This window comes from Lepus europaeus, chromosome X (assembly GCF_033115175.1).
Source record: "Lepus europaeus isolate LE1 chromosome X, mLepTim1.pri, whole genome shotgun sequence".
In the NCBI taxonomy this organism is placed as follows: Eukaryota; Metazoa; Chordata; class Mammalia; order Lagomorpha; family Leporidae; genus Lepus; species Lepus europaeus.
In genome coordinates, this window is record NC_084850.1 from 532,544 (window position 1) to 670,881 (window position 138,338).

At 49.8% G+C, this 138,338-nt stretch overlaps 2 protein-coding genes across 2 annotated transcripts; both read left to right on the top strand.

Annotated features, from left to right (window-relative positions):
• The first annotated feature begins 21,370 nt into the window (after nucleotides 1–21,370).
• Nucleotides 21,371–108,748, top strand: MECP2 (methyl-CpG binding protein 2). The gene is made up of 3 exons (XM_062182877.1): nucleotides 21,371–21,498; nucleotides 97,580–97,930; nucleotides 98,834–108,748. Exons 1-3 carry the CDS (start codon nucleotides 21,437–21,439, stop codon nucleotides 99,915–99,917), a joined length of 1,497 nt encoding a protein of 498 aa, XP_062038861.1. The 5' UTR covers nucleotides 21,371–21,436; the 3' UTR covers nucleotides 99,918–108,748.
• Nucleotides 108,749–111,340: 2,592 nt separating this feature from the next.
• IRAK1 (interleukin 1 receptor associated kinase 1) lies at nucleotides 111,341–117,752 on the top strand. The gene is made up of 14 exons (XM_062183441.1): nucleotides 111,341–111,479; nucleotides 111,580–111,747; nucleotides 111,871–112,002; nucleotides 112,087–112,190; nucleotides 112,363–112,551; nucleotides 112,730–112,794; nucleotides 112,953–113,067; nucleotides 113,464–113,582; nucleotides 113,969–114,176; nucleotides 114,568–114,633; nucleotides 115,252–115,488; nucleotides 115,839–116,172; nucleotides 116,531–116,686; nucleotides 117,115–117,752. The coding sequence occupies exons 1-14, from the start codon at nucleotides 111,344–111,346 to the stop codon at nucleotides 117,174–117,176; spliced, it is 2,091 nt and encodes a 696-aa protein (XP_062039425.1). The 5' UTR covers nucleotides 111,341–111,343; the 3' UTR covers nucleotides 117,177–117,752.
• The last annotated feature ends 20,586 nt before the right edge of the window (nucleotides 117,753–138,338 follow it).

A 138,338-nucleotide genomic window follows, 5' to 3' on the forward strand; every position in this document is an offset into this window, starting at 1 on the left:
ATAGCAGAGAGCTGGATCAGTGGATCAGAAAAGGAGCAGCCGGGACTAGAACCAGCACCCGTAAGGGATGCTGGCACTGTAGGCAGCGGCTTTACCTGCTACACCACAGTGCTGGCCCCAAAATGAACTTTCTTAGCAAACGATCTATGAGAATAGATACAACATTATATTTGTAAAAAGTTGAAAGCTTTCTCTTAAGAGCACAAATAAGAAAAATATAGTTACTATTTTCACCACTTTTTTAAAGCTTTATTTATCTGAAAGACAGAATGTGTGTGTGTGTGTGAGAGAGAGAGAGAGAGAGAGAGAGAGAATCTTCTATCCGCTGGTTCACAATGGCCACGGCTGGGCCCGTCTGAAGCCAGGAGCTTCCTCCGGGTCTCCCTCATGGGTGCAGGGGCCCAAGGACTTGGGTCATCGTTTGCCACTTTTCTAGATGTGGTGCATTAGCAGGGAGCTGGATCGGAAGTGGAGCAGCTGGGATTCAAACAGCCAGCAGCTTAACCTGTGTGTGCACCGTGACAGGCCCACCACTTTACTTTTGATGTCTGTTGTAAAATGTCAAAGAATCTAAACATACATCACTACAGTTGCTAAGAGAGTTTGGCAAGGTTGCTGGATGCATGGGTTGACGTTGTGGTGTAGTGGGTAAAGTGGCTGCTTGCGGCACCAGCATCCCATATGGACACAGGTTTGAGTCCTGGCTATTCCACTTCTGATTCAGCTCCCTGCTATGCACCTGGGAGAGCAGCAGAAAATGACCCAAGTGCTTGGACTCCTGGACCCGTATGGAAGACCTGGATGGAGGTCCAGACACTTGGCTTTGGACTGGCCCAGTCTTGGCCATTGTGGCCATCTGGAGAGTGAACCACTGGATGGAAGATCTCTGTCTCTACCTCTCTCTCTCCCTCTGTGACTCTGCCTTTCAAATAAATAAATATTTTTAAAAGATTGCTGGGTACAAAAATCAATACATAAAAATCATTTGATGGAATAGTATGAACATCCCTCAAAAAATTAAAAATAAAACTACCGTGTAATCCGGCTCCTACTCCTGGATGTATAGACAGATATCCAAGGGCAAAGAAACCAGTCTGTCGCTGAGACGTCCGCACCCCCCTGTTTATTACTATGCACAATAGCCATGATGTGGAATCAGCCTGCATGTCCACCCGCTGATGAATGGATGAAGCAAACGTGATACATACACGTAGTGGAATACCTACTCTTCATTTGCAGCCACATGGATGGAGCTGGAGGTCATCATGTGACTCTCACTTGTGCAGGAATCTAATGAGGTTGATATTGGGGGCAGGGGTTGTGCACAACAGGCTAAGTAGCTGCTTGGGATACCTACATCCCATACGGGAGTTCTGGTTCGAGTCCTGGCTACTCCATGTTCAATCTGGTGCTCTGTTATTGCGCTTGGGAGACAGCAGGTGATGGCTCAAGGACTTGAGTCCAGAAACCAAGTGGAGTTCCTGGCTACTGGCTTTGACCTGGTCCAGTCCTAGCTGTTGCAGGCATTTGGGGAGTGAATGAGTGGATGGAAGATCTATTTGTCTCTGTCTCTCTGTCTCTCTCTGCCTTTCAAGTAAATAAAAATAAATTTTAAATAAGACACAGACTTTAATAAGAAGGAAAAGTGTTTCTTTATTTAAAAGAAAGCCAGAGTTAGAGAGATCTTTCATCCACTGATTCATTCTCCAGATGGTTGCCACAGCCAGAGATGGGCCAGGCCGAAGCCAGGAGCTTCTTCCAGGTCTCACACCTGGGTGGCAGGGACCCAAGTCCTTGGGCCATCTTCTGCTGCTTTCTCAGGCACGTTAATAGGCAGTGGGATTGGAAGTGGAGAAGCTGGTTCTCAAACTGGTGCCCACATGGAATGCTGGCATCACAGACAGCAGCTTTACTCACCACGCCACAGCACCAGCCCTGGGAAAAATTCTTCTTAAGGAAGACCATGTAGATCCATCTCCAGATATGGAGTTGTCTCCTAGAGCTACAGCAGTGAGTGTGGTGTGGTGTGGACACAGGGATAGACAGACAGACCAATGTGACTGAACTGAGGGCCCAGAAGTAGCTCCTTGCTTATGTTGCCTCTTGATACATGGAAATAAAAATGAAACTGTAGGGGTCAGTGTAGTAGGCTGAGCCTCTGCCTGCAGTGCCAGCATCCCATGTGGGCGCCTGTTTGCGTCCTGGCTGCTCATCTTCCGATCCAGCTCTTCTGCTGTGGCCTGGGAAAGCAGTGGAAGATGGCCCAAGGCCTTGGGCCCCTGCACCTGCGTGGGAGACCCGGAGGAAGCTCCTGGCTCCTGGCTTTGGATCAGCCCAGCTCCAGCCACTGCAGCCATTTGGGGAGTGAGCCAGGGGATGGAAGACCTCTCTCTCTCTCTCTCTCTCTTTATCTGTAACTCTGACTTTCAAATAAATAAATCTTAAAAAGTAAAAGTATCCAACGTGGTCCATTTTGGCCTATATACCCATAAAATCACCACAATCCAGGGAGTGAGCAAAGCCATTGCCCCCAGAAACCTCCTTCTGTCCCTCTGTGCATCCTTCCCAGCCGCTCTCCTATGCCCCCAGCTAGGGCTGTCTCTGTAGGTGAGCTTGCCTGCCTCATGGCTGCCGAGTGGGGTTCCACTGCTTGGTTCTCCTTCACCCTCTGTGCATTTTGGGGAGGGTGCAGGTCACCCATCACCCCACTCAGAGTGGCCAAAGCAGGTCTATCCTTTTTTTTAAACACTAATTTTTATAAGGACTAATTAGGTTTCACTGGACTCAAACCACTTGTGATCAATTCTTATATGACATAACTTTTGTCATGAAGTTGAGGCTCAGCATATTTTACTAAGTGACCCAAGGATGGCCATGGCCTCCCCAGAATTCACAGAGAGCTTCATTGCAAGTAGAGATGGCAGATGGACCACCTACGGTTAATTCCACACCCTAGTAAGGCTCTCATGAAGCAACGTTTGGGAGAAAAAAATGATAGAAATCTACACGAAAGTGGACGGCAGAGGGCGAAACAAGATTTTGAGAGCTGGACAAACAGTGCAGCTCAGTGCGGAGGGGGCTGACAGGAAGGGGTCTCTGACAGCTGCTCCGTGAGCACCTGCCACTAGCAGTGTGCCAGGCCCAGGCAACCCTCTCGGTCTCTGTGCCACTGGGTGACTGTGCCCCCTCCATCGCCCACTGGGAACTTATTCTCAGGAGAAGGCGACACAAGGCAGCACTGGCCGCTGGGGTGCCAGGTGCCGTTGGGGAAAGGGAAACTCTGCCCAGAACAGGTGACGCTGCAAATCCCGTTCTCTTCTGGGTCCCACCGCTGTGCAGCCCGAGCCCCGTCCTGCAGGCAGGGTGTTGGAAGTGCCTTCTCTGGGGAATCTAGAAGATTCACTGACGGATTCCCCCAAGCAAGCAGCCAGGCCAACTGTGCGTGCAGTGGACTCCGCCAGAGCTGCACGAACGGCCTGGAGCTTCCTGTGGCTTTCCCAGCAGGCCACCGTGGGCTCCAGGTTCACGGCACTTCAGAGCCCTGAGGACAAAGGGAGGCTTCACCAAGCTTCCCCAGGGAGTTCAGGATAAAGCCATTTTGCATTCTGGTTTCAAATGAGAGGGCCCACAGGTGCAGCCACAACAGGAGACACAGGCAAGACCCAGGAACAAACCAGGTGTATGACGCTCGCAGGTACGAGGGAGGCTTGAAGCACAGGGACATGCTCCAGGGTGGAGCCAGAGGACGGGAGTGAAGGGGAGGAGGAGCACCGGCCTTCACTGGGGTTCCCAAGGAAGAGCGAGGCTGGGGAGGGCGCGCAGTTGGAAGACTTTCAGAAAGCTTCGGGCTGTCCAGCAGTCCCCAGCTGCCTGGCACCTGGCCCTCCGATGATAAAAGCAGAACATTGCCTCCTGGGCCCTGCGGGGCAGCCACGAGGTCTGTCTACAAACTGGGATTTTTGCACATCACAGGCCTGCTCCTCACTGTCTCTAAGAATTGCCTAGCTTGTGGCCAGTGTTATGCAGTGGGTAAAGTTGCCCACCTGTGATGCTGGCATCCAATATGGGTGCCAGTTCACATCTGGGCTGCTCCACTTCTTACTCACTTCTTACCCTACTATGGCCTGGGAAAGCAGTAGAAGATGGTCCAAGTGCTTGGGCCCCTGCACCCATGTGGGAGACCTGGAGGAAGCTCCTGGCTCCCACCTTCGGATTGCTCCAGCTCCGGCCATTGCGGCCATTTGGGGAGTGAACCAGCAGATGGAAGACCTTTCCCTCTGTCTCTCTCTCTCTCTCTCTGTCTGTAACTCTATGTCTTAAATAAATAAATAGCATCTTTTTTTTTTTAAAAAAAAGTATGTGGAAAGTTGGGTTAAAAGATAAGTTTATTTTGGGACAAAAATTTTTGAAGCCCATAGATATGTTTTTCATTATATTCATTTTCCATGAACTGTTTGAACATTTCACATGCAGAACACAATGCAAAATGCAATGCAATGGCAGCCCCTAGTACAAGGAGCTAAAGGAGCAATTCTTTCCAAAAGGCGGAGGAAAGCTATCTCTGGCCTAGAATTCTATGTGTAGCCAAATTATCACTGGTATCAACAGGCAGAACAGACACCTTGTTGGGCAGGCAAGTTTTCTCAGCAAGACAAAGACGAGGGCTACCGTGATACAAGCCCCACCAGAGGAGAGCCCAGAAGGGTTTTTCTGGAGGGGAGGGGTTTATCTGGGTGGGAAAAGCCTGACGCAATAGACAGACAAGTCTGCACCGGGCCCTATCAGATGTACCACCTGGGACCTCTGCTTCCCAGGAGTCACCTGCGACCTTGCCACTGGCTTTCCCAGAAGGGGATTCTCAGGGAAGCCGAGGGCAGCTCAGCCCCTGAACTCTGTCCTCCTTCCTTCTCCTGGAGCCTGGACCCTAAGAGTGCTGGGACTGCCCGATCTTTCCAGGCTCTGCTTCTCTCCCCTGCGAGTCTGCCAGGTGAGCCCTCCTGTGCTTGTCAGCCTCCCCGGAACCATCATTGCCGACTCTGCAGCTCGAACAATGCGGAAACGTGTGCTTTTGTTCTCCACTGTGATAACAAAGCCTGCAGCAGCACAGCTCTGTTTGCGGAAGGCATCGAGTGACGGCAGCGGCCAGGGCCAGGGCCAGGGCATTTGCCTCATCGCTTTTTATCATTTTCTCATCGGGACTGGAAAGTATGTATTCTCTGGAGTGTACGCTGCTTGCTACAGAGTTAGAAAAGCGAAGTCATGCATTATAGATGGCTGTATTTCTGCCCATTTCTTCTTCACTTTTTTCCTGTAAATTGTGCTTTCTCTATTTGAACGAAGGACTGGTCAGTCCATAAAGTCTCGTTACAGCTATGGGAAAGTGGTCATCTTCCTGTCACATGCTAATATTGCTTTTTCCACTCATTTACATTCCCTCCCCCAAACCAAAGGAGGCTGCTTGCCCATGGGGTGTAAGTAGGCCAAGGAGGAGTCCTCCGTAACCAGTCTGTGTGCAGCATGAAGGGTGAATACAGAGGACACAGAAATAATAATCCCAAGAGACGTCTAAGACGGCGGGGAAGAGCTGGGAGATGGTTGAAGTGGGCCGACTTTCTTATCTTTCAGGAAACCCGCATGTATCAATAGAGATTGCCTACGGTTGATTAGTCAAATAATAAAGGCTTCAATTGCTATTTAAAGGTATAAATAAAATCACTGGGTGGTGTAAAAGCAAAAGTGCTGGCACAGAGGGTGGGGAGGGCGCATATGAGGAGCTTCGGGGTTGTACTCCATGCTAAGAACAAGCAAAAGGCCATACTAACAGAAAACCAACAGCTCGTTTCAGACTCACAAGAGAAGCGAAGTTGAGGGCAAACCACCGCCTCACTGTTCTCCACCATGAAAGGCAGGAGCTCCACCAGGTTCTCACAGTGAATATGACAGAGGCTCATGGGAAAACGGAAGTAAAAGACAAGTTTACTTTGATGCAGGAAAATGTTTAAATCCAAGTGCGGTTTTTTCATGAGAGGCATTTTTCTGTGAACTTTTTGAAGACCCCTCACATCAGAGAAGAAAAAGCCCCCCATCTCCTGGCAAGGTGGGGGAAAGAACCATTTTGAAATACTGAGATCTGGCTCCTCAGAAGCAGTGCAGGCAAGAAGAGAGGGCAGTGACATATTCAAAGCAGTGAGAGAGAAATGATCATAAATGATGAAGAGTGAATGGGAAATAAAGACTTTTCAGACAAACAGGTCTTGTGGGAATTTGTTGCCTTGTAAGAAATGTTAACAGAAATTTTTTTTTAAAAGATTTATTTATTGGGGCCGGTGTTGTGGCGTAGTGGGTAAAGCCACCGCCTGCAGTGCCAGCATCCCATATGGGTGCCGGTTCAAGTCCCAGCTGCTCTACTTCCGATCTAGCTCTCCGCTATGGCCTGGGAAAGCAGTGGAGGATGGTCTAAGTCCTTGGGCCCCTGCACCCACGTGGGAGACCTGGAAGAAGCTCCCTGCTCCTGGCTTCAGATCAGCTCAGCTCCAGCCGTTGCGGCCAACTGGGGAGTGAACCAGCGAATGGAAGACCTTTTTCTTTCTCCCTTTCACTGTCTGTAATTCCACCTCTCAAATAAATAAATAATCTTTAAAAAAATAATTAAATCTTTTAAAAAAATATTGGAGAGGGGCCAGCGCAGTGGCATAGTAGGTTAATTCTCTGCCTGCGGTGCTGGCATCCCATATAGGCACAGTTCTAGTCTTGGCTGCTCCACTTCAGATCCAGCTCTCTGCTATGGCCTGGGACAGCAGCAGAAGATGGCCCAAGTGCTTGTGCCCCTGCACTCGCGTGGGAGACCCAGAAGAAGCTCTTGGCTCCTAGCTTTCGATTGTCCAGCCCTGGCCATTGCAGCTAATTGGGGAGTGAGCCAGCGGATGGAAGAGATATCTCTCTGACTTTCCCTTTCTCTCTCTCTCTAACTCTGCCTTTCAAATAAATAAATAAATAAATCTTTTTTTTTAAAAAAAGTGGGCTATAAGCCTTTTTTATTTTATTTTATTTTGACAGGCAGAGTGGACAGTGAGAGAGAGACAGAGAGAAAGGTCTTCCTTGTGCCGTTGGTTCACTCTCTATTGGCCGCTGCGGCTGGCTCATTGCGCTGATCCGAAGGCAGGAGCCAGGTGCTTCTCCTGGTCTCCCATGGGGTGCAGGGCCCAAGGACTTGGGCCATCCTCCACCGCACTCCCAGGCCACAGCAGAGGGCTGGCCTGGAAGAGGGGCAACCGGGACAGAATCCGCCGCCCCGACCGGGACTAGAACCCGGTGTGCCGGCGCCGCAAGGCGGAGGATTAGCCTAGTGAGCCGCGGCGCGGGCCCGGGCTGTAAGCCTTGACAGACACCGCCCAAAAGAATTCATACAGACGGCAGCCCAGCATAGGTCATCAGGGAAATGCAAAGTGAAACAATGAGCTATCACTACACAGCTACTAGAATGGCCCAAACCCAGAGCACTGACACCACCAAATGCTGGGGACGAGGTGGAGCATCGGGAACTCACGTTCATTGCTGGTGGGACTGTAAAATGGTAGTGGTGTTTCTTAAAAAAAAAAAAAAAAAAAAAAAAAAAAAAAAAACTAAGCACATTCTTAGCACACACTCATCAATTGTGCTCCTTGGTGTTTACACAAAAACCTGTGCATGGTGTTTGCAGAGGCTTTCATCATAATTGCTAGGACTTGGAACTGACAGAAGGTGACCGGAGATGGTACTCCCAGCCAATGGAATATTACTCGGTGTTGACAAGACATAAGCTATCAAGTCATGAAAAGACATGGAGGAAATGCAAGTAAAAGAAGCCAGCCTGAGAAATCTTCTTGCTTTGTGATTCCAAATGTATATGGCATTGCAGAAAAGGCAGAGCTATGGTGACAGAAAAAGTTCACCAAGAGTGATCTGTCACTCAAACTGTGGACTGGGTGATAATGGTGTATCAGTGTAGGTTCACTGGCCAAATCAAAACTCCACTCTGGGGTGGGCGTTGTGGTGCAGCAGGTTAAAGCCCTGGCTTGAAGTGCCGGCATCCCATATGGGCACCGGTTCTAGTCCCGGCTGCTCCTCTTCTGATCCAGCTCTCTGCTATGGCCTGGGAATGCAGTAGAAGATGGCCCAAGTCCTTAGGCCCCTGCACCCGCCTGGGAGACCTGGAAGAACCTCCTGGCCCTGGCTTCGGAGCAGCTCGGCTCCGGCTGTTGCAGTCATCTGGGGAGTGAACCAGCGGATGGAAGACCTCTCTGTCTCTACCCCTCTCTGTAACTCTGTCTTTGAAATAAATAAAATAATAAATCTTAAAAAAAAAACACCACACTCTGGAGAGGGAGGCTATCCACTTGTGGGGCAATGAATCTAATAGTGCTTTAAACAATAAAGTTTTTTGTTTGTGTGTTTGTTTGTTTTAGAAAAATTCATTCCTCGCCTCTCCCTTACCCTGTAGGGCTAGTCTCCACTGCCTGCCTTTCCCAGGCTCCAGCCCCGCTGGTTCCTGGCTGGACTTGACCTTTATCTGGCCCACCCACCCTGGCACACCTACACAGCTCATTCCCCCGTCACAGGCCTCAGTGCTACCCCTCAACCTCCCAGAAGTCCTAGCATCCAATGCTTTCAGTTTTCCTGGGAGTAGCTTAACTGAGGACCGCAGCTTCATGGAAGAAGGGAGAGACATACCAAATAGGAAGACAAAACAGGTCCTGACATTTCATAAATCAGGAAAGAAATAGTATGGAACACATTCGTAGAATAGAAAAATTTTTAAAGATTTATTTATTGGGACTGGTGCTGTGGCACAACAGGTTAACACCCTGGCCTGAAGCGCCGAAATCCATATGGGCACCGGTTCAAGACCCAGCTGCTCCACTTTCAATCCAGCTCTCTGCTATGGCCTGGGAAAGCAGTAGAAGATGGCCCAAGTCCTTGGGCCCCTGTACCCATGTGGGAGACCCAGAAGAAGCTCCTGGCTCCTGGCTTCGGATCGGCGCAGCTCTGGCCATTGCAGCCATCTGGGGAGTGAACCAGCGGATGGGTAGACCCCCCCCCACTTCTCCTCTCTCTGTGTAACTCTGACTTTTCAAATTTTTTAAAAAGAGATTTATTTATTTGTTTATTTGACAGGCAGAGTCACAGAGAGAGGTCGAGACAGAGAGGTCTTCCATTCACTGGTTCACTCCTCAAATGACCACAATGGCTGGACCTGGACCGATCCAAAGCCAGGAGCCTAGGGCTCTTTTGGGTCTCCCATGTGGGTGCAGGGGCCCAAGCACTTGGGTCATCTTCCACAGCTTTCTTAGGCCATAGCAGAGAGCTGGATTGGAAGAGGAGCAGCCGGGACTTGAACTGGCGCCCTTATGGGATGCCAGCACTGCAGGTAGTGGCTTAACCTACTATGACAGAGCATCAGCCCCAGAATAGAACAACAAAAATGGAAAAGAAAACAGTCATACAGTTAGAATTTCAAACTTACTTTTTAAATAACTTCAGTTAAAAAAAAATCAAAGAATTGCAGAATATCTAGAGGACAGTGCCAAGCTGGAATACGAAGAAACCAGACGATAAATTAATTCCAAAACTGCTTCTTAGAGATCACAGAAACAGAACAAAAAAGATGAAGCAGTACCCAAACCTAGCAAGGGGGGACACAGAAGAAAACATAAGTAAGAATCAAAACTGGGAAATAACAGCAGAGGCCAACGACATCTCTTCTCTTCCAAGGCCTCATTCCAAAGTGTTCAAGTCACCACTGCTCTGCTTCCTACACAGCTTGGGTCCCTGCCACTGACATGGTTGCTGGCTCCTGGCTCCAGCCCGGCCAGGCCTGGTTGTTGCAGGCATTTGGAGAGTCAATCAGTAGAGGGAAGATCTTTGTCTCTCTGCCTTTGAAATAAACAAAACAAAACAAAACAACAGTTACAAAACTCAAAAATCAAAACTAGAGATTTACATTGTGATGTCTACCTAACAATGTCTACTATATACATATTTTAATGCTGCATCAAGGGAGGCCGGTGTTGTGGCATAGTGGGTTGGACTGCTGCCTGCGGCACCGGCATCCTATGTGGGCACCAGTTCAAGTCCCGGCTGCTCCATTTCTGATCCTGCTCTCTGCTAATGGCCTGGGAAGACAGAGGAAGATGGCTTAAGCACTTGGGGAGCTGCCACCCACATGGAAGACCTGGATGAAGCTCCTGGCTCCTGGCTTATGCCTGTCTCAGCCCTTGCTGTTGCTGCCATTTGAGAAGTGAACCAGTGGATGATGGAAGAGTCTTTCTCTCTCTCTCTCTCTCTCTCTCTCTCTCTCTCTCTCATTCTGAGTTTCAGATAAAAAAAAAGCTTTTAAAAATGACCAGAAAATTAAACACACACACACACACACACACTAACCCGGTATGTATCTGTGGGGTACTATGTGATGTTTCAGTATATTGTGTATTCAAATGAGGGCAAACATACGTATCTATTCAAACATTTATCATTCTTAGTGAAAGCAATTGAAATCTTTTCAACCTATTTTTTGAGATGTACTGTACTTCACAGTTATCTACAGTCCCTCTGCTGTGCAACGTAACTCCTATGATTTAACACCTGTTGAGCCACCTTTTCCCAAACGCTGCGCTGCTGCGCCTCCTGCTCTCTGCAGCCTCTACTAACCACCACCCCACCATCAACTTCTGTTAAGATCAACTTTTTGAGATTCCACATAGGAGTGAGAGAATGAGGTCTTTTGTCTTTCCATGCCTGTATCATTTCACGTACATTTCCTTATCAGTCTAATCTGATGACCCCCAGGCCGCTGGAAAAAAGAACTGTCCTAGAATCAAGGTCCCCGTGGATTCTCTTTTCTTACATATCATCAGCTGGTAAAAATGGGCTATATTCTACTTTGCTTCTTATTTGGATCAGAACTTTCTGGTGCAATTTTTGCCTGACGTTTCTAATTGTTTTTGCTCCTTGCACTTTCCTATATCCAACTTTTTCAAACATCCAGTCACAACAACCAAGATGTTGAGTTCACATGGACATAGCTTTTTAAAAAAATTCTTGGAGTTCTCTCTCCCGGAGCCTACCATTCTCCTGCCCCAGTCTGGACTGGTTGCCAGCCAGGCCTTCTGCCCGGTTGGCATCCCTGGTATTTCGGGTCACTGCCCTGGATTGGAGCCTCTGTCTTGGGGATCTCACATCTTTCTTTTTCTTGGCTCACAACCTTGTTTTGCTGCAGAACATCCTCAAGTAGGTTCCTATGAAAGTAGATTTGAGAGGTAAATTTTCTTAGCTTTCTCATACCATTGTCACACTTTCTGGATATTCTGTAGAGTTCTATGTTGAACTCATTTTTCCGGGGCTTGCGCTGTGGTGCAGCAGGTTAAACCTCTGCCTGTGGCACCAGCATCCCAGCTGCTCCACTTCCAATCCAGCTCTCTGCTATGGTCTGGGAAAGCAGTAGAAGATGCCCCAAGTCCTTGCAACCACGTGGGAAACACAGAAGAAGCTCCTGGCTCCTGGCTCCGGATTGGCGCAGCTCCGGCTGTAGTGGGCATTTGGGGAGTGAACCAGCAAATGGAAGACCTCTCTCTCTCTCTCTGCCTCTCCTCTCTCTGTGTAACTCTGACTTTCAAATAAATAAATAAATAATTTAAAAAAATCATTTTTCCTTGGAATTTTGAAAGTATTACCCTATGCCATCTTTTTTGGTTGTTCGTTGCTTGTTGGACTCCTAAATAACTTTTTAAAAAGATTTATTTATTTATTTATTTTTATTTATTTATTTTTTTGACAGGCAGAGTTAGACAGTGAGAGAGAGAGACAGAGAGAAAGGTCTTCTTTTCCATTGGTTCAACACTCCCCCCCCCCCCCCCCCCCCCCCGCCAAATGGCTGCCACGGCCAGTGTGCTGCGGCTGGCGCGCTGCGCCGATCCAAAGCCAGGAGCCAGGTGCTTCCTCCTGGTCTCCCATGGGGTGTAAGGCCCAAGCACTTGGGCCATCCTCCACTGCACTCCCGGGCCACAGCAGAGAGCTGGCCTGGAAGAGGAGCAACCGGGACAGAATCCGGCGCCCTGACCAGGACTAGAACCCGGGGAGCCAGTGCTGCAGGCAGAGGATTAGCCAAGTGAGCAGCGGCACCGCCCTATTTATTTATTTATTAAATATTTATTTTTATTTATTTGAAAGACAGAGTTAGAGAGACGTAGAGACAGAGAGAGAGGTCTTCCATCCACTGGTTCACTCCCCAGATGGCCGCAACGGCCGGAGCTGCTCGGATCCGAAGCCAGGAGCCAGGAGCCTCTTTCAGGTCTCCACATCGGTGCAGGGGCCCCAAGGACTTGGGCCATCTTCTACTACTATCCCAGGCCACAGCAGAGAGCTGGATCGAAGTGGAGCAGCCGGGACTAGAACCAGTGTCCATATGGGATGCCGGCCCTGCAGGCTGCAGCTTAACCTGTCAAGCCACAGCGTCGGTCATAGCCCACTTTTTAATAAGGTTGTTTTCTTATGGTTGACTTTTTTTCTTTAAATAGCGTTCTCTTTCATTTCAGAGTGGCTTTGCAGATGAAGGCTTTACCCGCTACACTGCAGCACCAGCCTCCCTGATTCATTCTGTAAAAGTCTTTAGATTTTCTTTCATATTTCTTATCTCTGTTGTTTTCTTCTATTTTTTGAAAGATTTCTTCAGTTTCATCTTTCAATGTTTCTACTGCACTTTTAACTTCAATAATCATATTTTAGTTTCCAAGAATTCTTTCCTGTTCCTGTGCTTTACACAATATACGTTTCTTGTCTTACGAACATGATATTTCCTCTTAGTTCTCTGAATATCCTCATTCAATTTAAACGTATTTCGCATCTACTCCTTGCATTTCCTGGGATTCCAAATTCATTTAATTTTCTATTTCTCTTGACTTCATGTTGAGGACTTTCTTCCCATGTCTAACGATACTCAGCGGTTGGCTTAGATTAGTCAAGAAGAGCTGGAGGGAGCAGAGTTCAGACCTGCTCAATGCCAGACACGAGGGACCAAGGGACCGGCAGGTATTTTGCCTCTAGGCCTGTGCCTGCTCCCAGCTCTGCTGTGTGAGTTGGGGGGAGGTTCCACTGGTATGATCACCTGCTGCCTGTCAGGGCCTTCAGTTCCTTGCCTTGTGCTCAGTTCTATTTCTTCCAGCACACACAGCTCATTGTGGCCAACTGGCTCTCACCTCCTCTGTAGCTTACTTGTCTAATACTCTCAGCTCGATTACCCCTGCCCACTTTAGTCCATCAACTAACTCCCATCTGCGTTCTAAAACATCGCTGATACCTGTCCACTAATGATGACCTCCCATGCTCAACACATTCGCTTCATTTAGGTGGGTTTGGCCCTCACTGTTTCTTAGTGCTTTTTCTTTTAATGAGTTTCTAAAGACAGGAAATGCTGTGTGTGTGTGCATGCACATGTGTGTACACTCATGGGAGGGAGTGAGTGTGATGTTTTGTATCAGAGTCCATTTGTTCCCTATTTGTGGATTCTCTTATGAATATAGCTAGGTTATTCATTTTTCTAGATGACCACTTTGGCCACATCTCCTAGGTTTTTTTAAAAAAAAATATTTAAGACACAGATATGAAAGAGAGAGAGAGAGAGAGAAACAGAGGAAGAGAGAGACAGAGGGAGAGAGGGAGGGAGAGAGAGAGAGGGGTCCCGTCATTGGTTTACTCTCCAAATGCCCACAAATGGCTGAGCTGGACCAGAATCTGAGAACTCACTCCAGGTTTCCCATATGGGTGGCAGAGACCCAATTACTTGAGCCATCGCTGCTGCCTGCCAGGGTCTGCATTGGTGGGAAGCTGGTCAGGGGCTGGAGCCAGGAACAGAGCCTACAACATCTGATGGGTGACACGGGGGTGCCAGTGGCATCTTGTCTATCAGGATAAACACTCACCCTTCTCCTCCTAGGTTTTCATATGTAGGGCTCCTCTTGTTGATCATTTCTGAAGAATTTGTAATTTTAGTTTTTGTTTCTTCTCAACCCAAATAGTTATTTTGAAGTCTGTTTTAAGAGTTCCAAGTAGAGAATGACTTTGTTTGTTTCTCTTTTGTCCATCCATTTGTTCTTAATTTTTTATTTTGTTGTGCTGTTGCCAGAGACGATGATCTACATGATTCCTACATTCTGTAAATCACTGAGATTGATTCTTGGTGAATCTAATGCATGAACAACTTGAGGAAATGTTCCATAAGTGTTTGAAGAAATTTGTGATTCTATATTTTAAGTCTTTTTATTTTTCAAGTATTTTTATCTATTATTTATTTGAAAGGCAGAATGAGAGAGTTTTAGACAAATTGAGTAGATGATTATGCTCTGTCTTCTATACCAATAAAATCCTTTGGGCTCTTGGTTTTCTCTTCATTGCTATCCATAATATATTTGTAATATATTTCCTGGTTTCTATCTTCTATAATCCTGTTTTCCAAAGGTTCTGTTTTTAAAAAGTTTATAGTCTTATTCTTCTTTCCTTTTTAAAGATTTATTTATTTATTTTATTTGAAAGGCAGAGTTAGAGAGACAGAGAGAGACAGAGAGAGAGAGAGAGAGAGAGAATCTTCCAACTGCTGGTTCACTCCCCAAATGGTCACAACAGCTGGTTCTGGGCCAGGCCAAAACTGGGAGCTAGGAGCTTCCTCCAGGTCTCCTACATGGGTGCAGAGGCCCAAACACCTGGGCCATGTTCCACTGTTGGGTCATTTTGGGAGTGAACAAGCAGATGAATGTCTCTCTCTCTCTCTCTCTCTCTCTCTCTCTCTTTCGGTTTGATACCTGGCTCCAGCTCCAAATTCCAACTCCCTGCTGCTGCTGATCCTGGGCAGCAGCCTTAGGCAGTGGCTCAAATAATTAGGTGCCTGTTATCCGCATGTGAGACCTGGATGGAGTTCCCAGCTCCCAAGCTAGCACTGCCCGGTTCTGGTCACTGTGGGCGTTGGGGAAATGAAGCAGCAGATGAAAGACAGTTCTCTGTCTGTCTCCCTGGCTCTCAAGTTCATTTTTAAATAGCTCATCTTTTAATTCTACTAGTAAATACTTTTGGTTACAGTATCTTTTTTCTGCTTTTCATTAGGGAACATGAAATTGCATCATTTAAGTACCTTTTATTGAATCTAAGGAACTCAGGAAGACTCCCTTTATTGTTTTTCTCTTTCAAAACTGTCTTGACTTGTTGTCTTGAACACTCTTCACAACCTAGAGTTAACAGTCACAAGTCTATAAAAATTCCTGGATTTTGATCAGAACAAAGAATGTCGAGATTAATTTTTGAAAAATTGACATTTTTCTATGTTGACTCTTTCCTTCCAGGAATATGATAGTTTCTTTTTTTTTCAGATCTTCATTTGTATTTCTAAGGATTTCAAATGATTTATTTATTTATTTAATTTGAGAGGCAGAGAGACAGGGAGAGACAGACAGGAGCAAGCTCCAAACCATCGGTTCACTCTCCAGATGCCTGTAAAGGCTGGGACTGGGTCAAGGCTGAGCTGGGAGCTTAAAGCAATCCAGGTGTCCTGTGTGGGTGGCAAGGACCCAAGTACCTGCTTTCTCCCAGGATCTGCATTAGCAGGAAGCTGGAATTGAGGGCAGAGTCGGGACCTGAACTCAGGCACTCCAGTATGGGAAGTGGGCACGCTAACTGATGTGTCAACTACTAGGCCAAACACCTGGGCCATCTCCCACTGCTTTCCCAGGCCATAAGTAGAGAGTCAGATCAGAAGAGGAGCAGCCAGGACTAGAACTGGTGCCCATATGGGATGCCAGCGTCGCAGGCAGAGGCTTAGCCTACCACAGTGCCAGCCCCATGACACAGGCATCTCAACCAGTATCTTAATTACCTATCAGGCTAAATGCTTGTCCCTGTAGTTATTGTTGTTACATGGGTTTTGGAACTTCTTATTAAGTTTATTCTCAGTTGCTTTGTAATTGTTTAAAAAATGTATTTCTTTTTATTTTTATTTGAAAGGGGAGGGGGAGAGAGAATATGAATAAGCCATTCCTGGGGCCAGGCTGAAGCCAGGAGTTTGAAACTCCAACTGGGTCTCCTACGTGGGTGGCAGGGACCCAAGTACTTGTGCAATCACCCGCTGCCTCCAAGGGTGTGCATTAGCAGGAAGCTGGGATCAGAAGCAGAGTGAGGACTTGAACTTGGGCATCCCAAGCAGTGTCTTAACCACTGCAACAAACATCCACCAGTTTTATAATTTTTGTAACTACAAAGAATTGAATTTTTTTCTCAGTGTTTACATTTGCCAGCGTTTTATTATTAATTGAGTCTATAATTACATCTTAACACATGGGAATCGATTTGGGATCAACCGGACTTTCTCCTCACAGTGAAGTGCCATGGAGGAGGTTGAAAAGGGCATGGGAGGATATATGTGTCTCATGTTGTTGTTGCTGCTTTAAATACTTAATTTATTTGAAATGAGAGTATGTGTGTGTGTGAGAGACAGGCAGAGAGAGAGAGAGAGAGAGAGAGAGAGAGACAGAGATCAATTTTCCACCTGTTGGTTCATACCCCAAATGCCCAAACGACTGGGGCTGTGCCGGGCGGGAGGGCGGGGGTGGCAAAGCCAGGAGTCTGGAACTCTATCCGGCTCTCCCACATGGGTGGCAGGAGTGCAAGTGCCTCAGCCATCCTCTGCTGCCTTTTCAGACCCATTAGCACAGAGCTGGATCAGAAGTGGAGCAGCCAGGACTTGAACTGGTGCCCATATGGCATGTCAGCATCACAGATGGTGTCTTACCCTGCTGTACCAGAGCACCGGCCCTATATATGTGTCTTGTTTTACATTAATGACATTGCACCATAGATCTTTGCTTTCTTGTTTCCTTCTTACCTGACATCCTTATAAATGATGTTTGTACTGTATTTTTTAATAGGTAACTGATTAGATTTAGGAAGTTCTCTATTATTAGTTTATGCTTTTTCTGCATCTGTTGAAATAATTATATGATTTGTTTCCCTTAAATACGTTAAGGTTGATTTTCTAACTTTAAACCATCCTTGCATTCCTAGGGAAAAAAAAACTTAACTTAGTTATATCTTCATAAACTCTGGAATTAATTTGTCTAGAATTTTAACATTTATTTACATATTCTGTGTCATCCTTTCCTTGGGTCATTACACTATATTTTTAAAGATCTATTTTATTTATTTGAAAGGCAGAGTTACAGAGAGAGAGAGAGAGAGAGAGAGAAGTCTTCCATCCTCTGGTTCCCTCCCTAAATGGCTGCAACGGCCTGACTGGGCCATGCTGAAGCCAGGAGCTTCTTCTGCTTCTCCCACATGGGTGCAGGGGCCCAAGTACTTGGGTCATCCTCTGCTGCTTTCCTAGGTGCATTAGCAAGAAGTTGGATCAGGAGTGGAACAGCTGGGACTCAACCCAGTGCCCATATGGGATGCCGGCACTGTGGGCAGTGGCTTAAACCCCTACGTCACACCAGCAGCTCCTCATTAAAATATTTACATTGTTCTAATACAATAAGTTTGGAGAAATTTCTTTTCTGTGTATGATTGGAATTGGCATCTCATTAAAGATTAGGTTCTTTGGGCCTACGCTGTATGTGTGAGAGGAGGACAGGTTTTAACATACATAGCCAGTTTCTTTGAGGGAGTCTATTCAGGTTTTCTATTTTTTAAGGATTTATTTATTTATTTGAAAGCAGAGTTACAGAGAGGCAGAAGGAGAAGGAGGGGGGTCTCTCATCTGCTGGTTCACTCCCCAGATGGCTGCAACAGCTGGAGCTCGGCCGATCCAAAGCCAGAAGCCTGGAGCTTCTTCTGGGTCTCCCACATGGGTACAGGGGCCCAAGGACTTGGGCCATCTTCTACTGCTTTCCCAGGCCATAGCAGAGAGCTGGACCAGAAGTGCAGTGGCCTGGACTTGAACTGGTGCCAATAAGGTATGTGGACACTGCAGGTGGTGGCTTTACCCGCTATGCCACAGTGCTGGTCTCCGTTTTCTATTTCTTGAGTTAGTTTTGGTAAGCTGTTCTTCAAAAAGTTTGTGGAATTTTTATTAAAGTTATTATTATACTAACTGGATTATGATTGGTTGGTTTTGTTGCTACTAAATTGTCCTTGAAAAACATATTCTCCTTAAAAAATGCAGTTGTTGAATAGAATAGCTGTTGTTTCGTATGGAAAGTATGTACACTCTTGAAAATATACTTCTGTTATGGATGTAAAAAACAGTTCGTGGAAAATAGGTGTTCGGCCTGGAAGTTAAGACACTGGTTAAGATGCTTGTGTCCCACATCTGAGCGCCTGGGTTCAATGCTGGCCTCTGGCTCCTGACTCCAGCGCCGGCTAATGCAGCTCCCTGCTAACGCAGACCCTGGAAAGCAGCAGGTGATGGCTGCTTGATGGGTCCCTGCCACCCACACGGGAGACCCAGATCGAGTTCCTGGCTCCCAGCTTAAGCCCAGCCCAGCCCTAGTCTTCACAGGCATTTGGAGAGTGAACCAGAGGATGGGAGTTCTCTATTTATCTTTATCTCTATCTCTGCTTCTCAAGTAAATAAACAAAGTTCTGGCAAACAGAGAAATGAAGATAGGAATGATAAATGTTTACCTAAAGCTACAGTGACATATTTTTCTGAAACATACATCTTTTAAAAATGTTGATTTTGTTGAGAAAAAAATTGGAACACACCTAGTTATTTCATAATATGCATTTTCTGGGGCCAGTGCTGTGGTGCAGCATGTTAAGCCACTGTCTGCAGTGCTGGCATCCCATATCGGTGCTGGTTCGAGTCCCGGCTGCTCCACTTCTGATCCAGCTCTCTGCTGTGGCCTGGGAAAGCAATAGAAGATGGCCAAGTCCTTGGGCCCCTGCACCCACACATGGGAGACCCAGAAGAAGCTCCTGGCCCCTGGCTTCTGGCTCTGGCCTGGCCCAGCGCTGGCTGTTGTGGCTATTTGGAAAGTGAACCAGTGGATGAAAGATATCTCTCTCTTTCAAATAAATAAATATTTCTTTAAAAAATATGCATTTTCCATGAACTTTTTGAAAATCTCTAGTATGGATTTCAATTTTTTCACACAATCTTAATTTTCTTTTCTTTTATTTATTTATTTATTTTTATTTTTGACAGGCAGAGTGGACAGTGAGAGAGAGACAGAGAGAAAGGTCTTCCTTTTGCCGTTGGTTCACCCTCCAATGGCCGCCGCGGTAGCGCGCTGCGGCCGGCACATCGCGCTGATCCGATGGCAGGAGCCAGGTGCTTCTCCTGGTCTCCCATGGGGTGCAGGGCCCAAGCACTTGGGCCATCCTCTACTGCACTCCCTGGCCACAGCAGAGAGCTGGCCTGGAAGAGGGGCAACCGGGACAGGTTGGTGCCCCGACCGGGACTAGCCCGGTGTGCCGGCGCCGCAAGGCGGAGGATTAGCCTATTGAGCCGCAGCGCCGGCCCACAATCTTAATTTTCAATTCCATTTTCCACAAACTTTATGAAGTACCCTCATCCTTTTCCAGGAATTTATTAATTTTGCTTATGTTTTCAAATATACTGACATACAGTTGTTCAGAATATCCTTTAAAAAAAATCTCTATCATTCTGCGATTACATCCATTGTTTGTTGCTAATATGTTAGTTGTGTCTTTTCTCTTTATAGCCAGCTTGCTAATGGGTTGACTTTTGGTTTTCTCACTTCTCTCTGCCATTGGGGTTTTCCCCTCTAATTTCTGCTCATCCTTTTGTTCCTTACACTTTCTCCAGCTTTCCTCTGCTGTCCCTTTCACGGGTGTTTGATCTTGTTCTGCAGCTCTGCTGTTGCTTTCCCCCGCCATGTTCACTCAGCTGCTCAGGCCCCAAACGCAGGAGTTATCCTCGTTTCTTCCTTCTCTGTATCCTACATCCACTCCGTTCTGTTCGATTCTGAAAATCTGTCTTGAATCCCACAGGTTGTGAGAGCTCCATTCCTTTCGCCACCATCATCTGTCTGTCTCTCAATGCTTGCCAGGGCCTTCTGACTGGGTCTCTTGCTCCATCATAACTGGTCCTCCGCTTTTCACCTGAAACATAGATGTGATGATGTCACATCCTGCCTCAAACTCCTCCAAGGGCTTCTCTTGTTCGAATAAGCTTCCAGTTCTCATGGCAGCCCCAGCTGCATCTCCAGCTACATTGGCCTCCTTGTTAATCCCCACCACGTCAGGCATAGTCTCTCTTCAGGGCCTTGGAACTTGCCTGGAATGTCCTCTCTCCAGACATCCTATGGGGAAATAAAATGAGGGTGCAAGCCAGTGGATATCAATAGCACCCCCTTCACCCTTGCTTGACCCACCCCAAAGCCCTATCACCTTGACTCTTCCCCACCAGAATGTTGGTTCGCTGTCAGGAAGGATCATTACTGTAGATCCGGAGCCTGGAACAGTGCCTAGCGCATCGCAGGTGTTTTATAAAATGACGGAGGGTGCGAGTGTGGCAAATCAGAATCATAAAGTTCCTTGTTAAGAGTAAAACTAGCACAAGCAGTATCAGGGTAAGGCTGCCTTAACACTCCTGTCCTGAACACCCCGTTGGCTAAAACTTTTCTCACACTCTTAAATATTTTCCCGAAACAGAATCGCAGGATCTCCATTCTCAAATCACGTATTCTAGGCAGAGCAAAGCGCTGCTTCCTTCGCGCTCCCACTGCCCCTTATCCACAATGACAGGTCCCACGTAGTCTCAGCGCGCACCCTCTCCCCACGCCAGAGTTCCGCGAAGGCCAGGGCTGTGTGACTTGTCAGTTTATTCTCCGCCCTTAAAGTGAAATAATGCATCGGGAGACCCTCTTAAACCAACGTCCCTCAGCTGGAACACCGTCAGGCCCCAAGACAGACAATTTTGCTGCTTCTACTGAAGGTGGTGGTATTGAGCAAATGCCTGTGCCGTAAAACGCGTGTTGCAGCGTACACGATGCGTTTGCGGACAGAAGACCAAGTGCCCCATAGAGCTGTGCAAACAGGCATCCCGAGCCTAGGCCTTCACTTGCCCCAGCATCCGCAAGGGCCCATTAATCCTTAGCATTCAAATTCCGCCCACTAAACCAACCCCTCCGCACCCAAGTCTTCTTTTCCCCAAGTGACGGCCGACCGCAGCCAATCGGCCGCTGGACTGAGGTCCGCCCCCTTTTCCCGGGCCGAAACGGACAGGAACTCCCGCCAATTGTGGGCGTCGCCCCCAGGGCCCCGCCTCGGCCCGGACGCTGCAGCCAATGACGGGCGGGATCGCGGCAGCGCCGGGGGCGGGGCGCAGGCGCGCAGGTGCAACAGCGCGCAGGCAGGCCGGGAGGGCGGGGCGCGACGTCGTCCGTGCGGGGTCCCGGCGTCGGTGGCGCGCGCGCTCCCTCCTCTCGGAGAGAGGGCTGTGGTAAAAGCCGTCCGGAAAATGGCTGCCGCCGCCGCCGCCGCGCCGAGCGGAGGAGGAGGAGGAGGCGAGGAGGAGAGACTGTGAGTGGGACCGCCGCGGCCACGGGCGGGGACCCTTGCCGGGGGGCGGGGGACAGGGGCGGGACGTGGCGCGGGAGGGGCCCGTGGGGTCGGACGACACGGCTGGAGGATGGCGTTCCTCCTGTCTACCCTCCCCCTCCCGCCGCCGCCGCCGGTAGCGGCTCTCCCCTCAGCCAGTCACCCGTGTTCGCGGGTGACCGTCCTCGGCGCGGTCTTCTCGGGGCCATCTTCCCCTGGCGCACCCTTCTTCCCACCCTCTGCGCGCATCCCGGGCCCCGCGGGCGCTGCTGTCGCCGGGGCTTCGCCTGTCGGGGCTGCGCGCGCTCCTGCCCTTCTTGGGGCTTTGGGCCGCGGCGCCGTCGCGCGCCCGCGGCCCCGGCCTCTCCCTGGATCGCGCTCTCCCCTCTCCCTCCCTCGCGCGCCCCCACTCCCGTTACTCGGCCCCCCCACTGGCGCGCGTGCGCAGTTCACCTCCCGTCGGGAGAGTGCGCCACAAGGGCTCCTGCGCTCTCACCCCCCATCTCCGGGCTTTGCCTCCCCCTCCTTCTCGCCCATTCCATGACTTTTTACCCCCATTGCAAGCGACGCGGTCCACTAGCTCCCTACCATCCAGCAGGAACGAGTAGGTGGGGGTTATTGTCCACCCACAAAACGGACTAGACATTGTGTTCCCGGGTCCCATAACTCATCATAAAGAGATGGCTATAGTTCCCATCAAGAACTGTGCGTCCTGCAGCACTTGGGGCTCTTCGGTGGGAAAGTGCCCCCGGGGTGCTCAGAGGTCCTTGAGGGGTGCCGTGGCCCCGGAATATGAGCGCCCTCTCCCATCCTCCTCCCTCCCCCCCCTTCGCCGGCGATCTTCCAGTTACATAAGTGGAGTGGGACATAGTATGTAACGGGCTCTCTTCACCCTGGAGCGTTCAGGATCACCAGTACCAGATGGAGCACGTTCGTCGCATCGCTTGTCTCTGAAAGTTTATTCCCGTTTCACTTATGTCACTGAATCACCACACGGAAACTCAGGTGATTTTTGCGTGGCAGTGGCAATGCTTCTGTAGTCGTGCACTGAAGACCTAAGGTCATCGTGAAGACTCTAAGAAGATTGCTGTCACGGACGAGACCCTTCCTGGCGCTGCTGAGTGTGGGCCCCCGAGGGGGGAAGCTCGCCGTGGAATGCCTCTGTGGGGGTTGCTGCTTTTGTGAGTGTGCTCCGGTGTGGGTTGGTCACAGCACAAATGGGCTCCACCACAAAATTGATATTCCTGACTCATGGTCAGGCCAGTGTGTGCCTCTGGTTATTTTTCCAGGAACAGGAATGGGCTCTGCGGAGCCGTTCGCACGTGTCTCTGCTGTTTGGGGTCAGCACCCCAAACTGGGAGACGATAGACTCCGATTCAGAGGGCGGTTAGTGATCGTGGAACCAAACCGATTGGGGTGTGGTGCTGAGTGGCTTCGAAGTTGTAGGACAGTCACAACTTTTGGACAATTTGTTACACTGTAACAACAGCGCATATTCAGGCCTTGGTAGTAAGATTACACTAATAGCACTCTCCTGGAGAATTTTGAGTTCCATGGCTAGAAACTTCTGGATCTCAGCAATTTCGGTTAGTAACAGGATTCATCTGACCTTTTGGGTTATTTGAAATATGCTGGGTCCCTATAGAAAGACAGGGTCTAGATCTTTTAGGTCTTTTTGGAATCTCCACCAGAGATTTAGGGAAATGGGCCTATTTGTGGAATTTTCAGGATTCTGTGTCAAATCCCAATCAGGAAGCCTGGAAAACACTTCCTTTTATTTTCTTACCCGGATATGTCAGGACCTTCAAGAGCACAATCAATCGAGTAGAAGTACACTTGATGAAAATAAGTTTTCATAGATGTGTGGCATGTCAACTAGGCGGCCGATCGGGAGGGTACAGTCAGATGCACATGCAGACGCACAAGCGTCTAAGATTCATCCATCTCAGCCTGAGACAGAAGTCGAGGTCCCTGCTTTGTTTTTTGTAGTTGGTACTGTGTTTGCTCCTCGGGTGCCCCTCTAGTTAGCTGTCTGTCATAATCCCTGGCAGGCGGCTTCTAGAATATAGTTTCTCTGCAGAGTGTCTGGTGACATCTGAAGTCAGTGTTTCCTGACAGCATGAAGAAACCATCTACAGCTTTCCTGCTTACTTAGTACTGGCCCATCACACCTCTGTTTTCTGTTGCTAAAAATGTGCCGGGAATGCTCTAAACCTGGGCCACTGGGTCTCTATTGCACCTGATAAGACAGCTCTGTACAGCCAGCCTCCTCTGACTTGTGTGCGCAGCCACATGTACTTGGAGGGTTCTGATGCAGTTTTGCCTTCTGTGTTTCTATGTATGTAATTTGCAGCCGGAGCCCTTCCCCGGCTTGTCCTGGTCCTGCTGGCCTGTGTGGGGCCTAATGGAGTGTAGGAGATAGGCAAGCTGTGGAGTGTGAAAGACAGTCTGGCTAAACGAGTCTTACGTGATGTTGCCCCCACCCAAGCATTCCTTCCCCTACGTGGTAATGGAACAAGAAGTTCATTTCTTTAAGCCTAGAATAAGGAACAGTAGTGATAACATTGTTGGTTTCTTACTCAAGCCCTTTCCACGGCAGATGTACCTGCTCAGAACTATTTGCGTGATAAATGATGTGTCCTGGAACCCGTGATCTTTTATAAAGGTGAATATCAGTGGGAATCTTTTAACTGGCTAAGAGCGATTTGTTGCCACGTTGTCTGAGTTATCTCTGAAAAAGGGAATCACAGAAAATGTTTGGCCTTTGTGGTAATGAGGGTTTTAAGTGCACAGGGGTAAAGCGCAGTCTTAAGACCAGCAAGTTCCAGGGAGTGTGGCAGGACACCTGCGTGTTTGCACTGCCCTCTGCTGTGGGGACGTCCGTGCGGAGCCGTCTTCCATGGCTGGCAGACGGTCTTTTCTTGGGGAGAGCACTGCTGTGATTCTAGCAGAATCTTGCCCTCAGTGCCTCCATACAAGCCCTTCCATCATTTGGGGAGGACCAATGTAGATTGGTCCCTCTCCTTGGGTTTGCTTCCACAAAAGTTGTGCATCTTCCTTCTCTCTTCTGCCTTTGTCTGCAAGCAGCCTTTTTGCTAGCGGAAGCTTGATTTGCATGCCACTGTTTAAACTTGGTTCTACCACTTTGATGGTAGCTATGTGTGTAGGACAAGTGACTGGGAACAGGAACTTGGGGGTGGCCAGGGCATCGCCGCTCACATATCGAAGGGAAAGGTGTTGTCATTCTGTGAGAAAATAAAGCCTTAGCCTTTAGAACTTGTTTGGGGCACACTTGCCTGGGTCTGCTGGCATACCATGTGTCTTCATCGTAGTGGGCAGCTGTTCTGCAGCGGCTGCAGCTGTCTGGACTCCTAGTGCCTGTGCGGGTGCAGTTCTCAGAGCTGGGGATGTTACATACCAGGGAACTTCACAGTTTTTGTGGGAAGGCAATCAAAAGATAAGAGGGTTTTTTGGGCAAAAAAAAAAAAAAGTTTACATCCATGCATAGTTTTGCCATAATATGCTTTTTCCATGAACTTTCTGAGGACCCTTCATGTGCATAGATTTCAGAGTTTTCTGTACCGAAGTAAATTGATTATGTAATTCCATTTTTTCTACAAGCTTTTTGAAGCCCCTTTGTAATGTAGACAGACTTTCTTGGGTTTTCACCTAACTGCTCTCATTCTCTGGCTTTTTTTTTTTTTTAATACAATCTTGAGATAATTAAAGAGCTTAAACTTTCAGAGCTGAAAGAAACTTTAGTGCAGCTCCCTCAGTTACATGTAGAAAAAAAGCGTTGTTTAGAAGTTAATGACTTTTCTAGGACCTCCCAGCCAAGATACTGGTTTGATTTTTATTATATGGTTAACCGAGTACTATTGTTAACTTGACTTCTGGGATTTCAGAGCATTCTTTTTTTTTTTTTAAAGATTTATTTATTTATTTGAGAGTCAGAGTTACCCAGAGAGAGGAGAGGCAGAGAGAGAGAGAAGTCTTCCATTTGATAGTTCACTCTCCAATTGGCCGCAATGGCCGGAGCTGCGCCGATCCGAAGTCAGGAGCTTCCTCCGAGTCTCCCATGTGGGTGCAGAGGCCCAAGCACTTGAGCCATCTTCCACTGCTTTCCCAGGCCACAGCAGAGAACTGGATCCGAAGTGGAGCAGCCAGGTCTCTAACCGGCGTCTATCTGGGATACCAGTGCTTCAGGCCAGGGCGTTAACCTGCTGCACCACAGCGCCAGCCCCTCAAAGCATTCTATGACTTAACTACTCATTTAAGGGAATTATGAGGCCTCATTGCAGCTCAAAAGATAATTCTCAGTACATCCAGGTAGCCATAGATGAACTGTAAAAGACTTGGTTGTTGTTTGGTGCATGAGTAATTGTGTGAATAGTCTTAAAGATTTATTTATTTGAAAGGCAGAGTTAGAGAGAGGGAGAGACAGAGATCTTCCATCCACTGGATCACTCCTCAAATGCCAGCAACAGCCAGAGCTAGGCCAGGCTGAAGCCAGAAGCCAGGAACTCCATCTGGATTTCCCAGATGGGTGATAGAGACCCAAGTACTTGGGCCATCTTCTGCTGCCTTTCCAGGTGCATTAGCAGGGAACAGGATCAAAAGTGGAGCAGCCGAGACTCAAACTGGCACTCTTATCTGGGCTGCCGACATTGCAGGTGGTTGCTAAACTGTGTCACAACGCCCGCTGCCTGAATAGTCTAAGTTATATGCTCTAAGCTTTTGTTTTTAGTCTAAATGTCTACATGCCACTCTTTGGCCAGCAAGCTATCGGAGATTAGTTAATATGGGGCAGATTAGGCTTTTAACAAGGAAATGATGGTAATCTTAATGACAGGTACTTTTTGAACATGTGTTCCAAAGAAGAACAAAAACTGTCAAACGAGTGACGCTGATGAACGTGGAAGTTTACGATCTCAGAGCTGGGAAGTGATCACTCTGAAATGGACTTGCGCATTTGAGATAATGGCCTTGGCTCTCCCAGGTGCTTGATTCCGTTGGCGCTGCTGTTTTTCTGTCAGGGTGAAAGCCCCTTTCAGTGACGTCCCAGCAGCTCGCTGGCACTTCAGCTGCTGGAAATAGAAAGGAGACTGTGCCTCTGGATTTCATGAGTTCTTTGGGGATGGTATTTTGGTGTTGCATGTACTCTTGAACATGTATTCTCTCCCCAAGTATTTCTGTATGACATGGTGGAAGAAATACTTGCCCGAAATCACCGCTCATGGTGCTTTGTAGTGTCAGAGTGTCCCCTAGAGGTAACAAGACCTGTGATAGTGTCGATTCTAACAAGCATGAATCTTTCCTTTATTTTAATACTGTGTGTTATGTGCCAGTAATTTGCAGTTTATCCTTTGTTTCTAGCTAGGTAAGACGGGAACTAGCATAGTATTTTGCCTTTGTGTTTGTCTTCAAAATGTCCTAAATAGCCCTGGGAAAAAGGTCGTGCAGCTCAATGGGGGCTTTCAACTTACGATTTTCTTTGTTTTAGGCTCCATAAAAATACAGACTCACCAGTTCCTGCTTTGATGTGACATGTGACTCCCCAGAATACACCTTGCTTCTGTAGACCAGCTCCAACAGGATTCCATGGTAGCTGGGATGTTAGGGCTCAGGTAAGTAACCTTCCTTTTTTTTTTTTTAGTATATGTCCTGGTTTGGCCATCTGTTTTTAAAAAAAATGGAACAAAAAAGATTAATATCACTGTTGGACAGTATAAACGTACCCCAAAGACTAAAGATATAACTGTGCCAAACTGTGCCATATAATAAAAAAAAGTCACTTCCCTGAGCCCTGAAAGGTCAGTGTGGGTAGGATTACTCGGTAGCCACAGCGTGATCTGGGGGTGGGCGTCAGATTAGAGCTGGAACTGGTGACCTGCAGCTTCAGTTCACCTTGAGGCAGGTCAGCCGAGCTGAGCCAGGAGCACCCGGGCTCCAGCTGCACCGCTGCTGCTGTTGCCCAGTGGTCTTCAGCATGATGCCTTTTTTTTTTCTTCCGCTTGGGTTGTGGGATATGGGAACTGGTGTCTGGTCCCCTAGAAGGACAGCCTCCCGACAGCAGAGCTCATGGCCGAGGGTGTGTGCTTGCCACGCTCTTCCCATGGGAAGTCGAGAGAACTCCCAGATGCACGTCTGTGCTCTGGGACTCTGGAGCAGGATGAGTGCTTTTTGAAAGGCTGGGGACCCGAGTCATTCTAGGTCTGGCATTCAAACACTGTCAGCTGCACTTTGGACTACTCTGGCACCATTGTGTGGACTTCGGGGTTGTAAAAATGAACGGATCCTCAATTTCTCAACTGTCAGGCTCAACGTCGCAAGCTTTCCTTTTGTGATCAGTGCTCGCGCCACAGTTGATGTTTTGACACCTGGATTTCACTGTGTGGCGAAGCATAATGTTCCGTTTGAATTTTGCCTTGTCTTTTCCTGTGAAAACAGTTGAGTTTTCACATTTCCTGCCGTTGTGATTCCAGCCAAGACCCCCAAGTAGCACGTCGTTGTGTCTCCCCAGTGATCTCTGACTGTCTGTCGTAGACACATCCATAGCCCTTTTGGAGATTATGTCGGGGGCAAAGTTCGAGTAGTAGAGAATAGGAGGTGTGGAAGCAAATGACGAGCGTCACGCTGCCTCCATGTCCCAAATTTGGTTCTGCCTCTGACTCTGTGATTCAGATTGTCATTCCCCTTGACCGCTGTGGGGTGTCATCTGGGCCTGGCTGACAGGATGTACTTTGTGCTCCACGGATTTATTCTAGTGGGAGTTGTATGGCTAGTGCTTTGTGCATTGTCTTGGAAATTGTGTGGACTAAATGTAATATAGGCAGTGAATGGGTTTTTTTTTTTTTTTTTCTGGTGGATGTTAGGCCTGGGGGATAGTTTGTGTTTTTAATGGTCTTTTTCTCAGATTATCAATGGGTTTTATAAAACAGGCACAATACAGTTTTTCTTAAGAAATGTAGAAAGGAAAAGCTTTTTTTTTAAAAAAAATCTTTATTATTATTTATGAATGGGACACACATAACCATTTGAGCTTAAAGGTACTTCGAAGGGAACTCTCAAAGGAAACTGGTCTTTAGCAGATAAATGCTTAATATTTTATTATTTTTCTTGTACTTTTTTAAACTTATGAAAATATATGCTTTTGTAAAAGAATCAACCACTTTAAAAACTTAATCCAGTAAAAAAACGAAAGCTCCCCCTTACTCTAGATTCCTACAGGTCTTCTAATGTCTACTTTTTCTGGCACGCAGAATGATATTATACATATTTTGCATCTATTTATCTTACATGTTTATCTCTGCCTCATTTCTTTTATTTTTAAAAGATTTATTTTATTTATTTGAAGGAGTTACAGAGAGAGGTAGAGAGAGAGAGAAAGGAGGTCTTATGTCTGCTGGTTCACTCGCCAGATGGCCCCAACTGCCAGAGTTGAGCTGAGCTGATCTGAAGCCAGGAGCCAGGAGCTTCTTCCGGGTCTCCTACGTGGGTGCAGGGGCCCAAGGACCTGGGCCATCTTCTACTGCTTTCCCAGGCCATAGCAGAGAGCTGCACTGGAAGTGGAGCAGCCGGGACTCGGACCGGCGCCCATATGGGATGCCAGCGCTGCAGGCTGGGGCTTTAACCCACTGTGCCACAGTGCCAGCCCCCTCATTTTTTTTTTAAGATTTATTTATTTAGGCCGGTGCCGCGGCTCACTAGGCTAATCCTCCACCTGTGGCGCCGGCACACCGGGTTCTAGTCCTGGTTGGGGCGCCGGATTCTATCCCGGTTGCTCCTCTTCCAGGCCAGCTCTCTGCTGTGGCCCAGGATGGCAGTGGAGGATAGCCCAAGTGCTTGGGCCCTGCACCCGCATGGGAGACCAGGAGAAGCACCTGTCTCCTGGCTTCAGATCAGCGCGGTGTGCCAGCCGCAGCGGCCATTGGGGGGTGAACCAACGGCAAAGGAAGACCTTTCTCTCTGTCTCTCTCTCTCACTGTCCACTCTACCTGTCAAAAAAAAAAAGATTTGTTTATTTATTTGAAAGAGAGAGAGAGATCTTCCATCCACTCGGTTGGAATTGGCCGCAATGGCCAGACCTGAGCCAATCCGAAACCAGGAACCAGGAGCCTCTTCCAGGTCTCCCACATGAATGCAGGGGCCCAAGGACTTGAACCATCTTCTGCTACTTTCCCAGGCCATAGCAGACAGCTGGATCAGAATTGGAGCAGCCGGGATTCGAATCAGCACCCATATGGGATGCTGGCACTGCAGGCAGCGGCTTTACCCGCTACGCCACAGCCCTGCCCCCTCATTTATTTTTGATAGCAGTGTAGTCTGGTAGTGACTTTACATCATGAATTTTATCATCTCCCAGTTAGTTTTCCCAGAGGTTTGCTATGAAAAATACTGAGGGATCGAACTTCCTTATGTGCTGAAAACATCCTTTTTGCTGAATGGGTCTCTAGTCTTGGAGTCACTGGTGGATGCCACCACATCACTTTCCCCAGTGGCAATCCCAGTTCTTGCCACAGTCTGAGAAAATGCTGTTTTCCCATACCCTCCTGGAATTGGATATTCATCTTTTTTTTCTCTAAGTGAATTTGTTTCACTTGCATTTATTTATTTATTTGGAAGACAGGGATTTACCATCTGCTGGTTTACACCCCAACAGCCAGAGCTGTGCCAGGCCAAAGTCAGGAGCCTGGAATTCAATCCAGGTCTCTCGTGTGAGTAGCAAGGACCCAAATATTTGAGCCATCACCTGCTGCCTCCCAGGGCGTGCATTAGCAAGAAACTGGAATGAAGAGCAAGGCTGGCACCTGAACCTAGGCACTCCCATATGGGATGTGGGCATTCTGGGCCGTGGCATCACCAGTGCACTGAACACCTGCCCCATATCCGTCTTTGATGATCTTTGGAGTAATCATCGGCTTTTGTGAATTGCCTGTTCATATTCTTTTTTTTAAAGATTTATTTATTTATTTTAAAGTCAGAGTTACATAGAGAGAGAAGGAGAGGTAGAGAGAGGTCTTCCATCTGCCGATTCACTCCCCAATTGGCCTCAATGACTCAAACTGTACCGATCTGAAGCCAGGAGCCAGGAGCTTCTTCTGGGTCTCCCACGTGGGTGCAGGGGCCAAGGACCGGGGCCACCTTCTACTGCTTTCCCAGGCCATAGCAGAGAGCTGGACTGGAAGTGGAGCAGCTGGGACCCAAACCAGTGCCCATATGGGATGCTGGCACTGCAGGCGGCGGCTTTTCTCACTGCACCACAGCCCCAGCCCCAGGATTCTGCTTGTTTTGATACATGGAATTTCTGTTATGATTTCTTCTTTTGCTTTTGTACTTAATCCTTTCCTACTCTAAGACCAGATCAACATTCACCTATATTTTCTTTCTTCCTAAAAAATTGATGATATCCTTTATACATACATGCATATGTAATTTATACAAAAGAATCTTAGGTAAGTTGTATTATTTTTTCTATGTCTTTTTTAATTGGAGATACTGTTCTGTTATCTTACGAATTTTAACTTTTTATTCTGCTACATAAAAATTTGACATTTATGGGGTACTGTGTGATGTCTTGATACATGTTTAAATTGTGCGGTTTCACTTCAGGGTAAATGTAACTATTTCCTCATACATTTATTGTCTTGATGAAAATATTGAAAGCCTTCTTTTCTAGCTTTAAAAAAATATATATAGATTCACATACAATAAATTATCTCCACCTCCCCCCCCATAGTCTCTGGTTAGCAACATTCTACTCAGAACTCCTAGGGTTTTTTTAAGCTTCATTTATTTATTTGAAAGTTAGAATTACACAGCGAGAGAAAGAGAGGCAGAGAGAGAGAGAGGTCTTCCATCTGCTGGTTCACTCCCTGATTGGCCTCAATGACTGGAACTGCGCCGATCCAAAGCCAGGAGCCAGGAGCCAGAAGCCAGGAGCTTCTTCCGGGTCTCCCATGCAGGTGCAGGGGCCCAAGACTTGGGCCATCTTCCACTGCTTTCCCAGGCCATAGCAGAGAGCTGGATCAGAAGTGGAGCAGCCGGAACTTGAACTGGCGCCCATGTGGGATGCCGGCACTGCAGGTGGCTGCTTTACCCGCTATGCCACAGCGCCGGCCCCTCCTAGTGTTTTTTTTTTTTTTTTAAGTACCTGTTTTCGTATTCAGCTTCAGGATGGGAAGAGGTCTAGAGCCCACTTAGCTAGTTGTGTCAGCCATTTGGTGAACCAGTCATCCTTTATCAATGCTGACTTCTTCAGGTGGACAAAGTCTCTCTTAAATTTTGTCTCTTATTTTATCTACTAAGTTGGTTTTTTTTTTTCTTTCTGAAGTTTTTCTTTGTGAGGCTTGTTAACAGACCTGTCAGCTCACAATTGTTCACTCAGCCAACAAATACTTGAGTACCTTCTTTGAGCCAGGAGCAGTGCTGAGCCCTGGAAAGTGTGCCTTCTTGAGTAGGGCAGGACTACACAGCTCACCCTGAAAGATGAAAGAAAATAGCACATCTTCACAAAAGCAGGTTTTTGATGGACTGGGAACAATCCAGAGAGGTCCATGTCTGTCTGTGTGTGTTCTGGATTCCGGCATGTAAGTTAGAGATTTAGGGTAGACTGTGATACATAAGCATAGTTTGTTTTCCAACTCACGTAATTGCAGGCTGATTTTTGTCTTGAATTAGAATGGTAGCTTTTTTCCTGTTGAAACACTTCTGTATTCAGCCAGCTTAGTTGTGATGGAATAAAAGTTGTATAGTGTAAAAATGGTAATTTTCTGTGATGATTTTGAAGCTTTTTCTGTAATTGCTGATAAAAATAAAGACAGGCCTTTGGTGACTATATTCTTAGGGATGTAATTTTTGCAACTTTTCTCATTTAAAACTAATAAATACCCACATGACTGAGATGGAATTTGGGTTTGAACTGAAAATACAAATTTTTAATTTTTAATTTACTTTTTATTTATTTTACAGGCAGAGACAGAAACAGACAGGTCTTCCATTTGTGGGTTCCCTCCCCAACTGCCCACGACAGCTGAGGCTGGGCCAGACGCAGCCAGGAGCCTAGAACTCAGTCTGGGTCTCCCATGTGGGTGGCAGGGACCCAAGTGCTTGAGGCATTTCCCACTGCTTCCCGGAAGCTGTATTAGCACAACTCGAAATGGAGAGGGGAGCCGGCACTTGAACCCAGGCACTCCACCATGGTATAAAGGTATTTCAAGTGGTGGTTAAGCCATTGTGCCAAATGCCTGTGCCTGAAAATATTTTTTATTAAAAGGAAAAAGGATATAATAGGAGCCAGTGTTGTGGCCTAGCAGGTTAAGCTGCCACTTGTGATTCTGCACCCCATATCGGAATGCTGGTTTGACTGCTGGCTCCTCAGCTTCCAATCCAGCTTCCTGCTAATGTACCTGAGAAAACAGCTGAAGATGACCCAAGTAAGCAGCCCCCTGCCGTCCTTGTGGGAGTCCTGGATGGAGTTCCTGGCTCCTGGCCTTGACCTGGCCTAGCCCTGGCTATTGGAGCCATTTAGGGGGTAAACCAGTGCATTGAAGATACCTGTATCTACCTCTCTGTCGCTCTGCTTTTCAAATAAGTAATTCTTAAAAATCAGTTCATAGAGAGCTGTATCATTCTTTAGCGAATATACCATAACTTATTTAGCCAGTTTTCTATTGATGATATTTGTTTCTATTTTTAAAAATTTCATTAATGCTGTTGTGAATAGCCTTATAGATACCATGTCCTCATAGGGAAGTTTATCTGTAGGGGAAATTCCTGGAAATGGAACTTAGAAGGTGAAAGGATATATGATACAGCCAAATCAAGGATGGTTTTCTAATTGCAGATTTTTAAAAAATTTATTTATTTTGAAAGAGTCACAGAGAGCCATCTACTGGTTCACTTCCCACATGGCTGCAATGGCCAGGGCTGAGCCAGGCTGGAGCCAGGAGCTTCATCTGGGTCTCGTACGTCAGTGGCAAGGGCCCAAGGACTTGCTTTTCCCAGGCCATCAGCAGGGAGCTGGGTCAGAAGTGGAGCAGCCAGGATACGAACCAGTGACCATATGGGATGCCAGCATCACAGGTGGTGGCTTTACCTTGCATGGCACATCGGCCCCTGTAATTGCAAATGTTAAAGAAAAAGCTACGTAATAGTAGGTAATCGCACGAGCTTTGACTGGAGTACTATTTGTAGAAATCAGAGAGCTGTCAGGCCAGGAAGTAGTAGCACTTAGGAGTTAGCAGTAGAAAGCAAAATTTTGGAAGGTTCTGTTTTGTCAGATGTGATATAGCAGGGCATGCGAGGCAGGACCTTTTGCTTGACCGGAGGAGTTTCAGCCAGGTCTTGACTGTGAACCTTAAAGAAATGGAAGCATTTTTTTGTCTTTTGTTCTAAGTTGTGGCAGCTCTTTGGGACTTGGATTGTAGAGGCTGTTCCTTCAGCTGCTGGGCCTTCTGCCTCATTTGGTTGTCCTATGCATCAGGAGTCTCCTGTGGGTATTTAGTTCTGGGTTGCTGTTGCGTCATTTCTCTATAACTGTTGTGCTCTCATATAGCACTACTTTATTCACTTAATGTCTTAGTATTGAATATGCATTATGTGTCTGTTACTGTGCAAGCTGCTGGGGGACTGTCCCTTAACCCTCAGTGACCTTTTGGTTTAATGAGAGGGGCTGTGACTTTACAAAGGGCTAACATCTGTGATCGAAGTACAAGACATCTAAGACCTGACCTGTACGGGAACATCAGCTAGGTCAAGGACAGAGCATTAGTAGGGAGAGATGAGTCTTGCGGAAGGACCAGCTAATTTGGAGACTCGGGACAGGAGAGAATCTATTGAGCTTGCTCAGAGTAGTCAGTGTCTGTCACTGAAGTAGGGCTACAAGCTGGACCTCGTGGAGAGAAGCATTTCCATTTTCTAAGTGTGCAGTTGACAGGTGTTCAAGTGCTACAGCAGTAGGATTGCCCAGAAGACTTGTTTTGTTTTAAAGATTTATTTATTTATTTGAAAGTCAGAGAGAGAGATCTTCCATCTGCTGGCTCACTCCCCAAATGGCTGCAGTGGCTGGAGTTGGGCCAATCTGAAGCCAGGAGCTAGGAGCTTCTTCTAGTCTCCCACGATGGGACAGGGACCTAAGCACTTGGGCTGTTTTCTGTGGCTTTCCCAGGTGCACTAGAAGGAAGACGGGTTGGAAATGGAGCAGCCAGGACTCCAGGTGCCCATATGGGATGCTGGCACTGCAAACAGTGGCCCAACCTGCTGCGCCACAGTGCCATCCCCAAGCTTTCCTTCCAAGTTGCCTCACACTCTGAGATGTCCCTTAGGCCTTAGAAGGCAATGCAAGGTGCTACTTCGTCTGTCCATCCTGTGTGCTCTCCACCCAGCACTGTTTGGGAGGCTATCTGCCCTATTACCTTCACATCCCACCCATGGAGCCCCTGTGCCCTGACTCCAGTGCTCTTCATGAAACCTTCCTTCTGTCTACTCCTTTTTTTTTTTTTTTTTTTTTTTGGCCAGGCAGAGTTAGACAGAGAGACAGAGACAGAGTTATAGACAGTGAGAGAGAGAGAGAGAGAAAGGTCTTCCTTCCGTTGGTTTACCCCTCAAATGGCCGCTATGGCTGGCGCGCTGCACCGATCCGAAGCCAGGAGCCAGGTGCTCCTCCTGGTCTCCCATGGGGTGCAGGGTCCAAGCACTTGGGCCATCCTCCACTGCGCTCCCGGGCCACAGCAGAGAGCTGGCCTGGAAGAGGGGCAACAGGGACAGAATCCGGCGCCCCGACTGGGACTAGAACCCTGGGTGCTGGCGCCGCAGGCGGAGGATTAGCCTAGTGAGCCACGGCGCTGGCCCCTTCTGTCTACTGCGCCAGCAGACCCATGGGGTGGGGAATCCTTGAGCACAATTTTTATTGTTTATTTTTTGGGGCAAGACTTTCATAGTGAAGAAAGCAGTGCATGAGCAAGTTTGCTTCTCTTGTCAAAAAGCAGACTCCCCTTGGCGAGCCAGTGTGGCCAGCACTGCTGTATTCCCCCCGAGTTCAGCCCAGGAGGCGGGTGTGGCGCCCTCCTTCTTGCTCCTGCTGCCTGCTCTTCTATCTCCTGTAGGTCATTCTGAGGTCCTGCCTTTTCCTCTGCTGCCCTCTCCCTCCCCAGCCTCTGCACTCCGCTGACATGGAAGCTAATGGGCTACTTTCTTCCTGGACTTAAGAAATGCTAGCGGTTTGCCATGTTCCTGTCAGCCCCCTTTTATGGAACTCCATTATGATGGATCCAGCTGAGTCCCAGCCCACAGTTGCACTCTGCCCTGTCTCCCCAAGGTAGCCTGACCTCAAGGTAACTGGATTTTCTCTGTGAGAGATTTGTGTTGCATTTACATGTAACAATAGGAATATTGGAAAGTGGTGTGCACATCTCAGGATGAAACATTGGGCAGCCCACTCTTTTCACTCAGTACCTGGCTGTTGAGCCTGGTCTGTGTTGCTCTGTGCAGACTTTGCTCGTTCATTGAACATGTCTCCTTGTGCCAGGGAAAGATCTGTACAACAGAAGTCTCCCTCCCTGCCCTGCCAGAGTGCTATGGGAGAATGGAATTGTGGAGACACGACGATTGGCATCTGGTGTATGTTTACATCCTTTTGGCCTTATTAACTGAAAAGAAGATACTTTATTTTTGTTTGTGAAAGCCTTCCACAAAAAAAGGCATCCATTTCTAGGCTTGCTAATAAGGCAGTCTGAAGGTTTGATTTTTAGATTTGAAAGAAAGCAAGGCAGGCTTCTGTGACATGTACATTTCCCTTTGTCCCTGTCTCCTTTGTGACATTCTCCGTTGCTGCTAAAACGTGGATCTGAGCAGGTTCAAGCATGTGCTTCCTTTCTGCATGTGAATCATTTTTGAAAACATTAAAATATGGTGGCTTCTTTGGGAGCTTCTAGTAGTACGTGTGTTTTGGCATTACTTTGATAAATTGTGCTTTACATTTTCTGCGCATATTTAGTAACCTATTTTTAAACCATAAATTTCTGTGTGTTTCTGGGTTTTGTGTTTTTGTAAACAGCAGAAGGTATTAGTCCATATTAAGTACTAATTTGTTCTAATATTTTCAGCTGTTTTTGGCATCACACTTGGCAAAAAAAAAAAAAAAAAAAACCAGACAAACGTCTGCAGTTGTGACAGTCTGTCTTTGTGTTCTTTTAAACTCCAGAGTAAATAATTCTAGGGAATCTTTCCTAGGCTTGTAAGAACACAGCAATGGTTAAAATCATTGTAACACTTCAGTAGTTAGAAAAGGTTGAAAGTCTTTTTTTATTTAAGTGGTACCCATCTATTTAGAAATGCTAATATACTTTGTAAGCAGCTATGTATAATTTCTTGGTTGTCTTTCTGGGTTTTCTAATACACACCAAAAAAATTAGAAACATAGTATTTCTTAAGCTCTTTTGAAAAAAATTATGCAACTGGCGCCAGCGCTGAAGCCCTGGCCGGAGGTGCCGGCATCCCATATGGGCGCTGGTTCTAGTCCCGGCTGCTCCTCTTCTGATCCAGCTCTCTGCTGTGGCCTGGGAAAGCAGTAAATCTTAAAAAAAAATTATACAAGTAAAATATCATTGTAGAAAGCTTATAAAATGTATGTAGGTAAAAATATTAAAAATTAAAATCACTCTGGCAATTCTACATGCAAATAAAACTTAATATTTATATATTTATATCTTTCTTTTTAAAATATTTATTTACTTATTTGAAAGTCAGAATTGCAGAGAGAGAGAGATGGGGTGGATGGGGGTCTTCCACCTGCTAGTTCATTCCCCAAATGGTTACAACAGCTGGAGCTGAGCCCATCCAAAGCTAGGAGCCAGGAGCTTCTTCCAGATCTCCCACACAGGTGCAGGGACCCAAGCACTTGGGCCATATTCTGCTTTCCCAGGCCATAGCAGAGAGCTGGATCAGAGGTGGAGCAGCCGGGACTTGAACCGGTGCCCATATGGGATGCTGGCACTGCAGGCGGCAGCTTTTTCCACTATGCCACAGTGGCGGCCCCTATATTTATATCTTTCTAGACCAAGGGCTCTGGTATTGAGGATGGTGGGGACAAGGGAAGGGCAGATGCTTGACCTAGCAGTTAAAATGTATCTTGAGAGTGCCTGGGTTTGAGTCCTGGCTCCCCTGGGACCCAAGTACTTGAGCTGTCGCCTGATGCCTCCTGGGGTGCATGTTAGTAGAGTGCTGGAATTGCAAGCAGAACTGAGACTTGAACCCAGGCATGTCAGTATGGGATGCAGACATCCCAAGCTGCATGCTAACTGGTGCACCATACACCTGTCCCTATGATCGTTACAGATTTTTTGAAGTATCATATATGCGTATCCCTACTTCAAGCTTAGGGTAAGAGTTATTAGACCTACTTCTAGAATTGGTTGTTTCATAGTTCACTGAAGAAGCACATATTCTCTCTATTGAAATGTGTTGTTAATTATTTTCTTTACGTTTTGTTCTGTGTATTTCAAAACATTCTGCAGAGGGATCCAGAAGGCGAAAAGGGTCTATGGCAGAAAATGTACCGTGAGACTCCAAATAAGAAAGCACACTCAGCTATTCAGTCATGTGGCAAAAGAAAGGCAAAATGACATCTAAAGCTTACTTCCTCTCACCGTGTCAGACATTTATGAACTCGTTTAGTGTTTTGCCAACACCATGTGAAGCGTAATGCAGCTAAAACTACTTCAGACTACATAATGCTACACAAATTGCCCAGTGAATAATATCCTAAAAGTTACCTTTGCTGTGGCATTTTAAACATCCTTCTAGAGTCTTCCTTTTCCATCCATGTGCTCGCACACATAATTGTTTTATATGAACAGGATCAGATGATAGTGCTGTTGTTACTTGCCTGTTATCTGTAGGGATATGTTGCAGCTACCAGTACATGTCAGTAAAAATAGATTTATATCATCAATTTTCCCTAAAAAGAAGATGACTTAATGAATTTGTTGTAAAAATAACATATGTTCAATAGAAAAAAGGTTTTCAGAAAATGTAGAAAGAGGAAAAGTAAAAATTGCCCATAAATGTGCCATCTGCTGGCAGCTAACAGCTGGGTAATGTTTCCACATTATCATCTTTAATGTCCACATACCATTTCATTGATTTATTTAAGGAGCTTTTCTACTGTTTCTGCACTTTCCTCACTCTGATGGGGCGTCTGGGTGCTGATGGCGCCAACTCTGCCTATGTCTGAAGCCTGTCTCTGGAGCTACATGTTTGATGGCCTCTTCAGCATCCACTTGAGTTGTTCCTAAGCCACTCAAATTTAACAGGTCCCACATAGAACTCTTGGTTTTTCCTTTCAAACCTGCTCCTCCTGTCTTCTCCATGCCAATAAATAACATTGGCATCTACCCGGTTGCTCAGTCCAAACTCTGCGAGGCCTTCCTCGATTCTGCTCTTCCCTTCACTGCCCGTCCATCTAGCAGCAAGTCCTGCGAAGCCAACCACTTCTCACCATCTCCACTGCCAAGACCTCAGTCCGAGCTGCAAGCACCTGTCACATGGATGCAACAGGACTCTGGATGACGTGTTAAAACAGCCTCCTCACTGACATCCTTGTGAATCACTGTATTTCAGAGGTCTGTTTGTTAACATTGACACTCAATTCTAAATGATTGACTTGTTCCACATCTAATGTCTTTCTCATCTGGCCAGCATAGCTCCGTGTAGTACTGAGTTCCATGCCTGCCCTGTGCCGAAAGATGTGCAGTCCATTGGGCTCTCATCTGTTCTTTCCCTCCACAAGCAGTGAGATGCCTACAGAACCCCAGGCACTGGGTAAGGCAGTGGGGTAGGTTGACCTAGGAAGGATTCGTACCTTTCCTCATGGAGTTCAAGTTTGATGGCAGAGACAGACTTTAATTAAACAACACTTGAATGGTTAGAAGGACAAGCATGGAGTTGGGGTGTACCATGAGCCATTATAACATGGGAATAGCTCTCCCTTGGGAGAGTTTTCATTTTTAAATTTTTATTTAATTTATTTGAGAGATTGGGAGAGGGAGAGAGGGAAGGATAGAGAGAGGGAGAGCTCCCACCTGCAGGTTCACTCCCTAGATGTTTACAACTGCAGGGTCTATGCTGGACAAAAGTCAGGAGCTGGGAACTCTGGATCTCCTTCATGAGTGTCAAGGACCCAGGTACTTGAGCTGTCACGTGCTGCTTCCCAGGGTGTGCGTTAGCAGAGAGCTAGAATCAGGAGTGTAGCTGTAACTTGAACCCAGGCACTTCTACATGGGATGTGAGCATCTGAACTACTAGGTCAGGGGCCAGCGTTGTGGTGTGGCAGATGAAGCCCCTGCCTGTGACGCCAGCATCCCTTATGAGCACTGGTTCTTGTCCCAGATGTTCCACTTCCAGTCTAGTTCCTGCTGTTAGTCTGGGGAAAGCAGCAGAAGATGGCTCAAAGTGTTTGGGCCTCTGCCACCCACGTGGGACATGCGGAAGAAGCTCCTGGCTTCAGCCTGGCCCAGCCCTGGCCATTGCAGCCATCTGGGGAGTGAACCAGTGGATGCAAGATTCTCTCCTTTTTTTAAAGATTTATTTATTTATCTGAAAGTCAGAGTTACACAGAGAGAAGGAGAGGTGGGGGGGGTCGGTCTTCCATCCGCTGGTTCAATTGGCCACAACGGCCGGAGAAGCGGCCAGAGAGAGAGAGAGGGAGGTCTTCCATCAGCTGGTTCACTCCCCAGTTGGCCGCAACGGCCGGAGCTGTGCTGATCTGAAGCCAGGACCCAGGAGCTTCTTTCAGGTCTCCCATGCAAGTGCAGGGACCCAAGGACTCAGGCCATCTTCTACTGCCTTCCCAGGCCACAGCAGAGAGCCGGATCAGAAGTGGAGCAGCCGGGTCTCGAACCGGTGCCCATATGGGATGCCAGCACTGCAGGCAGTGGCTTCACCCGCTATGCCAAGTGCTGGCCCTTAACTAACTTTCAAATAAATAAATCTTAACCACTAGGCTAAATATCCATCCCAAGCTTTGGGAGGGTTGAGGAAGAGGTGATGCTGAAACTGGGAACTGAGGTTGAACAGAAGTGGCAGTATGGCCGGCGCCGCGGCTCACTAGGCTAATCCTCCGCCTTGCGGCGCCGGCACACCAGGTTCTAGTCCTGGTCAGGACGCTGGATTCTGTCCTGGTTGCCCCTCTTCCAGGCCAGCTCTCTGCTGTGGCCAGGGAGTGCAGTGGAGGATGGCCCAAGTGCTTGGGCCCTGCACCCCATGGGAGACCAGGAGAAGCACCTGGCTCCTGCCATCGGATCGGCGCAGTGCGCTGGTCGCAGCACACCAACCGCGGTGGCCATTGGAGGGTGAACCAACGGCAAAGGAAGACCTTTCTCTCTGTCTCTCTCACTGTCCACTCTGCCTGTCAAAAAAAAAAAAAAAGAAGAAGTGGCAGTGTAGCAGAGTAGAGGATGGTTTTCCAGACAGGAGAGCACGTGTGAAGGCCCTGAGTCAGACAGGAGCCTCGCCCATCTGAGGGACACAAGCTGCATGTGAAATGAGCAGAGCAAGATGGGAGGAATGGCAGAGGGGCAGTCACAGAAGTTAAGAATGACTGGATCAGGCAGGATTTTGAACGTTATCCTTAGAGCAGCAGGAAACTTAAAGGGTAAGGCTGGGGGGCAGCATTGTGGTGTAGTGGGTTAAGTCTCCACCTGTGACACTGGGATCCAATACCGGCACCAGTTCGAGTCCTGGCTGCTCCACTTTTGATCCATTTCTCTGCTAAGGCACTTGGGAAAGTAGCGAAAGATGACCCAAATGCTTGGGCCCCTGCACCCACGTGGGAGACCCAGAAGAAACTCCAGGTTCCTGGCTTTGGCCTGACCCAGCCCTGGCCATTGCAGCCATTTGGGGAGTGAACCAGTGGATGGAAGCACTCTCTCTGTCTCTCCCTCTCCCTGCCTTCTTCCTCTCTCTAACTCAGCCTTTCAAATAAATTTAAAAAGACGGGGTAAGGCTGTTTGGGTTATGACATTGTATTTAATTTTTATTATTATTATTTTTTATTTGAAAGGCGGAAAGAGAGAGATGGATCTCTCCTTTGCTGGTTCATTATCCAAGTCCAATATCCAGGGCTGGGCAGGGCCAAAAACAGGAACATGGAACTCAGTCTGGGTCTCCTGCATGGATGACAGGGACCCAACTACTGCTATCTCCTAGAGTATGTATTAGCAAGAAGATAGGAGTGGGGCCAAGACTTGAGCCCAGGCACTCTGATATGGGATACAAGCATCCAAAGCAATGTCTTAACCACTATACCAAACACCCACCCCTGGGTTTTGAATTTTTGTCAGGATTACCAGCAGCAAGTCAGATATATGGAAAAGGTTATGGTGAATACAGTGGCCTGCCCCTTTGCCTTTCTGTTCCCTGACCCAGAGATGTCAGCTGTTAGCAGTTTGTTTCTCATTCATTTAATAATTATCTTCAAATTTCAATCATATGCTTGAACATCTTTTTAAAAAAAAAGATTTTGAGAGGTAAAGTTAGAGAGGGAGAGACAGAGAGAGAGGTCTTCCATCCGCTGGTTCACTCCCCAAATGGCCACAACAGCCGGAGTGGGGCCGATCTGAAGCCAGGAGGCAGGAGCTTCTTCCAGGTCTACTACGCAGTACATGGGCCCAAGCACTTGGGCCATCTTCTACTGCTTTCCCAGGCCATAACTGAGAGCTAGATCAGAAGAGGAGCTGTTGAGACTGGAACCAGCGCCCATATGGGATGCCGGCACTACAGGAGGCGGCTTAGCCACAGCGCCGTCCCTTTGCACATCTCTCTTGACTTGTTGAACTTGGGGAATTATATTAGCTCCCTGAAATGAAAGAGGATAACTTTAGCTGCATTACCTCTTCATGTTAAGATTCATATTCACATTTTTGTAACTTTAAACAGTGTTTATTTCTTTTTTTTAAGATTTATTTATTTGAAAGAGTTACAGAGAGAGGTAGAGACAGAGAGAGAGGTCTTCCACCCACTGGTTCACTGCCCAGATGGCCACAATGGCCGGAGCTGCGCCGATCTGAAGCCAGGAGCCAGGAGCCTCGAGCCTCTTCCGGGTCTCCCACGTGGGTGCAGGGACCCAAGGACTTGAGCCATCTTCTACTGCTTTCCCAGGCCATAGCAGAGAGCTGGATCAGAAGAGGAGTGGCTGGGACTAGAACCAGTAGGCCAGGGCCTTAATCAGCTGTACCACAGCTCCAACCCCAAACTGTTTATTTCATCAACTTTAGTCTGTATTGCACTTACATTTTGTGTAAGATGATGATGTTAATAACCCTGTTTTAGAGCTGTTGCTGTAGTATGGTGGACTAAGCTTCTGCCTGCGGTACCTGCATCCCATATGGGTGCCAGTTCGTGTGTCTACTGCTCCTCTTCCCATCCAGCTCTCTGCTATGGCCTGGGAAAGTGGCAGAGGATGGCCCAACTGCTTGGGCCATTGCACCCTCGTGAAAGACCCGGAAGAAGCTCCTGGCTTCAGATCGGCCTAGCTCTGGCCATTGTGGCCGTTTGGGGAGTGAACTAGAAGATGGAAGACCTTTCTCTCTGTTCCTCTCTGTGTAACTCTACCTCTCAAATAAATAAATAAAATCTTTAAAAAAAAAACCCTATCTTTCCTTCCAACTTCTGCCTCCTAAAAGCTATACTTTACCACATTCATTCTTAAAATTGTTAATATTTGTGTTCTGACCTGTAACCATAGCCATGTCATAGGTTAACTCTGAAGCTGAAAATCAGCATCATTTGTAGTATTACATACATATGTGAATATTATTTATGGCAATGCTAAGAAACTGATGCTAAAATTACATTTCTTTCTTTATAAGTCTGAACCACTTAAAGAAGAATGACCAATCAAGGTGAAATTGATTCTCTTTTCTTGGACTCCATCAACTGCTTAAAATCCTCGCTGGGATTTGATCAGCTTCATATTTGGACCTTGGCTTTCTTATATAGCTTTGTTTTTCCCATACTTCTGATTGCCTTTTTCTTTTTTTCTTTAATAATAATTGAGATTTTGTGAAATCATCGTAGTCATGATGCTTATTTCCTACAATTCTGCTTTTCCCTTACAAAGGCCTTCCTCTCTGAGCTCTTTTTTTTCCTGCAACTTGGGCAAGTTGCTCTTTAAGGTTGTACACAGCTGCCACCTGGCTCTTCCCTTCATTGAACTCCCAGGTTGGAGCCTGTGTTCCAGAACCCATATCTTCCTGTAGTTGGTTTATTGCTTTGTTTTCTGAAATGTGTCCTTGAATAATTGCTAAGGTAGAGTGCATGGGGAGTAAGCTATAGTGGGTGCTGGTGTTGCTTACTCCACGTCCGTTCCCTCTTTCCCCATTCCGAATAGAACCCTGATACTCTTCACCATGCTGCCTTATTCCCAACTTCAGCAAATATCCTTAAGTCATTTTACATGCTGCATTCCTTTGGTAACAGTTGTTGGTCAGCGCTAGACATCCATCTCAGTTGGTCCTCTCCGACAGAAAGGAAGGGCTTCCGTGGCACATCCAGGAAGACTTCCTTCTCTCACTGAAGGGAATAGAGGCGCTGCTGGAAGCCGCTTTGTACCTCAGCCTGAGGGACCACACCTGGGGATAATGGGTTAACTCTCTAAGGAGGTAGAGCACAGCCAGGTCAGAAGAGCCTGGGTGCGTCATGCACTGGACAGCGAGTTAGAGCGGCCTGCCTGGCTCTGGATGACCAGTTATGTGAGAAAATAAACTTTCTTACTGTATGCGCCAGCTGGAGATGGCTTTTCTGACGCTTGCAAAAAAGCACGTGAAACAAAGGGCTTCAGATTGTCCCTGAAAAGTCACGGTATCTTTTCATTCTGTTTTCCACAAACTTGCTCAAGCCCCTCATAGGTAGTTCTCCTGTATTGCATGTCTCCATTCCTTTCTTTGCTCCTCTACTTGATTGGCCGAGTATAGGGTTCCAAATTGAAATAATTTTCCCTCCTAACTTGGAAATATTTTTCTCATTGTCTTCTAACATACAGAGACGTGAAAGAGAGAGCTAGATGCCCATTTGATTATTGTCTTTTCTCTTTCTCTTAAAGTTGTTTTCTTCTTTACTGTACTGAAAGCCATGTGAATGTGTCTAGAGTTGTGTCATTTGTATTTGTTGTACTGAGATCAGTCTGAACACTTCAGTCTGTTGTGAATTCTTTAAAAACATGACTTCTTTCATTTTCTCTATGGGGACTACTGTTCCATTTTGGATCTCATATTGGTCCTCTGTCCCAATCTTCTCTCACATTTTCCACTTATTGTTTTTTTCTCTCTGAATTTTGGATGATCTCCTGGAGTTTATTTTCTATCCCTTCTGTTAAATTCCTTGTTTCAGCCAAACGTTTTTTTCTTCTCTAACTCGCTGTGTAGCCTGTGTGCCCACTCCCTGGGTTTGCCAGTAGTTAGCATTATGACTTATTTGCCTGGTTAATATAGGTAGCTGCAGTTTTATACTTTTTTGCTGACTGTTTGAAAGGACTCCACAGACATCATGACATTTCACCCCAAAGTATTTTAGCATACATCTCCTAAAAATAAAGACATTTTCCAATGTAAGCACAATGCTCTAATCACATTCTGAATACTTAACAGTGGGGCTGATGTCATGGCACAGTGGGTTAAGCCACTGCCTATAATCCTGGCGTCCCATATGAGCTCTGGTTTGAGTCTAAGCTGCTCAACTTCTGATTCGACTTCCTGCTAATGCACCTGGAAAAGCAGCAGAAAATGGCCCAAGTAATTGGGCCCCTGTACCCACGTAGGAGACCTGGATGTAGCTAGTGGCTCCTGGCTTCAGCCTGCCCAGCTGTAGTTGTTGCTGCCATTTGGGGAGTGAACCAGCAGATGGAAAGTCTCTCTGTCTCTCTCTCTCTGTAACTCTGCTTTTCAAATAAGTCTTAAAAAAGAACAGTAATTATCTAATGTTCTCAGATACTCCTGGTATAAATTTCCCCTAAATGTTTCTTTTTATTTTAAAGATTCATTTATTTATTTTGAAAGTCAAAGTTACACAGAGAGAAAAAGAGAGGCAGAGAGAGAGAGATCTTCCATCTGCTGGTTCACTCCCCAGTTGGCCGCAACAGCCAGAGCTGCACTGATCTAAAGCCAGTAGCTAGGAGCTTTTTCTGGGTCTCCCATGCAGGTGCAGGGGCCCAAGGACTTGGCCCATCCTCTACTGCTTTTCCAGGCCATAGCAGAGAGCTGGATCATAAGTGGAGCAGCCGCGACTTGAACCGGTGCCCATATGGGATGCCACCACTGCAGGTGGTGGCTTTACCCGCTATGCCACAGTTGCAGCCCCTAAATGTTTCTTTTTTTTTTATTTTTTGACAGGCAGAGTGGATAGTGAGAGAGAGAGACAGAGAGAAAGCTGATCCGAAGGCAGGAGCCAGGTGCTTCTGCTGGTCTCCCATGGGGTGCAGGGCCCAAGCACTTGGGCCATCCTCCACTGCCTTCCCAGGCCATAGCAGAGAGCTGGCCTGGAAGAGGGGCAACTGGGACAGAATCCGGCGCCCCGACCGGGACTAGAACCCGGTGTGTCGGCACCGCAAGGCGGAGGATTAGCCTGTTAAGCCACAGCGCCGGCCCCCTAAATGTTTCTTTTTTCTATTTAGAGAGGGACTTTAGGACAATGAAGATTTATACATGGTGTTTGAGTAGTATGCCTTCTTCATTTTTTTTTTTAAATGCCTGCCCCACTCCTTGGGAGCATCCAGTCTTTTTTTTTTTTTAAGATTTATTTTATTTATTTGAAAGAGTTACAGAGAGAGGTAGAGACAGAGAGAGAGGTCTTCCATCTGCTGGTTCACTCCCAAGATGGCCGCAATGGCCAGAGCTGTGCTGATCCAAAGCCAAGAGCTAAGAGTCTCCCACGTGGTGCAGGGGCCCAAGGACTTGGGCCGTCTTCTACTGCTTTCCCAGGCCATAGCAGAGAGCTGCATCAGAAGAGGAGCAGCTGAGACTAGAACCGGCGCCCATATGGGATGCTGGCGCTTCAAGCCAGGGCTTTAATCAGCTGCACCACAGCACCAGCCCCTCCTTGTTTTTAATCAAAAGAGCCTCCCCGGCCAGCGCTGTGGCTCAACAGGCTAATCTTCCGCCTTGTGGCACCGGCACACCAGGTTCTAGTCCCGTTCGGGGCGCCGGATTCTGTCCCAGTTGCCCCTCTTCCAGGCCAGCTCTCTGCTATGGCCTGGGAAGGCAGTGGAGGATGGCCCAAGTGCTTGGGCCCTGCACCCGCATGGGAGACCAGGAGAAGCACCTGGCTCCTGGCTTCGGATCAGCGAGATGCGCCGGCCGCAGCGGCCATTGGAGGGTGAATCAACGGCAAAATGAAGACCTTTCTCTCTGTCTCTCTCTTTCTCTCTCTCTCACTGTCCACTCTGCCTGTCAAAAATGAAAAAAAAAAAGAGCCTCCCCACCTCTACTTCACCTATGACATTGACTTTTTGAAGCAATCAACCCAGTTGTCTCAGAAAGCCCATATTTTATTTTAGATTTTTAAAAGATTTATTTATTTATTTGAAACATTTTTAAGGAGAGAAAGAGAGGGATAGACAGAGAGATCTTCCATCTCTGGTTCACTCTCCAGGTAGCTACAACAGCCACAGCTGGACCAGGCTGAAGCCAGAAACCTGGAACTCTATTTGGGTCTCCCATGTATGTGGCACTTGGGCCACCTTCTGCACTGCCATCCCAGGTGCGTTAGCAGGGAGCTGGATCAGAAGGGGAGCAGTTGGGACTCAAACTGGTGCCCATGTGGGACGTCAGCATTGCAGGCAGTGGCTTAACCTGCTGCACCATCACACTGATCCTGAAAGCCCTTAGATGTCTCTTTTCTTGTGATATAATTTGTCTCTTGCAGTAGTTCTAAATATAGAAGTGAAGTCTGCAGGCTTGTTTAGGTTAAACATTTTGGGCAAGAGGATTTGTAGGCAATGCTGTGTACTTCATGTGGCATCAAGCCAAGAGGCACTTAACGGCTGGTTAGCTTGTGGCTGTTGATACTACTGTTTTACCACTTGATTAAATAGGTGGTCACTGCCAAATCTCTCCATGGTAAATGTATAGTTTTTTTCTTATAATTGGTAGATAATCTTAATGGTTTTAGTGTTTATTAATGATTCTTGCCTGGATCCATTATTAACACTGAAGGTTGCAAAGTGATGGTTTTCCTAATATTGTCATTTCTCCTACATTTAATATTGGCAATCTCTAAAGATTTTTTCTTCATCAAGTAAGGAAAAACTGTATTTCCTCCTAGAAAGACAGTGTAGATGTGTAATTTCTGTCTTTTTTTTATTTTTAAGATTTATTTGAAAGAGTTACAGAGAGGCAGAGAGAGAGAGAGATCCCCCATCTGCTGGTTTAGTCCCCAGATCGCTGTAATGGCTTGAGCTGGGCCGATCCAAAGCCAGGAGCTTCTTCCAGGTCTCTCACGCTGGTGCAGGGGCCCAAGGATTTGGGTCATCTTCCACTGCTTTCCCAGGCCATAGCAGAGAGCTGGATTGGAAGAGGAGCAGCTGGGACTTGAACCAGCACCCATATGGATGCTAGCACTGTGGGCGGCAGCCTTACCTGCTACTCCACAGCCCCAGGCCCTTCTGGGGTTTTATTTGTTAAATATTTTATGTTTTGGCTTCAGTTACTCTTTTGTGATTGAATTATTTGAAATCTGGTCAGTGGGGGACCCTTCATGCTGATGCCTGTGTTTCTTGGCACACACTTGTTCAATAGTCTTTGAGCAATTCCTTATCTTCTGGCATAAGATACTCCGACCCAATGTGTGTATTTACTGTCCCAGAACTGATTGTAAGGAGCTCTGGTTCTTTTTAGTGGAAAATGCTGTTTAGAATGCAAGATAGAGATTGGCACTGTGGCGTAGCGGGTAAAGCCGCAGCCTGCAGTGCCAATATCCCATATGGGCGCCGGTTTGGGTCCTGGCTGCTCCTCTTCCGATCCAGCTCTCTGCTGTGGCCTGGGAAAGCAGTGGAAGATGGCCCAAGTCCTTGGGCCCCTGCACCAGCGTGAGAGACCTGGAAGAAGCTCCTGGCTCCTGGCTTTGGATCAGCGCAGCTCTGGCCATTGTGGCCATCTGGGGAGTGAACCAGCGGATGGAAGACCTCTCTGCCTCTGCCTCTGCCTCTGCCTCTGCCTCTGCCTCTCTGTAACTCTGATTTTCAAATAAATAAATACATTAAAAAAAAAAGATTCCAAGATGTGGGTGCTCCGATGTGCTCATTCTTACTAGGATGAGATCGCCTGTAGGCCCTTTCAGCACATAGCACCAGAAAACATATTGAAAAAGATTGTTAAATATTTATTTGTTTATTTTGAAAGAGCCTGGTAAAGACAGATTTTTCCTCTGCTGGTTCACTCCCCAGTTGGTCACAACAGCCAGGGCTGGGCCAGGCTAAAGCCAGGAGCTTTATTCAGGTCTCCCACGTGGGTGGAAGGGCCTAAACACTTGGGCCATTTTCCACTGCTTTTCCCAGACCATCATCAGGGAGCTGGATCAGAAGTGGAGCAGCCAGGGCATGAATCAGTGCACACAGGGGATGCCAGTGTTGTAGGCAGTGACTTTACCCACTATGCCACAGTGCCAGCCCCTGTATTGAAATTTCTTAAAAAGTTATGAACATATCATATCTTTTGGGTTTTTTTAGATTATTTGTTTTTATTGATAATGTAATAATTGTACATATTTATGGGGTACAATGTAATAGTTCAATACATGCATACATTTTAATGGTCAAATTAGGATAATTAGCATCCATCACTTCATATATTCAAGATTTCTTTGTAGTGTGAACAGTAAAAAGTTTTTTATTTGGCTGGCGCCGCAGCTCAATTGGCTAATCCTCTGCCTGCTGCGCCAGCACCCCAGGTTCTAGTCCCAGTTGGGCCACCGGATTCTGTCCCGGTTGCCCCTCTTCCAGTCCAGCTCTCTGCTGTGGCCCGGGAAGGCAGTGGAGGATGGCCCAGGTCCTTGGACCCTGCACCTGCATGGGAGACCAGGAGGAGGCACCTGGCTCCTGGCTTCAGATCAGCGCAGTGCGCCGGAGCTGCTATTTGGGGGGTGAACCGACGGAAGGAAGACCTTTTTCTCTGTCTGTCTCACTGTCTAACTCTACCTGTCCAAAAAAAAAATTTTTATTCTAACTGTTTAGAAATATACAATATGTTATGGTTAACTGTTGATAGCCTACTGTGAGGTAGAACACCAGAAGGATTATTTTTACAATAAGGAAAGAAAAATACTATTTAATTAAATAAAAATAAGCGTTTCTGAGGTTTAATTCATTTATATTTATTTTTTATTTTTATGCATTCTTTTTTTTTGAGAAACTTAATTAACTTTGAAGAACCCAAGAATGATACATCTTTTTGCACTTAGACATAACTATAGCTTATGAGACATTAGAATATCCTCCACTTAATATACTAAAATGAAGTAAATATTTGAGGACAAGTTTTACTATTAGCTCTCATAATCCACCTCTTTGAGGACAGAGGTCCTACATGAAAAGTTAGTGCATAGTGACTCCTGTTGTTAATTTAACAATTAACACTCTTTTGTGGCCGGTGCCACAGCTCAATAGGCTAATCCTCCGCCTAGCGACGCCGGCACACTGGGTTCTAGTCCCGGTCGGGGTGCCGGATTCTGTCCCGGTTGCCCTTCTTCCAGGCCAGCTCTCTGCTGTGGCCCGGGAGTGCAGTGGAGGATAGCCCAGGTCCTTGGGCCCTGCACCCCGCATGGGAGACCAGGAGAAGCACCTGGCTCCTGCCTTCAGATCAGCGTGATGCGCCGGCCGCGGTGGCCATTGGAGGGTGAACCAATGGCAAAGGAAGACATTTCTCTCTGTGTCTCTCTCTCTCTCTAACTGTCCACTCTGCCTGTCCAAAAAAAAAAATCTTTTGTATGGCATCAGTAATCACTCTAGATGAGAGCTGCCTAGACTATGGAAGTCTTTTGAATCCACAAACTCTGTCAATATTTAGACATGGCCATAAGCAAAGTGGAAGTCATCTCCTCCCTTCAGAGAAAAGTACATCCTTCTTTGATGAGCACTTTCACTGGGGTCTCACTCACAGAGGTCCTTCATGTAGGGCACTTTTTGCCACAGGCTTTCCATCCCTGAAAGAACATATAATATCTTCAAAAGCAATTTAATCGTTATTTACTTTTTCTTATACTGAAAATAATTCCTAATAACATTAACATAGTTACTTGCTTTATCCTATAATACACACAAAATCACAATATTACATGCAAAAATACCAATATTGCTATTAACAAAAATAATGAAGTTTAATATTTATTTCTGTTCTTAGGGCATATCTTACTAAGATTGTAAAATCAAAAACTATTTTTGAAAATCACTGGAGGGTTCATTTCTGGTAGTGGTGAAGTAGCTGATTTTGGACTACCCCTCTTAGAGAGTTAAAGATCCAGACAAAATGAAAATCTTTTATAAAGTCACTGGATAGTGACTAAAACAGGCAGAAACTGGATGAAAGTTGATACTTGGAAGAAGAGAAGTGCTTTGAGTGAACTTCGTGTTTATAATGGCTTTTCACCTGACAGCCCATCAGTGCTTGTTGCTAGGAGGCTAAAGCTTGGGTAGAAACTGCAGTCACAGGAGTCAAGAGGTCAGAGTTCAGAGCAACCACAGTAGCTGAAAACTGAGGGGGAAATCCTGGAAAGCAGACAGCTTGGGCAAGGGGCCCAAAGTCTCCATACAAACTCTGTCACTTCCAGCTAAAGCGAAAGAACTCAACAGTGATTTCAGCTGCTGCTTGCCATAGGGAAGAGACAATTTGAAGTTTGAGTTCAACAAGGTTTACTAAAATTAAAAAAAAAAATCAAAGCTCTTCATTGGAGTATAACAGAATCCAAAGTCTGACAGTATCACGCATGATGTCTAGACATTCAAAGAAATAGGAAAATGTAACCTTTACTTAGCAAGGCTCACCAGATTTAATAGTTGCTATTTTAGGTTTTGTGAGCCATATGATCTCTGTTGCAACTACACAACTCTACTGTTGTAGTGTGAAAGTAGCCCTAGATGGTATGTAAATGAAGGAGTAGGGCTGTAATCAAAATAAAACTTTATTTGCAGAAACAGGCTGTGGGTCCGATTTGGACTATACTTTTGCCTGCCCCTGTTCAAGAGGGAAGACAATGAAAACTTACCCAAAGACGATCCAGATATTGGATCTAGTATGGAAGGATTTTAAAGCAGCTGTTATGAAACAAAACATGCCTGTAATAGAAGAAAATATCAGTAGTCCTAAATCTAATCTGTCTGTAATTACATGAAGAATAAATAGACAGGCCGACACTGTGGCATAGCACATTAAGCCCACACCTGCGATGCCAGCATCCCATGTGGATGCCAGTTCAAGACCCGGCTGCTCCACTTCTGATCGAGCTGTCTCCTAATGTGCCTGGGAAAGCAGCAAGTGATGGCCCAAGTATTTGGGCCCCTGTACCCAAGTGAAAGACCTAGAAGAAGCACCGGGCTTCTGGCTTCAACCTGGCCCAGCACTAGCCATTGTGGCCATTTGGGGAGTGATCCAGAAGATAGAAGATCTCTTTCTCTCTGTCTCTCCCCCCTTTCTGTAAGTGCCTTTCAAGCAAATTAAAAAAAAATAAATCTTTAAAAAAAAAAAGAAATATACAGTATTTCTGTTTATTGCAAAGATTGTAGGCTGGACTGAAAAGCAAGACATAACTATGTGTTGTCTGTGAGATACATAGTTTTAATATTAAAACATAACTAGGTTGAAAATAGGATGGGAAAAGATACACTATGCAAACAGCAAGTGGAGGAAAACTGGAGTGGCAATATGAAGATTTTAAAGAGAATCATATTACTAAAAATGGAGGCACATTCCATGACAAAAGGGTCAGTTTGTAAGGAAGACATTAACAATTGAAAATGTGTATTCAGGGTCATAGCTGTGGCTCACTTGGTTAATCCTCCGGCGCCAGCATCCCATATGGGCGCTGGGTTCTAGTCCCGGTTTCTCCTCTTCCAGTCCAGCTCTCTGCTGTGGCCCGGGAAGGCAGTGGAGGATGGCCCAAGTGCTTGGGCCCCTGCACCTGCATGGGAGACCAGGAGGAAGTGCCTGGCTCCTGGCTTCGGATTGGCATAGTACCAGCTGTAGCAGCCATTTGGGGGGTGAACCAACGGAAGGAAGACCTTTCTCTCTCTCTCTCTCTCTCTCTCTCTCTCTCTCTCTCTGTCAAATAAATTTTAAAAAAAAGAAAGAAAGAAAATGTGTGTTTGCCTAATTATTGAGCGGCTAAGTACATAAAAGTTGGCCTTAAAAATATGGGTGGGTGGGTGGCTGGTGCTGTGGCGTACTAGGTTAATCCTCCGCCTGCGGCACCGGCATCCATGTGGGCACCGGTTCTAGTCCCGGATGCTCCTCTTCCAGTCCAGCTCTCTGCTGTGGTCTGGGAAAACAGTGGAAGATGGCCCAAGTCCTTGGGCCCCTGCACCCGTATGGGAGACCTGGAAGAAGCTCCTGGCTCCTGGCTTCGGATCAGTGCAGCTCCGGCCGTTGCAGCCATTTAGGGAGTGAACCAACGGAAGGAAGACCTTTCTTCCTGTCTCTCTCTCACTGTCTGTAACTCTGTCAAATAAATAAAATCTTTAAAAAAAATATGGGTGGGGGGGCAGCTCTGTGGCGTAGCGGGTAAAGCCATCTCCTGCAGTGCTGGCATCCCATATGGGCACTGGTTCAACTCCACCTGCTCCACTTCTGATCCAGCTCTCTGCTATGGCCTGGGAAAGCAGTACAATATGGCCCAAATTCTTGGGCTCCTACACCTGCGTGGGAGACCCAGAAGAAGCTCCTGGCTACTGGCTTTGGATCGGCACAGCTCTGGCTGTTGCGGCCAATTGGAGAGTGAACCAGCAGTTGGAAGACCTCTCTCTCTCTCTGCCTCTTCTTCTCTCTGTGTGTAACTCAAATAAATAAATGAATCTTTTTTTTTTTTTAATTTTTGACAGGCAGAGTGGACAGTGAGAGAGAGACAGAGAGAAAGGTCTTCCTTTTGCCGTTGGTTCACCCTCCAATGGCCGCCGCGGTAGCGCGCTGCGGCCGGCGCACCGCGCTGATCCGATGGCAGGAGCCAGGTGCTTCTCCTGGTCTCCCATGGGGTGCAGGGCCCAAGCACTTGGGCCATCCTCCACTGCACTCCCTGGCCACAGCAGAGAGCTGGCCTGGAAGAGGGGCAACCGGGACAGGATCGGTGCCCCGACCGGGACTAGAACCCGGTGTGCCGGCGCCGCAAGGTGGAGGATTAGCCTAGTGAGCCGCGGCGCCAGCCTAAATAAATGAATCTTAAAAAATACAATAATAATAATAATAATAATAATAAAGAGTGCTGTACTTATTGGGAGAAGGCTCTCTTTTAAAAAAATATGGGTAGGACATTTAATATCTGAATATTACCAGCAACCTTTGGCCTAATTGACATCTGTAGAATAATAACTCAACAGCTGTAGGGTATGTGTTCTTTTCAGGGGTACACGATAGAGTTCAGCAGTGTAACATTTGCTGGACCATAAAGCAAGTCTCAGTAAATTGCAGAAGCTTGAAATCCTACAGAATAAGGGCTCTGATCAGAATAAAATTAAATTAGAATAATAGTAGGATCTAGAAAAAGCTCCAAAATATTTGAAAATTAAACAGCATATTTTGTTTAAAAAAGATTGATTTATTTGAAAGGCAGAGAGACAGGGAGAGACAGAGATCTTCCATCTGTTGGTTCACTCCCCAGATAGCAACAACAGCCAGGACTTGGCCAGGCCAAAGACAGGAGCTTTATCCAGGGCTCCCACATGAGTGGCAGGAGCCATTTTTCCACTGCTTTCCCAGGCATCCCAGGCATATCAGCAGGGAGCTGGATCGGAAATGGAGCACCTGAGAATCGAATTAGCACCCATAGAGGAATTTGGCATCACACACATTGGTTTAACGCACTATTCTACAATATTAGGCCCCAAACAATACATTTCTAAGTAACCCATGAATCCAAGAAGAAATCACAGGAACAAATTAGAAAAGATTTCAAGTGATAATGAATTATAATGAAAATATAACATACTAAGGTTTATAGGGTGCAGCCGAAAGAGTGCTTGGAAGGAAATGTATAGCTTTAGATGCTTTTAGTAGAAAAACAATGGAATGAAAAATCTAAGGTTACACTTTAACAAGCTAGAAAAAGGAAGTAACCCAAAGTAAATGGAAGAAAGGATAATGGTAAGAGCAGAAGTCAATGAGTTAAACAGACAATAGAGAAAATTATGAAAGGTAAAGGTTGGCCGGCGCCATGGCTCACTAGGCTAATCCTCCGCCTGCGGCGTTGGCACACCGGGTTCTAGTCCCGGTTGGGGCACCGGATTCTGTCCCGGTCGCTCCACTTCCAGTCCAGCTCTCTGCTGTGGCCCGGGAAGGCAATGGAGGATGGCCCAAGTGCTTGGGCCCTGCACCTGCATGGGAGACCAGGAGAGGCACCTGGCTCCTGGCTTCAGATCGGCGTGATGTGCCGGCCGCAGCGGCCATTGGGGGGTGAACCAACGGCAAAGGAAGACCTTTCTCTCTGTCTCTCTCTCTCTCACTGTCCACTCTGCCTGTCAAAAAAAAAAAAAGGTAAAGGTCACTTTTTTTGCTTTGAAACGTAGAAACAGTTTTTATTTAAGATCTAAAATATAATTCCTAAAATGTCAACTGCTCCAGAAAACCATGACTGCACAGTCATGCACTGTCTCTGTCGTATTAGAATGTGCATTAAACTCAAGTACAAAACAGGAAAGAAATCACTGTCTTTCAACAATGTGAGCCAAGATGGAGCCAGAACCAGTCAAGGAAAAGAGAGAAGCATGTAAGTTACCCATACTGTGTATAGAAGAGGCTGTTACTAAAGATACTTTAGACATTAAAAAGGGTCATAAGAAAATGTTATGAACTGAAGTGGACAATTTGAAATGGACAAATTCCTTGAAAAATAGGGCTTAAAAAATTGACACAACATGAAACAAATAATGCTAACATCCTTTTATCTAGCAAAATGATTTGATTCATTACCAGAAAAATTTCCTGCAAAGAAAAGTCTAAGGCTCAGAAGTTTTCTTTGGTGAATTTTATCAAACATTGAAGAACACCAGGGGTGAGCATTGTGGTGCCATGAGTTGAGCTGCTGCTTGGGACACCAGCACCCCACAGCAGAGTGCCAGTTTGAGTCCCAGCTGGTCCACTTCTAATCCAGCTCCCTGCTGATGTGCCTTGGAAAGCCGTGGAAAATGGCCTCAGTACTTGGGCCTCTGCCACCCATGGTGAGACACCCAGAGATAGAATTCCAGACTCTTGACTTTGGCCTGGCCCAGCCACAGCCATAGTGGCCATTTGGAGTGAACCAGCAGATAGATGGAAGATAGATCGATCGATCGATCACTCACTCACTCTGCCTTCCAAGTAAATGAATGAGTCTTTTTAAAAAAATATTAACACCAATCTTATATAAACATAAAGCTTTTAGAAAATAGAAGGGGAACTAACACTTCATAGAATAACCCTGATACCAGATTTCATGGCGATGTTGCCAAATGTGAACATAAATACAAAACTCTTAATATTGATAAATCAAACAGTATATAAAAAGGATAATATATCACAAGCAAGTAAGGCATATCCTGAGTATTTAAGTGTGGTTTGACATAGAAAATCAATTGGTTTAATTCAGCACCATATGGGAACAAAGGAAAAAACCATACAGTCATCTAAATAAAGAAAATGCTTTGAACAAAATTCAGTGCCCATTCATGATTTTGAAAATAAACTAACTTGTCAGATTAGGCGTAGAAGGAAACTTCCTCATTTGGTAAAGAGCACGTAGAGCTACACGAGCAGACCATTTGGTCTTGTGGTTAATGTGCCTGGTTCAATACCCAGCTCCGGCTTCTGAATGCCGAGTCCAGCTTCCTATTAATGCCAACCCTGGGAGGCGGTGCTGATGGCTCTAACACTTGCATTCCTGCAGCCCATATCAGGGCCAGGAATTGAGTTCCCAGCTCCCAGCCTCAGCCTTGGTCATTTAGATTGAACCAGCAAATAAGAGGTTATGTTCTCTCTGCCTATCAAGTAAATAATTATGCTTAAAGAAAGAAAGAAAGAGGTACAAATAGATCATGTTTAATAATGAAATATTGGGGGCCAGCGCTATGGCACAGTAGGTTAATGCCCTGGCCTGAAGTGCTGGCATCCCATATGTGCACCAGTTCAAGTCCCATCTGCTCTACTTCTGATCCAGCTCTCTGCTGTGGCCTGGGAAAGCAGTAGAAGGTGGCCCAAGTCCTTGGGCCCCTGCACCCATGTGGGAGCCCCGGAAGAGGCTCCTGGCTCCTGGCTTCAGATCAGCACAGCTCGGCTGTTGTGGCCAATTGGGGAGTGAACCATCAGATGGAAGAAACCTCTCTCTCTCTCTGTCTCTCTCTCTCTCTGCCTCTCCGCCTCTCCTCTCTGTGTAACTCTGACTTTCAAATAAATAAATAAATCTTTAAAAAATAATGAAATATTGAACATACTATCCCTAAAGTCAGAAAAAAGGCAAGGATGTCCATTCTAATCATTTTTATTAATTTTTAATTGAAAGGTAGAGAGAGAAATCTTTCCTCTACCAGTTCACTCTCCAAATGCTAGTTACAGCCAGGGTTGGGCCAGGCTGAAGCCAGGAGCCCAGAATTCCATGTGGGTCTGTGGCATGGGTGACAGGGTACACTTCGGCAGGAAGCTACATTGGAAGCAGTGCTAGAACTTGGACACAGGCACTTCAGTATGGGATGTGGACATCCCAACAGCATCTTAACCATTGGCTTTTAGTCAACTTTTTTTTTAAAGATTTATTTATTTGAGAGTCAGAGTTACATAGAGAGAGGAGAGGCAAAGAGAGAGAGAGGTCTTCCATCCAATGGGTCACTCCCCAGTTGGCCACAATGGCAAGAGCAGCGCCGATCCGAAGCCAGGAGCCTCTTCCCAGTCTCCAACGCGGGTGAGGGGCCCAAGGACTTCAGGCCAGGGCATTAACCCACTGTGCCACAGGCGCTGGCCCCTTTAGTCAACATTTTACTAGTGGTCCTGGCGGGTATAAGAGACAAGAAAAAAGATGAGACATTGATACTGAAAGGCAGTAAGACTGTTTCTATTTGTAGATAAAGTAGAAAATGCAAAATAATCTATTAAAAGGGGAGGACCTGGGGGCCGGCACTGTGGCACAGCAGGTTAAAGCCCCACCTTACAGTGCTGGCATCCCATATGGGTGCTGGTTCTAGTCTTGGCTGCTCCACTTCCGATCCAGCTCTCTGCTATGGCCTGGGAAAGCAGTGGAAGATGGCCCAGTGGAAGACGGCTGGTGCTGCGCCAATCTGAAGCCAGGAGCCAGGAGCTTCCTCCAGGTCTCCCACATGGGTGCAGGGGCCCAAGAACTTGGACCATCTTCTTCCACTTTCCCAGGCCATAACAGAGAGCTGAATCAGAAGTGGAGCAGCCGAGACTTGAACCAGTTACTTATATGGGATGCTGGCACTGCAGGCGGCAGCTTTACCTGCTACGCCACAACGCCAGCCCCCGCATTCTTGTAAAAATTGACAAGATGATTCTAAAATGTTATATGAAAATGCAAAGGACCTAGAGCATCCAAAGTAATCTTGAAAAAGAACAAAATTAAAGGGTTTATAGTACCTAACTTTGACTGAGGTTTCATCTACAGTGGGCAAATCTGCCTGTTACTAGTATCAGGGTAAAGGGAAGTCTTTTTCAGCACATTGTGCTGGGTGATAGCAGATGATACCGATTCCAGGCATAAGCCTGATCCTACCCATATTACTTACCTAGGGCTGCTGGAACAAAGTATCACAAACAGGTGGTTTAAAGTGATAGAAATTTATTGTCGCATGGCTTGGAAGGCCACATGTCTGAAATCAACCTATCCGTAGGGCGGTGTTCCCGCTGAAAGCTAAAGGGGAATCTCCCTTGCCTCTTCCTGGCTTCTGGTAGGTTGATGGCCATCTTTGGCATTCCTTGATTTATAGCTGTGTAACTCCAGTGTCTAACTCCCTTTATCACACATCATTTTCCTGTGTATCTCTGCCTTTACATGGCTGTCTTCTTAGGAGAACTCCAGTTGTGTTGGAATAGGCCTACTCCAGTATGACCTCATCTTAACTAATTACATCCACAGCAACTGTATTTCCAAATAAGATCACATTTTGAAGTACAAGGGTTAAGGACTTCACCATCCCTTTTTTAGGAGAGACATAGTTCATTCAACTGGTAATACTGCCTCATGCCATACATAAAAATTCAGTATATATCATAAACCTAGTAAACGTTTTCAGAGCTAAAAATATAAAACTTCTGGAAGAAAACAGAATAGTATTGCAATATGAAGATAGAAAATGATTTCTAAGGATTCAGAAAGCATTAACTATTTAAAAAAATGGATAAATTAGAATTCTTTAAAATTTAAAACTTTCACTTCTCAAAAGATGCTATTAGGGGGCTGGTGCTGTGGCACAGTGGGTTAAAGCCATGGCCTACAGTGCTGGCATCCCATATGGGTGCCAGTTTGAGTCCCGACTGTTCCACTTCCAATCCAGCCCCCTTCTAATGCGTCTAGGAAAGCAGTGGAGAATGGCCCAAGTGCTTGGGCCCCTGTACCCACATGGGAGACCTGCAAGAAGCTCCTGGCTTCAGCCTGGCCCAGCCCTGGTCATTGCAGTCATTTGCAGAGTGAACTAGTACATGGAAGACCTCTTTAAAATATATATATATATATATATATATATATATATATATTTGAAAGTCAGAGTTACACAGAGAGGAGAGTCAGAGAGAGAGAGAGAGGTCTTCCATCCGCAGGTTCACTCCCCAATTGGCCGCAATGGCCAAAGCTGCGCCAATCTAAAGCCAGGAGCTAGGGGCTCCTTCTGGGTCTCTCATGTGGGTGCAGGGCCCAAGGACTTCGGCTATCTTCTGCTGCTTTTCCAAGCTATAGCAGAGAGCTGGATCAGAACTGGAGCAGCCAGGACTCGAACCAGCACCCATATGGGATGCCGGCACTGCAGGCAGCAACTCCTGGAAGATCTCTTTCTCCTTCTCTCTAACTCTGCCTTTCAAATAAATAAATCTTAAAAGAAAAATGATACATTGGGGAAATGAAAAGGCAAGTCACTAAGAAAATAGACCAGTCATAGAAAAAAAAATAGAAAGCCATGTATCTGACAAAGGTCTTATATTCAGAATATATTAAGAAGTCCTACAATTCAATCAATCAATCAATCAAAAAGAGAAGTGAGTTTTGTTCATTTACTAGAGAGAGCGCCCGCGTTCCCATCTGCTGCTTTACTCCTTAAATAACTCCAATGGCTGTGTCTGGGCCAAGAGCAAAGCTGAGAGCCAGAAACACAAATCAGGTCCCCACATGGGTGGCAGGAACATAATCATGAGAGCCGTCGCCACTACCTCCCAGGCTCTGCATTAGGACCTCCAGTAGGAAGCTGGAGTCAGGAGCTGGAGCTGGGCATCGAATCCCTGTGCTCCACTGTGGCATATAGGTGTCTTAACTGCTAGGTTAAATGCCCGTCTCAATCTAATTTTCAAAAAGATTTTATTTGAGTGGCAGAGTTACAGACAGAGGGAGAGAAAGATAGAGATGTCTTGCCTCTGCTGGTTCACTCCCCAAATGGCATCAGTAGCTGGAACTGGGCTGATCCAAAGCCAGGAGCCAAGAGCTTCCTCTGGACCTCCCATGTGGGTGCAGGGGCCCAAGTACCTGGGCCATCTTTTGCTGCTTTCCCAGGCCATAGCAGAGAGCTGGATTGGAAGTGGAGCAGTCAGGACTCGAACTGGCACCTGTGTGGGATGCTGGCATCACAGGCAGAGGCTTAGCCTACCATGCCACAGTGCACACTCCCCAACCTAATTTTTAAAGGGGGGGAAAGATTTTAAGGGTTTCTCCATAAAGGGGAACTCATGAATAACAATTAGCATTCCCATGAAAAAGTGCTCAACATTAGTCATCAGGGAAATTCACTTTAGGCCGGCGCCGTGGCTTAACAGCCTAATCCTCCGCCTTGCGGCGCCGGCACACCGGGTTCTAGTCCCGGTTGGGGCACCGGATTCTATCCCGGTTGCCCCTCTTCCAGGCCAGCTCTCTGCTATGGCCTGGGAAGGCAGTGGAGGATGGCCCAAGTCCTTGGGCCCTGCACCCGCGTGGGAGACCAGGAGAAGCACCTGGCTCCTGGCTTCGGATCAGCGTGATGCACCAGCCGCAGCGGCCATTGGAGGGTGAACCAACGGCAAAAAGGAAGACCTTTCTCTCTGTCTCTCTCTCTCTCTCACTATCCACTCTGCCTGTCAAAAAAAAATTTCACTTTGCATCCACAGTGAGATCCAACGTACCCTCCACAGGAATGGCCAAAATTAAAAATGGACAGCACCAGGTGCTGCTGAGACTGTGGAGTAGGAATGGCTGGGAAGGAGCAGAAGAGAACTTTGTGTGGCCATAACAATGTCTTCTATCTTGTTAGGGAGCTTGCAAAGCTACATGCACTTAACAGAACTCGTCGGATGGTACACTTAAGGATCTGTGCATTTCACTGGATATAAATTTTACTTAACAAAATGAAAAGGAAAGGGCTGCTGTTGTGGCATAGCAGGTTAAGCTGCTGCCTGCAGTGTGCACATCCCATATGGGTGCCGGTTTGAGTCCCAGCTGCTCCACTTCTGATGCAGCTCCTTGCTTATGTACTTAGGAAAGCAGCAGAAGATGGCCCAAGTGCTTGGGCCCCTGCACCCACAGTTAAAGCTCCTGACTCCTGGCTTCTGTCTGGCCCATCTCTGGCTGTTGCAGCTGTTTGGAGAGTGAACCAGCAGATAGATGGAAGACCAACCCTCCTCTCTCCCTCCCTCCCCCTCTCCCCCTCTCCCCCTCCCCCTCTTCCCCTCTACCCCTCTACCCCTCTCCCTTTCTCCTTCTCCCTCTCTCCCTCTTTCCCCCTTTCTCTAACTCTTCCCTTCAAATAAATAAAAAATCTTTTTTAAAAATGAAAATGAATTTTCAAGTCTAGGTGGTTATATGTTTATAGAAGTGTTTGGAGATGAAGTAAATTGACGTGCAAACTTTGAAATATTTCAAAAATAAGATGTATCAGTAGATGTATGAATGATAACAGTGGTAGACTAACTGGGGAGGATATGACTGTTTATTGTACATCATTTTCAGTTTCTCTGTGTTTGAAATTTTTGTCTATATTGTCTTGGAAAAAGTCACTTGGGGTAATTTTTTGTGCGGTTCTCAATTTGATACACGGTTAGCTTTGTTTTCTATTTTGTACTTTTTTCCCTCTTTCTGTTTGAATTGTGTGAAGTATTTTGATGATTCAAAAGACAAACCTAATTTAATATAAAGAATGGCTACTTCATCCACCTTTAGTTACAATTGTGGGATAACAAAAAGTTATAATAGTGATTCTTTGTATTGATGACCTGCCTGTACACAAACAAACAACATGAATTTTTAAACTGTTTTATATTTTACTCTGATTCTGATTATATTTATTGAAATGCAGTTTTATGTCTGTTGAATCTTAATAAAACAAGTTTCAGTTTCTTAGACGCACAATGCTTAGAGAAGCCACGTTTCTGTCTCTGTTCATTTCATCCTGTTTCTCCTCATCCCTTACATGTAACATTTTTATTATTGATTTGTTCATTATAGTGTGTCCTTAAAAAAATAAGCCAATAAATGTTTGTGTGCTTAGTCACCCTTCTTTCTTTTTTAAAAAAAATTATTATTTAGGCCGGCGCCGTGGCTTAACAGGCTAATCCTCCACCTTGCGGCGCCGGCACACTGGGTTCTAGTCCTGGTCGGGGCGCCGGATTCTGTCCCAGTTGCCCCTCTTCCAGGCCAGCTCTCTGCTATGGCCTGGGAAGGCAGTGGAGGATGGCCCAAGTGCTTGCGCCCTGCACCCGCATGGGAGACCAGGAGAAGCACCTGGCTCCTGGCTTCGGATCAGCGCGATGCACCGGCCGCAGCGGCCATTGGAGGGTGAACCAACGGCAAAAAGGAAGACCTTTCTCTCTGTCTCTCTCTCTCTCACTATCCACTCTGCCTGTCAAAAAATAAAAATAAATAAAAAATAAAAATAAATTATTATTTATTTTGAAAGAGTTACACAGAGAGAGAATGAGAGTCAGAGAGAGAGAGAGGTCTTCCATCTGCTGATTCACTCCCCAAATGGCTGCAACAGCCAGAGCTGAGCTGATCCAAAGCCGGGAGCTTCCTCCAAGTTTCCCACGCAGGTGCAGAGACCCAAGCACTTGGGCCATCTTCCACTCCTTTCCCAGGCCACAGCAGAGAGCTGGATTGGAAGTGGAGCAGCTGGGACTCGACCCGGTGCCCATAGAGGACGCCGGCACTGCAGGCGGTGATTCTACCCACTACGCCAGAGCGCCAGCCCCAGTCTCCCTTCTTTCGTACTGTAATGCATCTTGTTTTTAGTTTTCTGTCGCTTACTCTGTCCTGGACATCACTCCCTGTCAGCATAGAGACCTTCCTTTCTCATTCCTTCTGTCGCTCTTGCTCAGACTCCGTTGTACAGATGAATGATGGTTTAGTTGAGCAGTTCCCCAGGGGTGGACATTTGGGTCCTTTTCTTGTCAGAAACAGACCTCATACATGTGTTGCTTTGTATTTGTTGCTAGCCCATTTTTTTTAATCTCCAAGCTCTTTCATCGTCTCTTTCTTGTTTGTGGATGTTTTTGTTCTGATTTGAATGTCTGTATTATCTTCTAGGATTTCCCTGAGAATAGTATCTGTTTTCTGTAGGGACAGAATTGATCTATCTTCGGTGATGCTGCTTCTCTTCCTCCCAGCCCTGGGGTGCTGTTTGGGTTGGGGAGAGGAGGCCTCAGTAGCTGGTGCTCTCCCTGCTCTGTGGTGGAGTTGCTGGTTTCCTGTGAAATTTTCCCTGGCCCTTGAGGGGTTTGGAGGAAGAGTTTTGTGGAGGGCAGGGCAATTGAACAGGCAGACTAAACTTTAGGGGGAAGCAGACAGGGGCCAGTCCTCATAAAACGGGTCCTCAGAGACCAGGAAGAAATGAACTTACCTTAAGCCTGCCATCAGAAGCCTTGAAGGGGAAGAAGATTAAGGTTCTAGCCGTGGATTGAGAAACAACCTTTTGATTTTTGCCCAAGGGACAATGTAACACCTTGCCACTCCAAGTATGATCTGCTAACTAGCCCCTGTAGCATCAACCAGAAATCGGTAGCATCCTGAAGTTTGTTCAAGATTTCCAGCCCCAAACCTTCTGAATCAGGATCTGGCAGTCAGCTAGCTCCCATGTGGTTTGTGTGCACATGGGAATTTGAGGGGCACAGATTGTCCTGGTCTGGTCTGATCTGAGCCCCTTTTTGGGGTTCTGACAGGCACATGAACTCCTATCTCCTTTGAAACTTTAGTGATCCTGTTCCTGCCTACTTCCAACACCTAGAGATTTGGGAAATTTATCATATCTATTCATAATTCCCTTCCTGCCAGAGATCTCTTCCTCTTTTATTTGTATTTCTATTTGAGGTTTGAAAGCCCAGGAATGACACGAACCATTTACATCTAAAATCTTAGAACTCTACCTGTAATATAGTGTAATGGTAGGTAATGAGACAGAAGTAGGAGATGCGGGAATGGAGATTCTGTGTAGAAAACTCCTTTGTTTTATTTCCAGCGAGACAGACAGAGCTTCCTTCTGCTGTTTCACTCCCCAGATACCTGCAATGGCTGGGTCTGGGCCAGGCCAAAGGCAGGAGCTGAGAACACAATTTAGGTCCTCCATGTGGGTGGCAGAACCCGATTACGTTAACTATCACTGCTGCCTCTCCAGGTCTGCGTTAGCAAGAAGCTGGAGTCAAGAACAGAGCTAGGAATAGAACCCAGGTATTTTAAGGTAGGACATGAGCATTTTATTTGAAAGGTGGAGTGACAGAGGGAGGTGGAGCGATCTTCCATCTGCTGCTTCACTCCCCAGATGACCACAATGGCCAGCGCAGGGCCAGGGCAAAGGCAGGAGCTCAGAACTCCATCTGAGGCCGGCGCCGTGGCTTAACAGGCTAATCCTCCATCTTGCAGCGCCGGCACACCGGGTTCTAGTCCCGGTCGGAGCGCCAGATTCTATCCCAGTTGCCCCTCTTCCAGGCCAGCTCTCTGCTATGGCCTGGGAAGGCAGTGGAGGATGGCCCAAGTGCTTGGGCCCTGCACCTGCATGGGAGACCAGGAGAAGCACCTGGCTCCTGCCTTCGGATCAGCACGATGCGGCGGCTGCAGCGGCCATTGGAGGGTGAACCAACGGCAAAAAGGAAGACCTTTCTCTCTGTCTCTCTCTCTCTCTCACTATCCACTCTGCCTGTCAAAAAAAAAAAAAAAAAACACCTCCGTCTGAGTCTCCCACGTGGTGGCAATGACCCACGCACCTGACCAATCTTCCACTGCTTTCCCAGGAGCATTAGCAGGAAACTGGATCAGAAGTGGGGCAGCTAGGACTTGAGCCAGTGCCCATATGGAATGCTGGCATCACAGGTGGAGCTTAACCCACTGCACCACAACTCCAGCCCTGGACTTGGGCGTGTTAACTGGCGTGTTAACTACTAGGCTAAATGCCCAGTCCATAGACAGCTCTTTAAGAGGTTTTGGTATGATGAGGACCAGATAATAAGGGTGGGATGGAAGGGGCTGTGGGGGTGCAGAGGGTCTTTTTCCAGGAGGTCCATGTGAGGAGATGTTTGCGTTCCTCTGAGACTGAGTTGCCCAATAGAGAGGGCAGCACAAGGAGGAGGCAGCAGGGAGCTAGAGGAACAGAGTTCTTGGACGGAGAAGAGCAGTCCCAGGAGGGTGGGCTTTAGGCGGTACTTCTTTGATAAAGACAGGCTGGGGAGGAGCCCAATGGGTCCTTTGTTAAAGCCCTGGAGTCCAGTGAGAATTAGAGCTGAGGTAGAAGCTGGTGAGCTTCCAGGGCAGTCAGAACAAAGTACCCCACCTGAAGTGGCTTACGCCAACAGCAGCATATTGCATGGCGCTGAGCGCCAGAGGTCTGAAATCAAGATGTCACAGGACCACAGTCCCTCCAGGGGCTCTGGCATGGGCTTCCTTCCTTGCCGCTCCTAGCTCCTAGCTCCACCTGAAGTCCTAGACTTTCTTTGGCTTGTGGTTGCTTCACTCCAGTTTCTGCCCCTTCACATGACCACATCCTCTGTGTTTTTTTTTGGATTAGGGCCCACCCTAAATCCACGATAATTTCTTCTCAAGCTCATGTGCTTTTACATCAGCAAAGAATCTTCTTCAAAGCAGGCCATATTGACAAGGCCTGGGGATTAAGGTGTACACATACCTTTTGGGGGCCACTGTTGAACCCACTATAGAAGCCTGTCCATTTTCAGAATTTAAAGGTCCAAGGAAAGACCTGGAGATCCTGCAGAACAGCCGTCTTACTGTACTCCATAAGCAGGTGTGCAGTGGCAGTCAGCTCTCCACATAGAATGTTCACAGTAGACCTAATGACAACGCTTAGCTTGTCCCATAGTCTTCACAATGACACCCATGGAATTCCCGGCTCCGGGTGATGGTGCTGCGCTCTTGTCTGGTTGCTATAGTGCAGCAGCTGTAAACAAGACAACTCTCATTATGTACTGGAAAAATTGTGTAGCTAGAATCATTTGTTCCCTTGAGTCTATTCTCATACTTCCGTGGACTTTGTTCTGTGACTACGCATAGAAACAAAAAAGAAAATGGATTAAATTCCAGGCTCCTCCTGGCTTTGGCCTGGCCCAGCACTGGCTATTGTGGGCATTTAAGGGAGTGAGCCTCTCTCTCCCTCTCTCCCCTCTCCTTCTCCCCTTGTCTTTTTCTCCTCCTCCTCTTCCTCCTCTCCACCCTCCCCTCCCCACCTGTTTCTCCCCCACCTATCTCTGTCTTTGCCTTTCAAATAGATAAAATAAATTTTAAAAAGAGAAAGCACTTACACTCTTAAAGGTAACTCTCTAAAGATGTATGTGCTTTCAAGGATCCATGTCTTTTTAAACTTTTTTTTTTTGTATTGAAGACAGAAGACAAGACAGAGCTCTCATCTGTGGGTTTACTGTCCAGATGCTCACTAGGGCCAGGCTGGGGCCAAAGCCAGGAGCCAGTATTGTAATTGAGGTTTCCCATGACAGTGGCAGGAACCCAGTGACTTGAGCCATCACTGCTGCTTCCCAGAGTCTGCGTTGGCAGGAAGCTGGAGCCAGGAGCTGGAGCCGACCATTGAGCCCGGACGCCAGTAAAGGACATAGGTGTCCTAACAACTAGGTTCAGTGCTTGCCCATAGCCACATCTTTTTTTTTTTCAAAGTCAAATAGCTCACAATGGCTAGTGCTAGTGCCAGAAAATTTCACCCCAATCATTTTGTCTTTTTGTCATCAGCAAAAGCAAAGATCCTCCTGTATTTGCAACTCACTGCTTCCAGCATTAGCTCCAGCACTCCTTTGCCATGATGTGCACTTAGAACCCAATGAATACTCCATCTTCTTGCCAGCTGTGTCTGTCATAGCTCCTCACACCGCTCCATCCCAACTTCAGGGCTGCAGCCAGTCGTTAGTACCCCTTAGTACCATTGCTTTGTCATATTCACTCAAGAAGACCTGAGCCCTGGTGCATTTCAGTGCTGTACCTGTCTTAAACCTGCTCTAGCACAAAGCTGAATGTGTGTTTTTTTTTAAAGATTTATTTGAAAGAGCTACACAGAGAGAGAGAGAGAGAGAGGTCTTCCATCCACTGGTTCACTGCCCAGTTGGCTGCAACAGCTGGAGCTGCGCTGATCCGAAGCCAGGAGCCAGGAGCTTCCTCTGGGTCTCCCACGCAGGTGCAGGGGCCTAAGGACTTGGGCCATCTTCTACTGCTTTCCCAGGTCATAGCAGAGAGCCGGATTCGAAGTGGAGCAGCCAGGACTCGAACTGGCACCCATATGGGATGCCGGCGCTTCAGGCCAGGGCGTTAACCTGTTGCACCACAGCGCCGGCCCCCTGAATGTGTTTTAAGTTCATGTCCCAGCAGAATACTGCTATTCCCCGATCTCTCCTCACTCCTCTCACCCTCTTTCAGTTGCCACTTCTCATAACCAGTAGGTCCACATTCTTAGTTCCCAGAGGCCAGGAAGCAGTCCCAAGGGGACATCTACAGGCCAGCATCTACCCCTCACTCTGCCTGGCTTCTGCTGGTAGGGCCCCCTGTCATGGGTCCTTCTGCTGGGAGACCCTCCAGGCCTCTCCCACCCGCTCCTGTGTCGGAGTCCTCTTTTAACTGCCAGACACCCCCCCCCCCATCTCCCTAGAAGCCTGCTGCTGCTTCACCCACTTTGACAAAAGCTGCTTCCCAGCCAACTGCCCTTCAGCTTCTATTTTTCTGTACCAGCAAGACACCTCCACACACTGGGTCAGGCTGCTCTGTGAGGTTTCCAGTGACAACCTGAAGGTTGCTACATCTGGGGGCCACTTGTTAGTTCTCTTCTTTCCAGACCTGTCATTGTCAGCCCGCCTGCTGGAGTCTGTGCACTCAGGTATGCTTTCTCAGTGGGAAACTTTTGTGCCCTCTTAGAGTCCCAGCCCAAGTCTTTACAATGGCATGCAAGGGCCAGTGTGATGGTCTCTCAGCCACCGCAGCTTCAGCTGGCCTCCTTGTTCTTCCCTGGACCTTGCACGTATACCCCAGCCTCAGGGGCCTTGGCCCCCGCACTTCCCTTTGTTCCCTCTGTTGTTGCCTGGCTCCCTTTGTGGTCTGCTCAAAGTCACCTTCTCATTGTGGCCCCTCTGACCTCTCTGACCCTGGAAATGGAAGCCTGCCTCCATCTACCGGTTCCCAACTGCCTGGCTTGTTTCACTTGTTGGTTTTGCTTGTGCTCTCCCTCTTTCCCCTCCTATAGTCCCTTCTCCTCTCTCTCCCTCTTCCCCCTCTTACTAGAATCTAAACCCCATGAAGGCAGAGACTTTGTGGGGTCTTTTTGGCCTCTTCCGGCTATAGCCCCAGTGCCTGGAATCACATTCATTGAATGGATGTACAAATCTTGCATTGGGACCTTCCCCAAAGTATTGCCTTACAATAAGAGAGGCCAAATAGAATACAACCTGCTTGGGGCAGGCGCTGTGGCATAGTGGGTAAAGCCACCACTTGCGGTGCCGGCATCCCATATGGGCGCCGGTTCGAGTCCCAGCTGCTCCACTTCCAATCCAGCTCTTTGCTGTGGCCTGGGAAAACAGTAGAAGATGCCCAGGTCCTTGCACCCCTGCACCCATGTGGGAGACCCAGAAGAAGCTCCTGGCTCCTGGCTTTGGATTGGCCGCAGCTCTGACTGTTGCGGCCATCTGAGGAGTGAACCAGTGGATGGAAGACCCCTCTCTCTCTCTCTCTCTCTCTCTCTCTCTCTCTCTCTCTCTCTCTCTCTCTCTCTCCTGTGCCTCTGCCTGTCTGTAACTCTGCCTTTCAAATAAACAAATCTTATTTTAAAAAAGAGTTCTCATATAAAAAAAAACTGTAAAAAAAAAAGAATACAGCCTGCCTTGCTACTGGCTTGTGAGGTTCTGTGTAGCTAACAGGAACAATACTGTGTATGGGTTAATCACACCTGCAGTTGTGACTCAGAAGGTACCCATGAAGGGCAAATATGAGGGCATTTCAAAAAATCCATCAAAACAGAATTAGATTTATTTTGGTGCAAAACATTTTCGGAATTCATACATATGAAGGATTTTCAAAACTTCATGGAGATGCATACTATAAAAATGCATAAATTTCAGAACTTTTCTGCACCAGAATATGTCTTTTGATTCCATTTTTCCGCTTTTTAAAAGATTTATTTATTTTATTTGAAAGGCAGCGTTAGAGAGATACAGGTTGGGGGAGGTGGAGAGATCCTTCATCCACTAATTTGCTCCCGAAATGTGCTGCAGTGGCCAGGAGCCAGGAGCGAGGAGCTCCGAGTGTCCTACATGGGCACAGGGGCCCACGCACTTGGGCCATCTTCCACTGCTTTTCCAGGTGCATGAGCAGGGAGCTGAATGGGAAGCGGAGCGGCCAGGACTCAAACTGGCACCTGTATGGGCTACCAGCACTGCAGGTGGTATCTTTACCCACTACACCACAGCACCAGCCCCTCTACAAACTTTTTGAGTACCCTATTTTTAAGCATGCCTTCTTTTTTTATGAGTGTGCAGTTTAACTGTATAATTTCCCAGCACAACTTCGCAAAACAGGAGAAGTGAATTTTCATGGCTTTTAGGTACCTACCTTTGCAGTCTGTGGCTTTGTATTTGTGTAACAACATTTGTGTTTCGCCAACAAATGTCGCACCCTGAGAATGCCCTCGGTGGTTCTCCATGTGACTGCACGGACGCTTAGGCACTGCTTGTTGAGAAGACACTGGTTCTTCTCCCATCCAGCTGCCAGGTCTCTCCCACTTTGGGCCCTTGCTGGCCCCTGCAGAATCTGTTGTAGTCCCCTGTAGCTAGAAAGGCCAGTGGACTATCTGTCAGCGCTGAAGGAGCCCTTCCGGATCTCGGAGGATTTCTGGGATCGTGCACGAGGAATGTGCACGCCTATTGCCTGTGCCTGGTGTCCAGGCCTGTTTGGCAGGCTTGGGCTGCTCATGTCACTGCTGGGTACTTTGGGAAAGCATTTTTCATGCTCTAGCTAATTGAACTTTCTGAGTATCAGCAATTTGGACAGGGTGTTGTTTTTTTCTGGTCAGGTAGGAAAGGAGAAGAGAGGGAGAAGATAGTGTGGGAAAGGAGGGAGAAGAGAGGAGAGGAATCTGGTATTTCAGGAGGTGGTGTGTACTTGTTTTGAAGGTTTTTTTTAAGATTTATTTATTTATTTGAAAGGCAGAGTTACAGAGAGAGAGAGGCAGAGAGAGAAAGAGAGAGAGAGAGAGGTTTTCCATCTGCCAGTTCACTCCCCACATGGCCAGAGCAGCCGGAGCTGCTTGGATCCAAAGCCAGGAGCCAGGAGCTTCCTCCAGGTCTCCCATGCGGGTGCAGGGGCCCAAGGACCTGGGCCATCTTCTACTGCTTTCCCAGGCCACAGCAGAGAGCTGGATCAGAAGTGGAGCAGCTGGGAATCGAACTGGCGCCTCTTTGGGATGCCAGCACTGCAAGTGTCGGCTTTACCCACTACGCCACTGCACCAGCCCCTTGTTTTCGAGTTTTTTATATTCTTGTGATGAAATATATTTTCTTTGCATAAATGACGCTGGGCTTATCATATAGAAGGCATATGTGTTGTACTCAATATGTTCTGAATTACCTGGGTTTATTTTTTTTTCTTGAAATCCATTATGAACAATCCAAAGGCTCCTTTTTCAGCTAATAAGCAGAGAATCTCAGAATTTAGTCATTTTGTCAATGGTTATAGTGAGTAAGCCTCACATATGTTATATATCATGAGCATTTTGTAGGTCTGTGTGTAGTGTTGTTGGGTTTTTGGTTTGTTTCTGGCCATCTTAATGTCTTTTTTTGTGTTAAAATCAAAATCCCCAATTGTATGTGTCTTAGGTTGGAGACAGGGGGATCCTACCTTGTACTTAAGAAAATGTACAGATAGGTTCGGAGACTTGTGTTGTACTTTTCTCTCGCATGCCATGAAGTCTAGAGGTAGGCTGCCCATGGCCACTGCCATGGCTCTGTGAGTGTCCAGGATCCAGGACCCCTCATGGGGTTGTTTCCATCCTCAGGATTGCCTTGTTGTTGCACGGTGTCAGCTGCAGCTCTAGCCATTGCATATGCATCTCCAGCTGGGAGGGAGGGCATAGGGGAAGGGCAGCCCAGTCTCCAAGCGCATTCAGTAATTTCCATTTTCATCTCCATATCCATCTATTATTAGGGAACACACTGACTCAGCAGCTCAGTGGGTGCAGAGTCACTTCTCACTCATGCATCTGGGTTAGCAGTAAAATGGGATTCAGATCTCTTCTCAAGCCTGTCGTTCTAGGACCCAGGAGAGACAGAAGCAGCTACAAGGGACTGTCACTTTGTCGTGGAGAAGACACGTAAGCAGAGGCACAGAGGCCTCCTCCATGCTCTGTAGGGGCGCCTAGCTCCAGGAGGCAGGAGGTGTGCTCTGGCCACATGGCTGGGCGAGCACATGGACCGGGGCAGAAGATGAATAAGCACTGCGCTCTGCTGCCACTTGGCGGGCCATGGTCGGCTGGGCGGTATCTCTCCGTAGCTGAGCACGGGCTCTTGCTAGTGCCTGCCCCAAATGAGGAAGCCCCTGGTAGTGGCTAATGTCCAGTGATGGTGCAGCGGTGGCGCCTGAGGTGGGCATCCCAGCCTGGTGGTACTTTTAGTACACCCTTGGCTGTTTCCAGTTGTGCAGCCTGTCCATTCCTGCTGCATTTCTTGAGCCCAGTTCTCCAGTCTTCTCTCGGTTTCTAGCCCTGCTGCCCAAGAATGTGCAGTGGTTGAACTTACCCAGACTTGGTTTCTTTTTATTTTTTTAATTTGAAAGACAGAAGAGCCAGCCTTGTGGCATAATGGGTTTAGCCATCGCCTGTAGTGCTGTCATCCCAAATGGGCACTGGTTTAAGTCCCGGCTGTTCCTCTTCTGATCCAGCTCCCTGCTAATCCACCTGGGAAAGCAACAGAGAATGGCTCAAGTACTTGGGCCCCTGCCACCCACATGGGAGACCCAGAAGAAGCTCCAGGCTCCTGGCTTCAACCTGGCCCAGCCCTGGGCATTGTGGCCTTTTAGGAAGTGAACCAATGGATGGAAGATACCTCTCCTTCCCTCCCTACCCCCCATCCTATTTTTGCATTTCAAATAAATAAATCAACTTAAAAAAAAAAATAGTGAGATCTTCCATTCACTGGTCCACTCCCCAAATGCCTGCAGCAGTCCGGGCTAGCCCAAGCCAAAGTCAGGAACCCGGAACTCCATCTGTGGTTGGCAAGGACTCAAGTACTGGAACGATCACCTGTTCCTTCCCAGGGTATGCCTTAGCAGGAAGTTGGATTAGAGAGCAGAGCTGGGACTCAAACCCAGGCGTTCCAGTATGGATGTAAGTAACCCAAACAGCATCCTAACCATTGTGCCAAGTGCTTGCCGCCAGAGGTGGTTTGTGTTACTTGCAACCCAGGACCTTGATACAGGGTGTGGGTGAAGTAAAAACACTTTCACGGTTTTTACCTCAATTGTAGTGGACGAGCCTCTAGGCTTTTTGGTCATTTCGTTTTAGGATTCAATCCCAGCATTCACCTAGCTGGTAACTTCAATAGTCCAGTCACCTTTCCTCTCAGCCTTTTTGTTTTTTGCTAGGCACTTAGTGAGATCGTGTGTAAAGTGGTGATTGTTAAAGTATTGGGACATAATTTGGGACAGTATCCTGGTTTAAGCTTCTTGACTGATTCTGTGTCATTCGGATAATGGTGATAGTAATTTAGGAGCACTGAGAGCAATTCAAGGTGTTCTTCAGGCAAGGAAGTGAGGAAGGACAGGGACACATGTGGAAAGTTTAGGTTGGAAAGAACAGTCTGGCTACAGATTACCATCCAGTGGAATCGTGCTGGGCTTGATGCTTCTGACTGAGCAATGGATACAATTATCTTGGGCTATTCAATTGTCATTAATGTGATATGGGCAGATTTCTAAATGTCTTTCTCAGTCTAGACTTGAATGCAACAGTTCTTATTGCTAACTTACTCCTAACCACCACTAATAAAGAACATCAACAGAAAACTCATCAAAGATGGACAGTGAAGATAGGGAAAGAACTCTGCTTTGGTGATAATAGAAGAGACGCAGATGAAAATTAAAAAGATGCCTTTTTTAACCTACCAAATTTGTTACGATTCATAAGACCCAGTATCAGCCAGCACTCACACTGCAGCATGCCAGGACAACCAAGTGTGGCCTTTCCTAGTATGTGAGTATGTTTGGATTCACTATTGAATAGGATACATCTGCATGTTTCACAATTCAGGAAGTGCAAAGTCAAGAGTGACACTTGATCTGCTGGCTGCTCTGACTCCCCAGGCCCTAGTATAGGGAACAGGTACTTCAGGCTCTGATACATGCTCTGAAGGGTACTATTCATGTACAGACACATCTAAAGCTATTGTTCTTTTCCTGCAACCTGCTTGAGTCTGTGTAGGGTAAGTTACATTTTTTTCAACGAATTTTTCTGTGTCTTCTGAGTCACTGACTTGACTAACAAAGTTATTCACATCTTTTTGTAGACCTTTGCAGACATTTGTAATAATGTCTCCTTTTCATTCCTAGTGGGGGTTACTTGTACCTGCTCCCTTTTTCCTTGTCTTGGTAGAAGTTTGTTCATTTATTAGTCTTTCAAAGAGCAAAACTGTATGCATTATTGTCCTATATTATCACTCTGTTTTCTAGTTTATTAAGTTCTGCTTTCAACTTTATTATTTTTTCTGCTTATAGAATGCATTTTCTGATTTCGTACATTGTAAACTTAGCTCATCAGTTTTCAGCCATTTCAAATGTACTGTATAATAACATCTCAATCAACAGTGGACCCACATCTACAGTGGCAATCCCATGAGATTATAATGGAGCTGAAAAATCCCTGTCTCCCAGTGACATTGTGGCCTTGGTACTATCTTGGCACAATGGGTGCTGCCAGACACAGTAATACTGTACATCATTGTTCCGTGTTTATGCATTTACTATACTGTGCTTTTCATTGTTATTTTAGAGTGTCCTGCATTTAAAAAAAATGCTTGGGATGCTGGTTTGGTGCAGCAATTAAGAATCCACCTGGGACACCTGTATCCCATATCAGAGTGCCTGAGTTCAGTTCCACTTCCAGTTCTAGCTCCCTGCTGATGCACACACTGGGAGGCAGCAGATGATGGCTCAACTACTCAAGTTCTTGTCGCCCACGTGGGAGACCTGGATGGAGCTCCAGGCTCTGGCTTAATCCAACCCTAGCTATTCCACAAAAAATAAGTATAACTGTTAAAAGTAGTTTGTGAGGCCTGTGCTGTGGCATAGTAAGTTAATCCTCTGCCTGTGACACCAGCATCCCATATGGGTGCTGGTTGTAGTCATGTCTGCTCCACTTCTGATCCAGCTCTCTGCTAACATGCCTGGGACAGCAGTAGAAGGTGGCCCAAGTCTTTGGGCCCCTGCACCCATGTGGGAGACCTGGAAGAAGCTCCAGGCTCCTGGCTTCGGATCGGCTCAGCTCCGGCCATTGTGGCCATTTGGGTGGATGGAAGGCCTTTCTCTCTGTCTCTGCCTCTCACTGTTTGTAACTCTAGCTCTCAAATGAATAAATAAAATCTTAAAAAAAAAAGATGATAGGTGTCCTTCTGGTTTCTGAGAGAGTGTAGGAGCCTAACTTCGGTACCTCAGTCTGAAAATAGAAGGTTTATTTAAAAAAAAAAAAAGTAGCTTGCTATAAAACAGTATACCGTGTTAGGCTGGCAGCAACCTCCTGTCTAGTGTTTAGCACATCTCTTTTTTATTATTATTTTGAAAGGCAGAGGTCCTTTTGTCTGCTGGTTCATTCTCCAAGTGCCTGAAATAGCCAAGGCTGGGCCAGGCTGAAGCCAAAAGTGCAGAGCTCCTTGCAGGCTCCCCTGTGGGTGGCAGGGACCCAACTGCTTGGGCCATCATCTGCAACCTCCGACAGTATACCTCAGCAAGGAGCTGGATGTGGAAACAGAGCTGGGACTTGAACCCAGGGATTCTGACATGGAACGCGGGTGTCCCAAGCAGTATCGTAACCACTGAGCCAGACCCTCTCCCCATTTACCACTAGTCTTCTTAATTATGTCAGGAGCCCGTGTTGGGTGATTGGCCTACACTGTCTAGGTTTATGTTAAGCACGCTTTGTGATGTTCACACAACAAAAAAAAAATTGCATGGGGGCGCGTTTCTCTGAACACGTCTCTGCCATTAGGCATCATGGCTTCGTAAGCATGTAAGGCTGATCTGGAACTACTTCAGCTGCATCCAGCAAGTCCTGAAGGGTTTTGAATTCTCCTTTATGATTCTTTTTTGACTCACAAATGTGGAGCATTTTTGTTTTTGTTTTTGTTTGTGTTTTTTCAGTTTCCAAGCGCATAGCTTTGGGTTACTTGTCGTAGTTACTTTAAAGAAAAAGCTCAAGTTCTAACTAAAGGAAACTGTGATCATAGAACTTGAACTTGGTCTGTGTAGCCTCGGTCCTTGCACGTGGTTCGCGAAGCGCTTCATGACGTTGTGTACAAGCAGTGGACAGAGGGTGCTGCCGCATCCTGGATGCAGGGTTGTACGTGCGTCATCGCCACAGTCCCGTTCGCGGTGTTGTGCAAGTCTTCTCTCTCTTTTCTTGCTGTCATTTTCTCAACTGCTGGGAAATGAATATGTATTAAAATGTAGTGTGGCGGTGAGCCCATCCGTTTTTCCAGGAGCTTTGTTAATTTTTGTCTTCTTTAGTTTGAAGCCACATTTTCAGCTTTAGAGTTTTACCTTCCTGGTGAATTGAACACTTTGGCATTATAAAGTGACTGTCTTTTGCCTTCCGTTGTACTTTGTTGGATAGGAATAGTGCTATGCTGCCTGTGTGTTTGATCACCGCTGCTTGACATAGCTTTTCCCAGACTTTCATTTTCCTCCTTTCTCTTCTATGGGTTAGTCATAGCTGTTGAAAATAGCAAATAACTGGATTTTTTAAAAATTATTCTGTTTTATCCTTTAACACCTATTTGGTTACTAGTACATTTTGATTCATTTATACCATATTAAGTAATTCATGGGGGGCAGCTGTGTGACCTAATGGGTTAAGCTGCAGCCAGCAGTGCTGACACCCCCTATGGTTGCTGGTTCAAGTCCCAGCTGGTCCACTTCTGATCCAGCTCCCTGCTGATGCACCTGGGAAAGCAGCAGAAGATGGCCCAAGTGCTTGGGCTCCTGCACCCACGTGGGAGACACAGATGAAAATCCTGGCTCCTGGCTTTAACCTGGCCCAGTCCTGGCCTTCACAGCCATTTGAGGAGAGATGCAGTGGATGGAAGATGTCTCTCTCCCTCTCTCTCTAACTGTGCCTTTCAAATAAATCTTTTTTTAAAAAAAAGTTACTCATTTATACCATGTAAGTTGCCTAAAATTTACCATGCTGATCATTGTAGTTACACAGTTATGTGGCATTAATTGCATTCAAATCGTGCTACCATCTCTTGGATTGAATTTTAATTGGTATCATACAGTGTGCATGGTTCTGTTTGACTTAACATTAAGACATAAACATCCTCATTACTGTAGATCGGATGTTTGTGTCACCAAAACTTTGGGTTGAAGCTCTAACTTCCAGTGTGATAGTATTTGGAGGTGGGGTCTTTGGGAGGAAGAACTGAGTCTGCTACCACCTTGATCTTGGGCTTCAGCCTCCAAAACTGCGGTAGCCTAAGCAGAGTTAATAAAAACTGTAAACATCCTTTGAAAGAATACTCGGTGTTCTGTCATATTCTCTTCTCTTGTGGCCTTCTGTCACCTCTGAACGTAACCGCATCTTCTCTGCTGAGCTTTCTGTAAGAGCAGCTTATGTTCAGTATCTCCACCTCCACGTCGGTCCGCTGGTGAGCCTGGGCCGCCCTGCTTGCCCCACCCACACACGTGGTGCTTCCTGATGAGCTATTGTCTGTCTGCCCTATCACAGGCCCTGGCAGGATCAGAGGGCTCAGCGCTAAATCTTTAGTTGAGGCTTCCAGATGCAAGCATTTATCTTAGTGACCTCTTGTGACATGTGAAAATGGTGATTTTCTTCTTGCAGCTCCACCCTGGCAAATACTCTCCACTGGGAATTAGACCACTATACTCTTTGGGTTTTTTTTTTTTTTTTTTTTTTTAAGATTTTATGTGTTTAATGTCAGAGTTACAGAGAAGCAGAGGCAGGGAGAAAGAGAGGTCTTCCATCCACTGGTTCACTCCCCAGATGGCCCTAACGGTCAGAGCTGTGCCAATCCAAAGCCAGGAGCCAGGAGCTTCCTCCAGGCCTCCCACGTGGGTGTAAGGGCCCAAGAACTTGGGCCATCTTCTACTGCTTTCCCAGGCCACAGCAAAGAGCTGAATTGGAAGTGGAGCAGCCAGGACCCAAACCGGTGCCCATATGGGATGCTGGCACTGCAGGCAGTGGCCTTAGCTGCTACGCCACAGCACCAGCCCCCACCACTATACTCTTTGACTCTTGCCCTTTTTGCCACCGTTCCTGGATATTGGGCTCTGTGTCCCTCTCTCTGGGCAGTGAAGTTACCCATTGCTGCATGGTCGCCTTTCCTTGTTACCTCTGGTATGGTACTTGGCACATTTCTTATTGAGTGAATGGTATTTGTAGACTTGTTGGAACTGTAGGAGGAAAACAGAAGCAAGGACTCTAACTAACTCCTTGCTTTGTCCTGAGAGCCAAGACTTTTCACTAGGAGATTTTTCTTTACATTCCTCTAGTAAGTATACCCGAACTTAGAGCTTGTGCTATATAAACACGAGAAAGTGCGACTCGGTGAGCTAGTGTCAAGTAACCCAGAATTATTGTGCCACCAAACAGCTGCTTCATGGCCATCTACAGATTGATTCCTTCAGCGTGCCTCAGCGTCATACCCAATCCTAGAAGTGCAGAGAAGTCAAATTTGTCATGCATCTGCCGAAGATGAGCTCAAAGTGAATTGAGCAATTATTATGGAAGGTCTCTTTTTTTCTCCAGTACGCTCTGGCCTTCCAGAAGGTGGCACCCATGATCTTCCAGGAGCAGCCAGATTTCTTTCAGTCCTCTCAGTCCTCTTCCACGTGGAGGCTGTCCCATTCCCCCTGCCTGAGTTTGGTTCCGCAGCCACTGGGTTGGGGGTGAAGGGAGCAGGCTGCTCCATGGGTGAATCTTTGAATTTCAGCTAACATCCCATTAGGTGGCGACAGAGAGCACTAAAATGAAGCAGGAAGGAACTAGAACTCTTGCTTCATGGTGGAAAATGGCTTATGGAGTCTGTGTGCATTGTAGTCAGCTTTTACCACACAAGGTATTTGAAGGGTTTTTTTTGCCTTATTTTCTCATCCCACTGCCTGCCCTACCTAGCATCCTCATGCCTTCTCAAAATAAGGGAAATAAATCCGAAGAGCAAATAGCAAATGTCATGTTTCTCCTCCCTTCACCGCCCATATCCAGGGAACCACCTAGCCCTACCCCTGGTTCCCTTACCTCTTTCTCTCACCTGCCTTCACACCTTCTACCGCTGTGCTTGGCCAAGTCTTCATCCCCGTCTGGGTCTCCTGTGATAACTCACTAGCGTTCCTGCCCATGTGTGTCTTCCACACTGTCGCTGGGGCCCAAATTCACTCCCCTGCTTTAAATCGAAGAGTGGAGCCCCTCCCTTCAAATGACATCAGGGCCCTGATGTGCTCCCTGCTTCTCTTTCTAGCCACCTCTGCTCACACGTGTCCCTCCCAGATGCCCTGCTTTCCCCTGCCCAAGTCTTCTTTCCCTCCCGCGCCATGTTTCCTCATGCTACTATTCTTTAATTCTTAGCTCCGGTGTCTTTTTTTTTTTATTTGGCAGAGTTAGACAGTGAGAGAGAGACACAGAGAGAAAGGTCTTCCCTCCGTTGGTTCACCCCCCAAATGGCCGCTACAGCCAGCGCTGCGCCGATCTGAAGCCAGGAGCCAGGTGCTTCCTCCTGGTCTCTCACGCGGGTGCAGGGCCCAAGCACTTGGGCCATCCTCCACTGCCTTCCTGGGCCACAGCGGAGAGCTGGCCTGGAAGAGGAGCAACTGGGACTAGAACCCGGTGAGCATATGGGATGCCGGCGCCGCAGGCGGAGGATTAGCCTAGTGAGCCACAGCACCGGCCTGAGCCCTGGTGTCTTTTCCTCCAAAGAGCCCTTCCTCTTGCCACTCCCCAGCAGGGCACGTACCCAGTTCTCACACTTACCCCTCTTCCCAAACCCTGAGTAGCTCTTCCAAGAGCAGCTTGCTGATGGTCTCCCATGCCACATTCCTCAGAGGCAGGAGGAGCTGTGACATTCAGCTCTCCAAGCTCACAGCCTCCCTACTTTGGCCTTGCTCAGTGCCCTAGATGGTCCTCCTTCCCTGAAGATTTGCTGTCTCTGTCCTAGTGCCCTGCATCCCACAGGTGGCATACTGAAGCCCTCCACGGTCATCACTGGAAAGTGCTCCACTCCCAGAGCTGAACTCCGACAGCTCTACCCGTGACAAAGACTCCTTGTCCTTCCTGTTCCTTGGGCCTTCGTCACTTAGGTACCACCCATCACCATACAAGCATGTTTGAGGACTTTCCAATCTAGCTAAGCACCTCTTCCTCTCATGGCCACGTCAGCTCCTGCCTAGCACCTCTTTCGGCTTTCAGCCACACTCTGCAAGAGTTTCCTGTACACACCAGCCCCCTTTCGCACCGCCTACGCCATGCTGAGGACTGTTCCACACAGGCTTTCTGCCCCGAGTTTCGAGAAAGGTTTTCTTAGTCCCCGGTGGGTGTCCATGTGCTGTGGCCAGGGACAAGTCCTCCTCTTTCTCGCCATGGCTGTTAACTCCTTCTTGAAACCCTTTTCTCGTGGCTCTTTGGGAACTCCATGCCTCACATGTTGATGAGCCCTGTTCTGTGTTTGAGGGAATTCTCACCTCTCCTTATGTGTTTGATGGGAGGCCTAGTGTAGTCACTGTACATACTGTAGACACACTCAGGTGGCTTTGGCTGTAGGCACTGATAATGCCAGCTGTTTGTTTGCCTGGCTTCCCATTCAGTTAGGGCAGCAGTCAGCAAACTACATCCCCAAGGCCAAATCCGGCCCACTGTTTGCCTGTTTTTGTCAATGAAGTTTTATTGGAATGCATCCCCAGCATTCCTTTCTGCATTGTCTGTGGCTTCTCTCCTACTACACCAGCGAGTTGAGGGGTTTGGACCGAGACTGTGGCCCACAAAGTGGAAAGTGTTTACTGTCTGGCCCTTTACAGAAGTAAAAAAACACCTGAGCCCGTGTTGAGGGGCGCAGGCCAGGCAAGAGGAGCCTGTCTTCTTGCAGCCTCAATGCTGACCCTGGACCCCCTGGCCCTGACACCCGTGCCCTTCCCTGACAGCACCTAGTCACATGTGGCAGAACTGGAGGTCACTGCCCAGATCCTCAGTGGGGACTGCAGTTGGCAGGCAGCCATCGCCTCAGGAGCCTCCACACCTGGGGTCAGGTGGTTTCCAGGATAGTGCCCTGGTCGTGAGTGAGGTCGGGGCACAAAGCCCCCGTGGGGCCGTCTTGCACTATGACTTGTTCCACCCATCTCATGTCACTGGTTTCAGTCCCTGATAGATATCTTGTGCCTGAAACGGTGACCTAGTGCGTGCTTCTGCAGAGCCTATCCTACAGCCTGCCCACCCCAAACTCCACATCTTTCCATAGTTACCATGGGCCTCTTGAAAACATTCATCTGATGAGGTTACTCCCCTGAGGAAAACCCTCTGGGAATAAAACCCTGAGCCCATTGCTGGAAGTGCGACTGACTGCATGGACACAGAGCCCACGTAGTTGCCCTGGGCTGGGTTTAAGGTTCTACTTGGCACCGTCTTGGAATTCTTCATTTTTTAAAACAAGACACCCTGAATTTTCACTTTGTACCAGGCCCCCCAAATTATATAGCTCGGCCTTACTCTCAGCCAAATGTAACCTGGCCCCTTACCTGCCTCTTGGAGTTCTAGCCCAGTACTCTAACTTTTCCTGAAACGTGTCCATTATTCCTGGAGTCATGGCTTTGGCCCTTGCTGCTCCTTAGGCCTGGGCTCCTCTTTATGTGACCTGTTCCCTCACCCCCACCTCCTTCAAATCCATGTTCACATTTCATCTTCTTAGACAGGCTCTGGCCTCTTCTCATCTCTCTGACCTCACCTCTAACCCTCCCCTCCCCATTGCACTAGGCTGCCTCAGAACTTTGTTCACCTCATGTCTGGCCTTCTGATGTTTGTCTCCCCCTGGGAAGCTATTGGCTTTTTCATACCAGGTGCCTGAGTATCTTTTCTCCTTTTTGTCCTTTTTTTAAAGGCAGAGGTACAGGAGGGCAGGGGAGAAACAGAGGGAGTTCTTCATCCATTGGTTTGCTCCTCAAATGGCCACAAGAGCCAGGACTGGACCAGGCTAAAGCCAGGAGCCTGGAACTCTATCTGGGTCTCCCACGTGGATGCAGGGGCCCAAGCACTTGGGCCATCTTCTGCTGCTCTCCCAGGCCATAGCAGAGAGCTGGATCAGAGGTGGACTCGAATCCATGCCCATATGGGATGCCGTTGCCACAAGCATCAGTTTAGCCTGTTGTGCTACAACACTGGCCCCCCAAGGAATTTTTTTTCTTTATCCTTAGAGTTGAGTAGGTTGGCTAGAGTTTGTCTTGCTGTTGAGCATTCTTTATCAAATTTTCCTGGGAACATGGTGTGTTCTTTCAAGGTACAGCTGCAGTTGTTTTTGTTTTAGGTCCATTCTCTTATAATATCTTTGATGGCATCTTGTGTTCCATTTCTTGGGTTCTCTGCTTCAGGGACAGAAGTGATCCTTATGTTGGATTGGCTTTGTCTCTCTTCAAGTGCCATCAGCTTCACTCTTTGTTTTTTTTAAATAATTGTTTATTTGAAAGTAGAGTTACATAGAGAAGGAGAGGCTGGGGGGTGGGGGCAGTCTTCCATCCGCTGGTTCACTCCCCAGATGGCTGCAACGGCCAGAGCTGCGCCAATCCGAAGCCAGGAGCCAGAAGCTTCCTCCAGGTCTCCCACGCAGGTGCAGGGGCCCACGGAGTTGGGCCATCTTCTACTGCTATCCCAGGCCGTAGCAGAGAGCTATGGGCAGGGCTAGAACCGGTGCCCATATGGGATGCCAGCACTGCAGGCCAGGGCTTTAACCCGCTGCACCACAGCGCCAGCCCCTCCAGCTATGTATATTGTATATTCTGTTTCTGTTTATCAGTATAGTTATTAATTCTCTAATGATGTTTTAATCTGCAGTGTATTTCTCTAGGTTAGGGATTTACTCTGTTTATCAGCTGACTCTGTTTATCATCTCATCTCTGAATGTGTTCATTGGAAATGTGTTCTTATGAAGTTGTGAGACATTTTCTTCTTTGGTGGTATATTATGTTCTTATTGGGAGATTTGGCCTTCCCTGTGCCATCTCTTTCCTGTATGTCTTTTTTTTCTTTTGGTCATGGTATGTTTGCAGAGTTACCATGCCGCTGCGTTTCATCTTGGCTCTGGCTTGGGTGACTGCGTACGGTCGTTCTGTTTGCTTTGAGACAGTGAGGGAATTCTTGGCTCTCTTTTCCGAGTCTCTTGGCATCTTCTTGCTGTTTTCCCTGTGAGCTATCATGTGCAGGCTCCTATCCTGTGTTCAGAGAGAATTTGCATGCTGCAGCGCGCTGCAGCCAGGTTGTCTTTGGCAATATCTAGATTCTTCTCTGGTCTAAGAATTCAGCCATGTCTTATGAAGCTTCTCTTCGGCCGCTTGAGGGATATGTTTATGTTGCCATGCGCGAGGGACACCGCAGGCTCTGGATGCATCTCTGACTCTGCGCACCGAAGAGAAGTCGTTTGTTGGCACATAGCTATTTCTTCTGGCAGCAGTTTCTGCAGTTTGTAGAGCTGCAGGAAAAGAGTGTAGGGGTCCCGCTCAGCTGCTTCTCCCCAGCGTGGTTTCTGGGACAGGGGCAGCAATGGGTCTCACTGCTGTTTTGCCCTCTGGAGTCTTTTCCTAGGCTGCTTTCCTAGGCTTGTTTCTTTCCTTTCTTTGATGGCGTCTTCCTTTCCTACTCCCCTTCCTCACCTTTGTTTCTCATTTTACTAGGGATTGAGAGAGCATGTCATGGCCTGCCAGCCCCCACCCCCAAGACAGCTGTGGCCGTTCTTGGGTCCTTCTTCTAGGTAAATGTCAAGTTCTGAAGGAAATCCAGTTGGGATCTTGAATGGACTGAGTAATAGTCAGCCTTTACATTATTTCTGACCTGGTTAGCATTTGTACACAGGGTAGTTACCAACCTACTGCTGTTTGTTTTGTCCCTAGGCAGCCAGCCCTCGAGTTGCTTACTGGCTAGGGAGTTCAGCCCTGCTGCTAACCGCGGCAGCAGCAAGGGTAGGGTGGGAACCAGGGTACCGATGACAGGCTGCTGAGATGAGCGGACTCTCCTTCATTCTCCTCTCTGCGCATCTCTGTCACTGAGTCCCAGCTCAACGGCGTCCGGGGAAACCTGGTGGGCCGGTCCATAAGCCTTTCTTCCTAGAGCAGGTAGGTTTCTAGGTGTTGCCCATTGCCACACGTAAGCCACATCAGCCAGCATGGCTCAGGAGCACAGGATTTGTAACTCTGAAGATCTTCTGGGGCTCTGTTGGGGAATCCGGCCCTTAGACGCCCCGGCAGGCCCTGCTCTGCTTGTCTGTGTGTCATTGGGTGTGGTAGGATCGGTGAGCGTGGCCTCTCTCACATCGATGCCAACTGCACCACATCCTGCAGCAGCTTCTCAGTTTCCCAGCTGCTGATGGCACACCTGTGGCCCGCACTGATAGAGATCTCTCCCCCGTGTTCTCTTCTGTTGGTCTGAGTCAGTAACATCAAGTAGACATGAGGTTCATGTGTCAGCATCAGTCATGTGGATGTGCGACAACCTATACCAGTAAGTGGCGAGATAATAAAAATAAGACTATTCGCTGCAAGCTAGTTTGGAGATATTTAGACCCAAGCAATCTGACCCTTAGAATTCTCTCTGCCTTTGTTAGACATTGTCTTTTGCCTTTTTTAGTTCCCCCAAAATATGTTGCCTCAGTGATGAAAATTTATTTTGGCAGGTATTCTGTTCTTTAATAAAAGCAGCTGACACTTTGATAAGAGTCTGTAGAACTTATTTACGTAAAGTGCACAAAGGTAAGAAACAGACATGATCAACAGGAACTTGCAGAAAAGCAGCAGCTGTGGGAATGTGTTGTTGGGACAGAAAAGTTGTGCAAAATGTCAGTATCTGTGGAAGTGAGCTGTTGCGACCTTGAAGACTAGGTGTTTGGCATCAGAGACCAGCTCGGCCCTGTGAATCTCTGACTGCTTGTGTGGAGGGTTGGTGTGGGAAGTGATGGAGGGGAAGGAACGAAACAACGAGAACATCGACAGTAAAGAATAGATGTCGCAGGCCGGCGCCGTGGCTCACTAGGCTAATCCTCCGCCTTGCGGCGCCGGCACACCGGGTTCTAGTCCCGGTTGGGGCACTGATCCTGTCCCGGTTGCCCCTCTTCCAGGCCAGCTCTCTGCTGTGGCCAGGGAGTGCAGTGGAGGATGGCCCAAGTGCTTGGGCCCTGCACCCCATGGGAGACCAGGAGAAGCACCTGGCTCCTGCCATCGGATCAGCGCGGTGCGCTGGCCGCAGCGCGCTATCGCGGCGGCCATTGGAGGGTGAACCAACGGCAAATGGAAGACCTTTCTCTCTGTCTCTCTCTCACTGTCCACTCTGCCTGTCAAAAAAAAAAAAAGAATAGATGTCGCTTCTCTAACATCCTTGTCTCATTTGGTCACCTCCCTCTGCAGTCACCTTCAAGGGGATGCTTGGTGGCTGTCCAGGTTCCAGTCGTGGCTCCACTGCTTTACCAGCCTTGCCACCTTTGTCTGGTCCTTCCCCCAACGCCAGTGGGTCACAGTGTAGCCACCATCTCCTCTTCTGCAGCATTGATTGAAACTGCCATTTGATTATTGACTAACTTAGAACATTATTCACACCAGAAAAAGAACCACGCTTCAGGCAGGTAGAAAGCAAGTCTTGGGGCCGGCACTATGGTGTATTGGGTAAAGCCACCGCTTTCAGTGCTGGCATCCCTATGGGTGCCAGTTGAAGTCTTGGCTGTTCCACTTCTGATCCAGCTTTCTGCTATGACCTGGGAAAGCAGTAGAAGATAGCCCAAGTCCTTGGGCCCCTGCACCCACATGGGAGACCTGGAGGAGGCTCCTGGCTTCAGATCTGCTCAGCTCCAGCCATTGTGGCCAATTAAGTGAACCAGTGGATAGAAGACCTCTCTCTCTGCCTCTCCTTCATGTATAACTCTGACTTTCAAATATTTAAAAAGAAAGCAAATCTTGCTGCTGTGCCATCCTGGGCAGATCCTAGCACAATATATGCTCAGTATATAGGAGAGGCACAAAGAACAGTGGTCAGTGAATAGAGGAGTAGATGAATTGTAATAATCCCAGATTGCACCTAGCATTTTTTTAAAGCTGCCTCTAGGGGCCGGTTCTGTGGCGTAGTAGCCGCTTCCTATGGTGCCAGCATCTTATATGGGCACTGGTTCAAGTCCTGGCTGCTCCACTTCCAATCCAGGTCCCTGCTAGTTGCCTGGAAAAGCAGTAAAAGATGGCCCAAGTGCTTGGGCCCCTGCACCCGCATGGAAGACCCGGAAGAAGCTCCTGGCTCCTGGCTTTGGCCTGGCCCGGTTCCAGCTGTTACAGTCATTTGGAGAGTGAACCAGCAGATGGAAGTCAGTCTCTCTCTCTGTCTCCCTCTCCCTCTCCATCTCTCCCCCCTCCCTACTCTCAATCCCCCTCCCCATAACTCTGCCTCTCAAATAAATAAATCTTTAACAAAATAAAATGAAAACAAATCTTGCCTCTAATTGCTAAGTGTTCCACAAGGGAAGCTGTTTCTGCATCCTCACTTTTGTGGTTCCAGAATACTTTCATCCCCCTCCTCAAAGAAAAGCCTGTGCAAAACAGTCTGGCAACGAACACCTCTGAAGGTTAAACAAGGAGTGACTGGTGTTGTGGCCGACAGCTGATATCGGAATGCTGGTGCGAGTCCTAGCTGCTCCGTTTCCAGCCCAGCTCTCTGCTAATGCCTGGGAAAGCAGCGGAATGTGACTCCAGTGCTTGTATCCCGCCACCCACAAGGGAGACCTGGTTGAAGTGCCTGCCTTCGGCTTGGCTTTGCGCCAGCCGTTGTGGCCATTTGGGAGTGAACCAATAGGTGGAAGATCTCTCTCTGTCTTTCCCTTTCTCTCATAACTGCCTTTCAAATAAATCTTTCTTGTAAAAAACAAGTAAAATTCAGAAGGTTAAATAGGAAGCTACTGTATGACCCAGCAATTCCACTTCAGGTTTATAGGCCCAAGAGAATTTAAAATATATGGTGACACAGCGCCGGTGCCGTGGCTTACTTGGTTAATCCTCTGCCTGCGGTGCCGGCATCCCATGTGGGCACTGGGTTCTGGTCCCGATTGCTCCTCTTCCAGTCCAGCTCTCTGCTGTGGCCTGGGAAGGCAGTGGAGGATGGCCCAAGTGTTTGGGCCCCTGCACCCGCGTGGGAGACCAGGAGGAAGCACCTGGCTCCTGGCTTCAGATCAGCGTGGCACACTGGCCGTAGCGGCCATTTGGGGGGTGAACCAACGGAAGGAAGACCTTTCTCTCTGTATCTCTCTCTCACTGACTAACTCTGCCTGTCAAGTTTATATATATATATATATATATATATATATATATAGTCACACAAAGACTTGACCATGAATGTTCATAGCAGCACTACTCACAATAGCCAAAAGGTGAAAAGAACCCCGATACCCATCAGTGGACAAATGGGTAAACACAGTGTGGTATTTGTATATGATGGAATATTATCTAGCCTTGGAAAAGAATGAAGTTCTGACAGGCTACAGCATGGATGAGCCTTGAAAACATGATGCCAAGTGAAAGGAGCCAGTCACAAAAGACCATATAGTACATGCAGATTCACAGAGGCTAACAGAGTGGTGGTTACGAGGAACTGAGACGTGCAGCAATGGGGAACAGCTACTTAATGGGTACAGGGTTTTCTTGGGAGCTATGCAGCTAGCCTGGAACTAGAAGCTGGTGATGGTTACTGACTGTCACTTTTGGCAAATTTTTTTTGGTGTTTATTTTACTATAGTTTTTTAGAATGCTCAGATGCCCTTAAGATATTTAGCTGACAACCTTCAACTTGGCTAAATGCCTAGTCACTAAATTTCTCACTTGAACTAAATCATTTTCATACTGTCATGGTTACTGTGTCCTAGATTGGAGTTTGACATTTGGGTCAGCTTGGTCCTATGCACTAAGCTGCACTAAGAGCATTCTAGGTGCTCACGCTGGCCTCTCTCGGGTGGGTGACAGAGCTGGCTGCTGGAGCTCTGTGCCACAGGCAGACTTGCCCAGAGCCAGCTCACAGTTCTGAACACGGCCTAAGCATCACAAAACCTACTTTTATGACTTAGAGTAATTGGTGCAGTGAACTGCTGTTGTAGTGGGCTTTGTAAAAAATCAAAACATGATTCACATAGCATGAAGTCCACTCTTTTAAACTGCACGATTTGGTGGCATTTAGTACATTTGCAGTGTTGTACAGCCATCACCTTTATGGAATTCTGTTAATGTTTTCATCACCCCCAAAGAAAACTCAGACCCATTAGCAAGCACTCCTAATTTCCCACCGCCTCTGGTAGCAACTAAGCTATTTCTATCTCTATGGATTTGCTTATTCTGTCTCTGTCTCTCCCCCTCTCTTTGTAATTCTGCCTTTCATATAAATAGATAGATAGATAGATCTTTTGAAAGAGAGAGAGATTTCCCATCTACTGGTTCACTGCCCAGATGGCCACAATGGCCAGGGCTGGGCCAGGGCAAAGCCAGGAGCCAGTAGCTTCTTCCAGGTCTGCCATGTGGGTAACAGGGGTCCAAGTGCTTCAGCCATCTTCTACTGCTTTCCCAGGTGCATTAGCAGAGAGCTGGATCAAAACTGGAGTAGCCAGGACATTAACCAGCACCCATATGCGATGCTGGTATTGCAGGCGGCAGGTTTACCTGCTACCCCACAATACCAGCTTCACAGCAGGATTTATTTGAAAGAGTTATTTATTTGAAAGAGTTACAGACAGAGGTAGAGACAGAGAGAGAGAGAGGTCTTCCATCTGCTTGTTCACTCCCCAAATGGCTACAGTGGCCAAAGTGGAGCCGATCCAAAGCCAGGAGTCAGAAGCTTCATCCAGTCTCCCAGATGGGTGCTGGGGCCCAAGCACTTGGGCCATCCTCCACTGCTTTCCCAGGTGCATTAGCAGGGAGCTGGATCGGAAGTAGAGCAGCCTAGACTCAAACCAGTGCCCATATGGAATACCGACATTACAGGCAGCAGTTTAACCTGTTGTGCTACAATGCTAGCCCCAAGGTTTTCACTGTATAAAGATGAGTTTGGGGGCAGGTGTTGTGGCATAGCAGGTTAAGCTGCTGCTTGGAATGCTTGCATGCCATGTTGGAGTGCCTAAGTCCCACCTCCACTTCTGGACTAGCTCCCTGCTAATGTGTACCCTAGGAGGCAGCAGATGATAAATACTTGGGTCCCTGACACCCATGGGAGAGACCAGGATGGTGTTCCTGGCTCCTGATTTTGGCTTGTTTCAGCTGTTGCTGTTGGCAGGCATTTGAAGATTTATTTTATTCATTTGAAAGGTAGAGTTAGAGAAAGGGAGAAACAGGAGACCTCTTACCCACTGGTTCACTCCCCAAATGACTGCAATGGCTGGGGCTGGGCCAGGCCAATGCCAGGAGTCTGGAGCTCCATCTGGGTCTCCTACATGGATGGCAGTGGCTCAAGTACTTGACCATCTTCCACTGCCTTCCGTGGTGCTTTTGCAGGGAGCTGGATCAGAAGCGGAGCAGCTGACACTTGAACTAGTACTCACATGGGGTGCTGGTGTTACAGGCAACAGCTTAACCCGCTATGCCACTGTGCCAGCCCCTGTTGGCAGGCATTTAGAGAGTGAACCAGCAGATGGAAGATGCATGTGTGTCTGTTGGTCTCACTCTGTCACTCTGCTTCTCAAATAGTACTGTAGTGTACTGGTTGCCTTTATTTGGGAAGGGATCTGCTTTTGCTTGGCAAGAACTGTGTTTTGTTTAGCTCTTCAAAACAGTTCCTTGTATATTCTCAGAAGTGAGGGATCGAAAATACACTTTGAGTTCAGAGCAGCTCAGCTGAACTGCAGGCTCTCGCAGCATTGCCTTTGAGCTGAACCCCACCTTCTCCTGCTCCCCAGAGACCACCGAGGCATTCTGTCCTGCCAGATTTTTGAAGGGCTGAAGATAGCGTAGCAAAGCATCTCTGCCTTTATAGTAATTTGCAGAGCAGCGTCTGTCCGTGATCCTGCGATTCTGCGCGTCGTACTGGAAGGAGAAGGCAGTGGTGGAGGCCCTGATTAAATGATACGTTAGTGCAGGAAGAGCTGGGGAAGTAGCCTCCTCACTGCCCTTGGTTTGTGGCCCCCATGAGGGAACCTGAAAGAGAAGGTGCTGAGAAATGTCGTCTCCTTAAATGGGCCTAACGTGAACGTGAATGAAGTTAGGGAAAGTGAGAATATCACGGGACTCCACAAGTTTCCCTGCAGGGGCCGGAGGCGGTGCATTCCAGCTCAGCCTCTGCTGGAACTTGGCCTTTGAGCTGCTTTTTTGTTTGTTTGTTTTATTTTGTTTTGTTTTTATCTGAAAACCCCAGGGATTGAGTAGTCCTCTCTCAACTGCAGTGGTCGGGCTGGCTGTACTTGCGATGTGCTGGGAGCCTTGGGTCAGATGAGCACCAGATACGGCCTCCTGCCACTGCCTGCTGGGCCTTCATGAGCAGGATTGCTGTGGGTCACTTCCATTACTAAATGCAGGCAGTTTTGCCATCAGGCCCCACAGGATGGAATGATTGAGCCTGAAAGGAAGATTTCTGGAACTTTAGTTGTCCTTCGCCTCACCAGATGAAGAATTCAACCTGTTTGCGTTGTAGCAGCAAAATCACAGAACGTTTTATTTCTCGGGAGCCCTATCTCATGCTTTGTAGATGTTTAAGATTTGTGAGTGAGTTTTTACTTCAGTGTGATATGTATGTTTCTAGAAAAGGTTGTGTTCTGTAAATCACATAAAAATATGTGCTCTTAGAGGAAAAACTGGATTGTGTAGACCCTCAACTTGTGCTATTTGGTAGCCAGAGCTGACCAGTGAAACCATTAGCAATTCTGGTTCAAAGAACACCAAAGCATGTTGAAGTCTTTATCCTTTGTCACCAGAACCAGAGACTGTGCCCATCACACTGTGGTACATCCTTGACAGCATTTGCCCCCGACAGTCAGGTTGTCTGGGGCTTCGGCAAGGCCTTCTGTGGCGACGCTTTCTTCTTAAACACAGGGCAAGTATCTTTACACCATTCTCATTTACACTCACAGCTTTACCATGGAGAGTGCAACACTATGGAAAGCATAGCGATTCTTTGAGCAACTAAAGAAGGCACTCCCTTCAGGTTGCCAGCTTTTTCTCCTGATGTCTTGGTATATAACATGAAAGCATTCTCTTTGTTAATAAGCTTGCCTATTGCTGCTTCAAAATACTACTGTCCTGGAGAGCGTTGTGGCTCAACTTGGGACATCGGCACGTATGGAGCACCAGTTCGAGTCCCAGCTCTGCTTCCTGTTTAGCTCCTGCTATTGCCTACTGGAAGGCAAGAGGTGATGGGTCCCTGCCACCCATGTGGGAGACCAGGATGGAGTTCTGGACTCCTGGCTTTAGGCTGGCTGAGCCCTGGCTGTTGTGGGTATTTGGAGAGTGAACCAGAGGATGGAAGATCAGGTCGATCTTTCTCTCCCCCTCTCCTTCCCTCCCTTGCAAAGAAATAAAAATACACAAACACTATAAAAATGCTGTCAACCAGTGCAGCTTCTAATCATTTAATTTAGTCTCCCTCTTTTTGAGCATATTTCCCCAAAAAACCATTTACCATTTGGGATTTGATTGCAGTCATCATGATGCTTCGCTCCAGAATTCTTCAGCCTTCCTGAGAGCAGACAGTACAGTGATGACAGTAAGCTAACATAGAACTTTATTCACATTTCCCCAGGCTCCTCATTTGAATGCCTTTTAGTGTCTTTGAACCCAGAATCCAGTCCAGGGTCACATGTTACATTCAGTTGTTCCATCTCTTCTGTCTCCTTATTCTTTTGGGTTTTTTTTTTTATTTTTTTAAGATTTATTTATTTATTTGAAAGGTAGAGTTGCAGGTAGAGGGGGAGAGATAGAGAGAGAGATCTTCCCACACTCGTTCACTCCCCAAAAGACCACAACAGCTGGGCTACGCCAGGCCAAAGCTAAGAGCCATGAGCTTCATCTGGGTCTCCCATGTGAGTGTAGGGGCCAAAGCACTTGGGTAATTTTCCACTGCTTTGTTTAAGATTTTATCTATTTATTTGAGAGGTAGAGTTTTAGAGAGAGAGAGAGAGGTCTTCCATCTGCTGGTTCACTCCCCAAATAACTGCAGTGGCCAGAGCTGAGCCGACCCGAAGCCAGGAGCCAGGAGCTTCTTCCGGGTCTCCCATGAGGGTGCAGGGACCCAAGCACTTGGGCCATCTCCTGCTGCCTTCCCAGGCTGTAGCAGAAAGCTGGATTGGAAGACGAGCAGCCAGGAAAGGAACCGGTGCCCAAGTGGGATGCCGACACTGCAGGCAGTGGCTTAGCCCACTATGGCACAGTGTCAGCTCCACTTTCCATTGCTTTTACCATGTGCATTAGCAGGGAGCTGGATCAGAAGTAAAACAGCCAGGACTTGAACCAGCACCCATATGGGATGCTGGCATTAACAGGTGGCAGCTTAACCTGTTACACCATAACACAATCCCCAGTCTCCTTATTATTTAGCCTGTATATTTCTTTTTTTTTTTTAAGATGTATTTATTTTTTTTATTTATTTTTTTTTTTTGGACAGGCAGAGTGGACAGTAGAGGGAGACAGAGAGAAAGGTCTTCCTTCTTGCCATTGGTTCACCCTCTAATGGCCGCCGCGGTAGGCGCGCTGCGGCCGGCGCACCATGCTGTTCCGATGGCAGGAGCCAAGTGCTTCTCCTGGTCTCCCATGGGGTGCAGGGCCCAGGCACTTGGGCCATCCTCCACTGCACTCCCGGGCCACAGCAGAGAGCTGGCCTGGAAGAGGGGCAACCTGGATAGAATCCAGCGCCCCAACCAGGACTAGAACCCGGTGTGCCGGCGCCGCAAGGCGGAGGATTAGCCTAGTGAGCCGCGGCACCGGCTTATCCTGTATATTTCTTTTCTTTCTTTTCTTTTCCTTTTTTTTTTTTTCAAGCTTGGGGCATTTAAGGCAGACATTCTTGTCTATTTATTTATTTATTTATTTAAAAGGCAGCGTGACAAAAAGAGACCTAGAGACACAGAGAGGTCTTCCATCTGCTGGTTCACTTCCCAGATGGCCACAACTACTAGGGTCAGGCCAGGCTGAACCCAGGAGCAAGACCTCCATCCTGGTCTTCCGTGTAGGTGGCAGGGGTCAAGCACTAAGGGTATGATCTAGTGCCTCCCAAGTACTTTAGCAGGGAGCTGGATTGGAAACACAGAGCAGCCAGGGTTCAAAGCACATTCTGATATGAAATGCAGGCCTTCCAAACGGTGGCTTTCCTCATTCCACCACAAAGTGACCCTCAACTAGTGTCTGCTACAAGATGTTTAGTGCAGCCTTTGTACCCACGTCAGCAGAAGGGGTGTCTGCTGGTCCATCCATCCTTCTGGTATAACCATTCTCAGTACTGCTACCCTCGTGGCACCAAGGACCTCTGTGACTTCCCCAGCCTCATCTTCTGTTATCTCAAAGCCGCTGGTGCCCAAGAGACTACTGGTGGTTTCCACACCCGTCATGCATGTATTCCCTTATCCAGAGCTGGTTTGCTAGAAGCTTATGGTTGCCAGAGGGATAGAGCCATGAAAAGAAGCGTGTAGAGCGTACCCCCTGTGTTGTAATTATTCCTGTAGCTGAGTTCAGTCGTTGCCCCTGTACCTGGCACTGTGCACTTAGGGAAGATGGAGTCGAGGTAAGCAGTGGGGCATTCTAAGTACACTGGGAGGCATGGAGTGTGCCAGCTCATACAGCCGGGGGGGGGGGGGGGGCGGCGATGGAGAGGAGAAGCAGGAGCCGGGCAGGCTTTTCGGAAGTGCCATCTTACTGAACTTGAAAGACAAAAATGAAGACAAAGGAGAGAGAAGACCCAGAGCTGCTGGTGATACGGGGCGGATCTCACTGTTCCCTCCGTGCAGGGCGGTTTGCAGGGACAATGGGATGGGAACACTCACAGTGGCAGTTGATGAACACACATTCACGTTTGTAAGGACAGTAAAGCCCCAGATCTCAAGTCGTCTTTCTTGAATATTGACTTGTCAGTAACCTCAGGCAGGTTCCTTTGTCTAGGTGTGACCTTCCCTTTTTTATGTGTTAACATTCAAAAGTTGAATAGGTGCTTTTGAAGGTACTTGAGATTCTGAAATGTATGAACTTGGGAACCTACTGCTCAGTTAGCCTCATCATCATCTCAAGGTGTGTGTGTCTACATATGGTGAGTCTGTATACTCCTGGGGACAGCCCTGAGGAGTCCCCTGGCACCCCAGCCTGGCCTCCCTCCTGTGGCAGAGGCCAAGGGTGAAAACTCAAATAGCTGACCTGTTTGGTACCATTTGTACGCTCACTGCGTGCCCAACAGAGTCCAGGCCTCTTTGGAGGCTTTTGTTGATTTGTTTTTAAATACAGAAAATAAAGTAACAAACACCTGAACCCTTTGATGCACAAAATTGAAAATCATCATACAGTCATATTTGCTTTAAGTAACTTTGAATAATACAGATAAAAGGGCCTTTATTCCCCCATCTTCAGTGCTTATTTATTGTACACTTACAAATGGTTAAAAAAGGAGGCTGGCGCCGTGGCTCACTTGGTTAATCCTCTGCCTGCAGTGCCAGCATCCCATATGGGCACCGGGTTCTAGTCCCGGGTGCTCCTCTTCCAGTCCAGCTCTCTGCTGTGGCCTGGGAAGGCAGTGGAGGATGGCCCAAGTGCTTGGGCCCTGCACCCGCATGGGAGACCAGGAGGAAGCACCTGGCTCCTGGCTTCGGATCGGCGCAGCACCAGCCATGGTGGCCATTTGGGGGGTGAACCAACAGAAGGAAGACCTTTCTCTCTGTCTCTCTCTCTCACTGTCTATAACTCTACCTGTCAAATAAATGAAAAATAAAAAAAAAAGGTTAAAAAGTTTAACTTTATGTTATGTATATTTTACCACACACACACACACACACACACAAACAGTTCATTTAGGCCCAAGTGAGATTCTAAGCACCGTTGGTCTCTCTACTTGCTAGCTAGTAGCTAAAGAACTGGGATCTCTCTCCTGTCATTCTGGGCCCATCCCTTACGTAGTCTTCCCCTTGTCAGTTAGGCACTGTGTCCTCCGAGGCTTTGAAAGTGGTCCTTAATTCTTCCTGGCTCTTGCTCTCATACCAACCTGCCAGCTGGCTCTGCAAACGGATCCTAAGTCCTCTGCTGCGTCCAGCCTGGGGCTGCACCAAGACCACTGCTTTCTCTCGGCACCCTGACATGCTCCTAGGACCAGTACGATATTGGCTTGTTTAGTATCCCTGGGATGTCATTGTTGCCCCTAGAATATGTCCCTCTGTGGGTATCCAGAGCATTGCGGTCAAAAGTTATTTGAAGTAAACCTTTTCTCTGTGGTATGCTGTCAGTTTGATACTCAGTTAAGCTCACTTGTTTCTGTTGGTATTTAATGTGATGGAGTCTTGTTAATTTTTGTTTTAATTCTGTTTCTGGTTACGTAAACATGATTCGGAAGGCAGAATTCTGCACAGAGACATGTGTGTCCAGGCCTCACTCCTATGCCTGTACCCTCCTCTTATCCCCACCTGCTCAGGTAGGGAGCCAGTTTCACTAGTTTCCAGTGTGTCCTTCCTTAACTCCCCTTGTTTCTTACATAGGAAGTGGCCTGTGGTGCACATGTTTGCACTTGCTTTTTTCTCTTCACCACGGGTCTTGAAATGACTCCACAGCAGTGTGGAAGGCTCCTCCTCAGCGCCTTCTCCGGCTGCTCTGCTCCAGCTTGGGGGCGGCCATAGTGTACTCAGTACGGGGGTCTGAGGTGTCTGCAGTCTTTAGCTGTAGCAAATAACAGCACGCACATCACGTTGGGCATTTCTGGGGCGCTTCCGCAGGCAGATTTCTAGAAGGCGTTATCTGATCATGCGGGTTGTACTTCACCTCACACTGGTCAACATGTTTGGGAATACAAGCATGACTTGCAAAGGAGACAGACGTTTCCCATCTGTCTAGTGATTTCTCTCATTCCAGGAGTACAGGTTTTAGGAAACAGCCTTGGCATTGGGAGTACCATGGCTGGTTGGTTGCAAGTGATGAGTCCTGTCTGTCCGCTACTCTAGCATTTGACTCAGTTTGCCTAGTGGCAAGCTCCTTTCTCTACTCCTTTATAGGAGCTGCCTACTGGGTCGGCCGGCCCTAAAGGCTGAACAGGTGGGCCACAGGACACACTTAGCTTCTCAGAAGTGTTCGTCATTTCCTGTTAAAGACTCTTAAACCTGGAGAATTGAACAGTGTTAGGTTAGGGAAACCCACTTCACAGCGAGAACAGGTACCCTATGGACTGTGGGATGCGTCTTCGTGTAGACTGGCTGTAAGCGACCCCAGCGGCCCTACTCTCCTGCCGAACTGCTGGAGGAAGGTCCAGAAGACGGACGAACTTAGGGGTGAGCCAGAGTGCGCCTGGGACGTGCCTTCACTGGGCTCTTAGCCCTTCACAGGAGCCATGCCCGCCTCCCCATGGCTTACCTGGCTGTTCTAGAGTGCCCTTGTAGCTTCTGCGTCCTGATGCTAAACAGCCTTTGGTGACTAGCCCACATCATTTGGGTCCTGATTTCCTGACAGTACTTGCACATGCACACCACGGTGCCTTCATTTCATAGTCTCCACAATGTAGACAAGTCAAGAAGTTGATCGTGTACACCGGCTACCAGGCAGTGTGACCAGCACTGACATGAGCCATAAGGGACAGGAGAGTCCGGGCCTGAGAACACAGAATGAGATGCTAACAAGTGCCTGGGAGTGGTGCTTCCGAAGGGTTCTCACTGCCACTCCCTCAGAGGCACCCTGCCGTCCTGGCCTGCAGTGTGTGTGTGTGTGGGGGGGCGTTCTGCCCCAGCAGGGACGGGACACAGGGCTGTGCCTAGACCACACCTTTTTCCTTGCTTTTCCATCTGCATTTGCTGAGGCCAAGGCTGTTCCTTATAAGGGGTATCTCACGATAAAGGCTCACGTGACCCGGGCACTCTGTTCTGCCTACACCAGTGCCCTGGACGGCAGTCACTATGGCCCAAGGTAGCAGTATTCGTAAGGCGCCTTTGTACCTTGTCCCTGTGTCTCTCACACCAAGTGTGCTTCTGAGATGGGGTTACCCCTTGTCGAGATGAGGAACCCGAGCCAGAGAATGCTGAGGTCACCTGCTCAGGCCTGTGTTTGGAAAATAGCACACCCAGGATTTCAGCTCAGGTTGCCTGGTTCCAAACCCGTGTGTCCTTCCCATGACATGGCACTGCGTGGCACGTCCCGGAGGGCAGTGCTGGGCCTGGCTGCCCTCAGCACGCTGTGCCGTGCCTCACAGGCTGCTTCTTGATGAAGTACAGATAGGTGTGTTAATACACTTGCGAACACTGAAGATGCGTGCAGTCTGGGCCTTCAGGAAGGGGACCCCACCCTCTTGGAACAGTTGGGAGCCTCTGGGCAGTGAGCAAAGCCGCAGGCCCTGACGTGCCGGTTCACGGGGCCTGTGCTCAGGAGGAGGACACCTGCTCGGGCTGATCACTCTCCTGCAATGCCAGGAGCAGGACTTGGAGATGTTCATGGTGCAGGTCAGGTGAACTTGGCCAACACCAGCAGCGGCCAGACTCCTACAGCCTGAGGCTCCCTGGCCTCAGGCTCCGTGTCCCGGGCAAGGGCATCCAGACCTGGAGGGCCCCGAGCCTGCCTCCGCTCAGTTCTTCTGCAGACTGGTATGTTTACTGTGATGCTTACATACTTGTTTAACACTTCAGGGAAGAAAAGTCAGAAGACCAGGACCTCCAGGGCCTCAAGGACAAGCCTCTCAAATTTAAAAAGGTGAAGAAAGATAAGAAAGAAGACAAAGAGGGCAAGCATGAGCCTCTGCAGCCGTCAGCCCACCACTCTGCTGAGCCAGCCGAGGCAGGCAAAGCGGAGACGTCAGAAGGATCGGGCTCTGCCCCAGCTGTACCAGAAGCATCTGCCTCCCCCAAACAGCGGCGTTCCATCATTCGTGACCGGGGACCCATGTATGACGACCCTACCCTGCCTGAAGGTTGGACACGAAAGCTTAAGCAAAGGAAGTCTGGCCGCTCTGCTGGAAAGTATGATGTGTATTTGATCAAGTAAGTAAGGGTGAGTCCCGTCTTGGTAAGCTGGGAGGGCAGGCGCACAGACCCCTTTGAGGGACGGGAAAGTGTGTGCACGTAACCTCTCTTGCGGTGAGGGCTTCAGTAATACCAAGAGCGGGTGTGTTTCGGGGGACTGCGTACGGGGTCCCTTCCCTGGTCTGGAGGTGGAGTAGCAGCAGGACCTACTCTCAGTGGTTCTGGAAACAGAAGCGATGAGCTCCATATTCCTTCCCAACGTTGCCTCTTGGTATTTGTCCAGCTTTGGACTGATAACTGAGCATTTTCTATTGAAGTAACATAATTTCCAGAGGCAGAAATTAAGAGAAGCGCATTTTGGTTCTGCCCCTTAGATCATCCCCAAAACGTTAGCAGTTTTCAGAGGACACTTGTGGAAAGCCTCACTGAACTCGTCAGCTCCCAGAAGGGTGAGCAGAGCCAAGCGTTCTTGTATTGCAGCCAGTTCCCAGAGAGATGAGGCGCTGGGCCTGAGTTCAGACACAGGTGGGGGAGGCCCAAGCACCTAGCAGCGGAATGGGCCCCAGCCTGACCCCTTGGTTGCTGGATTGTGGAAAGGCCGGGGCAGGAGTTGCCTTGGTGGCAGGCAGGTCCTTGGGGCATCTCAGCCATAGCTGTTGAACAGCCAGCACCAAGCCATTCCGGCGTGAGAGCAGTCCATAGGGTACCCACTGCCACCCGGTGGCCTCGTTCCTGCCTGGGCCGTGCTGCCTTGTGTCTGACGCTAGTTTTAGCCCATCTTGGCTTTTCTTAAATGTGACTCGTGTCTGAGGAATAACCTCTGTCAGAGATTTTCATCACCAGCGTCCACTCTGTCCCATCTCCGACATCGCCATGGGAAGCATCTAATTGTTCTTTGTGTCTCTCCGTTTGTCCCTACAGTCCCCAGGGAAAAGCCTTCCGCTCTAAAGTGGAGTTGATTGCGTACTTCGAAAAGGTAGGCGACACCTCCCTGGACCCTAATGATTTTGACTTCACGGTAACTGGGAGAGGGAGCCCCTCCCGACGAGAGCAGAAACCACCTAAGAAGCCCAAATCTCCCAAAGCTCCAGGAACTGGCAGAGGTCGGGGACGCCCCAAAGGCAGTGGCAGCACGAGACCCAAGGCGGCAGCGTCAGAAGGTGTGCAGGTGAAAAGGGTCCTGGAGAAAAGCCCCGGGAAGCTGCTCGTCAAGATGCCTTTCCAAGCCTCGCCAGGGGGCAAGGCCGAGGGGGGTGGGGCCACCACGTCTGCCCAGGTCATGGTGATCAAACGCCCTGGCAGGAAGCGAAAAGCTGAAGCTGACCCGCAGGCTATTCCCAAAAAGCGGGGCCGAAAGCCTGGGAGTGTGGTGGCAGCTGCCGCTGCCGAGGCCAAAAAGAAAGCCGTGAAGGAATCTTCCATCCGCTCCGTGCAGGAGACCGTGCTCCCCATCAAGAAGCGCAAAACCCGGGAGACAGTGAGCATCGAGGTCAAGGAAGTGGTGAAGCCCCTGCTCGTGTCCACCCTTGGCGAGAAGAGTGGCAAGGGACTGAAGACCTGCAAGAGCCCCGGGCGGAAGAGCAAGGAGAGCAGCCCCAAGGGGCGCAGCAGCAGCGCCTCCTCGCCCCCCAAGAAGGAGCACCACCATCATCACCACCACTCAGAGTCCCCAAAGGCCCCTGTGCCGCTGCTCCCGCCCCTGCCCCCACCCCCGCCCGAGCCCGAGAGCTCCGAGGACCCCACCAGCCCCCCTGAGCCCCAGGACTTGAGCAGCAGTGTCTGCAAGGAGGAGAAGATGCCCCGAGGAGGCTCGCTGGAGAGCGACGGCTGCCCCAAGGAGCCAGCTAAGACTCAGCCCGCGGTCGCTGCCGCCGCCACAGCTGCAGAAAAGTACAAACACCGAGGGGAGGGAGAGCGCAAAGACATTGTCTCATCCTCCATGCCAAGGCCAAACAGAGAGGAGCCTGTGGACAGCCGGACGCCCGTGACCGAGAGAGTTAGCTGACTTTACACAGAGCGCATTGCAAAGCAAACCAACAAGAATAAAGGCAGCTGTTGTCTCTTCTCCTTATGGGTAGGGCTCTGACAAAGCTTCCCGATTAACTGAAATAAAAAATATTTTTTTTTCTTTCAGTAAACTTAGAGTTTCGTGGCTTCAGGGTGGGAGTAGTTGGAGCATTGGGGATGTTTTTCTTACCGACAAGCACAGTCAGGTTGAAGACCTAACCAGGGCCAGAAGTAGCTTTGCACTTTTCTAAACTAGGCTCCTTCAACAAGGCTTGCTGCAGATACTACTGACCAGCCAAGCTGTTGACCAGGCACCTGCCCTCCCACCCAAACCTTCCCCTGTGTGCTCCTGAGGGACAGAGCATTGAGAGGACACGCCCGTTTTGGTGCCATTGATGCCCCGCCCACAGCTAGCTCGACTCCCCCACCTCCCCCAAACCCCACCAGGTTGGGACAGGGAGGTGTGAGGCAGCAGAGACAGTGGGATTCTTTATGGAGAGGAGGATGGAGGTGGCCAGTGGCTATGGCCCACGTGATCCCACCTGTGGCGGCACGAAGTACGGCCCCGTGGCAGCCCCAGTCCAAAACTGACAGAGACATTTCACAGGCTAGGAAGAAGCGCTGTCTGCTGCGGCTCCGGCACGGCTCTGGGGGAGTCATCCCTTTGAACTGCGAGTGTAGACTGGCCTGAGCCGCAGGAGGGAACGGCCCTGTCCTTGAGGGCTGTCCTCCAGTGGACGGCGCTAGCGAGAGACAGAGCAAGAGAGCACACGTGCACGCGCCTCTGGAGGCTGCAGCATGAGGTGTGGGCAGGCTGGCCTGAGGTAGGCACTGAGTGGACGGGGCGAGAGGGGAGGAGAGGAAAATGTTCTTCCAATTACTTTCCAATTCTCCTTTAGGGACAGCTTAGAATTATTTGCACTATTGAGTCTTCATGTTCCCACTTCAAAACAAACACGCTCTGAGAGCAGACTGGCTTGAATTGGTGACACTTTGTCCCTCGAGCCACCAGACATGACGGTGTTCAGAACTACCTGGATCTGTATATACCTGCGCTTGTTTTCAAGTGGGCTCGGCACATAGGGTTCCCACGAAGCTCCGAAACTCTAAGTGTTTGCTGCAATTTTATAAGGACTTCCTGATTGGTTTCTCTTCTCTCCTTCCATTTCTACCTTGCTTTCATTTCATCCTTTCATTTCTTTTCCCTTCTCCCTTCCCCTTTCCTCCTACTTCATCCCTTCTGTCCCCTACAGCTGCAGTGCCCACCCATACCCAAGCCAACACTGATTGATTGGTTCTAGGCCCTAGAACTCTCCCTGCCCTTTGCCTTCCCACTGCCAGTACCAGCCCCCCCCCGTTCAGAGCCCTGAAGAATCCTGGGTTCTGCTGGGGCCAGCCTGGCCTCTCTCAAGAGCCAGAGGGCACCAAGGTCTGATTCTCCTATGTAGCCCCCTGTTCCCTGGAAAGAAAAAGGCCAGAGGCTTCTCAGACCTTGAACCATGAGCGAAGCTCTCCACCTTTCTCCTCTAGAAAAGTGGACCAGAGAAGCTAGAGAGCGCCCTGTGGCCTGCCAGGTGTAAGTGGCCCAGCAGGGCCTCCAGCTGCCAGGCCTGGCCCCACTCCGAAGTCTGGCGCCGAGCATCACGAAGCAGGGCGGCTGGCAGAACCAGTGCAGACACTCCTGAGACCTGAGCTGGGAGCCACTCCTGGGCCCTCAGCCCCTCTCTTGCTCCCCCCTTTCCCATGGAAATGTGCTTTTGCTCAGCGCAGACTGGGTGGGGCCGGTACAGCCCTCCTTTTGCTATCTGGTCTGTGGGTTGTGGTGTGGATGTTGGAGGCTTGGGCTTGCTGTGGGGTTTTAATCAGTTTCCCTTTGGGATCCCATCTTTCTAACTCTGTTCAGGAAGTCCTTATCTAGCTGCATATCTTCATCATATTGGTATATCCTTTTCTGTGTTTACAGAGATGTCTCTTATATCTAAACCTGTCCAACTGAGAAGTACCTTATCAAAGTAGCAAATGAGACAGCAGTCTTATGCTTCCAGAAACACCCACAGGCACGTCCCATGTGAGCTGCTGCCATGAACTGTCAAGTGCGTGTTGTCTTGTGTATTTCAGTTATTGTCCCCTGGCTTCCTTACTACGGTGTAATCATGAAGGAGTGAAACATCATAGAAACTGTCTAGCATTTCCTTGCCAGTCTTTAGTGATCAGGAACCATAGTTGACAGTTCCAATCAGTAGCTTAAGAAAAAAAACCGTGTTTGTCTCTTCTGGAATGGTTAGAAGTGAGGGAGTTTGCCCCATTCCGTTGGTAGAGTCATAGTTGGACTTTCTAGCATATTTGTATCCATTTCCCTATGCTGTGAAAGCAAGTCCTGCAACCAGGCTCCCGTCAGTCCGACCCCTGATCCCCTTCCACCCGCTCTGCTGTCGATCCTCCCGCCTTCACTTCTGACTCCTCCTCGAAAGGAAGGGGTGGTCAGAGGAGGGGCCTGGCCCTTCGGAATTCCTCTTCCTCCGAGAACAAAAGGCTCCTGTGATCCCACAGTGGCCTCGCACTCCCTGCACCCCCAAAGGACACCCGTGCACAGCAGCGTGCGGCATCCAGCCAGGTTGTCCCTGAGAAGATGTCTGTTTTGATCAGTCGGGTTTCCACACACTGTGCATTAGTCCAGTGAATGGTGGCTCCTGGGCCCAGTGTCCAGAGGTGGCCTCCCCTTCGGCGGGTGCGCCTGGGCCTGGGAAGAGGAGTGTGGGGCCACCTGGTGCCCCGGCGCCCACAACACTTGGCTCAGGAGTCGATTGGGAACACAGCATTTCAAGTCTCATTTTCTCTCGGTCGGTCCCCACCTGCAGCTCCCTCGCTCCCCAGCCTCTTTCCCTTAAGAGTTCCTTCCGAAGCTGCAGATGGGGCCTGAGGCTCCTCAGAGATTTCTCGCTGTTTGCCCCTTTCTTCCCCATTCCCTCGTCCCCAGATAAAGGCATCATGAGTCAGTCGCCTTTAAGCAGGCAGCTTTGTCAGTTTATCACCCTGGGAGGCAGGGACCCTGCAGCTCCCCTGCACTCCTGCCTTAGGGTCCGGTTGACAGGAGATTGGAGGGAAAGCCTTAAGCCACGGGATTCTCACCAGCTATGTCCGGCCCAGTTTTGGGGTGTGACCTCGATTTTGTCTGTACTTGAACACTATGAAGATTGGGGGGCATCTTTTAGTGCATATGTGAAGAATACAGGAACTGACCTGCAGCTTTCAAGTCCCCATGGGGCTAGGTCACTAAGGTCACATCGACAGTCTCCCCTGCCTTTGTTCTAGTTGTTAGCTACTACCTCCTCTCCCGACAGAACACTGTATGTCCTCCAGCTCCTCCCAGGCACGCCCACTCTCCCTGCCTGCCGCTGGGCTTCTCAGAACCAGCAGAATGGCTGGCCCTGGAAATGCAGCGGCCTGGGGACTTCTGGCCGCAGCCAGGCTCCATCGAGTACAGCTCCCTTCTGCTGGTATCCAAAGGCCTGTCAGGGGATGCCCGTCCATCAGTGCCGCAGTAGCCAAGGGCCCCGGCCTCTCAGCTCTTGGGATGGACATGGGAACCCGAGCGACCCCAGATTGTCACGTGCCCAGCGTGTTGCTGACGCTGATCCCAGAGGAGAAAGAGACTGCCAGGCTTGATGGGGAAAGGAGTTTCCTGAGCTGACAGGACCTCTGAGTTTTCAGTAACTGTTAGTAAGCTGCTCAAGCCCAGGAGAGAGCAAAAGATTGTGAACCGAAGCCGCCAGGAAAGACCAACTGGATTGCCTTTATCCCGAGTAGAGCCTGCCAGAGCTCTGTAGCCCCTCGCCCACCACAGCCCCCTTTCCAGAGCATTCCAGCCAGGCTCTCTGGGCTGACTGGGCCAGGGAAGATCACTGGGACCGGTTCTCTGAGAAGACCTTTTGCGCCAATTCTTAGCTTGTTGCCCCGAATTGTTTCCTGATTCGAGTCACATCAACAGATCCTAGGACTCATGGCTTAGACTTCAAGAAATAAACTAATCCTAGAGCCTCTGTGGACAATTGCATAGGAAATCCCACTCGGGATTTGCCTGGACAACGTGCCGTGGGGGTGGGGTAAGGGGTCAGGCACAGCAGCACCCTCACCCGGGCAGAGCCCGCCGCATGTTCTCACTTCTCTCTTGGCATCAGTGAACTCTGAAGGCATTTGTCAATTCTCTCCACTGTAGTGTCTTCTCTTAGATACCGTACGGATCTTTAGAAAAGACATAGTCTAATTGTTATAAATCGCTAGGATACTGCCTCCCCCAGGGTCTACAGTTACATGATAAAGGGGAAAAATTGAACACTGACACCGGTTTGCAATAGGTTAGGAGGAAAACCTAGAAAACATTTGGCAGAAAATTACATTTTGTTGTTTCTGAATGAATAAGAGCCAGGTTTTGCAAAAATACCGACCTAAAAATACTTAGCGCTTGCCCTGAGGTGTCTGCTGCGTGGTATAGGCAAAGGGACATTCAGCCTGAAGCCTCTTGTACTTGAGGAGGGGGAGACCAGGGGCTTCCGGAGACTCTAGGCCTTTTTGTCACTGGGGAGCCGCTCTCTCCCCGGGGAACTGTCCCCAAGGACCTGGTTGCTGACCGCGTCCTTTGAGGGTGGTGTGGAGGTCAGCGGCCTGCCTTGACTCTAAGCTGCAAGAGCCCAGCTGTCCATGTGGGAAAGCGAGGTGTTGACCGGTGAGCCGGAAGGCCCAGCCCCGCCCTGCTGCCCACTGTTTCCCCATCTTGCCCGAGCCTGCCCCCACCTTGGAGTGCGCCCAGGGAACTAGGAAGGAGCTTCTGCCTGGCGCGCGTCGTGTGCCCATGCCTGGCGCGCGTTCTTCCTGCTCGGCTCTTAGGACCTCAGGCTGAGGTGAAGTGGCTGTGTGGCCAGCACCCTGTACACCCCTCTGAACTCGCCCCTCGCCCCACAGAGCCTCTTGCTGCCTCCCCAAGCCACCTTGCCCACCTCTCACCCTGGTGGGAGGCGCCAAGAGCCCCAGGGGCACAGGGAGAGCAAGTGAGGGCGGTGTGGGAGGGAGGCCCGAGCCGCAGTCCTCGTACGGGCAGAGCACACACCCTCCCAGAAGGAAATGCCGCCTTTGAATCTCAGTGCATTGTGGGCACCTTGCAGTTGGCCTTTGCTCCCTAGCTGCCCTGTCGGTCTGAGCATTGCTCAGCAGTGAGAACAGAGGAGGTTGGCAAGGCTCCTGCCCGTTGACGGCCCCTTCCCCTGCCGTGTTTGTGAGTCAAGTGGCAAAGCTGTTCTTCCTGGTGAGCCTGAGTATATCCAGTAACTTAGAGACTCTCCGCATAGGCCTGCTTCGTCTCCTCTGTCCTGGGCTTTGGTTTTGCGTTTTAGTTCCGCTCTTTGTTTTCTTTTGTCCCTTTTATTTAATGCACCGACTAGACACACAAAGCAGTTGAATTTTTATATATATATATATCTGTATATTGCACAATTATAAACTCATTTTGCTTGTGGCTCCACACACACACACAAAAAGACCTGTTAAAATTATACCTGTTGCTTAATTACAATATTTCTGATAACCATAGCATAGGACAAGGGAAAATAAAAAAGAAAAAAAAAAAGAAAAAAAAAAAAACGACAAATCTGTCTGCTGGTCACTTCTTCTGTCCAAGCAGATCGTGGTCTTTCCTCGCTTCCCTCAAGGGCTTCCCTGTGCCAAGCGAAGGAGGCCTCTGGGCAGCACCCAGGTTTTGCACTGTTTCTCTTGTGCTTGGGAGAGGGGTCCCAAGATCCAGGGTGGGTACAAGGGTGCTTCCCTTGACCCTGCTGACATCCAGAACGTAGTCAGCAAAGCCTGGTCCCCTCCACCTCTGGGGCATGGGGAGCCGGGGTCCACGGAGGCTGCCTGACGCCCCCAGCCTCCTCCCAGTGACCCAGTGAGGGTGAGCCCACGGGGAGAGTCAGCCGAGCAGGCCTCTCCACCAGTAGGGTTCAAAGCGCGTCCGCCCTCCCCGCTTGCCGAGTCCAGGAACTGGAGGGGAGATGGGCGACCCGTCCTGTCTCTGAACCTGCGAGCTGCACCAGGTCGAATGCCAGGGACCCCAGATCCACATGCTACCAGTCCACTGGGTCCCCTCTAAGAAGTAGGGAAGACTCCAGAAATGTCCCTTTCTCTTCTCCATTCTACCAGTGATTGCATTTGCTTTTGTCATTCTTAACGAGCAATATCTGCTAGAGTTTTGCTGTAACAGTTCTTTTTGAATCATTTTTTAAGTAATTAAAAACACCAAAAAATAAAATCCAGAAACTTGTTCTTCCAAAGCAGAGAGCATTATAATCGCCAGGGCCAAAATCTCCCCTCCCTGTGTCACTGCTTCTTCTGAGGCCTGAATCCAAGAGAAAGCAGTCCTAGGCCCGTTGCGTGGCTGGGCTACCCCTTGGGCCCCTGGGAGGAAGCAGGGCCGGGGCAGCCTCTGGGCGCCGTCCTGGGCCTGCTCCAGACAGCGTGCGTTCAGTACTAGCAGTGGGTCACGACATCCTTTACCGCCGTGCCGGGGCTGATGGCAGAGAAGGCCAGCAGGCCTGGTCGCTGCTGTTTGGCCGCTACCAGGTGGGTGTCCGTGCGCGTGCTTTGTGACTGACGGGAAATCAGCGCCGAGTTAGCCTCACGCGGTGACCTCCAGCCCCGCCCGGAAGGAGCGGGCTGAGCGGCTCAGTGTTTCTGGGGAGCTGGACGGTGGCGTGCGAAAGGCTTGCAGAACTCGAAGCCTGCTCCTGCCCTTGCTACCACGGCCTCCTTTTCCATTTGATTTGTCACTGCTTCAATCAATACCAGCCGCTCCAGAGTCAGGAGTTGATGAGTAGATGACCAAATATCACCAGGACTGTTAGTGTGCGCCGAGCCTCTCCTCGTGCCGGCTCCTGTGCATCTGGACACTGTACCGTGTGCTGTGTTTGCTCTCCTTCCCCCGCCCTCTCCTTGTCTTTCTGGGGTTTTTCTGTTTGGGTTTGGTTTGGTTTTTATTTCTCCTTTTGTGTTCCAAACATGAGGTTCTCTCTACTGGTCCTCTTAACTGTGGTGTTGAGGCTTCTATTTGTGTAATTTTTGGTGGGTGAAAGGAATTTTGCTAAGTAAATCTTCTGTGTTTGAAATCTGTATTGTAACCATGTTTAAAGTAATTGTTCCAGAGACAAATGCTTCTAGACACCTGGTTTTTAGTTGTTGTTGCTATTGTTGTTGGTTTTTTTTTTTTTTTTTTTGAAACAAAAGCATTCGGAGGGAGGGGACGGTGACTGAAATGAGAAGGGGGACCCAAAGAGGCGACCCCTATCCAGTTCAGCCAGAAACCACCCAAAGAAGTTAAGCCCGGGGAGTCCCAGTCCCAGCCCACACTCCGAATAGCTGATGTGTTGCCATTTTCAAAGTCAGCAAAACCAGTTTCTGTTCCACCCAGTGGATTCTTTGGCCCTCCCCCCAAGATTATTACCATGGTGGTTATTTCGAAGGCAAGACAAAGTTGGTATTCCTTTGAGGGGAGCCAGGAGGGGCTGTGTGTGGGCAGAGCTGACCTCGCTGAAGCGTGCCTGCTAAGCCCACTTGTGGGCACAGGTCAGGGAGACGTTGGCTGGCAGAGGATTGGCCACTCCCCCCGCGGGCCCAGCTGCCCCTGGAGAGGCCAGCTGGCGGGCATTCTCATCTCCAAGATGTGCCCTGCAGGCACTACCGTCTTTGTTCAAGACCCTTCTGTCACACCCTACCCCACCCCTCCTCCGAAGTGCTAATGTCAAGTCTGCCCCACCATCCCTGGACAACTGCTACAGGACCGTGGCGGGGACCCTCTCCCTCCTCACTGTCAAGTGATTCCTTGCAAAATTCCAACACGAGACATCCCTTCCCTCTCCATGGCCAAGAGAGGTCCTTCTCCGAGAAGCCTCTGCCCTCAGCACATGGCTGGGACTCCTGAAACGGGGAAGCGATCCGTGCTCCCTGCGCACCTCACAGCCCCTCCTGAAAGGCGGCAGTGCTGACCACTTGCACAGGGGATGTAGGAGCTAGAAGAACCAAACAGGGCATCTGGCCCTTCCCGAGTTGGGGGGTGGGGGGCGTGTTCCCCGGAGGCTGAGCTCTGGGGGACTGCGCTGCCAGTGACACACGGGCCACCCTGTCCTGGGGGAGACTCAGCTGGAGACGTGTCTAAAAGCCCTCGATCACATTCACCCTCAGTTTTTGTGTTTTGGGACAATTACTTTAGAAAATAAGTAGGTTGTTTTAAAAAACAAAAAAATATTGATTGCTTTTTTGTAGTGTTCAAAAAAGGTTCTTTGTGTATAGCCAAATGACTGAAAGCACTGATATATTTAAAAACAAAAGGCAATTTATTAAGGCAATTTGTACCATTTCAGTAAACCTGTCTGAATGTACCTGTATACGTTTCAAAAACACCCCCCACTGAATCCCTGTAACCTATTTATTATATAAAGAGTTTGCCTTATAAATTTACATACAAATGTCCGTTTGTGTCTTTTGTTGTAAACTCAAGTGGTTTTTTCATAAGGTTCTTTTACTATTTGAAAAGATGGGCAGCACGCAGTTTGATTTTATTTTTGTAAGTTTTTTAATACATGTGAAAGCAAAGACTACTCAGCATGCCTTTCTAAGTGACGCGTTTGCACCTTTGTTGGGAAGTACTGTATCCTGTGCTGTTAGCATTCTCGATAAATCTCTCTGTGAAAGTGACTCAAGGTCTGGGCTTTCATTGTAAGACCGAAGTCTCCTCCAGCTCACGTGGCAGCCTCATTGGATCCGGCTGTCCCTGAACACAGATCACACAGATCGTCACAGCAGGACTGCTGGCGAAGAAAGGGAGGCCCGCCTCTGCCATAGGCCGGCCTCCCCGCCGCTGCCGCCGCCGCCGCCGCCGCCACGGCCACCGCCGCCGCCGCCGCCGCCTCGGCTTGCTCCGGGTCCAAGCTTTCCAAGCACACTGCTCCAGGTGCGGTGAGGAAGGCCTGGCCTGAGTCTGCCTGCAGAACAGCTAGGTCTGGACGTGCTCTGGGGTCCCCCGCCATCCTCAGGGCTCTGTCCCATCATGGCCAAGACCTTGGTGTGGCCTCTGCTGACTGTTAAGCTTGCCCTCTGACCAGGCAAGGGCATGCCGAGGGACTGCCCAGAGGGGGCGCTGTTGTCACAGGTGTCCTGTAAGGGTGTGGGTTCTCGGGCCACAGGTGTCCTTGGGCGGCTGGTGGAGAGGACAGCTGCACGGGCCGCGGGGCTGTGGCTTCACTAAGTGGCCCACCTGCTACAGAGCACCCTTTAGAGTCCTGGCCTTGAAGGTTAAATGAAAGAAAAGTGAGCCTGTGTGCATGGAGCATCTCTCGAGTACCAAGTCTGTTCTAGGAGGACCACATGTCCACTCCCGCCAGGCTTAGTGTGTGTGTATGATAACGTCACACATGCGACTTGGTAGACCATCCTGGTTACAGCTGTCACCGTGCAAAGCCACAGGGACTCAGGGCAGGGCTGGCCTCTTTAGGAGCAGCCGCAGTGGCTGCAGCTTCTGGGACGAGGCTCCAGTGGGACCGGCCATGGGCCTTGGATGCAGCCGTCAGTCCTTGGGAGAAATTGAGGGTTAAGGGGACAGTCAGGGAAGGAGACCTGTTGCCTTGCGTGCACCTCGCTGGAGAAACGAGAATATGGCTGCGGTGCCACGGGTGGGGTGTGCTCTGTGTAATGCGGGAGTCTCGTGGGGAGAGCACGCACGAGACAACAGGTGCAGTGGGGCTGTGCACAGTGCTGCGTGTGCCAGTCGGGAAGCTGAGCCTTGTGGAATAAGGGCTTGAGCAGCAGGTGCAAACTCACAACTGCAGGGGCATCGTACGTGGCGCATTTGATCACACCTAAGGCCAGCTGACGTGCCCAGAGGACCACACTTGAGGTGGACAGGCAAGGACTACCTGGTAGCCGCCCTGTAGACCACACTCGAGAGCTGGGACTTCACGAAGCTTGGGAAGATCTCATGCGGGAAAGTGCTGTGCTGGGACGGGACCTGAGGAGCCCCCACCCCAGGCGGAGACAACCAGGAAGCTACTGTGTGTCCAGGTAAGAGGCAGCTGTGAGAGGATTTCTAAAGATGCCGGGTGGCGTGGTAGGACAGTAGCGGCTACCGAGATGCACAGCAGAGGAGAGGCCAGAAAAGCCAAACACATCAATGGCTACAGAACATCAGGGAACGGGCTGCTGACCAATGTCGGTGACTGACAACTGCTTCAGAAAAGAGGTTGGGAGCGGACCAGACTCTGATGTCCTCAGGGGGACGTGCAAGCTGAGCAGAAGTGTGACAGAAACGGGAGCCGACGGGGACAGGCATTGTGGCACAGCAATGCCAGCATCCCACACAGGCTCTGGTTCGAGTCCCGGCTGCTCCACTTCTGATCCAGCTCCCTGCTAATGGCCTGCGAAAAGCAGCGGCAGGCAGCCTGGGTGTTTAGGCCCCTACCACCCACGTGAGAGCCCCGGATGGAGTTCCAGGCTCTTGGCTTCATCCTGGCCTAGCCCTGGTCAGTGTGGCCATTTGGGGAGTGCACCAGCAGATGGAAGATCTCTCCTCCCTCTCTCTCTCTCTAACTTTCAAATAAATCTTAAAAAGAGGGAGGAGGGACAGCAGAAACTGAAGGCCACGCATGCAGGAGTGGAGTACAGGTGTGTTAAGAGACACACATACATATATGTGCTGGAGCAGCTTTCTGTGGAGCCGACAAGACAGGAACTGGGGCACAGGAGGTAGCCTGGCGGACAAAGCTCCAGACTGTAACCCTGCATCCAGCCTCACCACCAAATGGCGGGGGAGGGGGAGGAGGGCCAGGTATGGGGCGGGTGGGGGTGAGGGTTTGCGTGGGAAGCTCTTACGTGACGCACTGCTGACCCCCATCCTGCCTAAAATTCTACATACTCTCCAATGGCTTCCAAATAAAGCCAGAACGTACAGTGACCGCCCAGTGACTTTTCCCAGGTGGGCTATGAGCAGCCTTCCTGGAGCAGCCTCTGCCTTTGCCGCATCCTTTACCCCCAAGTGCTGGGAGCCCTGTCTCCTGTCAAAACCTCACTCGGATGGCCCCCCTCCTAGAAGGCCGCCGGGGAGAAGGGTCGTGTGCCCCCGCCTGGCGCGGACCTGTCCCGTGGAGGGCTCAGGGGCCCTTCAGCAGGGCGCGTCGAGGGCGGCACGGGGCGCCCCCGTGTGGCCAAGGGGCGCGGCGGCGGCGGCGGCGGCGGGCAAGATGGCGGCGGGCCGGGGCACCGCCTCTTCCGCCGCGCCGGGCGTCGCACGAGGCCGGCTTGAAGGGGAAGTGAGTCAGTGTCCGCGGATCTGGCCGGCCCAGGCCCGCGCCCGCCGCGGCCCCGAGAGGCCCCGGGCCGGCGGCGGCGGCCATGGCCGGGGGCCCGGGCCCGGGGGAGCCCGCGGTCCCCGGCGCCCAGCACTTTTTGTATGAGGTGCCTTCCTGGGTCATGTGCCGCTTCTACAAAGTGATGGACGCCCTGGAGCCCGCCGACTGGTGCCAATTCGGTGGGTGGAGGAGGAGGGCGGAGGGCGGAGGGCGGAGGGCTGGGGACGCGAGGCGAGGGTCCCCGGGCGCCCTAGCCTGACCCCCCACCCCGCCCCGCAGCGGCCCTGATCGTGCGCGACCAGACCGAGCTGCGGCTGTGCGAGCGGTCCGCGCAGCGCACGGCCAGCGTGCTGTGGCCGTGGATCAACCGCAATGCCCGCGTGGCTGACCTCGTGCACATTCTCACGCACCTGCAGCTGCTCCGCGCGCGAGACATCATCACAGCCTGTGAGCACACGGCCCACACACCCTGGGGCTAGGGGGCTGGCTGAGGGGACAGCTGGCACCTCGGGAGGCTGCCCCACTCCCACCCCTGGGCCTCAGTCTGCCTTTCCTTCCTTGGCATCCCAGGGCACCCTCCCCCCCCTCTCCCGCCCCCCAGCACCGCTGCTCGGAGCCCCAGCAGCATCTCCGAATCACCTGAGGCCAAGGACTGGAGCCCCCAGAAGTTGCAGTCCTCAGCGTCCACCCTGGCCTCCCCCGGTAAGAGGGCCTGGACGAAGGGCCTGCCCGGCCAGGGCCAGAAGCGCTGGCTTCAGGCGTCTTCTCACTGGCTGCTTTATGAAGCTGTTGCAGGTTCCCACACCCATCTGGAAGCTGAACTTCGCTCCATCCCAAGCCTCACGTCCCTCCGTCCAGCGTTGCCATCCGCGGCGCCTTCCTCTACCAAGGTAGGTGCCCCTGCCCCCCAGGGAGGGCTCCAGACAAGGAGGAAGAAAGTCAGCCTTTAGTGCTCTGCACACCACAGTCGGCCAAGCCGCATCAGCTGGGAGGCGGCTAGAATGGGGGGCGGAGGGGCACTGGTGGCCTGGGCCTTCCCTCATCCAGGGTCTCTTCCCTCAGCCACGCCCAGAGAGCCCAGTGTCCCTCCTGCACGGGCCACACCCCCCTCCGTTCTGCTGGCCCCTCTGTGAGATCTCCCAGGGCACCCGGAATTTTTCCAAGGAGCTCCAGATCGGGGAGGGCGGCTTTGGGTGCGTGTACCGGGCGGTGATGAGGAAGACTGTCTACGCGGTGAAGAGGCTGAAGGAGGTAGGCGAAGCAGCCTGGCTTCCCAGGGCTCCCGCCCGGCTCCCCACAGCCCTCCCTCAGCCCGCCGATGCCTGCTGAAGGTTCCGGGCCTGGGCCAAGGTGACATTGCGAGTGGCTGGCAAGCCGCCGCTCCGGGGGCCTCACGCTGTCCCGTGTTCCCTGCCACCTCCGCCCGCAGGACGCCGACCTCGAGTGGAGCGCAGTGAGACAGAGCTTCCTGACCGAGGTGGAACAGCTGTCTAGGTGAGCCCAGGGGCTCCCTCCTGGTTGCAGGCCGAGGGCGAGCCTCCGTGCGGCGCTGGGAGCCGCGAGCTCCAAGCCCAGCCTCGCTGAGCGCCCCACAGGGACCACACAGTCAGTCCGCAGAGCCCAAGTGCTCAGGCCGCGTTTGTGTCTAACAGGTTCCGGCACCCGAACATCGTGGACTTCGCTGGCTACTGTGCTGAGAGCGGCTTCTACTGCCTCGTCTATGGCTTCCTGCCCAACGGCTCCCTGGAAGACTGTCTCCACTTCCAGGTACGCTCACCTGGCCCAGCGCTGACCATCTGCCTGGGACCCTAAGCCTTGTGCGGGAGCACGCCGGCAGACAGGGCCTGGACTGCCAGCTTCCTCTCGGGCCTGAGGTTGTCCCATGCGCACCCAAACTTGGCCATGTCTGAGCTGTGGCAAGAGCTTCCTGGGGCTGTGTTGGGAGAAGCCCAGCAGATCCTGTCAAGAAATCCCAAAAACACAGGCCCTGGCCACTTTTTCCCGGCTGCTGGGTGCTTTAGGAAGGGAAAAATGGAGCCCCAGAGAGGGAAGTGGCTGGCTTAGTCCAGGGTCACTGAGCGACAGATGGAGGGACGGTGGAGGCCAAACAGCGGCCATCGCTCAGCCTCCCCTGTGCCCCCTCTGCTCCCTCGGCTGCCCCAGACCCAGGGCTGCAGCCCTCTCTCCTGGCCTCAGCGACTGGACGTCCTCCTGGGTACGGCCCGGGCCGTTCAGTTTCTGCATCAGCACAGCCCCAGCCTCATCCACGGAGACATCAAGAGGTGAGGAAGGGTCGCTGGAGCTGCAGCAGCCAGCCTGCAGCGAGTCCCGCCCCCACCCACGCCCACCCCCAGCTGGGGCCTCAGCGCTGGGGCCTCCTGGGCCATTGAGCACCCTTGCCTCTTCGGGGCCAAGGCTGGGCCAGCCTGCAGCGAGTCCCGCCCCCACCCACGCCCACCCCCAGCTGGGGCCTCAGCGCTGGGGCCTCCTGGGCCATTGAGCACCCTTGCCTCTTCGGGGCCAAGGCTGGGCCAGCCTGCAGTGAGTCCCGCCCCCACCCACGCCCACCCCCAGCTGGGGCCTCAGCGCTGGGGCCTCCTGGGCCATTGAGCACCCTTGCCTCTTCGGGGCCAAGGCTGGGCCGACCCTACGCTCTTCCCTCCTCAAGTTCCAACGTCCTCCTGGATGAGAGACTGACGCCGAAACTCGGAGACTTCGGCCTGGCCCGTTTCAGCCGCTTTGCGGGGGCCAGCCCTGGCCAGAGCAGCACTGTGGCCCGGACACGGACCGTGCGGGGCACACTGGCCTACCTGCCCGAGGAGTACATCAAGACGGGGAGGCTGGCGGTGGACACCGATACCTTCAGCTTTGGGGTGGTGAGCTGTTGGCCCCGCTGCTGCCCGGGGCGGGGGCGGGGGCGGGGGGAGCCGCAAGTGGGCGAAGGCAGGAGGGGCTGAGCAGGCCAGGAGGCCCCAGAGCTTCGGCTCCACAGCCTCTCCCTCCCTTCATGGTGCCTTTCCTTAGCCTGCACCTGCTGTTATGTTTGTGATTTTACATTCTCTCTCTTGATGCGGGCCCTGCAAATGGCCTAAACTTCAGCGCCCGGCTCTGTTCCTGCTGGGAGGCAGGCCTCATCTGCCTGTCGCCTAGCTGTGTACCCTGTCCACCCTGGGGGCCTCCTCTCTGCGCGCAGCCCCTCCCTGCCAAGGCTGGGATGCTACTGGCCCAGAAGCCCGTGCAACATTGTCCATCGTGCCCTCTCTCCAGGTAGTGCTGGAGACCATGGCTGGCCAGAGGGCTATGAGGACGTATGGTGCCAGGACCAAGTATTTGGTGAGCCTCTTGAGGCGGGGCAGGAGTCAGGATGGGAGGCGGCCAGTGCCCCTGGCAACCGACAGGTCCAGCCCTGGGAGGTAGAATGTTCCAGAAATGCAGCCACCCGTGGAAGCCTGCCTCCATGGGTGCTGCTGAGTCATCTTTCAAAGTGGGCAGGGCCCCAAACAGCTTCCTTTGCCTTGCTGGGGAGAAACCTGTCTTCCTTCTGTGGGTGGCGTGGGCCTTCCTTGACAGACCCCACGTGGGCTGCCGGTAGGGAGGGCAGCCCCAGTGTGCTGGGAGCAGAGCTGCCCTGGAGAATGCTCTGGGCTGGGGGGGGGGGGGGGCGGGGGGGAGCTCCGTGCCACTCCGTGTCCTTCTCCTTCCTCTCTGCCTTGCTGGGTTCTCATCTCAGCCTGATGGTGGCCTAGGCGCAAATTACTGGGCCTCAGTTTCCCCACACGCAAAATACGTTTAACACACTATGTGTGCCGGAGTGGTTCCTGGACCCACAACACACCTGCCTCTCCTACTGCCTGGGGGCGGCATTGGGCACACAGTAGGTATTTAACAAGGCCACGGGAGGGTGGCAGGGTCTAAGGCATTCAGCCCCCGCTCACAGGATCTGTCCCGCAGAAGGACCTGGTTGAGGAGGAAGCCGAGGAGCTCGGGGTGGCCCTCAAAAGCGCCCAGAGCACTGTCCAAGTGGGCGTGGCTGCTGACGCCTGGGCTGCCCCGATCGCCACCCGGATCTACCAGAAACACCTGGATCCCAGGCCTGGGCCGTGTCGGCCAGAGCTGGGCCTGGCCCTGGGCCGACTGGCTTGCTGCTGCCTGCACCGCCGTGCTAAGAAGAGACCCCCCATGACCCAGGTAAACACAAAGGGGTGAACAAGGCAGCTGCCCACAGGGGTAGGGTGGCCAGCCCTGCTCTGACCTCCCCTACCAGGGCTAGGAGGAAAGGGTTCTCACTGTGCCCTCTACTGGGTGTGCTGTGCCAATGCATTTGCCTTTCCCTGTCCCCTCACTTCTCTGGTGGCAGTTGACAGTAGCAGGGCAGAGAGAGTCGTACTCTAGAAGACAGAGAAGGGCCATCCTCAGCCCTTGGCGCCTCTGTGATGGGGACGGAGGGGCGGTGTCTTCCTAGGCGTGACGCCTGGGCAGCGTGACCAGGCCCGACACCGTGCCCGCCGCCGCTGGTATCAGCTCTGCTCACCCTGCAGGTGTACGAGACGCTGGAGAAGCTGCAGGCGGCGACGGCAGAGGCACCCGCAGAGCCAGAGGCCGCCGGCCGCAGCCCTCCTTCCCCGCAGGAGAACTCCTACATGTCCACCGGAAGTGCCCAGATCCGGGCCACCCCCTGGCAGCCCCCTGCGCAGAGCGCAGAGCGGCTCCAGAGAGGCGCCAACCAGCCCGTGGAGAGTGACGAGAGCGTCTGTGGCCTCTCTGCTGCCCTGCACTCCTGGCACTTGGCCCCAAGCAGCTGTACGCAGGGGGGCACCGCTGGCCAGTCAAGCTGGGGGAGTAGCCCCAGCCTCCAGCCCACAGCAGTGGAAGGTAGCTCGGGCCTTCAGGGAGGAGGAGCGGGGACCAGCTGTTTGGCTCAGCATGTCCTTAGCAAGTTCACGAGCATAGATAACAGCACAGACAATGACTGGTTGCCCCTGCCCAGCTCACCCGGCTGGTGCCTGAGGCAAGGCCAAGAGCTCACTATCTAGCCCACTCCCCATGCCAGTCCTGGAAGCCAGGGACACGGCAGGCTCTGTCCAGGGCCGGCCCCCTGGCTTAGCCTGAGTTCCAGCTCCGTGGCCTCACAGTTCACGGAGTTCTGTCCTGAAGCCAGGGAAGCAGGGGGCTGGGAAGGCTGACCAAGGAGTTCCAAGGGACAGCTAAGAGGGTGCTGTCTCCACCCCAGGATCGCCCCTGGGCAGCTCCACGTCGTCGTCGACGTCGTCAGAACCCCCGCAGATTATCATCAACCCCGCCCGCCAGAAGATGGTGCACAAGCTGGCGCTGTACGAGGACGGGGTGCTGGACAGCCTGCAGCTCTTGTCGTCCAGCTCTGTCCCAGGTACCCGGCAGTCAGCTCCAGCTCCGCCTCCCGAGGCGGTCCCCGCGCGAGCCCCTCCTGCTGGCCGCCAGGAGCCACGCCCTGCGGTGGGCGGGCTGCTCTGCAGGGCTGTTCTGGCCACACCCCCGCACCCTGGCTGGCCGCCCAGCCTGCACCGCTGTCCCAGCTGCGTCACTGGCTGACAGCGGCACCTTCCCTTAGCCTGCGGATGCCAGCCCCCTCCCCCCGCCGTGTTTCCGGCAAATGTGGAGGCGCAGCAGGAATTTTCCATTGCAGGCACTTAGAAATAGAAAGCAGCGCTCCCGAGAGCAGCGCAGGAGCTGAGGAGGAAGCCGCGGGCCAGGCCCCGCGCCAGGGCTTGTGGTGCGCAGGGAGCCTCCCGTTTGCTAAGTGGCATTTGCCCCTCCCTTCCTCCCTTCCTTTCCTAGGCCTGGGCCTGGAGCGCGAGGACAGGCAGGGGCCCGAAGAGAGCGACGAATTTCAGAGCTGATCGCTCACCTGGGCAGATCTCCTCAAGCCCGGAAGGCAAAGTTCTCATGGTTGCAAGTTCTCATGGCGCGCACGGGCCGTGCGGTGGGGAGACAAGGCGACGTCCCCCGCTTTCTACGGGTGCGGCACAGGCCGGGCTAGAGGCCGGGAGAGGGCAGGACGCGCCCCAGGCTGCGGGCAGCGTTTCGGGCCGAGGAGAGTGGGCCCTGGCTCCCCTGAGTGCCGGCAGCCCAGGCCTAGACGCAGCCCTTAGACCGGCCCCGAGGGGAAGCGGCCATTCCGCACGCGATTCCGAGAAGGGAAGCCCGCCAGCGCGGCCGCCCCTGGGCACTACACGTGGGCACTACACGTGGGCTCCACGCCGAAGGCGACGTCCACCAGGCAGGAGGTGGCCTGCGGGAGCAGGGCGGACACAGAAGGGACACGTTTGCCGTGAAGAAATGTGAGGCGAAGCTTTAGGCGCACGTCAGGCTCTGTGTCAGCAGATGTCCTCTTGAGAGCCTTCGAAAGCGGCCAGGCCTTGGTCGTGCAGGCCAAGGCCTCCTGCGGTAATAAAAGCGAACATGTTGGTTTCCGGCGCGCTTGTGGACTTCCTTGCATCGCAGGCCCTGCGCCCCCTAGGGGCTCGACTCCCAGCTCCCAGGTGGCCAGCCCGGGCTGGCCAGAGTGCTGTAGTACTGCTCCCCGGGAACATTCACTTGCTCCTGGGATAATTCAGTGCAGGGAGTGGGGGGGGCGGTTTGATGCTGTGACAAGTGGTTGCCTTTATTTCTTTTTCTAGTTGGTCATTGCTAGTGTCTGGAAATACTTTGCATATGGGCCTTCTATGCTGACTTAACCTAAGCTCACTGATTAGTTCCAGCACGCTTTTGGGAGATACCTGGGGATGGTTTCCATATGCAGCCATTTGACTGCCATTTTACCTGCCTTTCGGTTCCTTCCTTGCCCGGTCTCACTGCCCTGCCTGGGGTGGGGCCTCCGGTCACGTGTTACGTAGAGGTGGGAAGTGTTGTCTTTCACCCCCAAGTATCACATTGCGTCTCTGCTTGTCATCTATATTTTCTCAGGTTATCCTAGTTTTCTAAGAATTTTTATTAGAAAATACTTTGTAAATTTGGAAGGAGAGTATTATTGAATTTTTTAATTTTTTAAGATTTTATTTTATTTATTTGAAAAGGACAGAGAGAAGGATAGAGAGCTCTTCCGTCTGCTGGTTCACTCCCCAGATGGCTGTGACAGTCAGGGCTGGGCCAGATCAAGCCCAAGAGCCAGGAGCTTCTTCCAGGTCTCCCACGCGGGTGCAGGAGCCCAAGCACTTGGGCCATCTTCTACTGCTTTCCCAGGCCATGACCAGGGAGCAGGATTGGAAGTGAAGCATCTAGGACATGCACTGGCGCCCACATGGGATGCCGGCACTGCAGGCCGTGGCTTTACCCGCTACGCCACAGTGCTGATCCCATTTTTTTAATAAAGCAAAGCATGCCGGCTTTAAAAAAAAAAAAAAAGATTTGGGGCCACCATGGTGGCTCACTTGGTTAATCCTCTGCCTACGGCGCTGGCATCCCATATGAGCGCTGGGTTCTAGTCCCGGTTGCCCCTCTTCCAGGCCAGCTCTCTGCTGTGGCCCGGGAAGGCAGTGGAGGATGGCCCAAGTGCTTGGGCCCTGCACCTGCATGGGAGACTGGGAGGAAGCGCCTGGCTCCTGCCTTCGGATCTGCACGGTACTGGCCATAGCGGCCATTTGGGGAGTGAACCAACAGAAGGAAGATCTTTCTCTCTGTCTCTCTCTCTCTGTGTATAACTCTGTCAAATTAAAAAAAAAAAAACTGACGAATCTGATGTATGAAGAAGGCTTCATGGATTTATTAAAAAAGAAATAGGAAAGAAGCCAGCGCCGCGGCTCACTAGGCTAATCCTCCACCTTGCGGCGCCGGCACACCGGGTTCTAGTCCCGGTCAGGGCACCGATCCTGTCCTGGTTGCCCCTCTTCCAGGCCAGCTCTCTGCTGTGGCCAGGGAGTGCAGTGGAGGATGGCCCAAGTGCTTGGGCCCTGCACCCCATGGGAGACCAGGAGAAGCACCTGGCTCCTGCCATTGGATCAGCGCGGTGCGCCTGCCGCAGCGCGCCACCGCGGCGGCCATTGGAGGGTGAACCAACGGCAAAGGAAGACCTTTCTCTCTGTCTCTCTCTCTCACTGTCCACTCTGCCTGTCAAAAAAAAAAATAGGAAAGAAAAGATTGATTTATTTGAAAGTGTTACACAGTACAGAGAGACAGAGAGAGGGATATCAATCTTCCATCTGCTGGTTCACTCCCCAGGTGGCTGCAACAGCCAGGGCTGGGCCAGGCTGAAGCCAGGAGCCAGGAGCTTCTGGGTCTCCCACGTGGGTGCAGGGGCCCAAGCATTTGGACCATCTTCCACTGCTTTCCCAGGTGCATTAGCAGGGAGCTGGATCAGAAGTGGAGCAGCCGGGACCCATATGGGATATCAGCACTTACCCATTAAACCACAGCACCAGTCCCGACTGAATGTCTTCAGATAACTTTTCTGCATCTGTAGAGATGACCACGTGATTTTTATCCTTTATTCTGTTCGTATAGTGAACATTCTCAAATGTTAAACCTTGCATTGCTTAGATTACAACATGTACTTTGTCATGGTATGTTACCCTTTCATACAAGCGTACTTCAAGAAGATCATGGAAAATTTAATTATACGATTAGTTTATCTTGCTGCCAAAAAAAAAAAAAAAGAAAGTTGAGATCCATGCACATGAGGATCCTCTTCACAGAGACGCTAGTGTCGTGGTGCAACAGATTCAGCCCCAGAGTGCTGCTTCAATCCAGGCCCCTGTTAAAGGGCACCGGAGCATGGCCTAAGTGCCTGGGCCCTCTGCCACCCCAGGGAGACCCAGAGGGAGTTATAGACCCCTGGCCCAGCCCCAGGCTTTGTGGCCATCTGGGCCATGACCAAATACATAGAAGATCTCTCTGTCTCTGTCTCTCTCTCTCTCTCTAACTCTTCCAAATAAATACATTTGTAAATCTCATGGAAACTACATGTTATGAAAAAACTACATGAATTTAAAAAATGTTTTGCACCAAAATAAGCTCATATTTTCCATTTTCCATGAACTTTTTTGCAGTGCCTTCGTGTATTCCCAAATCCCATTTGCTAATACCTCTTGCAAATGTTTACGTCTGTGTTGGTGAGAATATTGATCTCTAGTTTTCTAGTAATATCTATGTCTTTTTTTGGTACCAGGACCTCCTAAAATCCCTCCTTTTAGTTTCTTACAGGGCTTATGAAGGCTTGGTTTGAATTATTCTTTAAATTTTTGATAGATTCACAAGTGAAGCCATGTGCACTTGGGGTTTTCTTTATGGGAAAACTTTTAATTAGATCCTGGGCCATTCAGATGTTCCATTCTATTAATATCAATTTTGATAACTTGTACACTTATATCTTTGAAGGAATTTGTTTCTTTTAGGTTGGCTTAAAGTTAATAATACTCCCTTATCATCCCGTTTAACATCTCTAGGATCTGTAATGACACTCCCTCTTTCGTTCTTTTTGTTTTTAACATTTATTTAGTTCTTTGAAAGGGAGAGTTATAGAGAGAGAGAAGTCTTGCATCTGCTAGTTCACTCCTCAGATGGCCACAATGGCCAGCGCTGGACCAGACTGAAGCCAGGAGCAGGGAACTCCATCTGCGCCTCCCACCTGGGTGGCGGGGACCCAAGTACTTCAGGCGTCACCTGGTGCCTTCCCAGCAAAGAGCTGGGTCAGCAGCAGAGGCACGACTTGAGCCTAGGTGCTCTGATGTGCGGTGTGGTCATCCCCAGGAGCAGCTTTCATCCACCGTGACCACCGCAAGACTTACAGATTTCATTGAGCTCCTCAGAGAGCCACTTTTGTGTGGCATTGATTTCTCTCTGTTGTTTGTCCATTTTTTATTTTGGTGAATTTTCTGTTTTCGTTTTCTTTCCATTGTCCGTGTTTGAGTTTAAGTTACCTTTTCCAGCTTCATAAGGTGTGACCTTCAATCGTTGATTTCAAATCTTCTTTCCCATTTCCCGTTGAGCACAGCTTTGACTGCATTCTTGGGCATTTGGATGTTTCTGTTTGGTTACCATTCAGCTCATAACATCTTCAGATTGTCCTCGCGACCCTTTCTCTAGCCCATGACTTAAGACTTATTTAGAAGTGTGTTGTTTAGGCCAGCGCCGTGGCTCACTACACTAATCCTCCGTCTGTGGTGCCGGCACCCCGGGTTCTAGTCCCGGTCGGGGCGCCGGATTTTGTCCCGGCTGCTCCTCTTCCAGTCCAGCTCTCTGCTGTGGCCTGGGAAGGCAGTGGAGGATGGCCCAAGTGCTTGGGCCCTGCACCCCATAGGAGACCAGGAGAAGCACCTGGCTCCTGGCTTCGGATCAGCACAGTGCGCTGGCTGTAGCAGCCATTTGGGGGGTGAACTAACGGAAAAAGTAAGACCTTTCTCTCTGTCTCTCTCTCACTGTCTAACTCTGCCTGTCAAAAAAAAAAGTGCATTTTTTAAATACAGCCTCCTTGGGTAACAAGATGTGCAGGCGGTCCAGTCCCGTACGGACAACAGCCCTCATCTGCCGGTTACTTCTGAGCCCAGTACAGCGTGTGTGCCACGCCTGCATTGTTTGGGGCGTAATGACAAGGAAACCGCCTGTACATGTGCAGCACAGACGCCCGTTTTCAAATGTTTTCTGTCCGTAGTGGATTGAATCCACGGCTGCAGAGCCAACTGTGTTCGAGGATTTTGCAAGCTATGTGTTTGCTGTGTGTTCAGTTCTGTTGTTGCCAAAGAGCTGACTGGGTCTGGCTTGCTTGCTTTTCGAGGCACTGAGGCTTGTTTTTTCGGCTTCGCGTGTGGCTTGGCTTGGGGAATGTTCCAGGGGTCTTCGCTACGTGCTGATTAGGTCAGGGTGCTTGATGCTCCGTGTCCAGCTGATTGTGGGTTGGTCTCTGCGGCCTTGCAGGTTCTGAAGCTCTGTTGTTGGGCACGCAAACATTAAAGAGGGTGTTCTTGATAAGTTGACCCTTCTATTTTATTGTTATGAATTCCCCTTTATCTCTTTTTGAAGTCTGCTTTGTCTGGTATGAATATAGCCACTTCTGGTTGGGTAGGCTCAAGTTTTTCATTTTTTAACTTCTTCCATTCTTTTCCTTTTAACTTTTTTATTAATATACTTTCACTTCACATGCAGGAGAGTGAGAGCTCTTCCATGGACTGGTTTATTTCCCAGTTTCCTGCAAGAGGTGGGCCTGTGCTGGGCTCTAAAGCCGGTAGCCCAGGACCCACTGTGGATTTCCCATGGGGGTGGCAGGGAGCCGAGTCATTAGGCCATCACCAGCTGCCTCTCAGGCTACATGAAACTGATTAGAAGTGGAAGAGCTGGGACTTGAACCAGGTACTCTGATACGAATTGTGGGCATCCCAGTGGCATCTTAACCTCTGTACCAAACAACTGCCCCTAGTCGTCTCTGTTAGCTTATCTGTGTCTTCTCTATTTTATTGTGCTTTATTGTATTTCTTTAAGAGTCTACGTAGAGAGACAGAGACAGAGACAGCTGCTGTCCACTGGCTTGCTCGCCAAAAGCCTGTAACTGCTAGGACCGAAGTTGGAGCCAGGAGCGCAATGCAGTTCTCCCACGTGGGAGGCAGGACACAGGCCAGAAATGAAACGCACACACTCCAGTGTGGGACACGGGCATCCTAACACCCACTCCTTTCGTTTGTGTTTAAAGTGCATTTAGTACAGACAGCATAGGATTCGCGCTCACTTTGGTTTTGTTTTGAAGATTGCTTAATTGATTTGAAAGGCAGAGTTCAGGAGAAGTTGCATCTGCTGGTTCACTTCCCAAATGGCTGTAACAAACAGGGCTGAGCCAGACAGAAGCCAGGGCCAGGAGCTCCATCCAGGTCTCCCACATGGGTGCAGGGGCCTAAGGACTTGGGCCATCTTCCACTGCTTTCCCAGGCCACAGCAGAGAGCTGGATCGGAAGTGGAGCAGCTGGGACTCAAATCGGTGCCCATATGGGATGCTGGCACTGCAGACACAGGCTTGACCTGCTGTGCCACAGAGCCAGCCGCTTCTGCCCAGTCTTTGAATGTTTAGAACTACAAGTGCTATCAGCTATTCCATCACGGCCAGAGCCACCAGTGGGCCTCTTTGCTGTCCATTCTCATTCCTGTGCTGACCTCTGAAGACCATCTCTGTGCTGAAGATGCCAAAATAACCCCTTCCACAGTGAATTCTCTTCTGAGCTTTTGGCCTGCATTTCCAACTGGGCAGACCCCCTTGGAGGTCTCACAGGTGCTGTAAAATGACGGGAGAAGCTGGAACCCAGGCTCCCCACTTGTGCCCCTGCCCCTGCCATCTACTCAGCTGTGCAAGCCACACCCACAGAACTTCGAAGTCTAACTAGAAAAGTCCAAAAGTACGGGGCTGGCCCTGTGCCGTAGTAGGCTGAGCCTCCACTTGCAGTGCTGGTATCCCACATGGGCGCTGGTTCTAGTGCCGGCTGCTCCTCTTCTGCTCCAGCTCTCTGCTGTGGCCTGGGAAAGCAGTGGAAGATGGCCCAAGTCCTCGGGCCCCTGCGCCCATGTGGGAGACCTGGAAGAGGCTCCTGGCTCCTGGCTTTGGATCAGCTGAGCTCTGGTTGTCATGGCCATTCACGGGGTGAGCCAGCAGATTGAAAATCTCTCTGTGTCTTTTCTCCTCTCTCTCTGTAACTCTGCCTCTCAAATAGTCTTTAAAAAATAAATAAAAAATTAAAAATCAAGAAAGCAAGGGAAGATAGCAGCTTGGTCCGTGCCACTCATATGGAAGACCAGGAAAGAGTCCCAGGCTCCTGGCTTCAGGCTGGTCCAGACCTGGCTGTTGTCAGCATCTGGGCAGTGAACCAGCAGATGGGGTTCTCTGTCTCTGTCTGTCTTTCTGTCTGTGTCTGCCTGTCAGAGAAATGACATGACAAGTGGGGACGTTGGGACAGCTGTTTGGGCTAGCAGTTACCACGCTGGTTAGGATACAGCATTCCCCACCAGAGCGCCTGGTTCAACCCGGGGAGGCATCAGGGGATGGCCCAGCGCTTGTGTCCCTGCCACCCGCATGCGAGACCTGGGTTGTCTTCCTGGCTTCTGACTCCAAACACGTTGTCAAGAGTAAACCAACATGTGGGAACTATTGCCTTCTCTCTCTCTTTTTCTCCCTGTCAAATAACAAATAAAAATAAATTAGAAGGCCAACGCTGTGGCTCACTAGGCTAATCCTCTACCTGTGGCGCCGGCACCCCGGGTTTTAGTCCCAGTCGGGGTGCCGGATTCTGTCCCGGTTGCTCCTCTTCCAGTCCAGCTCTCTGCTATGGCCCGGGAGGGCAGTGGAGGATGGCCCAAGTCCTTGGGCCCTGCACCCGCATGGGAGACCAGGAGAAGCACCTGGCTCCTGGCTTTGGATCGGCGCAGTGCCGGCCGTAGCGGCCATTTGGGGGGGTGAACCAATGGAAGGAAGACCTTTCTCTCTGTCTCTCTCTCACTGTCTATAAGTCTACGTGTCAAATAATATATATATATATATACACACATTTATATATATTTTATTTGACAGGTAGAGTTATATATATATATATATGTGTGTGTATATATATATATATATAAATTAGAAAAAGGTGCACAAATGACACGTTCAGCTTCTTGACTTTTTAAATACACACATGCAGGTATGGCATGGCCACCACTTAGACCAAGATAGGAGTCTGCTCTGGTTATCGCTTGCCATACACCAAGCCAGCCCAGAGGTTAGGGGTTGAAAATGATGATAACATTTCTTTTGCCCATGCACTTGTGAATACCCTTCTAGCTCTTTGTGGCAGTGGGACTGGAGTCTCAGGGCCAGCCTCTCAAGTAATTTTTTTAAGATTTATGTATTGGAGCTGGCACTGTAGTGCAGCAGGCTAAAACCTCAGCCTGCAGCGCCGGCATCCCATATGGGCATTGGTCCAAGTCCTGGCTGTTCCTCTTCTGATCCAGCTCTCTGCTGTGGCCTGGGAAGGCAGTAGAAGATGGCCCAAGTGCTTGGGCCCCTGCACCCGTGTGGGAGACCCGGAAAAAGCTCCTGGCTCCTGGCTTCGGATCAGCTCAGCTCTGGCCATTGCGGTAATTTGAGGGAGTGAACCAGCAGAATGGAAGACCTCTCTCTCTCTCTCTCTCTCTCTCTCTGGCTCTACCTCTCTGTGTAACTCTGCCTTTCAAATAAATAAAATAAATCTTTTAAAAATATTCATGTATGTATTTGAAAGGCAGAGTTACAGGCAGGAAGAGTCAGAGAGAGAGAGAGATCTTCCATCTACTGGTTCTCTCCCCAAATGTCCTCAACAGCCAGGGCTAAGCCAGGCGGAAGCCAGGAGCTTCCTCCAGGTCTCCCACGTGGGTGCAGGGGCTCAAGGACTTGGGTCATCTTGTACTGCTTTCCCAAGCCATAGCAGAGAGCTGGATCGGAAGTGGAGCAGCTGGGACTCAAACCTGAGCCCACATGGGATGCTGGCACTGCAGATGACAGCTTTACCTGCTGTGCCACAGCACCAGCCTGTCTCAAGCAATTTGATGGCTATTCAGTGGAAACCAGTCACTGAGGCCAGCCCATGCTCAAGGGGAAAGAAATTGCAGAGCACCTTTGGAAACCTTTTTGTTTACTTATTTAAAATGCAGAGAGAGATGAGATCTGCCATCCACGCAGACGCAGGCATCCCACACACCATCTTAACAACCATGACAATCGTCTGCCCTCAGTCCAAAGACTGAAAATGGTTAAGATTCGTGTTGACAGTGGGCTGCGTGGTGCGGTGGGTTCAGCTACCACCATGCCGCCCTCTATCGGAGTGTCTGATTTCAGTCCCAGCTATTCTGCTTGTGATGCAGCGTCTTTGTGATGTGTACCCTGAGAGGCAGCAGGTGATGGCCTGAGCAGCTGGGCTCCTGCCACCCTTGGGGGACACAGATGAACTTGCAGGCTCCTGACTACACACTAGCTCAGGCCTGGCTGTGGTGGGCATTTGGGGAGAGAACAAGCAGGTGAAAGAGTCTCTCTCTCTCTCTCTCTCTCTCTCTCTGTGTATTGCTCTACCTTAAAAATAAATAAATATTTTTAAAGATTTTATTTATATGAAAGGCAAAGTCACAGAGGCAGAGAGAGAAAGGTCCTCCCACCTGTTGGTGCACTCTCCAAATGGCCGCCACAGCCGGAGCTGAGCTCGACCCAAGCTCAGCTTCTGGGGAGGCTCAGGAGTTTCTTCCAGGTCTCCCGTGCAAGTGCAGGGGCCCGTGGACTCGGGCTGTCTTCCACTGCTTTCCCAGGCCATAGCGGAGAGTATGGGATGCCGGCATTGCAGGCGACAGCTTTACCTGCTATGCCTCAATGCCAGCCCCTCAAATAAATAAATGTTTTAAAAAGCAAAGATCCCAGTGACGCGCCGTAGGTTCAGTTGTTTCAAGTGTGCAGCGCACGGGGTGTGACCCGTGTACAGAGTTGTGCGAGCATCGCCATCACGGAACACAGGAGCGATCAGTCCCGCTTCTCCCCTTCGCCTTGCAGCACGGGCATCACGCATCTCCTCCCTCGGCACACTGGTCCAGGGCTTGGCAGGCCACGGCAGGGCAGCATTCCTTCTGATGGCTGAGCAGGATTCCCCGGTGTGGGTTGCTCCTTCTGTGTTGCTCCGTGGATAGGCATTTGTTGCCCTTTGCGTTTGCATGTTGCTGGCAGTGGCGTTGTGTCAGGTAGTGACGTAGGTGAGCGTTTAGAGGAACTGTTGTGCTGCTGCCACAGGGAGTCGAGCTCCTGAGTCCACTCTCGGCGCAGGCTTGCTGTCTTGGGCGGTGAGGAACTGCCTAGAAGAAGGCAGGCTGCTAGGTCGCCGCTCGGGACGCTGGCATCCACTGCGGCAGTGCCCGGCTGGAGTCCTCCCACTGCTCTCAGTTCTGTGCCCCGCGGGAGGCAGCGGGTGATGGCTCGAGGACTGAAGTCCCTGCCACCCACGTGGGAGACCAGGATGGAGCTCCTGACTCCTGGCTTTGGCATTTGGGGGGGTGAACCAGTGCATGGAAGATCTGTGTCTTTCAGATCCATGTGTTTAAAAGATTTTTCATCCAATTCCTCTGGCTGTTTTCTGTGAGAATTTGTCTGGTAGAAACTACTGTTTTGTGGCCACAGTCAGAAGTCCCCAGGAGTCGCTATTTTGTTTAAGATTTATTTATTTATTTGAATGGCAAAGTTACACAGAGGTAAAGGCAGACAGAGAGAGAGAGAGAGAGAGAGAGAGCGAGCGAGAGTGAGCAAGCTTCCATCTGCTGGTTCACTCCCCAAATGGCTACAACAGCCGGAGCTGTGCTGATCTGAAGTCAGGAGCCAGGAGCTTTTTCTGGGTCTCCCACGTGGGTGCAGGGGCCCAAAGACTTGGGCCATCTTCTACTGCTTTCCCAGGCCACAGCAGAGAGCTGGATTGGAAGTGGAGCAGTCGGGACTCGAACTGGGGTCCATATGGGATGCTGGCACTGCAGGCAGTGGCTTTACCCGCTACGCCACAGCGCTGGCCACCAGAAGTTACGCACAGGTTGTGTTCCTCCTGTTGAGCACATTCTCACCCAAGGAGACAGCCATGCACGTTCACATCTTTCCACAATGTAGATTTCTCTCTCTCTCTCTCTCTTACACACTCTCTCTCACACACACACACACGCACGCACACATACGCGCACACCCCAGTCAGAGCGAATGTGCAGGGTTCATGAGTGGAGCACACCACTCACACCCAGTGAGCAGGTGCTAAGTGCACGCAGGTGCAGCCCCTCCCAGCGGACGCTGCATCGTTGCGCAGGCGCAGGGCTTTGCGGCAGCTGCTGGTTGTCAGAGGTGGGCTGACCCGACGTCCCTTCTCCTCTCTATGGGCCATTCTCAGGGGAGTTGGCCCCTTATCCTTAAGGCCACAAGCCTCTGTGCCGTCTGATATGTCGCTTTGGGTATTCACAGAGCTGAACCCTGGTTCTGAGTTCCGTTGATAAGTCCTCCACTGCCGTCATGTGGCTCCTGTCTCAGCACGGAGGCACCTGGTCAGCCTCGCTCGCGCTCCACACACACCACCCTGGGCCTCCCGGAGGCCGGCTCCCACGGGGAAGACAGACGGGGGTCACATTCCAAGTCGCCCAGCCGCACAGAACCGCCGGGGATGGCTTTCTACTCCTTTTCGTCACCAAATAAAAGTGATTCACGAGGCCAGCACCGTGGATCAACAGGCTAATCCTCCGCCTTGCGGCGCCGGCACACCGGGTTCTAGTCCCGGTTGGGGTGCCGGATTCTGTCCCGGTTGCCCCTCTTCCAGTCCAGCTCTCTGCTATGGCCCGGGAGTGCAGTGGAGGATGGCCCAAGTCCTTGGGCCCTGGACCCCATGGGAGACTAGGAGAAGCACCTGGCTCCTGGCTTCGGATCAGCGCGGTGTGCCGGCCGCAGCAGCCATTGGAGGGTGAACCAACAGCAAAAGAAGACCTTTCTCTCTGTCTCTCTCTCTCACTGTCTAACTCTGCCTGTCAAAAAAAAAGTGATTCACGAGTCTGCTAGCAAGTCACAGAGCGAACTGTGTGGAGCGTACAATGGAGTCCCCGTGCTCCCTCCTGAGCCATCCCGGGGCTCCCTGCAGAAGTGGGAGAAACCAGTGTAATGACCTAGCCTCCCTGGGCCAGCACAAGGCATTCTCTTTTTTAAGGTTTATTTATTTATTTGAAAGGCAGAGTTATAGACACACACAGAGAAAGGGAGAGGGAGAGGGAGAGGGAGAGAGAGAAAGGGGGAGAGATGTCTTCCATTTGCTGATGCATTCCGGAAATGGCAGCAACAGCTAGAGCTAGGTCAGACCAAAGCCAGGAGCCAGGAACTTCTTCCAGGTCTCCTACACGGGTGCAGAGGCCCAAGGACTTGGGCCATCTTCCACTGCTTTCCCAGGCCATAGCAGAGAGCTGGATCAGAAGTGGAGCAGCCGGGACTTGAACCAGTGCCCATATGGGGTGCTGGCACTGCAGGCAGCAGCTTTACCTGCTGCACCACAGCGTGGGCCCTGCAGATTTCCTTCCTGTGTTTTTCTGCATGGCTGCTGTCCACCCAGGCAAAGTCCCTGTAAAACATTTCCTCGATGTGTGTTGTTAATCTCGCCAGACACTGATTTCTGATAACCTTACAGTAACACGAATGACCAGGAAACAAATGAGTGCCTCATTCTGCTGTGGTTACAAAAGGATGTTGTCACATGATCATGGCAAATTATCCAATCAGAATTTCCTAAATCCAAAAATAATCTGGCGAGTGTAGAGGCTATCCTGTGTGCTGTGGAAGGAGTACGAGTTCTGCTTGAAAGGTATCGTACAAGTGGATCAGCAGGACAAAGTACATCTGACTGCTATTTTTTAAAGATGTGTTTATTTATTTGAAAGTCAGAGTTAGAGACATCTTCCATGTGTTCATTCACTCCCCCAAATGGCTGCGACAGTCAGGGCTGGACCAGGACAAAGCCAGGAGTTGGGAACTCCGTCTAGGTCTCCCACATGAGTGGCAGGGGCCCCAAGTACTTGAGCCATCTTCTGCTTTTCTAGACACGTTAACAGGGAATTGGATCAGAACTGGAGAGGGGCTGGAACTGTGGCATAGTGAGCTAACCCTCTGCCTGCGATGCTGGCATCCCATATGGGTGCTGGTTTGAGTCCTGGCTGCTCCTCTTCCAATCCAGCTCTCTGCTATGGCCTGAGAAAGCAGTAGAAGATGGCTCAAATGCTTGGGCCCCTGCACCCACGTGGGAGACCTGGAGGAAGCTCCCAGCTCCTGGCTTCAGATCAGCACAGCTCCCGCCATTGCAGCCATTTGTGGAGGAAAAAAGCAGATGGAAGACCTTTCTCTGTGTCTCTCCCTCTCTCTATAGCTTTGTCTCCCAAATAAATAAATAAAATCTCAAAAAAAAAAAAAGAAAATTGGAATGCCTGAGATTCTTAAACTAGTCCTGGACTCCTGATATGGGATGCCGGTATTGTAGGTGGTAGCTTAACCTGCTGCACACTAGACCCCAATTTTTAAAAAATATATATATTCATTATTTTTTAAGATTTATTTATTTATCTGAAAGAGCTAGAGAGAGGGAGAGAGTGAGCTTCCATCCACTGGTTCACTCCCCACTTGGCAGCAACGGCCAGGATTGTGCTAGGCCAAACCCAGGAGCCAGGAAGCCCCTGCCAGGTCTCCCACCTGGATGGCAGGGGCCCGAACACTTGAGCCACCCTCTGCTACTTTCCCAGACCACTAGCAGAGAGCTGGATGGGAAGTGGAGCAGCCGGGACCCAAACCGGCGCCCATGTGGGATGCTGGTGTTGCAGGCAGTGGCTTAGCCCGCTACACCACAGTGCCGGCCCTATGCTTGACCGCTATTAATAGGCGTTGGAACTGGATATGCGTTATGTGCCAATAATGATTGTCCTCCGACTAATTCTACAAACGAGGGCGTGCATTCTCCATTGGAGAAGCATGCAGAGCTTCTGGGTGTGTCCATTTGTGTCACTGGTTGTCGGAGACAATGTGTAGTGCCTGGGTTCCCTGGCAGCTCTGTTCACTTTGTTGTTCAGACGTTGCGTGCTTCAGAGACCCTAGGTTAGTCTCAACTCCTTACCTCCATGTTCAATATTGTAGCCAAATTCCTTTGGAAATTGTCCAAATGAGGCCATTTCTGTCACAATTTGCTGTAACTGGGCACGTGCTTGGAACAACTGTGCTGCTAAAACATTACTTTTTCTATACACGGTGTCAGCTGATATTTACAAATTCAATAATTCTGTTTTGCTTTCTTGTATTTCTGCCTCTTGTAGGCCTGACACGATGAGAGTGGACACATCACCTGCTGTGGTTTCTGTAGTGTGACTACAGTCGGGCATTTCTGATGTTTCCTCCTGAAAGACAGCATGTTCGGGCACCACCGGTGTCCTGTGAGCGTCCTCCTTCTTAAACGTAGTCTGGGTTCCTCTGGGTGTCGGGCCACACGCTGTTCTTATTGCATTAGGAGGTGTCGGGCCACACGCTGTTCTTATTGCATTAGGAGGTATCGGCTGGCAGATGTTAGGTTTAAGCCTAGTTACTGCGTGGGTCCCCTCTGGACCCCATCGGAAGGTTCTCACGCATACTGTAGCATTATAGCGTCCTCTAGGAAGGTCCTGGTGAGGCAGGTCTTACGTCACGCATGCCGAAGTTGGCTGCTTTTGCAGCATAGACTGGCATCACTGAATCTAGTCGAGTACAGTTTCAGTGTGACGGGAGTCCGTCCATTGCTCACGGAACGGACTTGTAGCGTGGAGAAGATACGGGAAGGGACTCCTGAATTACCAGCGTCAGGGGGGCCGACTTCACTGCAGCTCCTGGCACGCCCCCCAACCCAGGCTTTTATAATTAAGTTTAGAATTGTTCCGTAACCCTAGTATCAGGAATCAGTGTGGTTGCACTGCACACACACACACATTTATAGTGTTCTGCTGTCCTCAACCGTTTGTGCTTAGCACTTTGAGACGTGGTGTTGCGAGGTGGTAAGCGAACAGCAGATGCGCTCTTTGGTTGGAAAGCTCCAAGAAGCATCGCTGAGGAGCCCGTTGGTTTCCATTTCTGATTCAAGGGACGGGGACGGGTTGCACACACGTGTTTTTTTTTTTTTTTTTAATTATTTATTTATTTGAAAGTCAGAGTTACACAGAGGGGAGAGAGGTCTTCTATCCAATGGTTCATTCCCCAGTTGGCCACAACGGCTGGAGCTGTGCTGATCTGGAGCCAGGAGCTTCCTCCAGGTCTCCCACATGGATACAGGGGTCCAAGGACTTGGGCCATCTTCCACTGCTTTCCCAGGCCATAGCAGAGAGCTAGTGAAGCAGCCAGGACTCAAACCGGCGCCCACATGGGATGCCGGCACTTCAGGCCAGGGCATTAACCCACTGCGCCACAGCGCCAGCCCCACACACATGTTTGTGAGTTCTGCTGTGGCCCGTAGTTCGCCCCAGCGTAGCTCTGGGATGTGTTCACACCAAGGAGACGTTTCGGCAGTTTGCTGCTCCCCAGAGCATTGGATACACTTTGGCTTTAATCTGTGCACTTTGAGTCTGCAGAGACTAACAGATGAAGGCAGCTTGTCGCGGACATCCCCTTCTGTTTCCCGTTCCCACACGTCCAGTGCGGTTTCACCGCCACATCCGAGCCCACAGCGCCTGCTTTTCTGCACTCACATTGAAGAGTAGAGCGTTCATGATTCTTAACGTAAGAGGCTGCGCAGCCCTTGGCTAGTGCACAGGATGATGGCACCTGCGTGCCATTTAGCCATCCATTATGTAGAGAAGCTCATGGTCAATGTTAGTCTCTGTTGCTTTGTTAATTCCAATTGCTGTGCTATATGTTCAAGGAGCTTTCATTTAATATTTTCATGACGTACAAATACTGTATAATTCAAAGCGCGCCAATAGTGGTCAGAGCTGTAGGGTTCACATACATATGGCCTGCTGTGTTTGTAGCTTTTTTTTTTTTTTTTGACAGGCAGAGTGGATAGTGAGAGAGAGAGAGACAGAGAGAAAAGTCTTTCTTTTTGCCGTTGGTTCACCCTCCAATGGCCTCTGCAGCCGGCTCATCACGCTGATCCGAAGCCAGGAGCCAGGTGCTTCTCCTAGTCTCCCATGCGAGTGCAGGGCCCAAGCACTTGGGCCATCCTCCACTGCACTCCGGGCCACAGCAGAGAGCTGGCCTGGAAGAGGGGCAACCGGGATAGAATCCAGCGCCCCAACCGGGACTAGAACCCGGTGTGCCGGCGCCGCAAGGCGGAGGATTAGCCTGTTAAGCCACAGCGCCGGCCCTGTTTATAGCTTTTTGTTAAGGTTTCTTTACTTATTTGAGAGGCAGAATTACAGACAGAGAGAGGGAGAGACAGAGAGAGAGAGGTCTTTAATCTGCTGGTTCATTCCCCAAATGGCCCTAATGGCTGGAGTTGAGCCAATCCGAAGCCAGAAGTCAAGAGCTTCTTCCAGTCTCCCACATGGGTGCAGGGGCCCAAGGACTTGGACCATTTCCTACTGCTCTCCCAGGCCATAGCACAGAGGTGGATCAGAAGAGGAGCGGCCAGGACTAGAACTGGTGCCCATATGCTGTGCCAACACTACAGCTGGCAGCTTTAACCTACCGTGCCGCGGGGCCAGCCCCTTTAGTCATAGTCATGTCCGTAGTAATCCTTGACATCCACCTGTAAGGCAGGTGGATACCAACACTCATGGCAGGGATTTAGAAATCACTGAGAAGACGTGAGGTGTCGCATGCCCTAGCATCATGACTTGGCACAGAAGCCTCAACTCTAGGGGACACTGTCTTAGTGTCTCCTATCATTTCTGCCAAGAGCGTACTGATATTTATTACATCCTATGTTTTAACTTCAGAGTCAAGCTTTTTCGGATACAGTCTATGGCAATCCATTGTCTACAACCATTATTCAATTCCTCATTAAACCCACACTGCTAGGGTTCTGTGCATTGCCTCACCAAGCCCTTACATTCTTGTGTAGTGTGATTCCTGTTAGGCTTACAGTCTGTCAAGCAGCTGGTCATTCCTGCCCTGCTGAACGGAGCAGAATCGGCCGAGAGCGGAGCTAAGGCTGCATCCAGCTGTCCATGCCCAGAGTCGTTACAGGCCACAGAGAGCCGTTCTTCAGAGAAAGACATGGTCGTTAAGAAGCTGGTCAGCAGGGACCGGCTCCATAGCTTTACCGCCGCAAGGAACCTGCATATGTTCCACTGCTGGGGTTCTCCGGTCGCATCGCTGTCTCCGGCATCCCTAGGCTTTCAGATGTGAGTGTGTGTGATGACATAGTCCTACATCCTTGACCCAGCGGCCAAGTGTTAGGGCCCGTGCTGCTGCCACCCAGAAATGCTGTGCAGTCTCCCTCTCGCCATACAGGCCTTGTACGGTGCCCACAGGTGTGGGGGGCTCTGCTAGTCCACCCAACCCCCAGTCAGCACTGTGTCTGGTTCCTAGAAATCTGGGCGGAGCCACGTGCCAGATGCTCCCAGGTGCTCCTGCTCTCTGAAGCCAGAGCTGGCCCACAGGCCTCTGCTGCTTGCAGTACACGTGACGGCGAGGATGGCTTTCTCCGAGGACCACTGGGTTGTCTCTTCCCCGCAGGGCTTGGTTGAACAGAGCATCCACAATGCAAATTGTGTAGTCAGTGAAAGCTAAAGAACAGGCTGGGGGCCAGTGCGCTGTGGCACACTAGGTTAATCCTCCGCCTGCAGCACCGGCATCCCATGTGGGCGCCGGCTCTAGTCCCGGTTGCTCCTCTTCCCATCCAGCTCTCTGCTGTGGCCCGGGAAGGCAGTGGAGGATGGCCCAAGTGCTTGGGCCCTGTACCCGCATGGGAGACCAGGAGAAGCACCTGGCTCCTGGCTTCGGATCAGCACAGCACGCTGGCCGTAGCAGCCATTTGGGGAGTGAACCAATGGAAGGAAGGCCTTTGTCTCTGTCTCTCTCTCACTGTCTAACTCTGCCTGTCAAATAAAAAAAAAAAAAAGCTATAGGCCAGCGCCGCAGCTCAATAGGCTAATCCTCCGCCTTGCGGCGCTGGCACACCGGGTTCTAGTCCCGGTCGGGGTGCCAGATTCTGTCCCGGTTGCCCCTCTTCCAGGCCAGCTCTCTGCTGTGGCCCGGGAGTGCAGTGGAGGATGGCTCAAGTCCTTGGACCCTGCACCCCATGGGAGACCAGCCAGGATAAGCACCCGGCTCCTGCCTTCGGATCAGTGCGGTGCGCTGGCCGCAGCGCGCCGGCCACGGTGGCCATTGGAGGGTGAACCAACGGCAAAGGAAGACCTTTCTCTCTGTCTTTCTCTCTCCCACTGTCCACTCTGCCTGTCAAAAAAAAAAAAAAGCTTAACAGGCCCTTGCTGCTGTCTGTCCCCCCCCTCCCCCCAATAAACATCGCTCGGGTTTGGGTGCACAAGCTGAGTGATAGCAGGCAGCGATTGTAAAGGTTATAGCCAGGATGAAGTTAAAGAACCTCAGGCCACATCGCACGGGCTTCACGCTGGCGTTCGTACATATACCTTGCCCTGCGATGCAGGGGTGTTCACTCGTGTGATTCCAGCGGTTGCTGCCTCTCACCCAGGATGTGTGTCCGCTCCTAGCACCGCCTCTGTCGCCACCGTGTGTTTTAGATGGCATTTTGGGCACGTCGCCGGGAAGGATCGGGCCTCCGATGCACGGGGCACCCATGAAGATGCAGCGTTTGATATGACGCTGGGGCATTATGTGCAGGTTTCATAAGATTTATTTATTTTTATTTGAAAGACAGTTACAGAGAGGCAGAGGCAGAGAGAGAGAGGCCTTCAATCTGTTGGTTCACTCCCCAAATGGCTGCAACGGCCAGAGCAAAACTGATCTGAAGCCAGGAGCCAGGAGCTTCTTCCAGGTTTCCCACACGGGTGCAGGGGCACAAAGACTCCACTGCATTCCCAGGCCATAGCAGACAGCTGGATCAGAAGTGGAGCAGGCGGGACTCAAACTGGCACCCTTATGCAGCTTTACCCACTACGCCACAGCGCCAGCCCCTGGCAGGTTTCTTTGAAGTGTGGTTGCTATGTGCCAGGGTCTAGGCAGGTCTGTATATAGTGTAACATTTCTTTTTTAAAAAAGATTTATTTTATTTATTTGAAAGAGTTACAGAGAGAGAGAGAGAGGTCTTCCATGTGCTGGTTCACTCCCCATATGGCCACAATGGAGCCAGGAGCTTCCTCAGGGTCTCCCACGTGGGTGCAGGGGCCATCCTCCACTGCTTTCCCAGGCCACAGCAGAGAGCTGGATCGGAAGAGGAGCAGCCGGGACTAGAACTGGCGCCCATGGGGATGCAGGCACTGCAGGCCAGGGCGTTAACCTGCTGTGCCAGCTCGCCGCCCGGTGTAACATTTCTTATCTTTCCTTGGAGTTGCTGGTTTGCCTAACGCGCTGCAGGGCACCCTCTGTGTTCTGTTGCAGTAGCTGCTGGAGAGAGAACAGCCGCTTCCTTACGAAGCAGTGACTGTGTTTGCCGGTGTGCACACTCCTTGTGAAGTTCCTTCGAGCCGATGTCACTCTGGCCTCGTTGCGGAGGACCGTACCTGCTTCCACTCACGTTCCAACATGCTTGTTGCCATTTGTCACGGCCCACGAAGCGGTGAAAACATGGACAAGTTTCTGGTTTTCCTTCAATGGTCGTCTGACTGCTGAGCCTCCCCCAGTTGATTGGGCAGCTCTGGGCTCTCAGTGCTGCCACTTTACCAGTCGCTCTACCTGAGCACGTGGACGCTGGTGCACCTGTCAGGACGGGGCCCCATGTCCCAGTGCCGTGAGGACGGCTCTGCCCCTACCTCGCGATGCCTGGTCATCTTCTTTGAGCAGGCTGTAGCTCTTCAGGGAGGGCAGCTGCACTGCCCAGGGGTGACCTGTCGCGGTCCATATGTATCATTTCCACGCCAGGACTCTGGCTGATTCATCTGGTGTCTTTGTGACCCATTCATTGCAGGCAGACAGATGACGATGGATGATGATCATGGCTTCCATACCTGTCAGAGGCTCCATATGCTGTAAGGCCTCATATGTTAGCCAAGCATAAATGCCAGGTAGTGGTGTAACGTGAGAATTGCATGGCCCAAACTCTTAGTGGTCTGTATGTATTCCTTTTACCTTTTCTAGTGCTGATTGGTATTCTGTGTGCCAAAAAAAAAAAAAAATCTCCAAATTTTCTAACTACTTTATAAATGGACTTTAAAATAACATTTAGCCATCCACATCATTCTCGCGAGATTCGCTGCCTCCATACCAAGCTGCTGTGTCTGGCAGAGCTGGTGTGAGACCAAGCGCTAATCCATCCCCACTGCCTGGATAATCAAAAGTTTTGGCCGGACCTCTGAGCACGCACGCACGTGCACACACACACACACAGGCCAGACTAAAAGCACAGACCATGGCACCGAAACCAATTAATAAGGAACTTGGGCATTCGGCCCGTGATCCCGTAGCACAATGTTCTGCAGGTCCATGGGAATGATATGTTTCACTGGCAAGCTGCAACGATGCAGCCTAGTGACAGCCCATAGCAGGGTGGTGTATTCTTTTTGACAATGCAACTTCCTACAGACCACCTAAGGTCACATTTACAACAAGACTTTAGCATCCAAATAGTAACAGTAGTGGCAGCATTTGCCTCGCTATTCTGCGATCACAGGGCTCTCCTGCACTAACTACTTGTAAAGTTCTTTTATCCGTTTGTTCACTGCTATGTGATCCAAACGCAGATGACGGCCTAGTGCCAGAGACTGCACAGATCTATAAGACAGACAGAGATAACTACTACCTTAAAGTCAGAATAACCTGCATTATAGCTGGAATAAACTTTAAAAAAATAATATTTAAAAATGGTATATGGGGACCGGCATCGTGACGTAGAGGGCTAAGCCACCACCTGTGACACCGCTGGCATGCCATATCGCTGCTGCTCCCATCCATCTCTCTGAGGACGTGCCTAGGAAGGCAGCAGAAGATGGTCCAAGTGCTTGGGCCCTGCACCGGCATGGGTCATCTGGAAGAAGCTCCTGGCTTCAGCCCGACACTGCCTTGGCCATTGCTCCCATCTGGAGCATCTCTCTCTCTCTCTCTCTCTCTCTCTCTCTCTTTCTCTCTCTCTCTCTGTAATTCTGCCTTTGAAATTAAAACAAAAAACAAAAAACTGGGGGCTGGCGTGTGGCACACCGGGTTAACGCCCTGGCCTGCAGTGCCTGCATCCCATATGGGCACTGGTTCTAGTCCCAGCTGCTCCTCTTCCAATCCAGCTCTCTGCTATGGCCTGGGAAAGCAGTAGAAGATGGCCCAAGTCTTTGGGCCATCTGGGAGTGAACCACTGGATGGAAGACCTCTTTCTCTCTCTGTCTCTACCTCTCTCTGTAACTCTGACTTTCAAAGAAATAAAATAAATCTTAAAAAAAAAATAAAAAAGGGTTTTCTTTTTTTTTGACAGAAAGAGTGGACAGTGAGAGAGAGACAGAGAGAAAGGTCTTCCTTTGCCATTGGT

Bases quoted from the DNA above. Each gene is read 5' to 3' on its own strand.
- MECP2 (XM_062182877.1), top strand. From the start codon at position 21,437: ATGGCTGCCGCCGCCGCCGCCGCGCCGAGCGGAGGAGGAGGAGGAGGC. The intron at 21,499-97,579 runs GTGAGTGGGACC...TTAACACTTCAG, and splicing joins GGAGGCGAGGAGGAGAGACT to GGAAGAAAAGTCAGAAGACC. The intron at 97,931-98,833 runs GTAAGTAAGGGT...TTGTCCCTACAG, and splicing joins TATGATGTGTATTTGATCAA to TCCCCAGGGAAAAGCCTTCC.
- IRAK1 (XM_062183441.1), top strand. From the start codon at position 111,344: ATGGCCGGGGGCCCGGGCCCGGGGGAGCCCGCGGTCCCCGGCGCCCAG. The intron at 114,177-114,567 runs GTGAGCTGTTGG...CCCTCTCTCCAG, and splicing joins ATACCTTCAGCTTTGGGGTG to GTAGTGCTGGAGACCATGGC. The intron at 114,634-115,251 runs GTGAGCCTCTTG...TCTGTCCCGCAG, and splicing joins GTGCCAGGACCAAGTATTTG to AAGGACCTGGTTGAGGAGGA.